This window comes from Hydra vulgaris, chromosome 15 (assembly GCF_038396675.1).
Source record: "Hydra vulgaris chromosome 15, alternate assembly HydraT2T_AEP".
NCBI classification, from domain to species: domain Eukaryota; kingdom Metazoa; phylum Cnidaria; class Hydrozoa; order Anthoathecata; family Hydridae; genus Hydra; species Hydra vulgaris.
Genome location: NC_088934.1, coordinates 43,668,732 through 43,805,000, shown reverse-complemented (window position 1 = coordinate 43,805,000; position 136,269 = coordinate 43,668,732). Strand labels below are relative to the sequence as shown.

Here is a 136,269-nt window from a genome sequence, read left to right as displayed (position 1 = left end):
GCAAAATCCTTTCTTTTTTTTTATTATTAGAAATTAAATGTTTGGTGGTTACAGTATTCACATAAGAGTATAAATAAATATACGTGTGCGTGTGTGTGTGTGTGTGTGTGTGTGTGTGTGTGTGTGTGTGTGTGTTTGTGTGTGTGTGTGTGTGTGATATCAATCAAAAAATAATTATTTTATTGTTTTTGATGTTTAATCTAGATTCTTATTTACTTTTTGCATGCTTTTAACGGATGTTTGCAAACGTGTATGAGTATCTTTGTATTAAAAAATTTTGTATCTACTTGTTTGTTAGACAATGATCAATGATTTCATGTGATAGTAATTTAGAGTATGATATGGTGTTATATATCGTTGCAAGCCATTTTGTGGAATGAATGTAATAACTGAACCAATCTGTAAAACCAAAGTTTATTAATTGTTACCATTAAATAGTCATTAAATAGGTCGTTTAGATAAAAAATAATAATAATAATAAAAAGTAAAGTAAAAATAAAGCTGAATTAAATATATTGTAAATAAAGTTAAGTATATAACTTATTTTTAAGGTGCGACAGGTTTGACGGGTAGTAAATAAAATTCATATAAGTATTTGTATATTTATATAAATATTTCATAAATATTTATGTATTCATACAAATATATCATAAATATTTGTAGGAGTATTAGTTCTTAATACAAACATGAGTTTTAGTTCACATTAATTTTTGTCTCTCACATAATTGATGATAAGATTTATGAAAAGAAAAAACTAACGTTTCAAAAATGAAACTAATTATGCAATAAAATATGAAAATAGAAGGTAAAAAATCTTATCACAATAAATGAATAAAAAGTAGACAGAATGAATAATAATAATAATAATAATAATAATAATAATAATAAATAAAAGTAGCAATAGCAAAAAAAGACATTTGGTATTACAGTACTTTTACCTCCTTTAAAAAGAAGTACACAATGCATAAATTAAAACGAATCACACAGTGCATAAATAATAACAAAGCTTTATGAAAAGTATACACCTGATAAACGATTAAATTAATCAGCTTGCCGCTGACCGTATTTAAATTTTTACCCCATTTAATTTAAATATTATTACAAGTTTTCATAATTTAAAACTTTTCAAGGTTTAAGTTTAATAATGGACGATTCTGTGAAATTAAATCAACATTAGGACTTGCATAAGCTTTTAAAAAGGGTTAAAATAGTAGACTCTAAAGATTATTTATGATTACCTTGGGCATCTTACGATTGGAAACCTCTATTTGACATCTTACGATTGGAAACCTCCATTTGGCACCTTACAATTGGAAACCTCTACTGAACATCTTACAATTGGAAACCTCTACTTAACATCTTACAATTGGAAACCTCCACTTGAAAATTTTTATGCTTGAATTGCTAGCACTGGCGCTGCTGAAAATTTTTAACCTAACATGTCTTGGGAAAATGCAAAAAAAAAAAAAATTGAAGTTTAATTTAGCATATCTATCTTAAAAATTTAGTTTATCTATCTTAAAAGTATCTTTAGTAATTAAATAAGATGCCAACCGAGGCCTGTATTTTGTAGAATTACAATACTTGGAATAATTTTTCAACTTCAACTCAGGATTTTTTGCTTAAATAATTAAGATTATAAGTTTAGTTAGACTATTTAGGATTCTTTTCAAAGGTCCCAACACTTAAAAGACCCGACAACTTTAAGTTTTTTACAAAGGGCTAACTTAACAAAGCAAAACCATGTTTTTTAAAGTCATCATAATAAAACTTGCATTATCATAAAAGTTCTGTTGTTTATTTTCATTCAGCAAGGCAATAAGTCAAAGAAAAGAAAAAACAAGTTGCAGATTCTTGTAGAAAAATATTGAATATGCAGAAAGTATTAAACATGAAGAAAATTTAGATTATATATTATATTCTTTTTTTATATTATATATATGTTATATTTATTTTTATATGTATTTAAAAAGTTTTTTTAATTTAATTTTTATAAAGAGCAAATCGTAATAGTTATAAGTTTTAACTTAATTTTTTAAACTTTTTTTTTTTTACAATAAATGCTTTTTAACTTAATTTTCTTTGCATCAACACTTTTTTATTATATAAATGCTTTTTGATTTTTCAATAATTTTTTTCAATTTTTTTGCTATCCTCCGTGTCATGTTATTTCAATCTTCTAAGGTATTGATGTCCTTAAATTATTGAAAGTACAAAAGTGTTTTAGGTTTGATGACAGTGACTTCTCCCAGAAGTCACTGTCATCATGATTACTGATGAATAAAAAGTGATGAGTTTTTTTACTACAGAAAAGTTTTCTGGAAAAGATTTTCATTAAAATATATAAGGTTTTGCGGTTTATTGGTTTGCGGTTCCTTCTCTCGCTATTTGCCATATAGAGGCTAAAAATATGTAAAGAAATTGTAGTAGCGAAAAATAAATAAGGATTGTCAGAATGTTTTGAAAAGTTATAGAGAAATAAAATGTAACTCCTAATGAAGTAACTTTAAATTTCTCTCAAGGTTGCTTTTAATTTTTAAAAAGTTAAACGCTAAGAACTTTTTTATTGCATTTTTGGATATTGGAAACATTTAGTTACTATATTTCTAACCAATAAATTATTGGAAGACTGGGGCTTCTTGGCTTTAGAGGTGGATTGACATAAATAATTTAAATTCGGAGTTTTTTTGTTGATGTTGAGAAAACATCAAAAATCACATTAAAATACTACATCTACTCAAAAAACTTAACTTCCATAATTAAACGAATTGCGCATGCGTATAGAAGACTTATAAAGTTGAATGTTTATTGGTTTAAAAAACAATATTGAGAACTGAGAACTTTTTTGGCTTTTTTTTTTGGAAATTGATTGGAAAGTATGAGTAACTAAAACATAACCCGACCATCAATTTATTTATTTTCGCGTCACGGTAAGGAAGGAGGCGTGAATTTCCTGGTTAAATGCACTTCCGCGGTGCTCTGTGACAAGACCATAAGGACTTCTTGAGGCACCTAAAAAAAAAATATATTATTCTTATTTTCTCTTTTTTTTGATTATTAATATTTATTTTATTTATCTGCAGTCAATATTGCATAAACTTGTATTTCACATGCCAACTAACTCCGTTGTCAGTAAAGTTTAGTAAAGTTACGCTAGCTCAAACCCGTTCTTGTAAAAAAAAGTGCCAAAGTGTTTACATTTTACCTTCTAATATATAATACATACCATATACACAGGGGCGATTTTACTGGTGTGTGTGTTTGTATGGTACCCCTTCTTTTCCCCAAAAAAGTCAATTTTTAACTTATAGTCGGATTTTTCAGGAATATAGTCGGTTAGTCAGAATTCGACACATTTCGGTCGACAGAAAACAGTTAACAGTTTTTCAAGATTAACCCCCTCCCTTATTTTATTCCTAGAATCGCCCCTGCATATATAATATATACCAACCACCAACCGATTATATTAGTATATGATTACTATTTTCATATTTGATTATACATGAATATAGTGTCAACCTGAGATTTATTACATAAAACGTTCTATCTTATAAAAAATAGAAATTGACTACAATTTAAACAACCACAAGTAAGCATAAATAATTTTTTTATAACTTAATATATTTTACGTATCATTGTAGCTAACTCTAACAACTTTAATTGTAAACTTGTTTAATAACAATAAGACAAGGTTCTGTTTTACTTTTTAGGATCAATCTTGGGTTAAATTATTTTATTTAACCCAAATTTGAAACATTCGGGTTGAGTAAAGTATTTAAATGACACTATTTTTATATACAAAGTAAATGCATTATACACACAACGTTATAAGTTTCCCACACAACAACAGCAACAAAATAATTACATAGAAATTGGAATAGGAGTGTGCGCATACTGTAAACAACAACTAAAACACATATATGATTGTAACTATATAAGCATATATATATATATATATATATATATATATATATATATATATATATATATATATATATATATATATATATATATATATAGTTACCATCTTATTTTACAATGGTTTCAAAATAAACATTTATAATATAGTTTCTAATGTTATTAATATTCCTATTATTAGAATCTACAACAACAACTTTTTGTTTGTCGTAAATAATCTCTTAACAGCATGTATTTTAAAACGGTCATAAAAAAAAGAACAAAAATGTTTCATAACTTTTTAATTTAATAATAGTTTTAAAATTGATTTTCTTACTTGTAACAAAAATAAACTTTTAAGCACTGTTTTGAAAAAAATATATTTAAGCTATCCCTCCCCCCCCCCCCTCTTTTTTTTAAATCATGCAGAAAAACCATGCTCTCCAAATGTTAAATATTAGACGATTTTCTGTAAATTTTAAAAGCAAATACTTTCATTTTAAAAATATTTGCATGCAAATACTTTAAAACTTATGATAGCGAATAAAAATTAATATAAACAATAGTAAATGCTAGAAACATTTAACAATAAGTTTGTAATAAAAATATCAATATGTATTTTAGTTATAAATTATAATAGTTACTTAAATATTATAAAATTTATTTTTTGTAAAAAGAAATTAATTTGTTGTTTGCAAATGTTGTTTCTAAAAACAGCCATGCGGTGGCAGATGGCTGGCAAAATGGCTTTATGAATAGATTTTCAAGGTATGAGCCTCAAACAATCTCATTAATTATTCATAGTCTATTGATGATCTAACTGTTAGCAAACAGGTTCGAAAACGAAGAAGGCAGAAATCAATCAAACTTATAGCCATGTAATGCGAAGTCTAACTTACTATAGCGAATAGACTAAATTGTTATGTGTTTGTACTTTCGTAATTAATTGTTTAAATTTTTTGGTTTATAGGATATGAGGTTATTGCCACAGGCTCTTGTAGTGGCCGTGGTGGTGGTGCTCTACACTGACCATGCAGTAAGTTATAATTTTTTTTATAAAACATTTGATTAAAGGTTAAGTTTCTGTTTCGCAACAAGTTTTCTATTTAAGATCCATTTTGAACTTTCAGTGTCAGTTGTTAACATTGTTTATAATTTTGCTTAATGGGACGCCATTCCATTCTAAACCAAACAAACGTTTTGTTCGCACTGGTCCAACTCCAGCCTCTAAATACTTTATAACTACACGCATTTATGCGTAAACTATTCAAGCGTGTTTATGCGCAAGTTCGAGAAAAAAAAAATATTCGCAAGTATAAGCGCCCGGAGGAAAATTTGTATCAAAATACTTCGGATTTCTTAAATCACTCCATAAAGTATAAACATGGACTTTTGGATATAACGGCGTGATGACGTAAATTGAAATAACTAATACAAGCTGAGTTTTTGTTAGTTTTTTGGTTAAATACAATTTTGTTAGTTAAAATTTTGTTCAATGTAATATGCCGGATGCATTGCTATCTAATGGTAGAACATATTGGAACATCCAAATGATTTTTTGCGCTGTAGTATTACTTATTTTGAATACTTATACGGTAATACTATTGTTTCATAACAATATTTCTTATGTTGCTAGCGGCAACTTGTTTCCTTTCGATTTGCTACCACCACAAAAGATACTGAACAATAATGGCTGACGTTATTACTATATTACTGCTCTTTTTCATAATATACAATAAAAATGGTTTATCGGTGTTAACGCAAATAAACTGCCCTATAAAAATTTATTATATTTAACTTAAATAAAAAAGTTTTTTGTTTTATTATACTAAAAAATGCCATTATAGTTAATTTTGTTTATTTTATTTTAGCATTCTTTTCCCGTTTCTCCTGTACCACCACTACTCAATAAGTTGTTAAAAGACCAAAATGTTACTCTTGGATTCATATTAAAGGGACTTCAAGGTCCACCTGGTAGAGATGGTTTACCTGGTGCAGCAGGTTTTCCGGGTCCTCCAGGTCCACCTGGATGGAAAGGTGACCCAGGTGCACCAGGTGCTCCGGGAATAAACGGATTTTTAGGAGGTCCTGGTCCTCAAGGACCTCCAGGAAATGATGGTTTTCCCGGACCTCCAGGTCTTCCTGGTGCACCAGGATGGCCAGGTGGCAGTGGCATGCCTGGTCCTCCAGGTCCTCCTGGTTTACCAGGTCCAGCTGGTAATTCAGGTCCTACACCAATTAGATATGTAAGTATAAATATTATTTATTTTTAATTTTTTAAAATTTTTAAAAATTAATTTAATTTTTGCTTTTCTTTATTAGTCATGTGAATTCTTTTATTGCTTTCAAATTTAATTAATTTTAATTTTAAACTGCTTAAAAATTATATATGTATAGTGGATAAATCACCTTGATAATTTTGAGTTGAGGTTATTAAACATTAATTAATTTAGAATGGAACAGTAAAATGCGAAGAAGATACTGCTTGGTTGAGATGCAATGAATATAAACATATTTCCATTATGTCCGCATTTTGGGGAAGAAGAAACTTCGGTTTATGTACGGAACATACCGGTAATCTAGTTACGAACAAATATTGTCCAACGACTCCCTTATTCTTAACAAAAGTAAAAGATGCATGTGAAGGAACCACAATGTGTGAAATCCGATGCACTAAATTCTTCTTTCACGACCAAACCTGTTTGGATGTTTACAAATATCTTGAGGTTTACTATAAATGTATTGAGGTCATCAACGGTCACGAAGTGGTCAACGAGGACAATCTACTTAATGCCAATTTTTTGGGCTAAAAATATTATATAACACCATATGAACACCTTTTTTTAAAAAAACCTAACGCCTCACAAAAAAAAACATTGAGTCATTGTACACTAGAAGTAAACCAACAGAGAAAATTATGTCAAATAAATCGATTATTTTTTTATCGAAATTTAGCTCTATGAGATTGTTCAGTTTACTGAGAGAATAAGTTTTATATCAAACTATAAAGTGTATACTTCATATTAAATATGTATATACGGGCAAGGCAGCTCTTCAATTTTTTTATGTCTTATATCAACACGCCAACGTTATATTGCCAAAATAGTCCGATGTTGCAACATGGATTAATCATTTCTATCTTCAAGTATTTGTTCTTCAGAGACATAGTAAAAAGATATGTTTTGATAAGGTTGACGTGTTGTATACGGCATTGGAATATTTAGCCGTCTGTTCTATATCAATATTTATAACTCGTATTAATAGTATATTGTTTGTGGTATAGTCTCGAATGCATTATTTTCGCTATGAAGAAATTTGTATCTATTTAAAAAAGAAAGCTTTGTTTTATATGTATTTTAGTAAATAACTTGTCTCGTTATACAAACACCATATCCCCCTAGAAATATTTAAGAAATACCATTCAAGAGTATGGCTTTAATACTTTAATATTCTAATAAAATTATAAAAATAATAAAATAATAAGTAAATGAATAAAGTAATAAAAAACTGTAAAATTTTATAAAAGTTCCCCCCTTCCCCCCTGAGTTTTTCCTAAAACTTTTCTCTAGTAACTCAACCCATTTAATGCGTTTGTATCATTATTCATTAGTGAAAATATTTTTATTTTAATTTTTTTTTTTTTTTGCTGTATGTTTTAGCATTTGTAACTTAGTTTTTTTTGTAATATAAGTCTGCAACACGAAAGAGTTTTTTATCCCATGAAATATAGAGTTATACATTTCCATAACAATAAAGTTTGGATTTTACAAAAACGTTTTTTGAAATTTTTTTTTTACAAAAACATTTTTTTTTGTAAAAAAAACTTTTTGTTATATTTTACCATATAAAAAACACGAACATGTTTTGAATATGTTTTTGCTATTCAAAAAGGTTAATAAAAAAAAAAAAAAAAAAAATTATTCTAAACTAAAAAATACACATTTTTCCGTAATACAAAACAATGTAAGTAAAATAAATAAACATTTTCTTAAAAGCAAATAAAAACAAGACAAAACAAACCGTAATCTATCATACGATTTCTTACGCCTGCCCCTTAATATTAGTCGGTGTATGTACATTAGCTTATGCCTACCCCTATTTATTATCCGTTTTACACACATACCTATTAATTCTTTTAATATATTATATTTGAATCAAACTAACCAAGGCGGAAAAAATAACAATAACACTAATGAAGGACAAATATTAATAATGTGATGAAGATCAACAGAACTGTGATTTATTTTGTATATTTTAAATTAAAAGTTTTTATTGCAACATTTATAATAGGGTTTTTTACAATTGAAAAGATATCTCTTATATCTAGCCATCTCACAAGTAGTCAGATCTGCTAACTGCATTAACTTTGCATCTCTTTCTTATATTTATTTTTCACATCTTTTATACTTTATGCTTGTGCGTTTTCCATGAGCACATGAGACCCATGAAATCTCGACTTTACATCCATAACTTATTCAGACCAGTACTTTTGTTTATAATTTTTCGTTACAAACACTTCTTTTTATGTGAAAATAACTATCATTCAAGATATATATTTTAAAAAGTTTGTATTATACATATTTATTCATTTAAAAATAGAGATTAAAAAGTTAAATATAATTCCATAAAGATAATGGGACAGCATTTAGGCTTAAATGTTTTAATTAACTTGTTATCTTCTACAAACCAAATATTTAAATTTTACGTTATTTATAAATTATAAAAAGATTAAAAATCATCTCTATCGTAAACAACTCCGAAAAATACCACAGCAAAAAAAAGACCCAGATTATCCTCATAACCCCAAAGTAAAAAAGTAAAAATGGCCATTTAAACAATATTTTCATATTGCATTATGGGTTCATAAATTTGATCTTAAACCCACCAATAATCCAGATTGTGAACTATTGGTTACCTAAAAAAATGTTATTTTTCTATTATATTAAAAAGATAGTTTATCACTGTTTCGAAACCAGTAATAAAAAATTGGTACATAGAATTTATATTATAAAAATATAGTTTATAAAATTAATGGCGACTTAATCTTTATGAAAGTACCTTAAAGTAAATATCAATTTTCTTAAACGTTTTTTACTTTTTAACAAATGCTGCTAATTGTTAAAATATTTATAAATTTTACGAGCTTTTTTTTCTGAATATCAAAATCCATCCAAAATATCTTACGCCTCCAGCTAAATCTTTTTTTTTTAATATCATCTAGCTTAATACTTGTTTTTTTTTACTTCAAAGTTTCATCATTTTTACAAATATGGAAAATTTACTTTGGAAATTATACTTTATGTACGTTTTTCCAGCGAAAGCTCATGACTGAGAACTGAGAACTCAATTGAAATTAGGGCGTATATATTTTGAAAATTTGGCATTTCAAGAAAGTTAAAAACGAAGTCAAATTTAAAAATTAAATGGCTAATAACCATGTTTCAAATGCCCAACGACATTAAAACTCTTCTTGCTGTTCAATAAAATTAACTGAGAGTTTCATTGATAACCAAGTTAAAAAAGATATAGATGATAAATGAGTTACAGTAAGATAATTGTTAAATAAAGTATTACTTAAGTTGTTAGAAACATTACTTAAACTGTTATAACTTTTAATGAGGTTATTTTAATCAAGTCACTATAAGCTTTTGATTAATAATTAAACCTGTTAAGTAAATGTGTAACACGCGTGGGCGCTTGCATTTGTTCATTTCTTAAATCTATTAAAATTTTTTTTTAAAAAAACCATTTGAAATTATACTTCAGCATTTGTTTTAATGCACACTATATTTTAATATTAAAAAACCTTACCAACCGGAACAAACCGGCCGTAAAGTTAGTTTCGTCTCTACTTTTCATTTTGCGATACATGGTTTTGCATTGCGTATTTTTTTAATTTTTATTTTGCGTCTTACTCTTTTTTTACTTTTGATTTTGCCCATTTTATTGATGTCAATGGCATAATATAAAAAAGACGTCTTCAGACAATTATTCCATTTTTTATTTTTTTATTGATGTGAATAGTAGCGCTTTTAAAAAGATATTTTGCTGGATGTTTCATTATTTTTTTATTACTTTATACATTTTACGCACAAATGGAAGCAACAGATTTATCAGTTTAATTGCTGCTGGAAGATTACAGTAGAGGTAGATGGCTTCTCTCACTCCATTCATTTTCAAGTTTCACTACTTGTAAAAACCTCGTTTTACTAACTCTTTCTACAGAATTCTATTAATTACTCTTTCTACCAAATTTCTCTTTTCATGTTGTTTTATCTAGTTAAAGCCATAATTGCAAATACTTTTATTCAAGTAGAAAACTATTATAATTTAAGAAGGTTGAGGAGGAGGTTGAGTAGGAGGTTGCTTGTTCAAAAGTATTTTGTATTTTTTGAGAGCAGTTAAAATAGTTGTTACTGGTTTAATATAAGAATAATATTTTTAATGTTCTTAAAGATAAATTTAAAGGTAAAAATTAATGAACTTTAAAATAATGTATAACTTAATGAAAATCGAAATTTTTATTTGTTTATTTTCTGTTTTTTCGCTTTGTTTAAAGTAACTAAGGTAACAGATTGTTTCAAATATTTAGGATATAATTGAACAAAGTTGGATTTTAATTGTCAATTAATATTGAAAAAATTAAATGGGTTCTTTTCTGTAATTTACAAAATAAAATAAAAAATTTTATGCATCTATTTCTTATTGATAATATTTAATTAGCAAAAGAAGGTTAAAAAACAAAAAACTTGAAAACAATCTTACTTGGAAAATCCAACTTAGAAATTTTAAAGGAAAACTAACGACTTTTCTATGAGAATGATATGTCTTTATAAAAACATAAACTTTAAATTAAACGAAGTAAATAATTGCTTTTTGGCAAATAATTCCTCAATAAACAAAAAAGTATAGTTTATGAAAATCTTTCTATTAAATTATATCTAATTTTTAACAAAAAAGCAAATTAAAAAGAAACCTATAAAATTTTTAGACGATCTTGTTATTCAACATTTTGCTTCTACATATAAAATATTTAAAACCAAGAATTACTAAGTTTATTGAAACGATGTATTGTATTTGTCCATTTATGAATTCCTTAATTCATTGCTTCATTGATTATGCAAATATTAGGAGGGCAACAAAAAACCTGCCAAAATTATCTGAAAATATTCATTTTGTAAAAACGTGCAGGTAGAACTAAACAAAACAATAAAATAAAAAAAAATGAATGGCAAAACTCTTAACGAGTGATATCAACATAATTTATATATATGAGTTAAATATACAGAACATTGTATCATTGCTTCACGACCGATGCTTTAAAACTTTCTTTTAAAAAATAATTTAAATTTAGCTATATAACAAGCATATACTGTGTATGAGCTCGTTATATAATGCCTGTTCAATGAATTGGCTAATTAATAAAAATTTCATAATAACAATCCTTAATGGTTACAACTTTAGGTGTCAATTATGTTAATTCATTCCAGAGCAATGAGTATTAAATAATTGAAGTGATGTTAACATGTAACTTCATTTATGAAAATGTTTTAGTTACAAGTTTACAGGGCTTGTAATACCATTTAACAAGGCTTTAAGAAAGGAATCATTTTGTTACTATGATAGATTTTACTTTAGAGGGAATTAAGTACTTGTACTTTGCTGAAAACTTAATTCAAATGAGCTGCTTAAGTGGTGTCCTGCAGCTTTTAAAAACACTTTGTAAAATTTTCGATTTTTTTCTCATTCTCTAGTTTTTAAAGCATGTTATAATTTAATCCATATATCTAGACTAATAACTTGATATAGTATAACCCAAATGTATAAATCTTAAAATTTATTTCATCAGGTATTACTAAAATAACCCTAACCCTAACCCTGACAGATTGTTAAGTAGTAATGAGGCATTAGCTTATCATGTAGGTACTAGTTACTCTTACAACTGAAAGTGGTCTCTGAATACAGAAAATGAAGAATTTCCGTCTAACCATAATTTATGCAAGTTAAAAAAGTTATTTTACCCCATTCAGAATACTTTTTTTTATTTTTTTTATCTTTTTATTATTTCAGTTTACAAAGTCAGTCGTTATACAATAGAATAAACTATTAAAATACTTTTAAAAATATATAAATATAGCAGACTAACAATATAAACTCGGTTTCCGAAAGAAGATCACAAGGATCTTGTCATCGGGACCTTATAAATATATTATACTTGATTTCTGTGTCAGAAAAAAAAAAACTGAAATTAAAATTCCAGCCGTATTGAACAATACAAAAAGATTTGCTTACTCCAACGCAATTGAAAAGCTTTTGTTTGTATTTAATTTTGTTTCATTGAGGTTGAATAATAACTCAATTACGACCATCATTACAGAGGAATTGGATAATGTGTACTGCTAGTGAATCTTAGTTTATTGTGAAACACAGCCTGTTAGTTACGGTGACAGACGGAAAAGTATGCAATCCTTTAAATGACCTGCGTTCTACACATAAAAAGTTATATCTGTGGTGCTACTCCCAAAATGGGTAATTGAAAATTAAAAGACATAGTTGACGAAGAAGAAAACTGAGGTTGTGGCTGTTTACGGTGCATGTTTCAATCCGTACCTTTAAATTCTTGTTAAACATTAGCCACCGCTTCGACGTAAAAAAGTGGCAACCTAAAACCAATGAGAATAAAATGTAGTGTCAAACAACGTTTGGAGGAGATTAAACAAAAGTTTAAAAAACAAATGGGGCTTATTATAGACAAACCAAAACGTGGTTATGGAAATACAAACATTGGCTACACAGGTTTTTTATAAATCCAGCAATTAGCGAAAAGATTACAGAGTTAGATATCAAACTAATTCAAATATTTTTGAATTAGTTTAACATCAAACTCTAATATCTAGCCATGATATTGATTGTCGAATTTGAAAATTTTTTCGATGAAATATGCTTTTGATGAGATCTGACTCTGTTAACAGTTTTCTTAGAGGATTGCCTGCAAAGAGAAGCAGTAAACTGCCAATAGAAGTTTTGAATTTGGTTGTTCCGCCTAAAACAGTAGCAAATCCTATTTGTTTTTTTCAATGAACAATTTTTTTTTTGCCGTATATTTACATTTTATGATATATAATTTTGTAAATTTTTTTAATGGTGAAATAATAAATATTATTACATAATAGTAATAGTCTTCTGAAGTCTCGATGAGTTTTCTCTTGAGGATTCAAACTATGAGTTTTCTCATGAGAATTTAAATTATGTGTTTTCTCAGGAATTCAAATTATGAGTTTTCTCATGAATTCAAATTATGAGTTTTCTAATAATTAAATATAAACTTTATTGTATAGTTTTATGTATGGTTGCATTTTAAATTAATTTTTTATTTTGTACTTCATTTTTTTATTATAAATATCTCCTAAACTACGAAGTTATTAATACAAATTTAATTATTCAGTAAAACAACAAAGCATTGTTTATTTCAACTATTTGTGACCAGAACGATCAAATTGTAGAAGAAAATTTTTTGTCCAGCAAGCTTTTATTAAACAACTTACTGCACTAAGGTTTTTTTTTTGACGTTTGTAATAGGTAACATACAGCCATGACGAAAACCTGTGAACGTTCATATACAAATTTAGTTCCTAATAATTTATTTATTACTATAGTAGTAGTAGTAGATGCTGTAGCCGCCCGAAGACAACGAGTGTGTGTATTAACAACACACTTAGACAGCCGTGTCAGTATTAATTTTATTTAAAAGGAGCCAATTGTCTAATTGTGCTTTAAAACTGTTTACTGATTTTGCATTAACTACATCTTTAGGTAGTTTATTCCATGGTTTTGTTATTCTGTTAGTAAAGAATGAGAATCGCGTTCAAACCTGACACCGTTTCCTCTAGATATTTGAAAATCATTAGGCTTGAAACCGTTTAAAAAGTCCACATTTTCAATCTTATTTAATAACTTATAAGTCTGGATCAAATCTTCACGAAGTCTGCGTTCACATAATGGGCTGAGGCCAAGAATCTCCAGTCTTTCCTCGTATTTCATTTTTGCCAGAGTTGGATTGAGTCTCGTAGCCCTGTGTTAAACTTTCTCGAGCAGTTCTATTTCTCCTTTAAGCTGAGGGGACCACACTGGAACCGCGAATTCAATTATTGGGCGAACAAACGTCACGTATAAGACTTTAAGAGTCTGCACATCCAGTTTCACAAATGTATTTTTAATCATTCCCAGCATTTTATTTGTCTTCGAGCTGCAAGATATAATTTGCTGTCTCCATTTCATGTTTGCTGAGAATAATACGCCTAGATCTTTTTGAATAGTAGTTTGTCCTAGGACAACATTATCCATAGAATAATCGTGTTTTGGATTGTTACTTCCATAATGTATTATTTCGCATTTTTCTTTATTGAATTTCACTAACCATTCTTTAGACCAGTCCCAAGCACTGTTTATATCTCGTTGAAGACTGTTTATTTTCTCTATTGAGTTCACATCGATCATTATTTTGGTGTCATCTGCATAGAGCTTGGCTACATTTTGTATTCTATCCGGCAGGTCATTTATAAACAAAACAAACAATATCGGGCCAATTACCGATCCCTGCGGAACTCCGCTGTAGATATCGCGCCAGCTCGAAACAGTATCACCGTTGACTACGCGTTGCTTTCTATCTTTTAAAAATTCCTCTTAACCACTTTAGCAGCTTTCCTTTAATTCCATACGCTTTTAATTTTAAAACGAGTCTTTTGTGTGGCACCGTGTCGAAAGCTTTCGCAAAGTCTAAATAAACCACATCTACCGGACGATTCAGTGCGATATTTTCTGTTAAATAATCCACAGTTTCCATGAGATTTGTCGTGCATGATCTAGATTTAACAAATCCATGTTGACACTTCGATAAAAATTTATTGTTCGTAAAATGTGCCAAAAGTGAGTCTTTTATTATGCTTTCCAGAATTTTACACGGCACAGAAGTCAGTGATACTGGTCGATAATTATTCGCTTCTAGCTTACTGCCTTTGTTCTTAAAGATTGGGGTAATGTTCGCAAATTTCCATTGCTTAGGTAGTTTGCTCTTATCAATCGAAGACATAAATATCAATGTGATTGGCATTGCTAGTCCTTCAGCGCAATTTTTTAAAATGATAGTACTCAATTGATCAACTCCACATGATTTCTCAATGGATAATTTGCTTAATCTTGTTTCTACGTCACTGTAATTAATTGCACTCTCGTCAAAATCTAAATATTTACCCCCACATCTCGATCCGAATTCTGGTAATACTTGGTCGCCCTCTCTAGTGAAAGAGTTTTAAAAATTTTCGTTTAAAATGTCAACAATCTCACTAGTCGTATTTGTAACATTTCCTTCGACGTTTTTTATCGCTTTACGTTTTGTTGATCGTTCACATATTTAAATAGTATCTTCTTGTTTCTAATCGATTTGTAGACTATATAATTTATTTTTTATTAATGTTTACTTTTAATGAAAATTATTACCTTTAAAGTTATTATTATGCATAAAGCCATCTTAAAAAAATGATCTAGACACTCCTTGTTCTAAAAATTTGTATTAACAAAAAGTAAAAAAAAAAAAATGCGTAACTGATTCACTCGTTTAGAAAATGAACATTATGAGTTTTTATGATTTTTTCCGTTTGGTATGACTATCAGTTACAACCTTTATGCTCTGAGGCCGTGATATTACCTCCAAGCCAGGTTCAAATTAAAGCATAACGGGGGCCCTAACCTAGCCTTAAATGTGGGCCAGACAAGATATAACTTTGAACTTAATAAAACTATTTTTTTCTTTATGACAGTATAATTATCAGTTATTTTGATAAACAAGTAAGCGAAAAAATGACTGCCATATTTCAATTTATCCATAAAGTTTAGAAGAATTTCTTTCTTGATTTTTGTTCTTCAAAATCACTGACTATACTGAAGTCAAACTTTAAATAAGTGGACGCGAAGGACACACTACGATGGAAAAGGGGTTTTGACAAGTGAACCTACCGACCTATAATATATAACGTTACGCACTATATTATACGTCGTATTATATTAACGTATACATTCGTATTACATACGTATTATATTAACGTTATACTTTATATAAGTTTAGAATTAATGTAAAATCAATAATTAATTAGTGTAAAATCAATATATTGTGTTATTTAGTATCGTGTAATTGTCTAAAATTAATACATCAAATGTACAAGTACATATAATCGTATAGACCGGTACAAGTACGTTCAAACAAACAAAAGGGTGATAGAACTATTTATTATGCTTAATTATTCTGTTTGTAAAATCATGACTATAAAGAATAATAATAATAATAATAAAATACATTTTGTTATTTAATATCGCGCCTTTTCTAAAAGAAAAAAGATTAAAACGAAAGCAAAAAAACAAAAAAACAACAGCATGAGGTTTCTTGTTTTTATAACGTTTCTTTATTTAAACATTATATAGGATATATAATGTTATCATTATTCGAGATAATTCTTAAATTCTCTTAAATCTTCTACGTTATTTCTTCTTCTTCTTTTTTTGTTTGTTAGTGTTACTACTATTATTATTAACTAAAATTACTTTATTAGAGTCTCCAACAAGCAGAAAACTAATTCGCTTGAATATGTAAAGCTAGAAACGTTTCTTTTATATTAATTATAAAATACTCAAGTGTATTCAGACCTTGAAACACTTATTTCACAAACCTTATGTACAAACCAAATGAAACATCTTGTAGAACTTCTTTCAAAAATCCTAAAATTCTTTATTAATAGAAAAATGTTTCAAATTTGTTAACATTTTTTTTAAGTTTTCTATGTTTCATGAGAGCAAGCAATTAATGTTTAGCAATCTTTATTATATATTTGCCTTTTTTTTATAGCGTTTCTTATAAAGTATTTCTTCATAAAAAACATAATAAGTATGACATGAAAAGAAAAAAAGATGTATGCTGATTTTTCAATTTTGTATAATAGATTTTTTAAACACTTTTAGTACAATGAACAAATATATCTTATATATTGTTTTTTATACTATAAAGAATTTACTTTTAAGATATTTTAAATTTTATTAATTTATTAAAAGATAATTGTATAATTAAAATTTATTCTTAAACATGAAATTAAATTAAATTTTCTTGACAACAAAATTGTATTAAATTTTTACCTTAAACTTAAGATGTTTAAAAAATTTAAAGTATTTAAAAGATGCATAAATTTTATTTTTATTGCAGCACAATATAGTTAAACCAGACTGTTTTCACAACATTTAGTATTTAGCTTGGGATTTTACATTGGAACTAAAACATGTAAACCATGATTTTTTTGTTTTCATCAATTCCATCAAAAAGTTCTTTTATGAGCGTTATTTTAAAAATAAGGTTGAACATTTTATTTTTACTTTTTACATTTGGAGTTTTTTTAAGAAGAAGAAAGAAAGAAGAATAATGAAGAAATTAAAACTTTTAATGTTTTTTTTGTACATAATGTTTGGCTAAACCAAAAGCCAAACATGTACAAAAAAAGATTAAAAAATTATGTACAAAAAAAAATCCAAACTTTTAGTCAATATAGCAAAACTCTTTGTATGTTCTTAATTAATCAGTCAATGTATATGCTGAAGCACCCAGCAAATATATATATATATATATATATATATATATATATATATATATATATATATATATATATATATATATATATATATATATGACATCAGACTGCTCACTAAGTTATGCATATATATATATATATATATATATATATATATATATATATATATATATATATATATATATATATATATATATATATATATATATATATATATGTATATATATATGCATAAATACATGTAAATATTTAGGTGTTTTTAAAATGAAAAATTTCATTTCATTTAAGAAATGAAAGATTTGAATTCAAACAACAATGTCAATAATTTGCAAGATTATGAAAGCTTAAAGAAACTTTATGATGAGCTACAACTTCAAGAGGTTTTTTTTGAAATATAGATACAGTGATATTATTTAATTCTTTTGTTTTTATTTTTGTTTTATAATGAAAGGTAAAGTGTGTACAGAGAAGTATGAGAATAATATTAAATGACAAAAAGAGCATGAATATTTAATCTAAAAAATCTATTATAATTTCAACAACACAAATTTTTGACTTCAATTTTTATATATGCATGTGGAAAGTTATGTTGGTTAAACTAAACAAAAGGTTTCAAACATGTTGTATTATTTATTTCATTTGATTTTTCAATAGTTTTCATCTTTATATATTATAGTTAAAATAACAATAGTTTTCAAGACTTCTAGAAATATTATAAAAAATAAAGAGAAAAGTTTAGAACCATAGTTTATTTGATAAATTATAAATAAACTTTTTCAAGATACAAACTTTTAAAAATTAAAAAGATAAGTAGAGCAAGAGCCCGTGGTTACCAGACCTACATTATTTTGTAAAAGCTTAAAATTTCTCAGCATGTGTTTCCAACACAAGTAGGAACGATGGTCAACTATGTATTTTAAATCATGGTGGCTTTGGCTGGTAACAGGTACTAAAAGTGTTTAAAATACTAGCTAAATTATGTCAAATTTTAAAGCGCAATTTTCTTTTTGTAGTAGTATTATAAATTATGCCTATAGAAAATTGTGATAATTGTTTTATTTATTTTGAAAAAGAAAAGCTATTAAATCCCCCTTTTAAATTCATTTTTATTATAATTTTCATCTTAGATTCTAACTGTTGTTAAACGCTAGTATAAACCAGTACATTTTTTGATGCAATCAAACAATTATTTTCAGTTAAATTACATAACTAAGGTTTCGTTCTAACATTTTTAGAAACAAAACTAACAATATTCTTAACATATTATATATATATATATATATATACATATATATATATATATATATATATATATATATATATATATATATATATATATAAATATATATATATATATATATATATATATATATATATATATATATATATATATATATATATATATATATATATATATATATATATATATATATATATATATATATATATATATATATATATATATATATATATAGTGTCATCTATGTAGCAAATTTATTTCGGTAACTATGTTGAACATCCATAGCTTTTTTGCAAGCTGCTATATGATACTGTACCTTCAACTGCTAGTTACAAAACAAAACTGGTTCGCTTGTGACTCTAAAAATAGGAAGTAATTCATGCTCTTCTATGCTTTATAGTGCACAGTTTAATTATAGTATAACTATATATTGTCACGTCTGAACTTTATTATAAAAGTTTTTTACCAGCCATAAGACTTGACACTGAAAAATACTTACTTATATGTTCAAAGTTAACTCTGTGAGGGTAGTGTATGGGTAGATTTTTTTGTGGTAAAATATCTACATGCATAGCAGATATTATGGTGTCAGATGTGACAGTGTCAGACGTAACTGCCAGTGTTGGATATGACAAGTTTGAAGTTGTTTCATTTCAATTTAGCACAAGCGCTATTGTTGTTCGAATGAATATTCTATGTAGTTGAATCTAAATACTTTATGTCTACATAATATGTTTAACTATTCTGTTGTTCAATATTCTATGTAAACAAGCAGATTTATGTAAACAAAATTTAAATTCCAAAGATTGACTTTTCAATTTCTGGTTTACAATTCACTTAAATTCACTTTGAAGCAAAGAGGTTAGCATTTTAGTATCAGCTTGAATTTGAGTTTTTGTTAAACAAGTTTTGACAATATTTGAAATAAATTATAAGAGTTCATGGTTTTTGTGCATGGTGCATAGTGCAGTGAAACTAATTGTGAAACTACAACTTTTTAGATGGTCAGGTCTAATGCTCAGAAGTGCAAAGAATACAGAAAAAGATTGAAGCTAGCATGAAGATTTGATGCATATAAAATCAAGGACCATGAGAAGAAGGAACAAAAAAGATTGTCACTGCATGGGACATTAACAAATAACTATCAAAATAAGTCATCCCAGTGTCGAGAACGTGAACTTCTTCTCAGATGGTGCAGCTTCCCAGTTTAAACATAAGTTTTTGTTTATAAATCTTACCTTTGTGAAGGAGGAGTACATGTTGAAAAATCTTGTCTGGAATTTCTTCGCCACCAGCCATGGAAAAGGGGCAGTTAATGGGGTGTGAGGAACAGTAAAACACATTGTTTGGTTCAGAGTGCTAGCAGTTAAAGTAATTGTTACAAATGCCAACTCATTTTATGAATATGTCAAGGCTGCTGCATCAAGCTTGCAACTGGTGCTTGTCTCTCAAGATGAAGTAGAACCTTCATCTTGACGCCAGATGGGAAAATTGCAAGTCCTTGCCTCAGACACAATCATTTTACTATATTGAAGTTCGGCAGATATTTCAGTGATACAAAACAAACACTGTTTGATTTTGGAAAGGGAACAGTGGAACTGTCAGAGACATGCACAACCAGTGGTGCTGGTAACAACAAAACTGATGCCAGTATTGACAATTCAGCTCAACAGGCCAAGTTTTCAGTCGGCCTGTATGTGCTGGAAAAATTTGCTACAAAACAAAAACTGGTCAACTATGTTGGGGTCATAGAAATATGTGATAAGGAAGATGTTGAGGTTTCGTTCCTCAGAAAGCGGTTGGACATGTTTGTGAAGCCAGCTAAACCAGATAAAAGCCTAGAACTGATATCGTGAGGGTCTTGTCAACCCCTGTTATTGACAATCGAGGTGAATATAAGTTTGATGAGGATTTGGATGCATTTTAAACTACAGTGAACATTATCAAAATTGAGAATTTTTGGTTTTTATTTTATAATTTTGTTCATAGTGATGTTTTTTTGCTGCATGTTTGCACTTGTAATGGCAGACTGTCACGTCTGACACTATTAATTTAGTTAGCTGTATTGGATGCAGTAGTTGAGAATGGTTCAAACAAACACATATTACGAATTTTATGTATCTCAGTAAGAGTTCTGAACAAATATTTAAGCAGTATTGTTCTTACTTTCACAGAATTTGCATTTAGATTAATGAAGAGTACAATTCAGTGAATTTCACGCCAAATTGTACCCTAAATGCTGTCACATCTAACACCATGTGATTTTAGTTACAGCACAGCCAGTATTGTAAATAAAAAACTCATGATAACATGATTAATAGCACACACCACCATTGTATTAACAATGAAAGTATATTAGCAAAGCCCTCTTTCATAACAAAACATTTCATAACAAATGACACTGTTAAACATGTCTGAATGTCACGTCCGATACCATGGAATATATATATATAATTTTTTTATAATTTTTTTATTTGTCTTTGTTTATATAAACTACAATTCCCTTTCACAAAAAATATAATTTAATTATGTGTTTAATACTCGGTGCCAGGTACTGCAATAAAATGGCCGATTCCAGGTACTGATACTAATGTACCAATACTGGGTAAAACAGCCGAATTAGTGGGTTGATGGGTGCAAACTGGGTGCCTGGCTCATCACTAGTTTTAACATAAAAGTGATATTTAAAAGTTATTGTTTAGCTAAGTTGCAATAAACGTTGTTTACGTGGGGTCTGATACACAACAATATATCAATCTTTGTTCACTGTATTGATAACAATAAAATATTTAAATTATCATTTTCCAATAATTGCTTTGCACAGCTTTGCCATAGTTTTAATTCAAAAATCAAATCGTTTAAATTATCTAAAAAATCATAAATTATGTCTAAAAAATCATAAGTTATGTCTAAAAATCTAAATAGTATGAAAAAGTATCAATTTGTTAATTAAATGACGTTTTGTCAATTTCATATTAATTATAGCATAGTAACACTTTTTTGGATTGTAACTGCAGTTTGCTACCATTTGGCCAAAGAAACACCTTTTCTATTAATTGAAATGGCATCACAATGGACATCACAATGCTTTAAGTGGATACTGATAGTGTGCTTATTTGGTCATGCATTTGGCTCAAGCACTTTAACATTGGTAAATGTAAGGTGTTGCATAAAGGTTATCCAAAGAAACTTTTTTTTTTTTAAACATCTTCCCTTCCAACAAGGCTACAAGTAACCACTAATTAGAGTTAGAAGTTACTGGAACAGAAAAGATGAAGATTGTAGAGCAAGATAATGATTGACAGGCAACTTAAAGGATTGCAAATAATATGAATCAGGAAAGCAAGATGAAGGAAACGAATTCCAAAGAAAAAATGTTCGAGGAAAAAAACTAGACGAATAAAAGTTTTTGAGCACTTAGGGACAGTCACAGATAAAGGATGAGACTTAATTGAATGATGAGTAAAACGAGAATGAATTTTAGTAGGTGGCACAAGAGACACTAGCTCTTTAGAGCAGTGCCCATTATAGTATTTGTAGAAAAGAGAAAGAGAAGCAACTTATCACGAAAAAATGGTAGTATCATCAGCAAACAATGCCACCCTAGGTGTGAAAATACTGGAAGATCATTAAGATAAATTAAAAAGAGTAAAGGGCTTTGGAAAGAACCTTTAGGAACCCCTAAAGTGACAGGATATGAAGAAGAGTGCTGTCCATCAAGGAAATCAACTTTAATACTACGATTGGAAAGGAAGGATTCAAAAATCTTAAAGATGTTACCAGATACACCGTAGGAAGAAAGCTTATGGAGAAGACCAGCATGCCAAACTTTATCAAAAGCCTTTGAAATGTCAAGAGCGGTGGCCTTAGCCTCTCAACCTTTATCTAATGCACAATAAAACCTATCGATTATTACTGTTAGCAAATCAGCTGTAGAACGAGAAGATCGAAATCCATATTGATGATCAGAAAGTAAGTTATTAGATTCAAGATGAGAGATTAAGCGTTTGTTAAAGATTCAAAAACCTTGCTTATGATAGTAAGAAGACTAATGGGACAGTAGTTAGACGAATCAGATTGCTCTCCAGAATTTTTGAAAATAGGGATAACCGATGCCACTTTCCAGCATGCTGGAAAACAAGACTCTCATAAGCACTTGTTGAATAGTTTTGAAAGTATAGACCACAGCTCCGGAGAACACTTGCAAGACTATAACAGGTATATTGTCTGGGCCACAAGCTGTAGAAAAGTCTAAGCAGGAAATTACTTTAGATACAGAAGTTGGAGTGATACGAATGTCAAGGAATGGATTAACCTTGGTTAGTTGGCAATATCAGGTAGAACGCAACTAGTGGAATCAAGAGATGATATTGATGAAAAGTGTTTAGCAAACAATTCAGCTTTGTCTTTAGGTGAGGTGACAAAGTCTGAACCATACAAGAGAGGTGGAATTAAAGATTTGCCCTTATTATTGATACTATTAAAGATTCTCCAGAAGTCACAAGAGCCTAGTTTTTGTGATGAAATACGAGATTTCATGACCTGATAATAGCGGGCTTCTGCGCTAGGCAAAACCTTTTTACAATGGTTTCTAGCAGTGATAAACAGACGTCTGTTTTCTGGAGAATTGTTTTGTTGATAGATATGGAAGTAAGGGTTTCAATTGGCAATTGCAGCAGCACAATGTGAGGAAAACCATGTAGGAGAGTGAGGCTTAACCTGGAATCGTCGAGAGGGAACAAAAGATTCCATGCCAGTCTGAATCCATGAAGTTATGTAAGAAGCATATTTGTTGACAGGAAGACGAAAGATTTCTACCCAAGGGCCATCATGAAGAAAATCAAGGAAAGAGTCCCAGTCAGCTTTAAGGTAGTTGTAAGAGGTACAATGATAGGGGGATTCAGATGGTGAAGAAGAATGAGATATTAGTTTTAGAGAGATCAAACTGTGATCAGAAGCACCTAAGGATGAATGTGGAGAAACTGAGCACTGACTTGGATCAGAAACAAAACATAAGTTGAGTAGAGAAGGTAAATGATTCGGGTTGTCTGTAAAGTGAGTTGGAAAGTTGGCTATTTGAGTTAGGGATTGAGAAAGGCAAAAATTGTGGGCTTTAATTCCTGCAGAGTCACTGACACTAGAGCCAAGCCATTCAGTATGATGAGCATTAAAGTCACAGACAACAACATTATTGGCTGATGGATAAAGAGAGAGGGCTTGGTTAATATGATCAGAAATAACATCAAAAAGAGTGCAGACTTGAGATTTTAACACAGAAGTACTCCACAGAATTCAATAATGACACCTGTTGCACTCTTGCGACTATGTCTATTGAATATAATTTTAGCCCTTGCTTCAAATGACCCAAAAGTTCTAAAGCTAGATGAAAATCTTGCATCCCTAACCAATCAGATGTTATGAGGGTTCAAAATTGATTTCCTTAGTCAAAAATTAGCTCCTTTGTGGACTACTATCTAATGAGTCCACATCTTGAATGTTTTATTGAAGCCTGGTTGCTATTGTGTGGTTGCTATTTGTTCAGACATTTACTCGTGTTACTAAATAATGTTCAAGACTAGCCACCATGACAATAGTTACTTTAAGCCATATAGGTAAAACAAAACATTTGCAGACATTTGAAGATGCTATTCTTAAAAAAATGTTGTTTAAGAGGATATATAGGAATATAATTAAATTCAAGACATATAACAACACTCATGAAGAAAATTTCTTCATTCCACATGATCAATTGATTTTATATTCAGTGTATAATATACATAGTCATGGCAAGCAGCTTAAGCTTTAATTTATAAGAGGATTCCATTGCAATTCCCACTGGAATGCTTTCACTAAATACACAGTGGTACTTATTCAGTGAATGCATTTAAGGAATGTATTTTGAAATAACAAATAACCTATTTAATCAGCATAGAAACTCCTGGAAAAGTTATTTATCAAATGAGTAAAAAAAATGGACAACTCTAAATCAATGTGAAACTCAAACTCATGTGAATATATCAAATTCAAACTCATATGATGCATTATGAAATACCCAATTAATGACTTGATTGATTGAAAATAATATTGAGCACTCTTTTTAGAGTTTTTTTTTAAATTCCAAATGGAACATATTTTTCAAGAAATATATATTTTTTTTATTATATTATTTTATGACCTCCGAAGACATTAAAATTTTTTTATTAGCTAAGAGGAAATACAACACTATTTTCTATTAGATTTCTAATATTTTTTAAAATCCAAACTAATATGTTATATATACAGCAGCAGGGGATAGCTACATTGGACAGTTGAAGCAGACTGCTACAAGCTTAATTTATAATTGCACATACAAAAAAAGCATTTTTTTTAAAAGCTTAGTTTTTTTTTAAACTAAGAAGAGGATTATGCTAGTTCAGCCAAATTTGTATCTTGCTTCTACTTTATGAAAAGCAACAAGTTTATTAGCCGCTCCAGGTAGCAAAAAAATTAAGGTTTAAATGAGTTGAGAGGAGATAATGTTTATTGTCATGTTGTAACATTATTATATACAGACATTATTGTCTGGCATTTGTGTTTGTTTTTCATGTAATTTTTTATTAGTTTTATTTTTATGTTGTTATGTTTGTTTTCATTTTGTCATGTTACAGTGTTTGAGAAAACTTTTTTTGGAAAAAAAACAAATTAAAAAACCTTGTTAATCTTTAAAAATTACAATATATTTTTTCTGTGTAATTCGTCTGGTGGCACCTTCAGCATTAATTAACAATTAGAAACAACTTTTATCATTAGTTAACAGTATTTTATATTTGACAACATGTTATGATTTTATATTTTAGTTTTTAGTTTTTTATAAATATTTTAAATAAACAAGGTTATGTTTCATTGCATCAAAACCAATCTTAGTTGGTTTTGATGCAATGAAACATAACCTCGAAACTTGGTTTCATAGTTTTTTTTAACAGTTTTGATGCAATCAAAAATCAGTTTTCATTGCATCAAAACCAACTAAGGTTGGTTTTGATGCAATGAAACAAAACTATGAAACTTGGTTTCATAGTTTTTTTTTTAACAGTTGAAACTTTAACACGCATACTACTTTTTTTATGTGTGTTGTTATATTGTTATTATCATTTTTATTTTTTATTTATTGACTGTTTTTTCTTTTATGACTGACTTTGTTTTTAAATATTTACTGTCATGTTTATTGTTATGTTTGTTTTTGTTTTCAATTTTTATTTTTTAATTTATGGTTTAAGTTGTGTTTGTTATTACAGAATGAAGTTGAGAAAGAATTAGAAGGCGTCATAAAGGAACATGATCAGCTTTTAATACAGTTAGAATCTGTACCGAAACTTGTGTAAGGTTTTAAATCTTTAAAAACATAATAAAATAAACATTATAAAAAATTTGTATAATAAAAATAGTGTTTTTTTGTCAACAAAAACATTGTTATTAGCAAAATTCAGAAATTTGTGCTGCAACAGTTTGATTATTTGCAGTTTTAATATTTTGAAAATGATCTACAAACAAGGTAAATTAAAAATTAAATAATTTGAGAACAGTTTAAATTCAAAATTCAAAAAAAAAAAAAAAAAAAAAAAATTTAAAAATGAATATAAAATAATCAAATTAAAATTTATTAAATAATTTTATTAAAAATTTTTTGTTTATTGTTTTTTGGTTCAGACAAACTTTATAAATAGTATTGAAACCTAAATTTTAGTTTCAGTTCAAAAGAAATTTTCCGTCAAAACCAAATCTGGAAATACTTAATCACTAATTTTAAAGTTTCTGAAAAAGATTTATTATGATTATATAGTTATGATATAATTTATTATAATTTTTGTAAAAATAATTGTAAGATCTTCAATTTTAGATCTTCAATTTTAGATCTTCGTTGGATATTTTATCTTTGGATGGAAATAATTTAAGTAATATTATCTCCAAGACATCGTTGTTGGCTGAAAATGTTAGCAGTAAAGTTCGACTATTGGACTTTGCTAAGGTAACACTTTTTTTATATTTAATCGTTATTTTACATTCAAGTTTACATTACCCAAGTTTTACGATAATTTATTTTTAACTAAAATTAGGCAATTCTTTGAACTGGTAGTTTTTGAATCAAGTTTTTACTTTAAGATGATGGGATTGTGAATTCTTAATGTGCCTGTCTGGGTTTAGGTTTTTATTAAAAGAAGATAGTTTAACAATATTTTATAGGTTTAAAACACCTTTACGAGAGTTTAATAAAACCTTTTTATTAGCAAGAAATCCTAAAGCTCTTTTAGGCACATTTATAAATGCAGCCTGTCCAACTAGCTGCTTTTGTAAGTATTTCTTTATTTGATTACTTTATGACAAGCAGAAAATTTTGTTTTTCTATTGAGAGAGGTGATCAGATTTAGAAATTTGATTGTTTATAAACAACTATAAGAAATATTGCTTTTAAATTTATGTAAAAAACTGTTCTGTCAATATTATCTACACACAAAAAGAAAGTAGATGCTCTGATATTTTTTATATTCTTGTCTGCAATCACAATTTTTTAGCTTCAGTTTGTTTAGATTCCAAAATGTTTAACTTCTTGCTTTTTAATTTTAAAGTAGTATGTAACACTTTTTGGCAAACTCCATTAAATCATTTTTCATTAAATGATTTAATGGATTTTGATTTCAGTTATGATTATAACTGCTGGTGAGTCATATGATATGAAAAGAGTTATATAATACAAGATATGAAAAATGCAGTTAGTATAAACCAACACTTATTTCAAAGAGCATGATCTTGATGCAATATTTGTTGTCACTAAAGTTGTATAGAAGCCAAACTTTGTCAAGCTGGTTTGTTTGCAGATGTCAAAAAAAAAGTTCCCGCACAAAGACATAAACAGCAAAAACAGCAAAAGTTCCTGTACAAGACAAGCAACAAATTACACTTTAATTTAAAACAAAATAATACTAAAAGAATACAAAGGAATACAAAAGAATACTAAAATCACAATATATATTGAAAGAAAACAGATAATAGGGATAATTTTTTTAGTTATACTTTTGCACGCACCCTGTATATTCAATCTTTTATTATCTTCTATTATCAAAACAGAATTTTTAACAGGTCTTTTGATAATTGTATTAATTATTAAATGACCATTAGGTCTTTTGGACCTAATGGTCTTTTGATAAAAAAATTTTAAACCATTAAAATTTTTGTAATCATTTAAATTTTTATTTTTTGTAGTTATTTAAAAAATTTTTTTTTGCAATCATTTTAAATTTTTGTTTTTTTGATCATTATTTTTTTTTAATTTTTTTTCAATCTCTATAATTGTTATAAATGTTGAAGTCACTTCAACATTTATACCCTATGCCCCTCTGGTAACATGATCAAAAGTAGTTTTAGAATTGGCCACAAGCCTTTTTTGTGTGTTATTGTTTGGCAGTTTTGTCCAATTAGAAAACACCTTTTTTTGGAGTTCAATTTATATCAGTATTGTTTTATTATTATTTTACTTTTATATTTAACTTTGATGTTTTACACTTTGTTTTTATCTCAGACCAGATTTTATTTACTTCTTCTTAAGAATTTGTTTCTATGCTGGTGTAAAATGCTTTTAAATATCCTTCACAAATTATTAAAAATTTTTCACAAGATATTTTTGTTCTATGAAATCAATAACAGGAGATTTTTTTTTCTTCACAATCATTACATTAAAAATAAGTATAATATAAAAATAATATTAGTAATATAAATATAATAAATAAATATAATAATAGCATTATTAATACAATAACTAGATAAATTAGGAAATGACTGTTAAGGTGACACTCTAACAGATGCCTGATCAAAGGAGTGACACAAAACATTAAAGTATAACTTTTAATACTGCCTAATAAATTTTAATTAGTTTTAATGTTATGACTGGCTTGCACCTCAGACAATAAGTTTGCATTTGGCTTTGCTTTAGATTTTAATTTGCTTTAATTAGATTTAATTTTATATTTAACTTTGCTTTAGATTTTAATTATCAATATAATTTTTGTTGAAGACTTTCTGTTTCTAAGGAAAGAGTTTTTACTAAGTATTTAACTTACATACTTGATGTATTTGGGACGTTTAATGTCTATAATACTTTTTAAGAGGTAATTGTTTATGTCTGTTGATAGATTATATCTAGTTTATAGATTGAAAAGAGGATTAGAACACTTTTTATCACTCTTGATAATACATCTTTTCATCCAGTGGAGTTATTGTTAAATATGAATTATGTTTACAGCTTGAAAGTCACTTTGCAAACTAGGATTATAACCAAGGAAGTAGGTTGATCTCAGGTATGTGTATTAGTAATAATAATGTAGTTGATTAGGCTGATTATTTTTGCAAATCCAAGAATACATTGTTTGATTTTGAAAAATACTTTTAATGATATGTTGTGGTCTCTAGCCATCTGCAGTGTGGTCTCCAGCATCTGTTGCTTGTATCACCTGTTACTTGTACAGGAAGGAATCATCTGTTTCTTATGCAGGAAGTAAAGTTTTTTTGGCTATTTAATGAACTTTTGTTACCTTTGTATATAAAATATAATTGCAAGAATATGTTCAATTATATTAGATGTTGTGGTTAAAAAATTTAAGATTTTAGATGTTCACTACCAGCTAATTAATATAACATTAATTAATATAACATTATTTAATATGATTTATAATTTTATCATGACTGTTTGGTATCACTTTTATGCAATTAAGTGTTCATTGACATAAGAGAAGTTTTTTTCACATGAAAAATATCTTTGAATAAAGCTGGTTTATGGTAACTGCATTTTTTCAAAACAATATCTGTCTGATTTGCTTTAGAGAGTAACCTTAACAATGTTTGGTTTTGGAGATTCATTATTCTTAGATAAGGTTGGATGTGGTTGATTTTGATAGAATTTTAATTACAAGCTTTGAGAGGAAAAAATTATCATTAGTTTCGATAACAAAATTGTAAAAATGGTTTTATCGTTATTGTAATTATAAACATATTTTGTTCAAATTTGTTATACTCAAGATAAATTTTACTATTCATTATAGTTATACTTTTTATATATATTATTAGTACTGTTATTAACATTTGTAATCCTAGTAACACATAATACAATGCATTGAATATGCAATCTTCTTTGAATAAGTGCTGAATAAGCCAACTATAGTATTAAAACATTTTTATATGTTCATAAGCCATTGAATTTTTTACAGTGCTAAACCCATTTTTACCAGGAGTGCACTATGTTTGCATCTCTAGAAGACTTGTTTATTAAATAGAAAAAGGTAAAAACATTATTTAATGAATTTGTAAACAAGCATACTACAGACCTTTTTTTAAAAGCATTATGCATTGACATCTCTAATTTTGTAATATTCTGTTGAGTCTAAAGATATCTTTTAGGTGGTTTAATAAATGAAGAAATTATTGTTTTAATAAACAAAAGCCATTGTTAATAAAGTTTGAATTACTATTACATAAAATATACACATTGTTTAAAAATAGAATAAGTTTGAATAAAATTAAAAAAAAAAAAAGTTTAAGAAATTTAAAAAAGCTAACCTTTTTAAACAAAAATTTTTAGATTCGTGTTTTAATATGAAGTTAATACATGAAACATAAAAAAATATTTTAAAAAATTTCAATTTATCATCTTAGCAACACATAATACTTATTCAGTTGTTGCTACAGCAACAACTGGCAATCTATGCAATTATAAGTAATTTTATGTAGTTATCAATTGTTTTAAATTTTTGTTGCTTAAATGAAATTTAAGAATTTTTAAATTATTTTAACATCCATTTTATTTTTAAATTAACAACCAGTTACTATTAACCAACTTAATAATTTAAATTTAAAAATAACTTAAGTTTTGTTTTAATGTAATTTTATCACTTGAAAAATGCAATTTTAATTGCATGTTATAAATAAGGTAGCCTATATAAAATATATATGATGAATATACAGCTTTTGCAATGTCTCAAAATAATTTTTAGGTGAAAAGTTTTTAATTTTAACATCAGGTTTAAGTAGTTAATGGATTGTATGGTATCCAAGTCCAGAAGTATAAGAACAAATAAAAAGTATAAGTCTCCAGAAATATAAAAGCAAATAAAAATAATTTTATGTTTCAAATCATATTACGCTTAAGGATTACACACTTTACATCCATAACTAGCCATAATACTAAAATTACACATTTTACATTCATAAGAAGCTTGATAACAAATTTACACATTTTACATTCATAACAAGATTGATACCAAAGTTAGCATAACATTCTTTTTATCATTACTTTTTCTGTTATAAAATTTTGTAAATATTAGAGTAAATAAACAAAATAGTATACAAAATAAACTATAAAAAGTTATAATAAACAATTAATAAATGCTAAACCTTCAAGTTTGTTTTGTAGAAATCAGGATAAGTAAGTCTTGTTTTGTAGAGATCAGGGTAAGTCTTGTTTTGTAGAGATCAGGGTAAGTAAGTCTTGTTTTGTAGAGATCAGGGAAGATAAGTCTCAGGTCTCTACAGATCTAATCTGAAAATTTAATCATAAAGTTGTATCCTCTACTTGCTTACCCAGACTCTTGCATCTAGGAATTCCAAAAATGTTGTTAATTAAAAGATTCTGGAATTAATTTTTTTAATTAAATAAACATTTTGTTTTTTAAATTTTTATTTTTAAATATTTTTTTTCTCTTATTAGGGATGCATTCAAGATGCCATTAAAAGAGTTGATGATATATTGGATTTAAAGGTAGCAATTACGTTATACTTTTAAGAAGCTTCTTCACGCTAAAAGTTTTTTTTTTAAAAATCAGAAATTATTTTTTTTTAATAATAGTTATATTATTAAAAATATTTTTGAATACTCTTAGATAAATTTATTATTTGTTATTGTGCTGTTTTGATAGCAATATTGAGCAATATTGTGCTGTTATTTAGTTCATTTAAGACATAGCAGTTTAAAAAATATTTTTAAAAATTGATTAACTCTAATAAAATTTGTTTTTCTATCTTTAAATATCCTATTTACTTTAATTTAAAAAATTGCTTTTATAAAAGTGTAAGTGAAGTTTTAGATGTTGACTGTAATTGATTGCAGATGATGTTAGGATCATGAAAAAAACTAACATGGGGTCTTATGATAGGGTTTTTCTTCAGGCCCTTTATGACATAAGTTTACCATTGTAATGTATTTTTAGATGATCATTGCAAAATAGTCTTGAAAATTTTTGGTAAAATATGTTTTCTTATTTAAAACATCTGAGATTGAGAACTTAAAAACGTTTTTTTCTGCTATTGTTATTATTATTTCTTCTTTTTTTTTGTTGCTAGGAATTGGGGTGGGGGACATTATTATTCTGATGATGATGGCAATTAGGAATAGCTTTTTTTTGCATATTTGGTGTTTTTAAGTTGCAATTAATTCGTTTTAAGAAAAAAAAATTTTTCTCATGGTGAAATGGGTGAGGTTTTTGTTTACAAATTTAGAATATATAATGTAGAATGCATGAGCTCATTTATAGTGTAACAGCTTTTGTTTAGCAACATAAAACTTGCCAACAAATACCTTTTTCTGTAATAAACCAACAGAGTCTACAAAAATATAACAACAGATTCCAAAAGAAATCATTGAAAACCTTTTCGTAAAATTTTAAAAACACTTTTTTGAAAAAATCTTTTGTAATAAACCAACAGAACTACAAAAATATAACAAAATATTTCAAAAGATATCAGTGAAAACCTGTTTTTCTGAAGATTTTATCTTATTTTTTGATTTTGAGTAATTTTTTGTACAGAAAAAGGCATTTTGTTGATTATATGCGGTAGTGGTGCAGTGGTAGAGGGCTTGCCTCATAAGCAAGAAGTTTCGAGTTTGATCCCCACCGCTTCTCTGGTAGTACAGCACTTAACTTGTTTCTCTGCACAGTGGCTTTTTTTTGAAAAGGTTCGTTTTGGAGCTATAGAGTTGAGAGAGGGTTGTGACCACAACTAATAATGGCTTTGGGGAGGTGAATTGAAATTATATAAAAAAAAAAATTGGGTTGGCTTGAAAAGGTAGGGGATATATATATGTATATATATGTATATATATATATATATATATATATATATATATATATATATATATATATATATATATATATATATGTAAATATATATATACATATATATATAGGTTATATTTGTATCCATGTCTTCTTTTATTTTCAAAGTAGTCCATAAATCTGTTGATTTTTTTAGAGCTACTGGACACCAAAAATCATAGGTTTTAACTAATAATTACATATGATTTAAATATTAAAATATTTGTAATTGAAGTATAAGATCAAATTTATTTACATAGTCATGTGTTGAAGGTCTTAAACACTCTTTTTTATTTACATGTTCCTGTGTTATAGGTGTTAAACATTCTTTTTTATTTACATAGTCATGTGTTGAAGGTGTTAAACACTCATTCAAGAATGAAGAATATGAGCAGGTTTGAATAATTAGCTTTTTTTTTAAGTATAGAATTAAAAATATATATCAATATTTTCAATAGATTTTTTTATTATTTATGATATATTTTCCAATATATATATATATATATATATATATATATATATATATATATATATATATATATATATATATATATATATATATATATATATATATATATATATATATATATCAGGCCTTGTTAAGAAGCGTTACGCAGCTCGCATTTTGCTTGCGAAAAGGCGATTTGCCTACGCGTTCAGCAGTTTTGCGCTACGCAAAAACTTATATCTTTTAGAATATTTAAATTATTTTTTGATTGTTGTTAACGTGACGTAACGTAACATTTATTCTGAAGAAATAAAGTTTTAAGTAAAAGCTTTTAACCGCAATTGTAAACTAATAGATTTTTTGTTAAAGAAACAGTTTGTTTTATAATTTTTTTTGTTTAAAAAATGCACGATTTATTTTGATGTAAATATTTTATTAATAAGATATTTTGTTTATTGTTAATTCAATAACATAAAGTTTTAAAGACGTTCGTTTAATTTATGAAAATAAATTATGATCATGAATATGTTATCGGTAACTGATAAATAACAAAAAAAAAACTCTTTATTAAAAACATTATTAAAAAGAGTTCACAAATTAAATAAGAAAAAATTTATTAACAGTTAATAAAATAACCAAAAACCAACTGTAAAATCATAAGAAAAAAAAACAAACATTTTATGTTTCATGAAAAAAATTATTTTTTTTCAAAATAAAATTTAGTTCATGTTTGAAAAAAATAATAAAAATGATTTTTTAAATAAGAACTTAGATTTTATTTGTAACTTTTGTTATAGTGAGAAAAAAACAAACTGTTTGTATGATTTTTAACGCGTTAATAAAGTAACTTTTATTACAATGCGGTACTTGAAAAGACGCTAGTGATGCAATATAACTTCTAACGATGCAAAATATATTTGCTGAGTTGAGTTACTTAAAAATGCGTTACGCGTTTTCGCTACGCAGCGAAATCTCGTATATATATATATATATATATATATATATATATATATATATATATATATATATTTATATATATATATATATTTATATATATATATATATATTTATATATATATATATATTTATATATATATATATGTTTATATATATATATATATATATATATATATATATTATATATATATATATATATATATATATATATATTTATATATATATATATATATATATATATATATATATATATATATATATATATATATATATATATATATATATTAAAATAACATATTACTCTTATGGCAAATAGAGCATATTTTAATCTCAATATTTTGATATCACTATTTTTAAATGTGGGTGGTTTGAATTACATTTCTATATGCTCCCTGTTCATTTTTTAAACTTTTTCTAATTTTTTTTAATGCATAAACTCATTCATTTTTTTGTGTGTCAGGCTGCTGCATTTATTCACAGGTACTTAAGTTTGGATGAGCGAGCTCTGCGTGAAATACTACCAGCTGATACTGAAGGTAATAAACTTTTGGTTTTGGTTAGATTTCACATATTAATTATGAATATGTAAACCTGAATATATTTCACATATTCAGGTTTAAAAACTTGTTTATTTTATATTATTAACTTTTTGAAAGTTCACAAACTTATAGATAATAATAATATTGAAATGAACAATATTGAATTAAACCTGAGCAACATCATATATAATAGCAAGGGGCAAATGAAAGTTTACCAGATGGCAAAACTTTTTGCAGAAAAAACAACAAATTTATAGGAACAAAAATAATAAAAAGTTTCTTCATAAGACTTTCATAGCTATTATGTTTTAAATAATATTATGAAATAAATATATAAAATTTTAAATGTATGAAACAGATATTAATCCAGGTAATACAAATATTGGATAAATGTACTTATTGTTAGCCAAAATTTAAAAAAATAGAAATAAAAGTGAAAAAAATTTGCTATAAATAAAAGTTACTACTTTAATCAACTTCAAAAGCATATACAAACAAATAAACAAACTTAAAAAAGAAGCCACGAGTATCACTTTTTTTTTGGTGATACTTGTGGTCTAAAAAGTGCACGTGTTAATTTTTGTTTGTTCAGACAAATAACTTAAGGTAATACTCGCCTGACCAGGTTATTTTGTATCAACATTGTCTTAAAACATTATTAAACCTTCATCATAAAAGGTTTTGCCCAAGAATATAAATATTAGTGATTGCTTCAAATACTTTCAAAATTGCTAAGTGGCTTTGGCCCAATGTAATTTGGGATTTGCAATCACTTATTTTGCCCCTTGATTGCTTTTTTAGTTCCTGTTTTTTTGGTTTCTGTGATTTTATCAATCTTTTTATTAAAAACATTTGTTTTAAATTTTCTACACAAAGCAAATATAACTCTAGTTTGCAATTTAGGCAACGAAGACCAAATTTTTATACTTTTATAACTTCTGTCCTTTTCTTTTAAAGCAGCTTTTTTTTTATGCGCCGACGTCTGATTATTTGCATTTATATATGCTACATTTTCAAACCACCCCAAATTATTTCTCACTCTCACACCTTCAATACCCTCAACATTGCTCAAGCTTATCACTAGCTTTACAATAATCATTGCATTTTTAGAGCTGTCTCATCAGTGCTGGATTTACTGTTAGGTATTTTGGGCCAAGCCCAGGGCTGCTATATATAAGGGGGCTCACATACAATAGTGAAAACGTTTTATGTTTTTAAGCCTATGTTTATAAATAATATTTGAAATCTAGCTACTTTTTTAATAAATAATTATTTATACTTAAAAAACTAAAAAAAAACAAACAGAATAAATTAAAAACATAAAAAAAGAATTGCTATAATGTATGAAAGAAAACAGATTAATATAAATATTGTTTTCTTCAGTCTTATTGATATATTAACATCTTTTATGATCTATCAAATATGATAAAGAAAAAAAGGGAAAGATTCTAAAAGATAATATATAAGACTACAAGCCATTTTGAACATTTATGAAATAATATATGTTAATATAATAGTATTACTATAAGTTTCAAGTCATTAGTTTGACTAAAGCGTGTACACGAAATAAATGTGAAAGAATAAGTACGCCTTTTTTTTTTCAGTGGTTGTATTAAAATCTTATTACTTGTTTTGTGTTTGGTTTACAAAGTGTTGTGGTTTCAAAAAAATCAGCACCTTATATTTCTCAGTCTGGTCAAATATATGTTAAAGAGTGTTTACAAAAATGCCTTTTACCTTTCATTAAATCACATGATAACAGACTTGTGTTCTGACCTGATTTAGCTTCATGTCATTATTGTAAACTAGCTATGGAATGGTATAAAAAAATTAATGAGAAATTTGTGCCTAAAACAGAAAATCCTCGAAACTGCCCAAAATTGAGTTATTGAAAAGTAAAATGAAAAAAACAAAAAAACTTTGCAGAAACATTAAAGATATTAAAATATCATTTTAAAAAGCATCAAATAGTTTTGGTTCTTATTCTGTGCACGAGCTTATTGGTACCACCAAAGCAAAAGCCCGAAATTTTATTAGATTTCCACAGGAATGATTTGAATTTTTTGTTTGTTTGATCTACTTATATTATTGTATTAAAGTTACTGCTTGGTTCGAAATAAAAATTGAAGAGTACTTTTTTTTCATTGTTTTTCTACTTTTACATTTGATTTGTGTACACGCATTAAAATATCAATTGATGAAGTTTTTTTTTTGTATACTCCTTTTTTGTAATTAATGCTATTTGTTTGTTTAGTATCAGAAATTAATATCTGTTGTCAGTTTTATGTTTTGTTGTGCTTTTAAATTAAAGATTGTTGCGGGCAGTCATGTGGTAATGCCTCAGCATTAAGTGGAATGTATAGTCTAGCAGTTTAGATATTTTGTGTTGGACATTTTAAAAATTCAGTGGGAGTGGCTGCAGCTGAGAAGTGTTTAAGTGCTGTGAGTTTTTTTAATTTCCTTGAAGAGCTATATGTTTTTTTCTTCACATGTCGTTATAAGATGTTGTGTAAGGTTTTGAAAGGAGAAGATAGCAACTGTACATGTGTACCTAAAAAAATCACCTCAAAACTCTGGTGTTGCAGAGTAGATGTCACTATAGCTTTTTTGGGTGGCTACACTATGGTTCACAGGTTAGAGATGTGCTCCAAAAACCTTTTATTGATAATGTTAATTTTGTTAAAGTAAGCTGAAAAGTTTAGGGACTTGATGCGCGTATGCTGCATAATATATATATTTTAACGTGTTAGATAAATGTTATAGAAAGAGCAGCTAAAACAGATAACTTCAAAAACCAAAACACTTAAATACAACAATGACCAGCATGCAACCAAGAAGGAGTTTGCCATGTCAAAGTGTGAATGTTTTGAAGGAAAAGAGAAAAAGAAGTTGCACAAAGTCATTTCTAAAGGACGATGAATCAAAGTCAATCTTGTAAATTACTGCAAGTTCGTCTCCAGCTGATCTGACATTTCCAGAATCGAGTTCCATCAACTTGGGGTAGAGGCCAACTTGAGAAAAAGAAACCAACTTGAAGAACTTCCACTTGAACTTGAAGAAAAAGAATAATAATATATGAGAAACAATAAAAGACAAATTTTGATGTGTGAAAAGATGTGAAAAGATACATTTTTATTCTTAGTTTTTACATTTTTATTCTTAGTTTTTACATTTTTATTCTTAGTTTTTACATTTTTATTCTTTGTTTTTACATTTTTATTCTTAGTTTTTACATTTTTAATCTTTGTTTTTACATTTTTATTCTTAGTTTTTACATTTTTATTCTTTGTTTTTACATTTTTATTCTTAGTTTTTACATTTTTAATCTTTGTTTTTACATTTTTATTCTTTGTTTTTACATTTTTATTCTTAGTTTTTACATTTTTATTCTTTGTTTTTACATTTTTATTCTTAGTTTTTACATTTTTAATCTTTGTTTTTACATTTTTATTCTTTGTTTTTACATTTTTATTCTTTGTTTTTACATTTTTATTCTTAGTTTTTATATTTTTATTCTTTGTTTTTATATTTTTATTCTTTGTTTTTACATTTTTATTCTTTGTTTTTACATTTTTATTCTTAGTTTTTATATTTTTATTCTTAGTTTTTACATTTTTATTCTTAGTTTTTACATTTTTATTCTTAGTTTTTACATTTTTATTCTTAGTTTTTACATTTTTATTCTTTGTTTTTACATTTTTATTCTTAGTTTTTACATTTTTAATCTTTGTTTTTACATTTTTATTCTTTGTTTTTACTTTTTTATTCTTAGTTTTTACATTTTTATTCTTTGTTTTTACTTTTTTATTCTTTGTTTTTACATTTTTATTCTTAGTTTTTACATTATTAATCTTTGTTTTTACATTTTTATTCTTTGTTTTTACATTTTTATTCTTAGTTTTTACATTTTTATTCTTTGTTTTTACATTTTTATTCTTAGTTTTTACATTTTTATTCTTAGTTTTTACATTTTTATTCTTTGTTTTTACATTTTTATTCTTTGTTTTTACATTTTTATTCTTAGTTTTTATATTTTTATTCTTAGTTTTTACATTTTTATTCTTAGTTTTTACATTTTTATTCTTAGTTTTTACATTTTTATTCTTAGTTTTTACATTTTTATTCTTAGTTTTTACATTTTTATTCTTAGTTTTTACATTTTTATTCTTAGTTTTTACATTTTTATTCTTTGTTTTTACATTTTTATTCTTAGTTTTTACATTTTTAATCTTTGTTTTTACATTTTTATTCTTTGTTTTTACTTTTTTTTTCTTAGTTTTTACATTTTTAATCTTTGTTTTTACATTTTTATTCTTTGTTTTTACATTTTTATTCTTTGTTTTTACATTTTTATTCTTTGTTTTTACAGTTTTAATCTTTGTTTTTACATTTTTATTCTTTGTTTTTACTTTTTTATTCTTAGTTTTTACATTTTTAATCTTTGTTTTTACATTTTTATTCTTAGTTTTTACATTTTTATTCTTAGTTTTTACATTTTTATTCTTTGTTTTTACATTTTTATTCTTAGTTTTTACATTTTTATTCTTTGTTTTTACATTTTTATTCTTTGTTTTTACATTTTTATTCTTAGTTTTTACATTTTTAATCTTTGTTTTTACATTTTTATTCTTTGTTTTTACTTTTTTATTCTTAGTTTTTACATTTTTAATCTTTGTTTTTACATTTTTATTCTTAGTTTTTACATTTTTATTCTTAGTTTTTACATTTTTATTCTTTGTTTTTACATTTTTATTCTTTGTTTTTACATTTTTATTCTTAGTTTTTACATTTTTATTCTTTGTTTTTACATTTTTATTCTTTGTTTTTACATTTTTATTCTTTGTTTTTACATTTTTATTCTTAGTTTTTATATTTTTATTCTTAGTTTTTACATTTTTATTCTTTGTTTTTACTTTTTTATTCTTAGTTTTTACATTTTTAATCTTTGTTTTTACATTTTTATTCTTAGTTTTTACATTTTTATTCTTAGTTTTTACATTTTTATTCTTTGTTTTTACATTTTTATTATTAGTTTTTACATTTTTAATCTTTGTTTTTACATTTTTATTCTTTGTTTTTACATTTTTATTCTTTGTTTTTACATTTTTATTCTTTGTTTTTACATTTTTATTCTTAGTTTTTATATTTTTATTCTTAGTTTTTACATTTTTATTCTTTGTTTTTACTTTTTTATTCTTAGTTTTTACATTTTTAATCTTTGTTTTTACATTTTTATTCTTAGTTTTTACATTTTTATTCTTAGTTTTTACATTTTTATTCTTTGTTTTTACATTTTTATTCTTAGTTTTTACATTTTTAATCTTTGTTTTTACATTTTTATTCTTTGTTTTTACATTTTTATTCTTTGTTTTTACATTTTTATTCTTAGTTTTTACATTTTTAATCTTTGTTTTTACATTTTTATTCTTTGTTTTTACATTTTTATTCTTTGTTTTTACATTTTTATTCTTAGTTTTTATATTTCTATTCTTAGTTTTTACATTTTTATTCTTAGTTTTTACATTTTTATTCTTAGTTTTTACATTTTTATTCTTAGTTTTTACATTTTTATTCTTTGTTTTTACATTTTTATTCTTAGTTTTTACATTTTTAATCTTTGTTTTTACATTTTTATTCTTTGTTTTTACATTTTTATTCTTAGTTTTTACATTTTTATTCTTTGTTTTTACATTTTTATTCTTAGTTTTTACAATTTTAATCTTTGTTTTTACATTTTTATTCTTTGTTTTTACATTTTTATTCTTTGTTTTTACATTTTTATTCTTAGTTTTTATATTTTTATTCTTTGTTTTTATATTTTTATTCTTTGTTTTTACATTTTTATTCTTTGTTTTTACATTTTTATTCTTAGTTTTTATATTTTTATTCTTAGTTTTTACATTTTTATTCTTTGTTTTTACATTTTTATTCTTTGTTTTTACATTTTTATTCTTAGTTTTTACATTTTTAATCTTTGTTTTTACATTTTTATTCTTTGTTTTTACATTTTTATTCTTTGTTTTTACATTTTTATTCTTAGTTTTTATATTTCTATTCTTAGTTTTTACATTTTTATTCTTAGTTTTTACATTTTTATTCTTAGTTTTTACATTATTATACTTAGTTTTTACATTTTTATTCTTTGTTTTTACATTTTTATTCTTAGTTTTTACATTTTTAATCTTTGTTTTTACATTTTTATTCTTTGTTTTTACATTTTTATTCTTAGTTTTTACATTTTTATTCTTTGTTTTTACATTTTTATTCTTAGTTTTTACAATTTTAATCTTTGTTTTTACATTTTTATTCTTTGTTTTTACATTTTTATTCTTTGTTTTTACATTTTTATTCTTAGTTTTTATATTTTTATTCTTTGTTTTTATATTTTTATTCTTTGTTTTTACATTTTTATTCTTTGTTTTTACATTTTTATTCTTAGTTTTTATATTTTTATTCTTAGTTTTTACATTTTTATTCTTAGTTTTTACATTTTTATTCTTTGTTTTTACATTTTTATTCTTAGTTTTTACATTATTAATCTTTGTTTTTACATTTTTATTCTTAGTTTTTACATTTTTAATCTTTGTTTTTACATTTTTATTCTTTGTTTTTACTTTTTTATTCTTAGTTTTTACATTTTTATTCTTTGTTTTTACTTTTTTATTCTTTGTTTTTACATTTTTATTCTTAGTTTTTACATTATTAATCTTTGTTTTTACATTTTTATTCTTTGTTTTTACATTTTTATTCTTAGTTTTTATATTTTTATTCTTAGTTTTTACATTTTTATTCTTAGTTTTTACATTTTTATTCTTAGTTTTTACATTTTTATTCTTAGTTTTTACATTTTTATTCTTTGTTTTTACATTTTTATTCTTAGTTTTTACATTTTTAATCTTTGTTTTTACATTTTTATTCTTTGTTTTTACTTTTTTTTTCTTAGTTTTTACATTTTTAATCTTTGTTTTTACATTTTTATTCTTTGTTTTTACATTTTTATTCTTTGTTTTTACATTTTTATTCTTAGTTTTTATATTTTTATTCTTAGTTTTTACATTTTTATTCTTTGTTTTTACATTTTTATTCTTAGTTTTTACATTTTTAATCTTTGTTTTTACATTTTTATTCTTTGTTTTTACTTTTTTATTCTTAGTTTTTACATTTTTATTCTTTGTTTTTACATTTTTATTCTTAGTTTTTACATTTTTAATCTTTGTTTTTACATTTTTATTCTTTGTTTTTACTTTTTTATTCTTAGTTTTTACATTTTTATTCTTTGTTTTTACATTTTTATTCTTAGTTTTTACATTTTTATTCTTTGTTTTTACATTTTTATTCTTTGTTTTTACTTTTTTATTCTTAGTTTTTACATTTTTATTCTTTGTTTTTACATTTTTATTCTTAGTTTTTACATTTTTATTCTTAGTTTTTACATTTTTATTCTTAGTTTTTACAGTTTTAATCTTTGTTTTTACATTTTTATTCTTTGTTTTTACTTTTTTATTCTTAGTTTTTACATTTTTAATCTTTGTTTTTACATTTTTATTCTTAGTTTTTACATTTTTATTCTTAGTTTTTACATTTTTATTCTTTGTTTTTACATTTTTATTCTTAGTTTTTACATTTTTATTCTTTGTTTTTACATTTTTATTGTTTGTTTTTACATTTTTATTCTTAGTTTTTACATTTTTAATCTTTGTTTTTACATTTTTATTCTTTGTTTTTACTTTTTTATTCTTAGTTTTTACATTTTTAATCTTTGTTTTTACATTTTTATTCTTAGTTTTTACATTTTTATTCTTAGTTTTTACATTTTTATTCTTTGTTTTTACATTTTTATTCTTTGTTTTTACATTTTTATTCTTAGTTTTTACATTTTTATTCTTTGTTTTTACATTTTTATTCTTTGTTTTTACATTTTTATTCTTTGTTTTTACATTTTTAATCTTAGTTTTTATATTTTTATTCTTAGTTTTTACATTTTTATTCTTTGTTTTTACTTTTTTATTCTTAGTTTTTACATTTTTAATCTTTGTTTTTACATTTTTATTCTTAGTTTTTACATTTTTATTCTTAGTTTTTACATTTTTATTCTTTGTTTTTACATTTTTATTCTTAGTTTTTACATTTTTAATCTTTGTTTTTACATTTTTATTCTTTGTTTTTACATTTTTATTCTTTGTTTTTACATTTTTATTCTTAGTTTTTACATTTTTATTCTTTGTTTTTACATTTTTATTCTTTGTTTTTACATTTTTATTCTTTGTTTTTACATTTTTATTCTTAGTTTTTATATTTTTATTCTTAGTTTTTACATTTTTATTCTTAGTTTTTACATTTTTATTCTTAGTTTTTACATTTTTATTCTTAGTTTTTACATTTTTATTCTTTGTTTTTACATTTTTATTCTTAGTTTTTACATTTTTAATCTTTGTTTTTACATTTTTATTCTTTGTTTTTACTTTTTTATTCTTAGTTTTTACATTTTTAATCTTTGTTTTTACATTTTTATTCTTTGTTTTTACATTTTTATTCTTTGTTTTTACATTTTTATTCTTAGTTTTTATATTTTTATTCTTAGTTTTTACATTTTTATTCTTTGTTTTTATATTTTTATTCTTAGTTTTTACATTTTTAATCTTTGTTTTTACATTTTTATTCTTTGTTTTTACATTTTTATTCTTTGTTTTTACATTTTTATTCTTAGTTTTTACATTTTTAATCTTTGTTTTTACATTTTTATTCTTTGTTTTTACATTTTTATTCTTAGTTTTTACATTTTTAATCTTTGTTTTTACATTTTTATTCTTTGTTTTTACTTTTTTATTCTTAGTTTTTACATTTTGATTCTTTGTTTTTACATTTTTATTCTTAGTTTTTACATTTTTATTCTTAGTTTTTACATTTTTATTCTTTGTTTTTACATTTTTATTCTTAGTTTTTACATTTTTATTCTTAGTTTTTACATTTTTATTCTTAGTTTTTATATTTTTATTCTTAGTTTTTACATTTTTATTCTTTGTTTTTATATTTTTATTCTTAGTTTTTACATTTTTATTCTTAGTTTTTACATTTTTATTCTTTGTTTTTACTTTTTTATTCTTAGTTTTTACATTTTTAATCTTTGTTTTTACATTTTTAATCTTTGATTTTACATTTTTATTCTTTGTTTTTACATTTTTATTCTTAGTTTTTACATTTTTAATCTTTGTTTTTACATTTTTATTCTTTGTTTTTACATTTTTATTCTTTGTTTTTACATTTTTATTCTTAGTTTTTACATTTTTAATCTTTGTTTTTACATTTTTATTCTTTGTTTTTACTTTTTTATTCTTAGTTTTTACATTTTTATTCTTTGTTTTTACATTTTTATTCTTTGTTTTTACATTTTTATTCTTAGTTTTTATATTTTTATTCTTAGTTTTTACATTTTTATTCTTAGTTTTTACATTTTTATTCTTAGTTTTTACATTTTTATTCTTAGTTTTTACATTTTTATTCTTTGTTTTTACATTTTTATTCTTAGTTTTTACATTTTTATTCTTTGTTTTTACATTTTTATTCTTTGTTTTTACATTTTTATTCTTAGTTTTTATATTTTTATTCTTAGTTTTTACATTTTTATTCTTAGTTTTTACATTTTTATTCTTAGTTTTTACATTTTTATTCTTAGTTTTTACATTTTTATTCTTTGTTTTTACATTTTTATTCTTTGTTTTTACTTTTTTATTCTTAGTTTTTACATTTTTAATCTTTGTTTTTACATTTTTATTCTTTGTTTTTACATTTTTATTCTTTGTTTTTATATTTTTATTCTTAGTTTTTACATTTTTATTCTTTGTTTTTACATTTTTATTCTTTGTTTTTACATTTTTATTCTTTGTTTTTACATTTTTATTCTTAGTTTTTACATTTTTAATCTTTGTTTTTACATTTTTATTCTTTGTTTTTACATTTTTATTCTTAGTTTTTACATTTTTAATCTTTGTTTTTACATTTTTATTCTTTGCTTTTACATTTTTATTCTTTGTTTTTACATTTTTATTCTTAGTTTTTACATTTTTATTCTTTGTTTTTACATTTTTATTCTTTGTTTTTACATTTTTATTCTTAGTTTTTACATTTTTAATCTTTGTTTTTACATTTTTATTCTTTGTTTTTACATTTTTATTCTTAGTTTTTACATTTTTAATCTTTGTTTTTACATTTTTATTCTTTGCTTTTACATTTTTATTCTTTGTTTTTACATTTTTATTCTTAGTTTTTACATTTTTATTCTTTGTTTTTACATTTTTATTCTTTGTTTTTACATTTTTATTCTTAGTTTTTATATTTTTATTCTTAGTTTTTACATTTTTATTCTTAGTTTTTACATTTTTATTCTTAGTTTTTACATTTTTATTCTTAGTTTTTACATTTTTATTCTTTGTTTTTACATTTTTATTCTTAGTTTTTACATTTTTAATCTTTGTTTTTACATTTTTATTCTTTGTTTTTACTTTTTTATTCTTAGTTTTTACATTTTTAATCTTTGTTTTTACATTTTTATTCTTTGTTTTTACATTTTTATTCTTTGTTTTTACATTTTTATTCTTAGTTTTTATATTTTTATTCTTAGTTTTTACATTTTTATTCTTTGTTTTTATATTTTTATTCTTAGTTTTTACATTTTTAATCTTTGTTTTTACATTTTTATTCTTTGTTTTTACATTTTTATTCTTTGTTTTTACATTTTTATTCTTAGTTTTTACATTTTTAATCTTTGTTTTTACATTTTTATTCTTTGTTTTTACATTTTTATTCTTAGTTTTTACATTTTTAATCTTTGTTTTTACATTTTTATTCTTTGTTTTTACTTTTTTATTCTTAGTTTTTACATTTTTAATCTTTGTTTTTACATTTTTATTCTTTGTTTTTACTTTTTTATTCTTAGTTTTTACATTTTTATTCTTTGTTTTTACATTTTTATTCTTAGTTTTTACATTTTTATTCTTAGTTTTTACATTTTTATTCTTTGTTTTTACATTTTTATTCTTAGTTTTTACATTTTTATTCTTTGTTTTTACATTTTTATTCTTTGTTTTTACATTTTTATTCTTAGTTTTTACATTTTTAATCTTTGTTTTTTCATTTTTATTCTTTGTTTTTACTTTTTTATTCTTAGTTTTTACATTTTTAATCTTTGTTTTTACATTTTTATTCTTAGTTTTTACATTTTTATTCTTAGTTTTTACATTTTTATTCTTTGTTTTTACATTTTTATTCTTTGTTTTTACATTTTTATTCTTAGTTTTTACATTTTTATTCTTTGTTTTTACATTTTTATTCTTTGTTTTTACATTTTTATTCTTTGTTTTTACATTTTTATTCTTAGTTTTTATATTTTTATTCTTAGTTTTTACATTTTTATTCTTTGTTTTTACTTTTTTATTCTTAGTTTTTACATTTTTAATCTTTGTTTTTACATTTTTATTCTTAGTTTTTACATTTTTATTCTTAGTTTTTACATTTTTATTCTTTGTTTTTACATTTTTATTCTTAGTTTTTACATTTTTAATCTTTGTTTTTACATTTTTATTCTTTGTTTTTACATTTTTATTCTTTGTTTTTACATTTTTATTCTTAGTTTTTACATTTTTATTCTTTGTTTTTACATTTTTATTCTTTGTTTTTACATTTTTATTCTTTGTTTTTACAGTTTTTTTATTATTTTTTATATTTTTATTCTTAGTTTTTACATTTTTATTCTTAGTTTTTACATTTTTATTCTTAGTTTTTACATTTTTATTCTTAGTTTTTACATTTTTATTCTTTGTTTTTACATTTTTATTCTTAGTTTTTACATTTTTAATCTTTGTTTTTACATTTTTATTCTTTGTTTTTACTTTTTTATTCTTAGTTTTTACATTTTTAATCTTTGTTTTTACATTTTTATTCTTTGTTTTTACATTTTTATTCTTAGTTTTTACATTTTTATTCTTTGTTTTTACATTTTTATTCTTTGTTTTTACATTTTTATTCTTTGTTTTTACTTTTTTATTCTTAGTTTTTACATTTTTAATCTTTGTTTTTACATTTTTAATCTTTGTTTTTACATTTTTATTCTTTGTTTTTACATTTTTATTCTTAGTTTTTACATTTTTAATCTTTGTTTTTACATTTTTATTCTTTGTTTTTACATTTTTATTCTTTGTTTTTACATTTTTATTCTTAGTTTTTACATTTTTAATCTTTGTTTTTACATTTTTATTCTTTGTTTTTACTTTTTTATTCTTAGTTTTTACATTTTTATTCTTTGTTTTTACATTTTTATTCTTTGTTTTTACATTTTTATTCTTAGTTTTTATATTTTTATTCTTAGTTTTTACATTTTTATTCTTAGTTTTTACATTTTTATTCTTAGTTTTTACATTTTTATTCTTAGTTTTTACATTTTTATTCTTTGTTTTTACATTTTTATTCTTAGTTTTTACATTTTTATTCTTTGTTTTTACATTTTTATTCTTTGTTTTTACATTTTTATTCTTAGTTTTTATATTTTTATTCTTAGTTTTTACATTTTTATTCTTAGTTTTTACATTTTTATTCTTAGTTTTTACATTTTTATTCTTAGTTTTTACATTTTTATTCTTTGTTTTTACATTTTTATTCTTTGTTTTTACTTTTTTATTCTTAGTTTTTACATTTTTAATCTTTGTTTTTACATTTTTATTCTTTGTTTTTACATTTTTATTCTTAGTTTTTATATTTTTATTCTTAGTTTTTACATTTTTATTCTTTGTTTTTATATTTTTATTCTTAGTTTTTACATTTTTAATCTTTGTTTTTACATTTTTATTCTTTGTTTTTACATTTTTATTCTTTGTTTTTACATTTTTATTCTTAGTTTTTACATTTTTAATCTTTGTTTTTACATTTTTATTCTTTGTTTTTACATTTTTATTCTTAGTTTTTACATTTTTAATCTTTGTTTTTACATTTTTATTCTTTGCTTTTACATTTTTATTCTTTGTTTTTACATTTTTATTCTTAGTTTTTACATTTTTAATCTTTGTTTTTACATTTTTATTCTTTGTTTTTACATTTTTATTCTTAGTTTTTATATTTTTATTCTTAGTTTTTACATTTTTATTCTTAGTTTTTACATTTTTATTCTTTGTTTTTACATTTTTATTCTTAGTTTTTACATTTTTATTCTTTGTTTTTACATTTTTATTCTTAGTTTTTACATTTTTAATCTTTGTTTTTACATTTTTATTCTTTGTTTTTACTTTTTTATTCTTAGTTTTTACATTTTTAATCTTTGTTTTTACATTTTTATTCTTTGTTTTTACATTTTTATTCTTTGTTTTTACATTTTTATTCTTAGTTTTTATATTTTTGTTCTTAGTTTTTACATTTTTATTCTTTGTTTTTATATTTTTATTCTTAGTTTTTACATTTTTAATCTTTGTTTTTACATTTTTATTCTTTGTTTTTACATTTTTATTCTTTGTTTTTACATTTTTATTCTTAGTTTTTACATTTTTAATCTTTGTTTTTACATTTTTATTCTTTGTTTTTACATTTTTATTCTTAGTTTTTACATTTTTAATCTTTGTTTTTACATTTTTATTCTTTGTTTTTACTTTTTTATTCTTAGTTTTTACATTTTTATTCTTTGTTTTTACATTTTTATTCTTAGTTTTTACATTTTTATTCTTAGTTTTTACATTTTTATTCTTTGTTTTTACATTTTTATTCTTTGTTTTTACATTTTTATTCTTAGTTTTTATATTTTTATTCTTAGTTTTTACATTTTTATTCTTAGTTTTTACATTTTTATTCTTAGTTTTTACATTTTTATTCTTAGTTTTTACATTTTTATTCTTTGTTTTTACATTTTTATTCTTAGTTTTTATATTTTTAATCTTTGTTTTTACATTTTTATTCTTTGTTTTTACTTTTTTATTCTTAGTTTTTACATTTTTATTCTTTGTTTTTACATTTTTATTCTTAGTTTTTACATTTTTATTCTTAGTTTTTACATTTTTATTCTTAGTTTTTACATTTTTATTCTTTGTTTTTACATTTTTATTCTTAGTTTTTGCATTTTTAATCTTTGTTTTTACATTTTTATTCTTAGTTTTTGCATTTTTAATCTTTGTTTTTACATTTTTATTCTTTGTTTTTACTTTTTTATTCTTAGTTTTTACATTTTTATTCTTTGTTTTTACATTTTTATTCTTAGTTTTTACATTTTTATTCTTAGTTTTTACATTTTTATTCTTTGTTTTTACATTTTTATTCTTAGTTTTTACATTTTTATTCTTTGTTTTTACATTTTTATTCTTTGTTTTTACATTTTTATTCTTAGTTTTTACATTTTCATTATTTGTTTCTTTTGTTTCCCAATTAATTTAATATTAAAATTGAAAATTTAAAAACATGCGAGTTAAAATTGTCCATCCTAAACGATGGATAACTTTAACTGAAAAAAGAATAAAATACAATGTTTTTTTACCAACAACAACACTGCAAAAAATGGTTTACTCTGTATGAAAAAATAATCATTTTACTCTATGGAAGTGCTGAAGAACTGTTTAATAAATAAGCATAATTAATTTCTAAATGCTGTCATGAAAGTATATTTCTGTTAAGTAACCACAAACCTGAAGATTAAATTGAATGGAACAATCCATACACACATAACAATAATCTTACATAAATAAATGCATACATACGCACACACACGCAGTGTGTCAGTAATGGTAAAATTAACTGGCAACTTAAACAAAAATTTGACTTTATCTTTTTAAAGTTAATAATGTATATTACTTTATTTCTTTTAGAAAACGACTTAAGTGCTTCCTTTTCTTATCTTCATGAGGCAAAAGCATCTCTTCAAGCAGATGTCAGCAAGAAGTTTGATGAGGCCGTTATTGCTAGAAGTCGGCAACAAGTTGAGAGGTATGTATCAGATTATTAAATTTATGTTATAATTATATGGGAGTATGGACAGATTTTTTTTGTAGTTTCTGTAAAGTTAAAAAAATGGTATGGTGTTTTATAATGGGTTTAATTAGGTTTAATTAATTTGAAGTATTCAACAAAAAAACATTTGACCATGTATTAAATAATTTCTATAATTCAGATTTATAGTTACCATTAATCTACCGTTAATATTAATACATAGTTACAAACAAATACAAATATTTAAAATTAAAAGACTTAATAAAGTTCTACTAATAAAGTTCAACTAATAATGTATAATAATGTATATTTATTTATTTCTGTATACATTTTTATATAATATATATATATATTAGTATGAAGTTATTTTTTTTAATTCTGTATACATTATGTTATTCATAGTAAGTTCTAGCTTATATAGTGGACCTGCAATAGACATGTAACCTTGTTGAGGTCTTGTGCCTTTACAGGTGTAAACTGTGCTTTTTGCTCTTAATTTAAATATTTGCTGGTTAAATTTGTAATTGAGATTTTTAAAAAGAGGGTATCCCTGCAAAGTATGTATTTAGAATAGTTTGGGAAAAGAAGTGGTGATGGATTTAAATACACCCCTGCAAAGTATGTATTTAGTTTGGGTAAAGAAATGGTGATGGATTTAAATACATCCCTGCAAAGTATGTACTTAGAATAGTTGGGGTAAACGAGTGGTGATGGATTTAAATATAATTTTAAAAATAACATTTTTTTAAAATAAATTAAAAAATACTTCAAACAAATGAAATGAAAAAATATAAAACGAGATGACATTTTTTTATTTACAATTCATTTATAAAAAATAATGATAAATTGTGAATACGAGTTCATAGTTTTCAAGTGCTTATAAAATCATTTAAACAATTAAAACAATTATCTATAAAATAGCAAAAGCAAGAAGATAACAAAAGGATAGCTTTAAAATGATTTATGTTATACAACATGTTTTATGTTATTAAATATTTTTTATTTATTGTTTTACAACAGCTCTAACTGTACTCTTTTCTCTGTCTAGCTTGATGTTTTCAGAATTATGAATTTATATATAAGATTAGTGGTATGGCTGAAAGTAGGGTTTGCACTAGATATATATTTAAGTTGCTAGTATTTGTGCTTAGCAAAATGATAAATTATTATTCAGATTAGGTTTCTGTAGAAAAAACCTTTACCAGTTATATTATGATTTATAGCACTAGTTTTAAGTTTCTTTAATTCTGAAGCTCATTTTTAGATAATACACATCAATATAAACATTTACATAACTTTTACATAAGTAGTAGTTGATAGGTTTTATTTTTCTTGCTTACTGAAAATTACTAAGTTTATGACATAGCAATTTTAAAGTTATTTTAGTAAAATAATTTTATCTTATAGATTTTTCAAGTTATTTCCATTGGTTGGATTGCAAGAAGAAGGCTTGTTAAAATTTTCAAAATATCTTCGAGCTCAGGTAGACATCTGAAATTTTTAATACAAACTTTTAATTACATTTTTAACTTATTTTTATTTAAGATCAGTTATTTTTAAGGTTTTTTTATTTAGATTGCTGAGTACTCTGAATTAAATCTTGATGCAGCACTTCGTGCTGATCCTAAAGGTAAATGAATAAATTACTTAATTTGAGTTTCATTTTCCATTGTTTAATGTTACTTAGTTTGCATTTTTATCTTAAAAGTAAATAAATTACTTTTTTTGAGTTTATTATCATACTGTTCAGTTTTTATTTGATATTACAATAACATTTTTGTTAACGCCGTTAAAGTGCTTATCATCTGTAATGTAAAAAAAATGAAACAAAAGTTTTGTAATTAGGGTATCAATTAATTTTTTAATTAAGGCATTTAGTCATTAGAGTGCAATTTTTATTATGATTTTCAGAACGCTTATCATCTGTAATCTTTGCCGGGACACTGACAAATTTATTTGAGAGCATTGCAAAAGTAATTGATGATCAGCAACCACTTGTTGATACCTTTTATGGTAATAGTTTTTCTAATAGTTTTTTTTTTTAATTTTGTAATGTAATAAGTAACAGTTTTTATTTACATATTTTTAAATAAGTGTTGTTTAAAAGTGTTTATAATTGTTTAATAATTATTTACTTAATAATATTAATTATATCATACGTGTTAAATTAAAAAAATATTATTTTATTTGCTTCAAAAGTTATCCATTCAATATATTATATCATTTATGATATTAAAAATGGTATCATACATATTGTAAATATATATGTTTAAAAAGTTATCAAATCTAACAAAATATTGTGCAGCCTTGAGGTTCTCACAATCAGGAGTTTATGGAAAAATTACTATTATAATTTACAATTGTATCTAACATAATTAACATAATTTGGGTAAAGTTTTTGTAAAATATAAATATAAAGAATGCTTAATCCAAATAAATGTAGATTTAAGATTATTAGATTACTTTATGTTTATTTAACATTTCTTCACTCCAGCACTTTTTTGTATTTGTTTTTTATTGTTCTTCTTCCCAAACTGCAGTCTTTTAGAAGTTGTTTCTCTATAAATTTTTTATTTTTTCTTGTACATAATACTCTTATCACATTTCTGAACTTTCCTCTAATTATGTTAATTTTCTTTTAGATAATCTCAAAAAAAAGCATTGTAGTTGAATCTACTCTAACTGCAACGCTTGAGTCCCTTTTTTTCAGACAGTTTTGACCCCTTACCAGGTAAGGGGTCAAAAGTTGCATGACAACATATAGATGGCCCCTATATACATTACAACAAATATATTACATACATTATAAAAAATATATCATATACATTTATATATTAAAAATGTATAAATATTTATATACATTATATCACTTAAATACAAATAAAATGTTTGTGCAACAACATTTAACTTGAAACATTCAAAAGAAAAATCTTTTTATTTTTACTTACCTTGTTATTTTTAGGACCTGGCATGATGCTTACAGTTTTAAAAGAATTGCAGGTTGTTTTTAATGTTGGTAAAAAAGAAAAGTTAAAAATAATATTTATTAGATGCTTATTTTATGATAATATTTCTAAGTATGAAACTTACCTTGTCTTATTTTTTAGTTAGAATGTGACCTTCAAGCAAAATATATCTTAGAACAGTTTTTCATTTCAAGAAGTTTTCAAAAAGTAGTATGTAAAAATTTCATTTGAATGTAGTGCTATCCTATAATGGATATTTTTATCATAAGTCCTATTGTGCTCTCATACTTTGTTCTCATTGTATTATTTTTTCAATATAAATAACACTAAGCTGTAGAATTTATTGTGTTTGTATTAAAGGTTTCTCTTTTAATTTTAAATCATCTAATGTTCACATTGTGTTCTAGTTTAATTTAATTTTCTAAATCTGTGTCTAATTGTATTTTAAAATGTTGTTTCCATAGTTATGTTATTACATATATACAATTAAAATGTTGTTTCCATAGTTATGTTATTACATATATACAATTACACATTTACTTGAATAACTGTAGTTATTATTTAGACTAAATGTTATCTAAGTCTAATTTATGCTAAATTTATTAAATTATATTTTCGGTTTATAGTGCGAAAATCTAACTAAAACCTCTGATAAGCAGAAAGGATCGGACATTAAAGAAAGGTATATGTAATAAAAATTTTGATTATTAAATATTTTATTTAAGTTTTTGTTGTATTTTTATTTTGAAAAGAAATTTTAGATGAACATTATCTCAAATTTTAGAGTGGACCCAAAAGATTTGGATCTGCTTTTAGGTGAAATAGTTCTTTTTAGTGCCAGAGCAGAAATTTATCATGCATTTTTAAATAAAAGAATACAAGTAAGTTCATGTAATATTAATATTCTATTAATTTCTTTTTAGATATTTTTAGTATAATACGAAAATATTAAAAAAATTATATAATCATATTTAATTTAATTTAAAATGATTTTTGCATCTTTAATAATTTTGGTGATGTACAAATTTTATTTTGTTTTATATTAACTATTTAGTGCTGGAATTATTTATGGGAAAAGGGGGTCACTGTTGAGCATTATAAAAATGTTTTTATAAATATCTTTTTTTATTTTTTTTAAATAAATTTTTTAATGTTTAAAAAATTGTAAATTTTAAGATAATTAATGGTTCCAAACCGAAACAATGCGAAAACCGAAACAATGCGAAAGTCGAAACAATGCGAAAACCGAAACAACAAATGCTGCGAAACAACTTTAGGGACTAATAACTGAGGTGCAAATTACTACAGATAGTAACAATAATTATTGTTATTATTCAATTAAATAGTCATGATTAAAAGAAAATAACTTATGTTAAAGATTAAGAATGTGAAGTTTGAGAAAGTGCAACATATGTTAAAGACAATTTAAGTCTTTGAAAGAGTGCAACATGTTGAAGACGATTACCACAAGACTTAAAAAACTTAAAATGACTTGAAAATGAAAAACACTGTGTTAAGGGGAAGAGGTTGATTAAAGGGGAAATCGTTAGATTACTGTAAAATAGTATTTTAAACCAGTGAACTTCCCACTCACTAAATGATGACTAGAGAGATGATGGCTCGCTTGAGCGGTGGTCATGGTAGTATTTACAGAAAAAAACTTGAGATTCAACCATAATACAATGGAAGAGAAGCACAGTTAGAGTAGGTTCAACTATAATTTGAACTAAAGTTTAAATGAGAAAAAGTAGATCAGGCAAAATGTAACAACAACATTCTATACAAGTTTATATAAGAAAAATTGGTTTATAGTAGAGTGTTTAATTGAAGAAGAAAAGAAGTCTAATCTTGAATCACATTAAGATTGACTGACTGTTTTTTAGCAATCAAAAATAGTGATAACTATTTTTCAAGGTTAGAGTATTTTGTTGTGTCTTTGTCAAAAAGAGTTTCTACAGAGATTCAATTATTAGGGAGATTATAATTATAGATAAGAGATAACACAGTTTTCTTATCTATAATATCTTATTAAACATAAGAGAACTGTGTTGTTTGGATGGAACCTTGTGGTGCCCCATTAGTTGCTGATAATGAAAAAGAGGGTTGTCCATCAAAGACAACTTTATTGCCGTGAGTTAGTACTTGGAAAAGAATGATTTTGCTTTTATTTTATGCATGATAAAACTTCTGTTTAAACTGTTAACAGTAGAACAAGGAATAAAATCTATCCTGATTGTCAGTGAGTAAGTTGTTAAAATTGAGATGAGATTTTAGAAGTTATTATTTTTTTAAATGTTGTACTACATCACTGTTTAAAATAAGCTTGTTTGTACTGCATTGTGATATGTTCAGGAGAATATTCACCTATGGTTTTACTACATCAAAATATATTTAAGACAAGGTTGGATTTGGGATGATTGATTTAAGCAAAGTTAAATACTTTTATCAATTTTATTTATCTTAGTGTTTTATTCTGTAGATTAGTTTAAAAATAAGTTTTGTATTAGTTTAATGGGTTTTTATTTTTAATAAAAACCTTTGTGTGGAGTTAATAGGTTTAGGATTTTAAGTCATAAATGTTTAATATTGTGTCAAAAGTATATAAAATAGTCATTAAAATAAGGTTCACAAACATTTGCTGATTCTACTTGAAAATTAAATCTTTAAAAGTTATTTTAAATGTTCGATAAAATAAAAAAGTAGCCTCCTCAACTGTAGTGCCCCCCTCAACCTTGTACAGTGGGCTAGAATTCACTTTTACGGAACAAAATTTATAACTAATTTAATATTAGAGCTATACTGACTAAAATTAAGATGAGTAATAATATGATGTCTGCGCTTCTTATGAATGTGTTATTTTTTTTATTTGTTGCGATGGATACCAAATTTTGGATAGCAAAAATCTAGTTTTGATATTTGCAGATATTTTTACGAGTGCTTATTATACATGCTGTTACACGTTGCTAGCTAAACTTGTCTTCCTGTAAAAAAATTATATTCTAGCTTAATTAATTAGATTTTCTAATTAGCAGATTTTACCAGCGCCTAGAGAATTTTATAAATTTGTATGGACATATTGTTCCCATTGATTCACACTCACCAAAAATCTTTGACAATGCATGCTACAAGTAGTACAAGCTTAACAAACAATAACTCATAAGAATTTGAAGTTGACAAAGTTGCAACTTTTCTTTTCTTTGTTTTTAATGATGACTCTTTAAATAATAATGTAGGTCTGCCGAGTTGTTTATTTTTGCTATTCTTTATTAATGTGGTATTAAAATCATTTTTAAGCTGAATTCTTCCCAATAAACTTTGCACCAGTTAGTTTACTTTGAATCCATCTCTTACCATAATCAAAATAAATAAACCAAATTGACTCGAAACTTTACGCCTTGAAACTCCAAATCTTGTTCTTTAATAAAGTTGTGTACAAGTATACTGTCTTCTTTTTTATGTATTGACAGACTGTTGAGTCAAATAAATTAGTGAATCTTGTTTCTTGTGACACTCATTAAGCCTTAATAAAAACAGCATTTCAACATCTAAAATAAGTAACCACAATCAAACCAACCAAAATAGATTATTAAATCCATTTAATTTGACAAGCGCTAAACTAATAAGAACGAAATTTAAATTAGGATATATATATATTATTGTTCAGTAATATGTTTTGTATGAGTAGGACCGTATTATATGTTTTCCGCATTTTTTAAAATTTTGTGCAAATAGAATTTTTTAGCGCAATCACAGATTTTTTGTTAATTAAAAGAGTTCAAATGTAAAAGAAAACCAAAGTGCCTAGTGGCAGCCAGATTTATGAAATTATTAAAGCAAACATATATAAACTTTAAAATATCTGAGTATAAGATGTAGCAATAAAAAAAATATTTTGTCAATTAAAAAAAGTTAGACAATAAAGTATAACATATTAGGCATATTTAAAATTGCTATAAATATGTTTATTACTTACCAATTTTAGTCTAACAATTTTTAAAATCCAGATAATTTATAGAGTTATAATATAATATTTTGAAAAGCGTGATATTTTATGTAAATGTTATTTATTTCCATCGCTTTTTTAAACAAGATTTTTCTCTTTACATTTTTTTTTTTCTAATTTACATTCGTGTGTACTTCAACCACATCATTAGTATATTCATTAAAACTTTAAGTGTATATAAACCGTTTTAATGTTTTATAATATCTATATAATGGTTTGAAACCATTTAGTCATCAAAATTCTGACTTTGGTTTTTATACTTTTGTCTAATCACTGGCCCACTGTGTCTTGGAGAGGTGAATAACATTAAAAAATCCACCAATAATTTTTTTTTTATAATTATTTTAAATAACAAGTCAAAATTATTATTTTTTTGTACTTGTCTAAAGATTGTTAAAGGTAATTTATTTGATTTGATGATTGCCTAAAGATTCAAGAAGATTTTTTTACTTAGAATGATCTTGATGTGATACACAATGGAAAACCTGGTGGTATGTTTCATTACTTACTTTCATTGTTTTTCATTTTTAATTGATTTTGTGTTATGTTTAATCTATTATAAAACATGTAAAATATTAATATGTAAATAGAATATTTGTATAATAAAAAAGATAAAAAAGAAAAAAGTTTTTAGTTTTTTATTATTAGTTTTTATCTTTTATGTTTTATGCCTAATTTTTTGGTTTGCTACATATTTTTAGCTTTAATGATAAATTCTTTGTTCTCTCTGAACATCTGTTTCTTTGTCTTTGTTTCTTTTACTTATGCTCATTGATGGACATTTTTTTGCATGTATTTCATATTTTTCTGCTTGTCTTTTATTGCTTATCCTAGCAACAAAAGAAAAACAGCACTACACATAACAATATTATTCATTTATCGTTTTGGAAATTGAGAATGTTTTTTGGCGAATGAACAATGACTTTTATTAAATGCTAAATAGAGATATTTTTTGATAATTTATACATACTTATGCTATACATCCTTTTTTAAATTTTAAAATTAAATATCTTTGTCTGATCTTATCTTTTATATTCTATTTTCTGCATATATATGCTACTCATATTTTTTTAAGTTTGTGTTTGGCTTTTTGTTTGGCTTTGCTTTTTACATGTTTTTGTTTGATTTAATTTGCATAGTTATCTATGACATGCAATTACATCATACTTACATTCAGATGTGAAGTATGGGAAGTTTGTGTACCTAGGGCTGGATTTTTAATTCAAGGCTTCAGACTTGTCTAAAAATGCTAAAACTGATATGATCTTTATACATGTAAAAGTGTTTAAAAATTAGTTGCCCTACAATAAGCTTTTTTTAAATTATATCTAGGGCCACTAGCTATTGTATCTAGAGCAGCTCTATGAAAATTAGGTTTAACTTCATAATAAAAATAACAAAGATAGCCACATAAATTTGATTAAAAAGTTCTGAGCAAAATTTACAAATAACTCTACATGTAAAATGGTAGTCCCAAAACAACAGCGAAAGAAAAAAAAATTCTGCACTAATCAAAATTCAATAATCTACCTCATTATCACCTAATTCTTTACGATGCATACAAGCTAAATAACTCTAGGTACAAGAAATCATAGCCTCATGAAAAATATCATCTATTAACAAACCCTGGTTGAGAGGAAACTTATTGAACATTGCAATTAGTACTTAAGTAACAAACATCATATACAAAAACTTATAGAAAAGGATTTTTTATAGGATTGTAAAACAATCTATAAAAAATGCAAGATACCGCTGGCAAAAATTTACTTAAAATTTTCAAAAAGCGTTTTCCAATTATAACTTGCCATAGCAATGCTTTCTGAGAACCAAAATAGAAAAAAAAATTTTATAACTAATCACTAAGAAGCATAACTTAGAGTTTTCAAATAAAGTGGGGTGGCCCTAGGTACAAGGAGGCTCTAGGTACAAGGAGGCCCTAGGTACTCTTCCCCAATATGTTAAGGTGTTTCTAAAAACAAATTTTTTTTTTGTGAATACATGTTCTTTAACCATCAAATGTGTTCTATATAATAAAATAATACTGAAATTATTTTTGAATAAAAAATAATTTTAGGGGTTGCTCAGGTCTCTTGAACATCAGACAGGTTCCTAAAGTTGATTTAAAAAAAATTATTTAAAAGTATGTCATGTTGGAACTCAAAAAAAGCGAAGTTATATGAAAAATTAAAAAATAATAATTACTTTAAATACAGATTATTTTAGATTTTATTGCATAAACACTATTTTTTAACATAAAATTCAAAAAAAAAAAAAATTTTCAATGGTTTTTAAAATATTTTTTTTCTGAAATGCTTTTGTAAAAAATGATTATTATTTTTAAAATTTCACTTTTTTTGAGACCCAACATGTCATATTTTTGAAATTTTTTTTTTATCATATCAGGGACCTGTCTGATATTTAAGGGTATTAAGCGATCCCAAAAAATATTTTTTATTTAAAACTTTTTTTAATTCAGTATTATTCTATTATGTAAAACATATTTAGGGGTTGGAAAACACCTATTTAAAAAGCATAAATTTAGTTTCTTAGTTTTGTACCGTAAATAATTGGTTACATCTTGCATAAAAAAATTTCCATTGGCAACCATTCATTTTTTGATCCATTTATTTTTGGAGCACTTTTATTTATCTTTCAGATTTTAGTTTGTTACATAAAGCTATACATATACTTCAAAAATAAAGTTATTGTTGACAATGACTTATAAATATGTTTTTTTCTGAACATCTGTGTGTTTTTCATTGTTTATCCTTGTGCTTCTTCCTTGGTAGATTTTTATTTATAAGTATTTCATATTTCTAGAAGAATTTTTATTGGTCAGTCTAATTCTAGTAATTCAGTTTCCCACATCACAATAACAAAAATAAAAGTAGGAAACTAGAATATTAGAATTTTAATTAAACAGTTTAAATAATTAAAAAAAAATGATAGTTAAGAAATAATTTTTTTTTTCAGAAAATGAGTTTTATGATGTTTATTTGAAGAGTGGATTATGTCGTAACATAGAAACATTAATGAGTGATTACATTGTCATGGAAAGTTATTTCATGAAGCAGATGATGTTAAAGGTGATCTGTAAATTTTTATTAATGAATCAAAAACTGAGTGTTAAAACCTTTTATGATGCAATAAAAGGCTGACATGTTCATAAAAGACAAAAAGTTGGTAATTCAAATTTTGATGGCAAATAATATTTTGTGTAAAGTTTTTTTAACTGTTTTCAGAATTTGCATTATAAGAATTGAAAAATTTTTTAGCCATAAAAGATTTTTTTTTACCTAGATACTGACTGGCAACACCCATCAATCTTTGTTAGTAATACTTTTTTTCTTCTGTACTTCACAGATATTACCTGGGCACACTCTAACCCATCAGTCTTTGTTAGTAATGCTCATTTTCTTTTAAAATACATATTTACTACCTGACCACACTTTAACCCATTGTTTTTGGCTATTAGTTCTTTTAATTAATGCTCATTTTATGTATGCAAGTATATCTGTGTATAACTAGGCAATTGCAATGGATATGAGTGACAGAGATTCAATTACTTCAAGTGCTGTAGATGATATATTCTTTGTGCTCCAAAAGTGTCTAAGGTTTGTTTTGTTTTTATTTATAAATTTTTTTTTTGCAAATACTTTAGAAATTTTTTTTATTCTTTATTTAACTGTTTACTTCTTCAAAAATATTTTTTAGTTTACATTAACTTTATTCTTGAATATTATTGTTTTTGAGAAATCAGTGAATAAAGTTTTACTCATTTATTTAGTTGTCAATGTTTGGCAGGGTTCTCAATATTTGTTATTTAAATACTAGATATAAGTAAACAATGTTGAATTAGAACAAAAAGGTATAATGCATAACAGGAAAAAGGTATAACATATAAGCTATGTTAATATAGAAGTAATCGATATATCATGTGTTGATACTGATGAGTTGGGTATGTAGAGGTATAGGATGTTGATTCAGGAGGAAAGAGTGCTTACAATCAAAAAGTTTTCTTACCAATTAATTACATTCATTTAAATCTTATAAATGTAAAAAGTTTTGTTCATATCCATAAAAAGCTTTTTAGTCAATATCCATGACAACCTATTTTGAAATGGTAATATATATATATATATATATATATATATATATATATATATATATATATATATATATATATATATATATATATATATATACATACATACAAATATATGAATTTTTGCACAACTGTTTCTTTTAAGAACGCTCTCTTAATTTATATGCGTTTTTTTTTTTTTTTTTAATACACATCTGTGCATAAGGAACCATGACATACTAATAAGATAAAAGTTGATTTATTAGAATTATTAGATTTGTTAAATTTCAACAGTTTTTACGTTTTCAGTTTTATAGTGGATCTTGGCCCACCCATGTTTTTCTAAATTTCAAAAGTTTGAAATCATTAAATGTGAAGATAATAATTAAATTTAACTGAAAAATCTCTTACAATCAAACCCATTTTATCAAGTCTGTAGGTTGCAATGTGTATTATAAAGACTCTTTAGTTAATTTTTAAGACTTTTTAAGTTAATTTCATTAGTTTATTTTTATTGATATACATTTATTTTTTAATTTTTATTTATTTTTTAATTTTTATTTATTTTTTAATTTTTATTAATTTTTTAACTTTTATTTATTTTTTAATTTTAACAAAAAAATAATTAATAAAGCATTTTTTTTAATTTGAGATTTTTTAAATTGAAAAAAATAGTCATGCATTGGGACAACATGCATTGACTATGGCTTCAATTAGTCATGCATTGGGACAAACCATTAACTTTCTCTTTACTTAAAAGCACTATCAACTTCATTGACATGGAGTTGATAGTGCTTTTAAGTAAAGTCAAAGTTAATGGTTTTTAATCATATAGATTTTAACAAGTTGTGAACTTGTAAGATAAATTTGTATAAATAAAGTTATGTTTGAGGTTTGAAATATAAATCTGCCAATAATCTACTATATTTCAAATAGTAAGCAACCAGATAAAATATAGCCGGGGCCGGTTCAGGGGCCAGGTTTGTGACCGGGGCTGCATAAACATTTATACATCCTAAAGTATTTTTTTTTATTCATAATTCTTGTTATATTTTGTATATATGAATATATATATACATCATTATTATCAGCATGATCATCATCTGATCATCTTCTCTTTCGGCAAATACTAAATCATATAAATACTAAAGTTTATATAAATATGAAAGGATCTAAATAAATAGCAAACATATATGTTTATATCAATAATATGTATGCATAAAGCGCATCTTGGAAGCTTTTATTTCTTCTGGAATAAAAGTTTGGAAGCTTTTATTTCTTCTGAAATACAAGCTTTCAAATAAAAGCAGAGTTATTTGCAAAGAAATTTTACTCTAATTTGACTCTTGAATTTAATGGCCATACTCTTCCTGCCAGTTAAACAGATTAACCAATTGTTAAACATCCAAATCACTCGGGCTTCCAATTCTAAAGTTAATTCTCAATTAAACACTTCTACAGTTTGTGCTCCAGACAAGATTTCCATCATAGTTTAAAAAAAGTGTTCTCCAGAACTCTCTTCAATTTTTGCTAACTTTTTAAAAAGTGCTAAATAAGTGGTTCCAATTTTTGAAAACTCTAGAAAACACTTTGACCTCTCCAACTACCTACAATTAGCCTTCACTCAGTCATTAGTTTCAAGAAGGTTTATTAATTTAATAATATCAAAGGTTTGAGATTAAATTATTTCTTTCTAATTGCAGTATTAAAGTTATTCTTGAAGGCCTACACTCTTAAAAAAAAATAAAGTTAAATAAGTTGTAATAAAAAAATTTCATTCACTTTGTAGACGAACAATATCAGCAAAGAATATGAATATTGCATGTGCTGTTATTAACAATGCAAGGTATTTATCTTATATGTATATGTAATATACACACACCCACAGATATATATATATATATATATATATATATATATATATATATATATATATATATATGAAGTTTTATTTTTTCAAATGATTCATGTTTTAATAATTTTACTTATTAAAGAATCGTTTTTACAAAAGTTGTTTAGCTACAAATCTAATCATTAAATTTAGTGCTATACTGACCAGCGAGTATATGGATTTCTTTAAATCTAAAATAAAGACAGTTGGCTTTTTGTCAAGCAGGTCTTGCATTTTTTTAAATTGTTTTTAGAAATATTTTGTCTAAAATTTTATTTTTATTGCAATTATTGAATTGTAATAATACTCTCATTAATATTTATATTAATATTATCTCATTAATATTAATATTAATGGTAATATTATAAATGGTATTTATTTATTTGTCTTAGTTTATGTGGTTTTCATTTTAATCAACTTGTCTTCCATTTTAATTTGCATGTTTTTATTTTAACTGTTTATTTTATTTTAACCATTTTATTTATTTGTTTTTTTTATTATTATTTTATTTATTATTATTTTATTATTCATTTTATTTATTTGTTTATTTTATTTTAACCATTTTATTTGTTTATTTTAATTTAACCATTAACCATCATAAACATAAACTTTCATCTAATTTTAAGTTTCATTTTAATTTAGATGTTTTTTAACATAATCTTTCATTTTAATTTACATGTTTTTTAACATAATCTTAATGTCTTATGAATCATTTTACTTTCAAAACTTTCAAAAAATAAAAGCTGAATTTTTTTTCTAAAGTTTTTTTTCTTTCTCCGAATAATCAGTAGATATTTTACTTAAAAATTAATTAGACAAATTTAACATAACTTGCAAAATTTAACAATAGCATTAGTTATTATTTTTTAGTTTTAATCAATTTAAAAAAAAGAAAAAAAGTTTTATACTAACAGTATGAAATTTATTTTTTTGTGTGGAAATTTTGAATAAGATTTGTTACTTTTTAGCCTTGATATTTCTGGAATGTTTCAAGGGAAGGCGCAAACAAACACCACAGATTTATTGACATCTAAGCGAGACTTTTTAGTATTTTTTTAAATAAAAATAAGAGTTGATTAAAAAATATTATTATTTATTTTATTACTTTATTATTTTTGAATCTTTTTTAAAGTTTCTTAACATTTTACTTGCTTTTAAAATTTTCTTACACAAAAATACTTTTTTTTGTAAGGTTGTCCTCAACAATATTGACACAAGTTGCGAATATTTAGCTAAACTTGTTGCAGACATTACAGTGAGTTTATAAAGATATTTTTTATTTGTTTTTTTATTGATTATTTTCAGTTACATTTGTTTTTTTAAATTGTTTTCATCACTGTTTTAAATAAAAAATAAAAAAGGGATTACAGTTTGTTGCATGGATGCATCCATTGCGTTTTAGTTGCATGGATACATACGTTGCATTTCATTCAAAATTAAATAAACAGTCTAAAATAAATATTTCCAATAAACTATTTAAATTGAATAAAATTTTATATAAGCTGAATATAAAATGAACAACTGCACCACACCATAAATACTTAATTTAAATATAAATAAAAGGTAAAACGAATAATCTCAATCAACCCTATAAAATAAAAATAAATATTTACTACAAAAATAATTAACAACATCATTAAACCATAAACCTAAAAGAATTATAAATTTTATATGAAACGAATAATTGCAGTAAACCGTATTGGTTAAAACTAAATACTAAATACTAAAAGAATAAGTTTACTAATGCTTTAATAACAATTTAAGTAATAATTAAATTAAGTAAATAATTAAACTGAATATAAAATGAGTGGCTTGAATAAACCATTCAAATTGAACTAAGTAGAAACTAAATATAAAACGAATTATTATACTAATAACCATATAAATCAAACTAAATGTTAAAACAATATTTATACCAAAACATACAAAAATTAGTTATAATATTCATATGAAACAAAGAATTGCATTAAACAATATATACTAAATGTAAACTAAACATAAAACAAACAACTCTGTTAAATCATATAAACTAAATGCAAAACAAGAAACCTCATCACACTGCTGTGATTTTTGCTGTGGTTGCATACTCGCAAAATACGTATCATGATTTTGACTAAAATAAAATAATATAAAGCAAGCAAAAAAAATTATTTAGTAATAAGACAGATATACTGTTCTCACTTTCTTCTCGTAATTACCTGCTATAACACTGAACATCTGTTCAAAATAGTATATCTAGAACATTAATACTTTTTCTTATATAATCAATCACTTCATTTCTCTCAGGTGTTTATGGCTAAATATGTTCCACTAGTGACTAGACTTAATTGTTTTAGTTCCAAACTTTACATTGAGGCAATTGACAAGCTTAAAATATCTGAAATATTTTATTCATATTTTTAATGCGAAATATCTTTTTTCTAAAATCTGAAGTCCTTTTTTTTTGGCGAAAATTCAAAAAATAACTAAAGAAATTCTTTAGTAATTTATGATGAAAAAAATAAATTTATATAATAATTAAAATAAACTTTTATATAATAATAAAAATAAACTTTTATATAATAATAAAAATAAACTTTTATATAATAATAAAAATAAGCTTTTATTTAATAATAAGTAGCTAAACAAATTCTTTAGTAATTAATAATGAAAAAAAAATCTATTATTTAAAGAAAAAAAGAAATTTTAAATTGATGTTGTATACTTAAACTCTTTGGAATTAAATTCACTTGAATAAATTATAAAGTCTGTAGATTGCGGTGTATATTTTAAAGACTTGAAAAACATGCTAACATGGAGACGGAGAGCTTTGGGTAAAACTAAAAAATTAGTTTTGTTTGGTATATGTTTATTATTTTGTTTTAATCAAAAGCAAAACATTCTCTTTAATATGAACACAATTTGTCTCGGCACTTTAGGATCCCTTAAACGCATGGTGTTTTTATAATAAGTTTTTTAATGATCTTTTACTAAATACAGATGCAACAACAACGACAATTTAAAAAATCATAATTTTTATGTTCTCTTTGTGGTTGGTATTTAGGTTTTGTAAAGTCCGTAATGTGTCTCTTATAAAATTTAATGAATAAATATTCTTAGATAGATTAGAATTCTTAGATGGAAAATTTAGAAAAAGAAATTAAAATACCTGACTTAAAGGTTTTCCTTCTAAAATCTAATTTTTTTTCTGGGAATCTGGAAAACCTCTGGAAATTGGAATTTAGATGAGAAACTTGCTATTAGAGAAAAGAAAGCTGCAAAAAATTTAAAACAATTTATTAGGAAAATAAGTGCGACTCTTGTCATTTTTTTATCACATAATATTTAATATATCAAGTTTGGACTTTGCAGACCTCATTCTGCTGTCTCGGCCAGGAATCTCCATGTAGTAGCAAAACATAAAACTTCAAAACCCAATAGGATCTCTAAACATTGTTCAAATAATCTAAAATTTTAACCTACTGTTATTATACAGACAAGACATATAGGTTGAGACCTCAATCATTTAAATTTTAGGTTTTTTTGGACTATTGAACATTGTATGACAATTTGTAATTGTTTGAGTTGTTTTGTTTGTTTTTAGTAATTTTTTTTTGTTTTGATAAAAAAAATTTTTATGAAAAATAAAGAATAAAAAAAGTTGCAGTTGTTGATCTACCCACCCTGAAGGTTGAAAGTAGGGTTAAAACTTGGTTAAATGTTGTTCTACCCACCCTGAAGATAGGGTTAAAATGCAAAATATGCTTTTTGTTTATAAAACACAAAAATTTTATTAGAGTTAATTAAAATACAAATTTTGTCAAAGTTTGATGCTACAGCTTTTTCTTATTTTTTTATTTATTATTTCTACATAAATCCTCTCTATATGTCTTATATACCTTTAGTGCTGAAAAAAAACAATGAAAATTAATACTACTAGTTTAACAGTTGTAATTAGTACACAAGTATTTTATTGAGAAAATTTTTTCTATATTTGTAGGAAGAGAGTGTTCAGAAAATCAACCAATCAGAGCAATTGAAACTTCAGGTATGCGTACAAAGCAAAAATATTTTTAAGTTTTGATGTTATATAAAAAAAATATGTACAATGTAAAAAAAAATTAAAAAAATTGAAAATTTACTATATTTCAAACAAAAATAAAATATAATGATATATAAATTAAAAATGTAGCAAAGAATAGCAAAATATAATGATAATAATAAAAAGATTAATGTATACAGACTAATAATAAACTGTTATACTTTTTTAAACAATATTTAAAACATTGCAATATCAAAAAAAAACTAGTTTTCTTGTTTTATAATAAAATCGTGAAACAAAATTGGTCAACCAAATTTAAAAAAAGTTTTTTCAATCAAAAAATTTGATTTTGTCAAATAATTGTTGCCATTTAATAGGAGGTTTATTGGGCAAATCAGTTTCCTTTGTCAGACAATTGTTACTTATGTCATTTACTAAGAGGTTTATTGGACAACTTTTCTTTGTCAATAATTATTATTAACTGAATCCATGTCTTTTTTTTTTTTCTCTTGCAAAACATTTTTGGCTTGTATTTCAACTCTTTTTTTTCTATTAATGTTTTTTGTTTTAAACTTCTGTTAAAGCTTCTTCAGAAGTCATTTTATAACTTTTCATTAGTCATTATTACCCACTTTTCATTAGTCAAATACTTTATTTCAGTTTTAAATATTCAAATTTTCATTAAAGATTACATAAATTTTTAGTTTAATTTATAATAAATTGTGCATTGTTTTTGTAGAAAAGCAGTGTTTTTTTCAATTTTACTTCTTATTGCATTTTGAATATATAAAGCTTGTTATCAGAATCAGAATTAGCACCATTATTACATATATGTAACAAAAAAAAATTATTATATCTTGATGTTTTACTTTAGAGCTGCTTGAATGATTTAGCTACTTGCTCCCAGGAATTTAAAAATATTCTTCAGGTATGAAATTATTCTGATTATTTTCTAGTACATTTTTTTAATTTTTATAGGTAAACAACTTTTCTGTAATTGATTAGGCAATTTTTTTTAATGTGTTTTTATATGCAATCTTTACATTTGTTACTGATGTTTTTTATATGTATTTTTTGTATTATATATTTATATTGTATATATGTATACTTAATAATATGCTACATATATATATATATATATATATATACATACATACATACATACATACATACATACATACATACATACATACATACATACATACATACATACATACATACATACATACATACATACATACATACATACATACATACATACAGAGAGAGAAAGAAAGAGAGAGATATGCTGTTACAATGACTGAGGGTTTGGGTTGGGGTAGCAATCATTCTTTTTATTATTCTTTTCTTTTTTTTTTTTCATTTTCCAAAAAAAAATAAGCAAAAAAAAGTTTGCAATTGTATATATTATAATGATTAACATATAGTTTAGTGGTAGTAACATTTCTAAAAAATATTTTACTTTCTTCAATAATTTTAAAACTATTTAACAAGTATTAAACTGAATCATAATTTCTTTTCTTTTGAAAAATAGCATATTTTAACATATTTGAGTTTTTAAAAGTTTTAAAGATTGCTTTGACCTCTCTAACTATTGTCCAATCTCTTTGATATTATTACCAATGTCTTTACCAATCTCTTTGATATTATGTTTTTTATTTATTTATCAACTAACTCCTAATATTTTATCTTGAGTCCAACAACTTACTCTCTGATAATCAATTTTCTTATTCTACAACTGACATAAGAGTCTTAATAATAGAAAGGTTTTATTTGTGCATGAGATGAAAGTCACGAGGAAAGGATTGCTTTCATTTCCGATAAATTCTGAAGTACCACAAGGTTCTGTCTTTTGTCCTGTTTTATTATTTAGTTTTTAAATATTATTTTAAATATTAACTCTTAAGTTGATTTATTTGTTGATGACATTTTAGTCTTGAAAAAAAGTTGAATAAATATGTTCTTTAAACTGCGACAGCTTGGGGCTTGCAGTTTTTAAATTCACCTCTGGTAAATTTGAATCCAAACTCAGTTATTTACTTCTAATATTTATTGTAATGCAATATTTTAACAATATAACATTCTAACCCCTCTAACTATCCTCTAACTATCAGTCTTCTCTATTGTTATCAAGGACTTAGAATCTTTTGGACTTTGAATCTTTTGGACTTTGAATCTTTGATCAACAAATTTCTAACATTCTATCCTGAGTCAAATAACTTAACGCAGACAGTCAATACGGTTTTCAATCTTCTTGTTTTATGGCTGACCTGCTAGCTGCTGTTACTGAAAGATTCTATCGTGCATTAGATGGAAGCTAAAGGCATAGGCTATAGCTCTTGACATATCTAATGCTTTCAATTTAGTTTGGCAAGCGGGTCTTCTCCATAAGCTTGCTTCATATAATATGTCTTGGCAATTTTTTAAGATTATCAAATCATTTCTTTCTAACAACTTTATTTAAGTCATCTTTAAAGGCCAACACTCTCTTTTATTTCCAGTAACTTCTGGGGTACCTCAAGTTTCTATCCTTGGTCCTGTTTTGTTTCTTATCCACAATAATGATCTTCCTGACAACATTATATCTAAAGTAGTTCTTTTTGTTGATAACTCAACTTAATGCTCCTTTCTTGACAAAAAGTTTTCTCTTTTTGATTGTTTAAAACAGGCAGCCAATCTCGAATCTGATCTCACTAACTGCATTATAGAAAAAATTATTTAGATGTAAAATATTTTTTTTGCTAAAACCATGCTTGTTTATTATCCAATGAATTAAATTTTTTTGACCTTGCATTTTTCATTTTAGTAACAACGATAATTAAACTTTTGCGAGAAAAAAAACCTTTTGCGAGAGCTGTAAACTGCTCCTGTAAACCGTTTTAGGGAAGTGTGGGCAAGAGCCGAGGCCTGTATATATATATATATATATATATATATATATATATATATATATATATATATATATATCAGGGTGTTAGCCAGGAAAAAAATTAATACAGCGTTTTAGCGAAATTGGGAATTTAGGTGCCGCCAAAAAAAAAAAGATCATTAATTCTGACATTAAAAAAAGTAGATACAATTTTTTAGAAACAATTAAGTTTCAGGAAAAAATTTTCTATTTTTGCTGGGTTATTCATAGGAATATTTTTCTATTTTATTTTTCAGGAATATTTTTATATTTTATAAATGTTTAATTCTAATTATTCAACTTGTTTCATTTTGAGCAATCTTTGTCAGTTTTCATTTTTAAATCGCTTATCTCCTTTGTTTAATATTGTAGAGAGAAAACAAGAACAAAAGACAATTGTTTGCAATTTTTTTAATGAATGAATTAATAAATTTATTCATTGAAACTTTGATCTATTTTAATTGCGTACATCGCTTTTAAATACAGTTTTAAAATGTTTAAACGATTAGTTCCGTATATTGTCTTCTGTTATTTTTATTTTCATTTTTAAATTATAAATGTAAAAAAAATGCCAAATAGCATTTAATTTTTAACAAAACATTTTTGACGATTTTCAAGATCCTCTTGTAACTTTTTAACTTGCTAAAACAACTTTTTAATTAACGACAGTCGATAAAAAACACTATACGTTATACGTAGGAATGACAGAATTTTACGGCTTTTACGAAGGAAAACACTAAAAAAAAATTATTACAGGTTTTTAAAATCCGTAAAATTTTCATTTTCGTAAAATCCAGACGTTGGCAACCCTAATTATATGGAAAGATTTTGAATGTTTCAGTTTTTAAATACTTTAGCATTTTAAAACTAAAAATTTTGAAATACTTAAAAAAATTTTCTTAACTTTCTTACATAGGTAATCGTATTATTGTTCATCATATTTTATATTACAATTTTTATCATAGATACATTCAAAAGTTAAAAAACTTATTTAAATCGATAGCTTTTAAATGAAAGTTAAATTAAAGTTTTCGAAATTTTAATAACTTTTAATTGAAAAACTTGGTTGGTTCGCCAATTTCCGTCAAATATAATCCTACTTCAAATTAAATACTCGGTGTAGTTAAGGCTATTTACAAATTATTCGAACTTATTTATTTAAAATTAGCATGATTTTATAAGCGCATTATGTCCAAACAAAAGCTTTAGATGTTATATTTTTTTTCGCTTCAGGTTTTTTTAATATTTGAAGAAACTTTTCTCTTTTTTATATAATTTTCTAATCCTTTTTACTACCCATAATAATGAATTTAAAGAATACCATTTCGGAGTCTTTAGATCACTTTCGCTCATTGGCGTTAACTAAATTTAGTTAAAAATCTTTTGAAAAAGTGCCTTAATTTTCTATAGATCCTAGTTCTAATCGTTTCTGACCTATATTAGCTTTATATAGTTGTCAAAATACAATATCGGAACAGATCAAATTGTTAATCTATGATGTTCATTTTACCTAAAAATCGTGTTTATTTAAAATCTTATTCGAATTTAGTCAAGCGATTGGAATTTTAAAAAGATTTAAAAAAAAAAAAAAGAATCTACGGTCTGGGTTTTTTCGCTTCAAACATTTAAATTTTATGATAACGCAAAATTTATTTTATTTTTTTCGTCTTTACATGATTCCCAGACCTGATCATTTAACGGAAATATGTCGTAGTCAACAAAATATCATACAGACGCTATGGTATTTTAAAATGAGGGCATCAACTAAATTTAATCGGCATATTTAAATATCTAGTAAATTAGGTATTTAAAGTAAAAAAATATATTTAAATACAAAAACTATTTTTTTTTTTTTTTTTTTTTTAATTTACAGATATACATTAAATATCTACGTAAATTTTGTATTTGTAAATTTAAAAAAAAAATAATTTTTGTAATTATTGTAAATATTTTTAGTAATTAATAATATTATAATATTATTTAATTATCTTTGTTTTACGCAAATATAAAATATATAATACGTTTGATTGCATGTTTTATTTTTGATTTTTGTTGTTGTTTTTGGTTTACTTCACCAGCTAACTTATTTTACCGAAATTATTAATAAAGCTTTTAATATAAAAATTATTAACTTATTTTAATTATAATATTTATTAATATGCAAATTTTATTTGTAACTTTCCTAACTTGAGATAAACAACAAGAATGTAAATAAAGATTTTTTGAATAACAAAAATAAATTAATGAAATAATTTATTAAACGTATTGAACGATTTTAACTGGAGAATAACTGACGTCAATTAAAAATTAAAAAATAATTTTTTTTTCAACTTTTGAATGAATCTTGCTTGTTAATGACGACACGTTTTTCACCTTAAAAAATCGATCTTTATTCTTAATTCAGTAACTTAATTAATTTCCTTGTCGTGCATACTAACTGCGTTTTTTACTCGTCTAGCGCAACACTTTAAATCTGAAACTGATTTAATTTTTTTTTTTTTACCATGTTTATAAGAACCTTTGGGAATTTTAAACCAATTGGGAAACCGCGTTATACGCGGTGCCATCCAGGGCTAACACCCTGTATATGTATATATATATATATATATATATATATATATATATATATATATATATATACCCGCTAAAAAATGAGGCGTTGATTTGATGTTGATTCAATGTTTCTCGTCAACATTGATTCCATATTGATTTTTTGTCCAAAATGTTAGCCACTTATCAACGTTGATTTGGTGTTTACAAAAAATGTTGATCAAATGTTGCTTTTCAACGTTTAATCAACAATCATTTTTTCTTAGTGATTCAACACTGATTTTTATAATAGCCGACGGTATTTTGATATCGCTTTTTGATGCATATATCAAAAAAATATATATCAACAGTTTACGAAATATATATATATATATATATATATATATATATATATATATATATATATATATATATATATATATATATATTTAAACAACTTTAAAATGTATTCTACAAAATAGAGTGCTCAATGTTCTTAAAAGAACTGAGCAATTATAAATTAGTAGGAAATCACTTAAAATTTTTTTTTATTTAACACTGTATTTCATCAATAAAAAGACTCATCAGAAATGCTCTCATCAATAAAAAAACTCAGTATTTCTGATGAGTCTTTTTATTAATGAAACACAGTGTTAAATGAAAAAAAACTTTGTTAAGTGATTTTCTACTGATTTATAGTTTATATATATATATATATATATATATATATATATATATATATATATATATATATATATATATATATATATATATATATATATATATATATATATATATATATTATGTATGTATATATATATATAAAATATTTGTATATAAAATTTATACATATTGCTAAAATCTTTATTTGTTTTGTAAAAAACAGGCTGTAAATAAAGGATTTAGCAAAAAATTTATTGATAGAGCAATTCAAAGCTAACTCAAAAGAATAATGAAAGAAAGTAGGCACTGCATTAAGTAAGAAAGTTTTTTATTGAATTTAACACAAAATTTACATTTTCAAACAATTTATTTAGCGTTTGCAGCATTGTTCATTTTCATAACTTTTCGATTGAGTCGTGTTCCTGATTGCCTTAAAAATTTCGAAATGCCTGAATAACATTCGCAAATTTTTGCATCATGATGCTGTCGTGTAATCGCATCTAAATCAAAAATTCAAATCGAATTTGAAAAAAATCAAACTGCAGAAATTATAGCAAATAGTTACATAAATGACTGACTAGGATAAACAAAATATATTTCCTGTGAAATAAAAAATCTAAAAAAATGCATAAAACCATTCTTACCCACTATCATATGATACAGGGTGTATGTTTTAAAATTTATCTTCAATGAACCACCAGAGACATTAAAACAGGCCCCAGCGTCCTCGCTCATCAACAACTTTCCAAAAGCAAAAGCCAATTTATATTACCTCCACAACGACTAAGAGAACTCATCTATTATTAAAAAAATAAAAATTACTTAAGGGTCAGAACACATATTATGTTCATTCTATATGAATGAAATTATCTTAATTTCAATACATGGATTTTTAAAATTGACTCTTGAATCACTTTTCTCTTTTATCTATTTTTGCCATCCAACTCAACGCAAATCTTTTTTGAAAATCTTTAAAAAAAAATGTAGTAAAATAAACAATATTATTATTATTTATGTAAAATATTTTGTAAAAAATTAACCATGAAAAAATACCTAAATGGAAAAAATAAATAAAACTTTTATTTAATTTACCCTGGCAAGACAAATGTCTTTCTTTGCTATCCTCTTTATCCAAAACACAATTTTTAGAGCCATTTTCTACCTAGGTATAGATAAATTATACATACAAAAATTAAATAAAATTTTTAAACATTATATAGTGATTTTTATTTAAACTTGTCAACAAACATATATTTATAAAATATTTGTCAATAAAATTATATTCTATAACATATAGTTCTGATTTCTATTAATTTTTTTACTGCACACGCACACAGATTTTAATTAGAACAAAAGCAACATTAGGACTTTTTTTTACCAATATATTTGAAGACAACATCATTTTCCCTTGAGATAGATTAGTTTCTTTCGAGAAGTCATTGTTATTTTCAGCAACTGAAAAGCTTGCTATTTCACTGTGTAAATGGGGAGTTGATATTGATTTAAAAACATCTATAATTCAGTAAAAAAATAAGCATTTTCAACCATTATTTTACTTTTACAAAAATAGTTAACCTGCTATATTTGGAATCGCGTTAGATGTTCTTTAGCTATTTGAACTATCAAAATAGTATCTTCGGTATAGTTCTTCATCACCAACCACAACATCTTCATCACTTTCACAAAATGTCATAGCTGTCTTTCTCCTTTAATATAAACTTTACTTTATAAACAAAAAAAGTGCATGATTTGTGTAATTCTTTATTGCAAAATTTTTTATTTGTTAAAAACTAATTTTAGTAAAATTTACTTTTGCTTTGTCCCTTTTTTCTCTTCGGTGTCAGTTTCAATATTTGAAGTATCTGCTGCTTTCTCTAAGTGTGACTGAGCTTCTTCATAAACACAAATCTATGTACGTAAAATCATTTATCAATATCTAATGAAGATGTAATTGAAATGTTTGCGGCAAAAGCAGGCCCTATAAGAATGGAGTGCAATTGGTGCACCGCATAAAAATTAATGAATTTTAATGAAAAACCCATGAAAATCAATGAATTTTTTAGTTTTTAAAAAACACTAAAAGTTTAAAAAAAAAACTAAAAACATTGTTAAAAAAACTTTTTTTAATCGTTGGAAATCTTCTTTAAACATTTTAAAGACATTCAGAACATATAATTTAAACAAATGCCCGTTGGAATATTGGATTTAAAATAAGTGATATTAAATGAGACTATAGTCATATTGTAAAGGGTGCCTAAAATAAATTTGCACCAGCACATGTTTATCCTCTCCAGTGCCCTGGTCAAAACATACAGTTCAATATCTAATTCAATTATTTTACATTTTTTTATAGTAATATGCAAACCTGTAGTGTATAAAATCCTAGCAGGGTATATCTTCCAATCAGAGGTTGATGCCTGCAAGGTTGTGACAGCTTTACGAATCGCAGCGGAACTTTTAAATGGCAGCCAGAAGCATTTCCCATCATTTCCCATCATTTTTAGCAATCACTTCCACTTCTTTAGTTTTTCCATTTAAAAATTCAACAATGGCAAATGAAATTTCAATATTCTGGTGCAATTTAATTCTAAACAATCTTATATAAGTTACAAAATAAAATTAAAAATACATTAGAGATTAAAAACAATGAACTTTGTAAAACGCTTTTTAGATTTATTAATGTAAAACACCAGTGTAAATATTTTATTTCTATAAACATACCAGGTATTTGTTTCACACAAAAAATTTATAAATTAAAATGCATTAAACTCACTTTAAATTTGTTCAATGAACTATATATTTGACAAATTTACAACAAATTTTACAAAATGACACATGCACAGACATTCTTGAAAAATTGATGGTCTGCAAGTATAATCAAAGTTTGTGTTTTTAATTCAAGAAATCAGTGATCATAAGCAATATCACAATGTCTAAGCAAAAAAAAAGCATAACCACCTTTTTAAACAGGTATCATCAAGCCTTTTTTCAAAAGTTCTTTTTTTTTCGGAAAAATTGTTTTTAGGTTGGCTAATGAATTTACATAACAAACGTCTAAATAAGATGTTTCAAAACAATCAGGAAAAAACTTTCGAACTGAATGAGGATTTAGAGCCTTGCATTTTACAAGATCTACCAAAACCTCTTCTACTAAAATAAACCCTTTGCCTTGAATAAAATAAACTCTGTCTCATAGATTTGATGTGATCTTTTTATTTACCACTTGGGCAGAAATTTCTTTACCATTCCTTTCTCTAAGAAAAATATCCAACTTTTTTCTCTCATCTAATTGATTCACTATTTGGGCAACAGTCTGATGTGATTTTCGCACCATTTTTTTAATTCAACCCAAAAAGTTTTCAAAAGGAAAAGCTGATAGATGATCAAGACTCTCCCCAAAGTTAACACAATCATCAGCTAAATGAATCATGCTATGAACATTGTATGTTAATATACAAAATTTGTACTTCTCTGACAAACCATATAAGCAGCTGTTTAACAAATGCCACTAACAATTCATTTTTGGCCATTTTATTAGAAAGCAGTATGTGCATAGCAATTGAAAAAGAAATAAATAAGTCATAGTTTTATTTATTTTTCCTTTTTAAAACAACAGGTCCAGCATAAAGCAGAATAATCGAAACTCTGTTGCTTTCCACTTCTCAAGTTCATTTAAAGAGCGTGGTCTACGTTGAAAATTGGATGGTGTATAACTTCGTAAATTTATGAGTTCATTTGAAATACTGTCTTTAACAGATTGACTTATTCTAATACATCGGGAACCTTTACACCAGTTTATTAGAAGTTCTTTAACTACTCCAAGGCATATAAGGTGCATATAGTCTAATGGGAATTCAGTTACCATTGGGAAATTTAACTGAACAAGTGGAGAAAGACTCTCAAGCTGGTGACCAGTACAAAGTAAAGTAGTCGTTTCCTATAATCTTATGCCATGTTTTTGTGTGCCAACTGCCATACATCTTTCACAGCTATGATAGCCACTATGCCCTATAATGCATTTAACAAATGCTTTTGCAGACGCATCACAAACAAAAGCTTTAATTGTCACCAGCAGCTGTTTATACCCATTAGTTTGCAATTTTTTCATTTCAAGAATAAAATCTTCAAAGCACTCATCCAAATTGTTTGGTTTTCCCTGACCATGCCAAATTGCAACAGCATAGGATCCTTTTCTGTTAATTGTAACTAGTATAGGCCAAATGGAAGTCTTTTTACTATTGTACATAGGTGCACCATCAATACTTACAATTAGATCAAGCTTTTCCTTATTTCCAACTGTTGATATGTAATAATCAATTGCACTTTCAACTCCAAGATATATATAATCGCCTCCACTGACATATAAAACATTAACTTTTTGAAGAGATTTTTGTAATGTCTGCCAGCATTTTGGTATAGATGGAGTAAATTTATATAAGTGAAATAAAAGTGCATTTAAAGCATCATCTTTTATACAGTATTTTAATGACCACTCATATAAAAAATCTTTTGTTGAAGTTAGAGTATCAATACTACTGTATAAACTACTTTTAAATGCAATGTCGTCAACATCACAATAATTAGATTCAACTTTACTTGAACAAAATTTATTTTCTGGCGAAGTGATTGAAAACATCAATATATCACTGTGCACATCTTCAGAAACTTCAAAAATCTTTTGAATGTCTAAATCTAGATGAACGCAATTCCCTCTACCAACAATGTTGCACTCTTCAAGAAGATATTTTATTCTTTTTTCAGTATTTCGTTTTTCTTTTATAAATTCTCTCATATATAGGCTTCTGTCATATTTAGGCATTATTATCTTTATTTTATTACATCACAAAAGAAAAAAAAATAAAGGCATTATTATTCTTATACAGAAAAAATCAATTTAAATTGCATTTTGTACTATATGATTTAAGTTTGCAGTCAGAATTTATCAGGCAAATACTTGCAACCATTAATAATTTGCTATGATAATAGTAATGTTATTATAATAAGCATTAATAAGCCAAATTGCTGCTAAGTTGTGACTTTTTCATGTTAAATTGTTAAAATATTTATATTAAGATGTTCTATTATCCTCAAATAGTTAAAGAACTACCCTAATTTCATTAGGATAATCTTTATTCAAGAACTGAAAAAATAATTACTTAATAAAATATATGTTTTTCAATAAAGTTTATATTCATTTCATACCGTATAATACAATTAAAATTTGAACAAACGTTTTATAACCACCAAAAATAACAAAAAAATCCCAGCAGAAAATGCTCAGCAAATTACTGTTAGTAAACGGCTCAAAAAATTTGTTTTTTGTCAACAGTAAATTAACGAACGCTCAGTGTTTGTAAATAAACGTTGATTTGCTGTTGATAACATTGCTGTTGCTACAACATCCATTTATGGTTGATCGCCGTTGATCGCTTATGTCAACGCAAAATCAACGTTGATCAACATCAAATCAACGCTTCATTTTTTAGAGGGTATATATATATATATATATATATATATATATATATATATATATATATATATATATATATATATATATAATTTTATAAATATATTTTATATATACTAGTATATATAAAAAAATTATTATTTTTTAATTGCAATTGCAAAATTTTACAATTTCAAAATTATTTGAATACGAGAATTTTGGAAGACTAAAATTCTTTTATTCAAATTGATTTCTTTAAGAAAAATTCCTAAAAACAACTTTTGTATTAATAGAAAATGTTTAATCTTATATCGCTTTAAACAAAAAAAAAAAAAAAAAAGGTATAACGTTTTTTCATATATCTATTTAAGAATTCTTGTCAAAGTAGAAGCTTATAATGTGTTAACAACATATAAAGTATAAATAGAAACATTTGTATGGCTAACTTTTGCCAGTCTTTGAGTATATTAAGTAAATTTAATATTTGAGTAATTTAACTATAGTAACTTTATCCATTAAGTAAGTTAAACTATATATAACTTTAAAATTATTGGCTTCCACACAGAGATTTAAAATAATTTAAATTCAAAAGCACTTTATGTTGAATGAAAATCTCTGCGCAAGAGAGCTTATACTTCTATTCAAAAGATAAATTTAACGTGACATACTTTATTGTCTCTCATTAAAAACTTAGACAAAGTATTCTATACTTTAAAGAATGGTCAAAAAAATGCAAAATTAGAAGAAAAAAATAAATAACAAAAACAAACAAAAAAAAGCATATGACAAAAATATATAAGTATGTATATATAAAGCAACCACTAATTAACTTACTTAGTGAATAATTAGTGGTTTATATATATACGTATATATATATATATATATATATATATATATATATATATATATATATATATATATATATATATATATATATATATATATATATATATATGTATATATATATATATAGTCTTGCATGGTAGTTGAAAAGTTTCTTCCATAAACTGAAGTTTTAAAGAGAACGCTTCTAAACCAGACCAGATAAAGTTTATAAACTTGAATAAAGTTTTTTAATTTTTTATTGATAGATTGCTTGCCCAAACCAAACCCTCAGTCAATGTAGCGGCGCTTCCTTGTAGCAGCAGGCTATAAGATAGTCGATGTAGCAGCACTTCCTTATAGCAGCAGGCTATAAGATATTCGATGTAGCAACACTCCTTTGTAGCAGCAGGCTATAAGATAGTTGATGTAGCAACACTATTTGTATGTTTTAAAAGTTGTTTAAAAGAAACAAAAACAAAAACACTATTAATTAAAAAAAACTTTCTAGTTAATGTACTTTTGGAATAATACGTAAGTACTTAATGTACTTCTATATTGTTCAGAATAATCCGTAATAATATGGAAGTACTTAATGTACTTCCGTATTATTCCGGATTTTAATTGTTTTAATTTTTCGACGACATTAAAATGTAGCTTGATTGTTAAAGTTGCTAATATATATATATATATATATATATATATATATATATATATATATATATATATATATATATATATATATATATATATATATATATATATATATGTATATATACATATACATATGTATATATATATATATATTTTTGTGGTGTATATTTATGTATAATATATGTATACTTATAAATATAATAAAATTTTTAAATAATTTTAGACTGGTATATTGCAACTTTGCACCAATGCTTTATTACCCAAAATTTATTCCTTGATTGATTCTTATGTGAACGTAAAACATGTCTTGACAGAGGTTAGTTCTTGACAATATTCAAGTTTAGTTCTTAATTGATTGTTACATAAATTTATCTTGATTAATTGTTTTTGCTATTTAAAATGTTTTTGTTTCATTTTTCTTAGTTCGATATAATTTCGATATAATATATTTAGCTACAATATTAAGTTTAGTTTAATCAAAATTAGTTTTTAATAATTACAAGTTTGATGTAAAATAGTGAGGGGAAACTCGACACTAGTTTTAATTATTTTTGAAGTTTTTGAAGACTTTTGACTATTTTTGAAGACTTTTGATTTATAACCTTTTTCTTTCAACAGGAGAATCCTGTTAACTCATACTCTGAAGGGGTATATATATTATCCGACTTAGCCAATGTCCGAATTAAGCAAATATCTCTCCTAATGTCAGATTTTTTTAAAATGTCAGACTTATCGAGATTTCGAGACTTATCAAATGTTTTTCAATAAATAAATATTAAGTAGAACTGTATAATCTTATGCAAATATTTTTTTTTTGTATACATAACATATACTATAAACAAAAAAAGTATGTTAATGTTTGTTTCAGTGACTTGCACAATTCTTTTTCAAACAGCTTTGAAGCATTCAAAGCTACTCATCAAATTTCACCACTCATCAAAACATCAAAAAATTAACAAGGGAGTTGCTTTACAAACTTTTTCTGAAGGGGTATATATATTATCCGACTTAGCCAATGTCCGAATTAAGCAAATATCTCTCCTAATGTCAGATTTTTTTTAAAATGTCAGACTTATCGAGATTTCGAGACTTATCAAATGTTTTTCAATAAATAAATATTAAGTAGAACTGTATAATCTTATGCAAATATTTTTTTTTGTATACATAACATATACTATAAACAAAAAAAGTATGTTAATGTTTGTTTCAGTGACTTGCACAATTCTTTTTCAAACAGCTTTGAAGCATTCAAAGCTACTCATCAAATTTCACCACTCATCAAAACATCAAAAAATTAACAAGGGAGTTGCTTTACAAACTTTTTCAGTTGTTGGTTTTGTTACTGACTTGTCTGTCATTTCATTTTCTTCTTCTTCTTACATATCTTTGTCAACTACCTCAATAATATCTTGAACAATTTCTTCATTTGTTATTACTCCTCCCATAACCAAAATGCCATCATCAATCGTTAACATATCCTTGTAAGTAAAATTATCTGGAACAAGATCCTCATCACACTGACATACCTGATCAACTGAATTTTTTATTCCAGAGTAGTGTTCTTCATCTTTATCTGGTACTCCTACCCCTTCTTTAAATCCTGCTTTGCAGAAGCAGTTAAAAATAGTGGAATTCTGAAACTTCTCTCCAAGAATCGAAGATATTAGTAAAAATATTTAGTTTTTTTTTAATTACATTTAATGCAAATGTTTTTTTTTTTTTTTTTTTTGAGCTTTCAAAGATTGGAATCTTTTTTTGAAGTATTGAAAGTTTTTTTATTATATGCAATTGAAAATTAAAGTCCTAGTTAAGCGAAGTTTTTTGCCAAAGGGATAACAAAAAACAGTTTAAGCTAGCCAATAGTCCGACCGGACGTCGAGCAGTTTAAGCTAGCCAATAGTCCAAATTAACCGGATGATTTTATAGTAAGTTGATAATCAAAAAGATTTAAAAATCCGCCTGATTTAGTAAAAGTATGACTTATCCAGGGTCCAAGTAAATGAGATTTTACAGTGTAAGTTTGATGTCATTGATTCTACGCTTGTGTAGTTTAAACAGATTTCCATATTGCCATTTCCTCATTTAAATCTGACATTACAGAAAAGCTAAAGCAATTTTTTTACAGGATAATCAAAATAACAGTTTCATGTTTTAAGTAAATTTTTTTTATGTTAAATGCAAATTTTTTAATATTTTAGGTTAAATTTCGTCAAAATAAACTTGCTTTCACAATTATCCTAGTATTTGAGAGTTACCATGGAGATCATGTGGTTAATAATTGTAGTGTTTTTTAAGATGTCATGATCATTATTATTAGTTTATGATTGCTATTATTGATGGTTGTTTGATCATGGTTATGATATATTGGACAGCATATATAGCATATTATATATATATATATATATATATATATATATATATATATATATATATATATATATATATATATATATATATATATATATATATATATATATATATATATATATATATATATATATATATATATATATATGTACATATATATGTATATATGTATATATGTATATACGTATATACGTATATACATATATATATATATATATATATATATATATATATATATATATAAAATATATATATATATTAAATGTTATACATTTACTGCAACTACATATTACAAATACAATAATTAAATTACAAAATTTCACATGTGAAAACAATTTTGTTCACAGACCTCTTACACTGCAAAAACTAAACATAAGGGAAGAAAACTTATCTACCAAAAAGATTAACTTAGTAGGTATTTTTTTAGTTTTGGTATTTTTTTTTTCTACCTCTTTAAAAATGCCTAACTTTACAATGTTTTCATTTTTTAAATGTTCAGCCAGATTTACTGCAATCTATATCTTTAAGATAAACATCAACTTTATTCAGAATGGCACTTGTCACTTCTGCTTAACATTTGGTGAAACATCACTTATCATAGCCATAATAGCAATGTTCCCAGCATACACATTTAATGGAATTTCTGCTGATACTTTACTGTTAAATTACCAAGGTTATTTTTGGTAACAGCCTCTAGGCTCAAAAAATGAATCAAAACATTTTATAATTTGATTCGATCGATTACACTTTCTTTGTTCTTTTTTTCTTTCTGTTACTCTCTGCTGCCAACTAGTAGAAAAAAAAATTAATTTTAACTGAAACAATTATTAAAATATCTTTAAATATCTTTAAAAAGTTTACCCTTTCTACTAAAGTTAATATCCTCTGTTTTTCTGGTTTGCTGAATATTAGTAGAGCTTCTTTTTCCATTAGTTTTTATTTAGTGTCACTAACAGCATCGAACTTCATCTTTACCCAAGGTTTCCTAACCTTCTTCCAAGTATACTTACAGTTTAGTTATAACTAAATTAATCTTTTTGATAGTTTTGTGCAGTTTAGATTGCAGGTAAGCTTGATGTTGTAAGTTATTTCATGCCAGTTAGAAGTTAAATCTCTAAATACAAATTTTTTTATTGAGGTCATTTAGACTAAACTTTTTTCTCTCTATGTAAATATATTAAAGTTTCTTAAAAAATAGAAATTACTAAAATTTTTCTAATTAATAATAAATAATTTCTTTTTTCATTAGATCTCAGCTTATATTTTTTGCCCAATTCACACAAGTTTCCTATTCCCTTGTACATTTTCAATATGATTTATCATTATTACTAAACTAATAATTATATTTAAATAACCAACTTTTAATTTAATATTTACAAATCTTATTTAAGCAACACTGCACTGCTTAATATATAATATACGTTAAGGTACTTTATGTAAAGTATTTTTATATTGTAAATATTGTAAATAACATGTTGTATCTTAAACATATATTATATATTTTATAAAAAGTGTAAATTTGTAGTGGTAACAATAGTAGATATTTTTTGTTCAAAGTAGTTATTAAACATACATAAAACAAAAGTTTTTAATGTGACTTAGAATATATACATTTCTAAACATTACTATGAAATTTGAATAACAATGTTTTAATTTAATTTTTGTAAAGGTTTTAACAGCAACACCACACAGCATACTAATTTCAGTTGATTTAAAATGTAAATAATACTATTTTTAGGGAAGAAAAAAAAAAATCATATTTTTTTAATCAAAAATTCAGATATTTATGTATGTCCTAGAAAAAAAATTTATTAAAAATTTTTATTCTAAGTCATTTTTAGTCATTTTAAGGTCCTTTTTTTCCAAATATACCCGTTGAGGGCTAGGAAAGAGTGATTCAATTGTGCTCATATTTCTTTGGGAGTTAGTTTAAACATATTTGCTTCAAATCTAGATAGTTTGGTTTTTTAAATTCCAAAAATATTTTTTAAATGCCCCTAATATATATTATGTATGTGTGTGTGTCTATGTATGTATATATATATATATATATATATATATATATATATATATATATATATATATATATATATATATATATATATATATATATATATATATATATATATATATAGTTTATTGTATTATAACTTTCATTTAGGAAGATTTTTCTTACTATGAAGTGAATGATCCATTTGTGCAAAATTTAATTGCTGGACTGGATAGCAAAATTGTCTCTTTAAAGGTAAAAAATACATTTTTACTTTTTTGTTAACTATTAGGCTGACTTATTATATTTTAAAACTTATTATTAAACTATTAGATTATATTTTAAAACAGTATTTGTTTTATATTAAACATAATGAAAAGTCTTTGTTAAATGTTTTCTATTTAAATTAATGTTAGGTTGACTTGTTGACCATATTGACAAGAACATATTTTATTGATCTGTCCTGTAAATTATAGGATTGCTTAACTACAACAAATTATGGTTTAGTTGTCAGCATGTTGTGTCATGAAATATCAGCAAGATTGGAGAAGGTCATTATTAAGTGCACTTTTAATAGGGTATATATTTTTTTATTTTTAAACAGTCAGCATAAGTTTATATTAGTTAATTATTTTTGTAAAATTTTAAAAAAACTTTTTTTTGTTATTTTAAATTGTAAAATTGGTTTTATACCAGTTTAAAACCAGTTTATACCAGTAAAACCAGTTTTATAGCGCTTTTTTTGTTATTATATAAGCAAATTTTTTTCTTGTAAAAATCTAATGTAGTCTAGTGAAGTTATATACTGAAATTAGATTTGTAAATTAAAGAAAACAAAAAAAGTCTAAGAAATCAAAATTTAGCAGAAGTTTTTCAACAATAAGAAGCAAAGAATTCTCAGTTTAAAGTGCACTGCAAATAGCACATATTAAAGTAACCATCATTTTAAAATCATGTGTTATTTAAAATAATATTTTAAAAAGGCTAATGTATAAACATAACAATTTTCATAAAAGAACATAATTTTGCATGCAAATTAACAACGATTACAAAAATTTTGGACAGTTGTCAACTTTTTCTTAATGACACTTAACATTTTTAGTTCATTTTGAAAGGATGACATAAAACATTCTTTGTTTGTTTTTCCACATGCATTTACAAACTGTAACACTTCGTATTGATTGCTGTAATTGCTGCATTAAAAATGATGATCCCGATGCTGTTGCTATCAACTTGACTTTTTTTTGTTCATACCCTCATTTATAGTTGTTTGTGAATTTAGATCATTAAATAATGATTCAGATTTTTTTTTTTTTGACATCTTTTCCAAGGACAATGAAGCTGTCTTAGGTGCCTATAAAAGTTCCACCAACACTGTTTTTGGAAAAGTTCCACTTTGCAAGAATTTATTCAATGTAATTGATTCTTTATTTCACCATTTTAAAAATTATTAAAAAAATTATTAATCAAATTTATAAAATTTATTCAGTTTATATAACAAAAATTATTAAAAAATAGACAAAAGATTTCTAGTTGGTGGTACTGATACTAGTTTTTGTTGCATTGCTTTGTTTTTAAAAAATTGAAGATTGTTGTAATATATATATTGTCAATTTATAATATATATTAATAATTGGCATAAAAATGTGGTAGCTTTTTGTCACTATCAAGTGCAAAGTGTGATCAGGACATATAACTTCTGTTTGCAACTGCAAGCTTTTTTCAACTGCTAAGATAACGTTTGCACCTCTGTCATTGCGCACCATCTGAAAAATTAGGAAAAAAAAGTATTTTTATTACTTGTAATATTATTATAAAACTAAATAATATGATAACAAAAATGTTTAGAGTGTCTAAAATTTAAATGGCCGTAAACAAAATACAAACTTAAACTGAAAGATGTCGACTCATAAAAAATTTAAGCAAGTGTTACACAAAGTTGAAACCTAAATTAAATTTTCTTTTTTAGTAAAGTTGTTTGGTTACAAAATGTAATTGAGGATGTCAATCAGGGCATCTTACTGAATGGCAATTGCTTTCCCAGTGTGTCTTTCATCCCTGAATGGTTCCAATCTAACAAATGATTTAAGTTAAAATTCTTGTGAAATGTAATAGTAAGTTAATGCACTGAAAGCGTCATTGTTTCTGCTTGTCAACATATCAGTAGTGAATGCTGCACCAGTTAGTTTTGGAATATCTTTAGTAAAGTGTGCAAAGACACATTTCTTAACTTTTTCATAAAGTTCTGGCAGAAGTGTTAATTCTGCAAAGCATAGCTGTCAGATTGTAGTCAAATCTGACTTATCATTGTCCGCATAAGATTTCTTTTATACTATGAATTTTATAATTGATGGTTGAATGGAAAGCCCAACAACGCTTTTGAATCTTTTAGTTTTACTAGCAAGCTCTTTTGCATCAACTGTCTTTTTCTTTTCCTCAAACTGTTTGTTAATCTCTTTGTTTACTTTTCATGTGAATGTGGAGAGTAGATGTTGAGTGTTGAGGTGTGACAAGATATCTTCGCTAATCTTACAAGTTGATTTAAAGTTTTCTGGGGTGTTCTTAACGAAATGCTCCAGATTTAACTTACTGGAGGCATGATTTACATTTTTGAATTTAGTTTTTTGAAATGTAAAATTAATCACAAATGTGACTTTTTGAAGATGGAAAAAGAAACGACAGCGAACAATCAACTAAATGAAAATTTAATTATTGTTCCTTTTGATCACTTATTTATATTAGGTATTTAACACATAATTAAATAAATAAAAAGTACTAGAAAATATTATTTTAAAAGTTAAATTATCAAAATTTTGATTTATAATATGCACATAATATAAAAAATAGTTATGTATACAACAGGCCTGGACTCATAATATAAACATTAGTTGTGTTTGCAATATTATCAATGAAAATTTTCATAAATTAACAATAATTAATAAAACTTTAAAAAAACAAAATACAAAAAACAACATAGATGACAAACTTTTGCAACCCAAATCATTGTTAAATTATTTTTATAAAAACAATGAAAGTACTATTTCGAATATTCATTATTTATAAACCAAAAATATTATTTTTTTTGCTCATAATTAAACATATTTCAAAACATGATGAAACATAAGTTAAACAAAGTAATTTTTTATTTATTAAAACAAAAAAATATATGCTTACAAAAAATAACAATGTTTTGAAAAAAAAATCTAACATCTTAAATAAATATAAGCTTAAAAAATATACTTTACTAAAATAGTTTACACAACATGGTTTGTTTTAAAAAAAAAATTAGTGTTTAAAGCTTTTTTTTTGTTAAAACCATAAAAAAATATTCAGATCATAATTCTGCATCCTTTCTGAACCAACATATCTTTACTAAGATCAGAAAATTTCTTTTTTAATTTTCTCACTGAAGTAAGCAGAACAGAAGGAGTTATCACAGAATTCAAACTTGTGGGAACAATTTTATTTTGATATGCCATGTCAGCTTCTTTTTTTATCGGTCTAAATTCAATCTAAATGAGAATTTAAGTTATGCAATCTTTACAACTCTTAATATTTTTAAATAAACATTAAAAAAAAAAACATTAGCGACATTCATTAAAAAATTTTAAATGTCAATGTTATAAACGAAAAAGTTTGTGAAGTATATTAAGTTAAATATGTCTCAGTTTTTACATTTAAAATTTTTTGAAAGCGATTTAATAAGTGATTATTATTAGGCTTTTAATTTTTTTTTTCTAAAAAAAGTTAATATTTTTTCAATCTAACTGAAAGTTGAATGAAATTTTGCAACTGTTAACGAATTTAACTGAAATCTGAAATGTATCTATTTCAAATTTGGCACCGTAGTCAAAGCCGAAGTTCTTTTCAAAGTTTTGAACTTAGCGTTTCAGTAAACTTTGTAATTCAAATTGTAATGAATATTTGCCAGTCTTTAACTAGGCCTTGTTATGAGATTTCTTTTTTACAAAAAACAAAAAACTACAACGAAAACAAAAACGTTAAAAATTACTGATGAAATCTAAATTGGGTATTAAAAAAAGGTTATATTTCCTTTAAATTTATTTCTTAAAACAATCTTATACTTAACATAATCTTTTTTATAGTTAACCACAATTTATTTATTTTTAATAAATATCATTGACAATTTGTAGATAGATTTTATCAGTTACCAATAAGATATTCGTGAACATAATTTATGCTCATAAATAAATTATGTCAAAAGAACTTTACAGAAAATTATAATTAACAAAATGTTACACAGTAAATTAATAAAGCAGAAAAAATTTTAAATTTTTTAAAAAAAAACACTTTTTACTTTCTTTTTTTGTTAAAAAATTTTATTTTATTTGTTTTCACACATTTTTAATGATGATAGAGAAACTTATGTTTTACATAATGAATTAGCAGATTCTTTATGTGACATAAGTTTTTTTTACAAAAGTGCTTTATTAATTATTGCAAAACTTTTTTATATTCTTTTAAAACTAAATTTTATATTCTATGTTTTAACTAACTATTTTACATACCTTCAAAACTAAATATGATTTTTAATTTTTAAAGTTATATTTGATTTAAAATCTTTTAATTTAAAAAATATATGAAATAATCAGTTTCTTTAAATTCACAGTTGTGGTTAAATGTTTGTTTTTTTTAAACTTGATATTTTCTAAATCAACATCATATAAACTATTAAAAGATAATTTAAATAAAATATCAAAAATAAAAAAGTTTCCTCTTAATTTAAAATTTTTGAACGCGCATGCGAATCGCCATTTTTTGCATAAAATGTGAGCTGCATAACTTTCTAAACCTACAATTGGTTAGTTAAATCTTTTTTTTCTTACCTTGAAAGAAAACCTTATCTTGGTTAATAGCATTTGGTTTCAGTTTTAATAAACTCTGTCGACTGTTGTGACCCCTCTAAAGTCTTTGAATCTGTAATTAACTTACAATCTTGAGTCCAATTTTCCATGATGGCCAACACTATCCTTTGTTTCTAATAACTTCTGGGGTACCACCCTTGGCTCTGTGTTTTATGTGGCTTTATTTTCTAATGACATAAATACAACAATTTTAAAAAACAGTTATTTGATTGATGATTTGATCTTATGTACATAGAAAAAGTACATTGTTTGATAAATAAAACTAAATAAAACTGAACAAATTTCATTTGGAGCTAATAGAGCAGAACCTTGCAAGCCTCTCTTGCATACATGCCTCTCTCCTGCGTATACTTCGAGGATTAAAGATTCATAAACTCAAAAGCAGCAGTGTGCTTATTGTAATTATTATTATTGTAAATTAAAACTTATTTTAATTATTATTAAATTATTATTTATATTTATATAATTATTATTATTTATGTTTATATAATTATTATTAAAGTCAAAAAGAAATATGAAAAAGAAAAAAACTTTCTGTAAAAGTTTTCGTTTCGTTTTTTCATTTTCTTAAATTAAAATAAAATACCGAGTTAAAGATCAAAAGTTCATTCAAAAATTAAATTTGCACAATTGTTATTAAGACTGAAATTTTTTCATAGTTTTAGAAATAAAGTAATGAAAGTTTAGATATCATAGAGATATACAGTATGGACGAGTAGATCTTCAAAGTGATCTTTTTTCTGTGATAACTTGCATTGGTTAGACTCTTGCTTAGTCCTCTACTTTATGTCTTTTTAGATTAACCGCTCATGGAAACTATATTTACAATCGATTGCACATTTTTAAAGAGCTTATTTTATTTTTAGTAGTTATTTTATTTAGCAACTACTTAAAGTAATACAAAAATGCAACTCAAACATGTTTAACTTCTTGTTAAACTTGTTAAACCTCTTGTTGTTTTAACTTAATTCAGTGAATTTAACTTTGAAAGTAAAACTTTTCTTGAAAAACTGTTGATTAAATTTTTTTATTTTTTTCATCTACTTTTTTAATTTTCATTACCTATGTAATCATGGTGCAATCTTGAAGTTGAAAAATTTTTGCTTTAATGGACTACAATAGTTGTAAAAATTTTATTTTATGTTTAGAACTTTGCACAGATAAAGTATACAAACAAAATATGCATACATGTACAATAATTTGCATAGCGTTGTGAGATTTTAGTGACACTCTATAACCTTGACCCGAGTGACACATATTTTTTCAATTGTTAATTTCAAGACAATAAGCATATTTATATTATATTTACTATATTTATATATTTATATTCATGTATATTATAATGTTTGGTTTCATATATTGACAAAAAGTTTAAGTTGTTTAGATTAATGTTTTAATTAAATAAAATGTGTAAAACCTGTAATAATAAAGATTGAATATTATATATATTATATATTATTCAATCTTTAGTACAAGTTTTACATACAAATCTATGTATCTATGTGTATTGTATAAATGCATGCACACACATACATACATACATACATACATACATACATACATACATACATACATACATACATACATACATACATACATACATACATACATACATGCATGCATGCATGCATGCATGCATGCATGCATGCATGCATACATACATACATTTTTTTTTAAGGTTTTCAGTTCCAACAAAGCTGCAAGTAACCACTAATACCTTACATTGCAACCATAGCAGATGCTGATTTTGCAATGGATTTGGTATATGGTTTCCAAGAAAGATCGGAAGTAAGAGTTAGTCCTAAAAGACAAAGGGTAGATGACTCATCGAGTACATTACCATTCATAAATATAGGAAGATCTATATTATTGCAATAACGATTAACTGAAAAAAATTGAGTTTTATCTGAGTTGAAGTTGACCAGCTACTGAGATCTGACTTCTGCCCCATGCTGTAGCAGAAGTCAGATCTTTTTCAAGCTCAAATGTCCTCTCCAAACAATCAGAGAGTGTTGGCTTCTTATTAAAACAAGAATAAATGGTAGTATCATCAGTAAACAATGCCACATTAGATGTAAGAATTTCTGGGAGATCATTAATGTAAATTTAAAAAATCAAGGATAGAACCTTGAGAAACCCCTGTAGTTACAGGAAATGAAGAAGAGTGCTGTCCATCGACAACTTTTATACTACGATTGGTAAGGAAGGATTTAATAACCTTAAAGATGTTACCTGTTAAACTAGGAGAAGACCAGCATTCCAAACTTTATCAAAGGCTTTTGAAATGTTGACAACAATAGCCTTAACCTCTCCGCTGTATCTAATGCGCAATAAAATCTATCGGTTATTACCGTTAACAAATCAGTGTAGAACAAGAAGATTGAAATCCATATTGATGGTCAGAAAGTAAATTATTAGATTTAAGACTAGTTGCCAGACTAGTTGACCTTTATGTTGGTTACCAGAGTTAAGACTACTTTAATTCTCTGTAGCTTGTAAATTATCAATTACATTTCAAAGTTTTGAAATATTTTTATTTTTTGAACTTCTGAAAGTTTTCTTTGTAATTTTAGAAGCACTCATTACAAAAAACAACCTTTTGATGACAATTTGTATGAATCACTTTCTATGCAATCTCTTAGATAAATCTTTTTTCGGTATTATTTATCTTTCTTTCAAAATTGCACATATTTTTTCACTTATGTTTTTTCTTCTTTACATTTTTTTAGGATTTCTTTAGTGTTTTAGCTTTCTGAATATTCTTAATAACCATCCATAAGTCTTATGGCAAAAAAAATTTTAGCATCAGGTCTCAAATGTTGTTCAAACAACAAACAAAAAACTTACTTGCTGAAGAGGGACTAAACTTATTTTGCTTCGTCTTTTATCTGACTTCGAAGAATATCAATTTAAAAATGAATAGCTATGAATTGTTATACATACTGTGCTTGCCTTCTAAAATCTACACAAAAAATTATATTAAATTTATAAAAATAGAATGTTTAAAATATAATACAGTCCAAACATTCTGTTCTTAAGGATAACATAAACAGTATTTATAATAAGAATACAATAATTCTACTATTAATATAATATAATAATATAAATATATATAGTTTATTTATGAACTATACTCCTACCCATGAAAATTTCTTCAGATCCCTTTAGCAGATTCATCTGTACATCCAAAAGCTTTATATAAGTAGACAGATTTAACATTAATTTCAAGTCTTTAAGCATATAATACACAATCATATAACTATATTATACATAAATATATATATATATATATATATATATATATATATATATATATATATATATATATATATATATATATATATATATGTGTATATACACTGAGGCATATTTGTTTAGACGCATCAATTTTTTTCTCTTTATCTTAATTTTTTTCTATGTATTGTCAACTGGTATGCATGCAAGTTATTATCAAAATAATTGTTGTGTTGTGGGCTGATAAAAATCACACAAAAATTTTTTCTATGTGTCTTTATTAACATTAGAGTATGTTTGACATACAAAAGCACATTTTTTAATTGGAATATATCTATAGACGCAATCAGGTTAATAACGGTAATTATTGATTTTTAATCATTTTTACACAAATAAATTGATAAATTTTAGTGTAATTTGATCTTTTGCTCTGCCAGTATCATTTTTATTGCATTTTACGAAATGCCTAAAGGAAAGTATTTGACAGGTGCTGAAAAAATACAAATTAATTTATATCGTCGCTCAGAAATCTCACCAGCACTTTCTATACGAGAAATTGCAAGAAAAATTGGAAGATCTGACCATGTTGTACGAAACTACATTGCAAAAGGTGACAATTACGGTGTAAAAAAAGCAACAAACGGCAACAAAGTATTAACAAATCGGCAAATTAATCGAATTTGCTTCGAAGCAACCAAAAATAAATTGAATGCAACACAAATAAAGGATAAATTATTATTGCCTGTCACCAATAAATAAGTTGCACATATTCTACGTACAACACCAAACGTAAAGTGGAAGAAACCACACCAAAAACCAATGTTAAAAAAACACCATAAAATTGCTAGATTACAGTTTGCTAAAAACCATATGCATTGGACTCATGAGTAGCAAAACTTAATATTTTCAGATGAAAAAAAGTTCAATTTAGATGGTCTGGACTCTTACAGTTGTTATTGGCATGATCTAAGAGGAATAAATGACCCACAAACAAAACGAAATTATGGAGGAGGAAGTTTAATGGTTTGGGGTGGATTTTCTTATTCAGGAAAATTGACTGTGTTGTGGTTTACCTAAAATGAACTCGATAAAGTATACAGAAATGTTGGATGATGTTCTCATAACTTATATGGATGAAAACATGGACGATAATGCCATATTTCAGCAAGATAATGCTGCAATTCACACATCTAGGCATTCTATGAAATGGTTTAAAGACCACAACATCCCGGTTCTCGAATGGCCAGCTTGTAGCCCGGACTTAAATCCAATCGAGAACGTGTGGGGAATGCTATCAAGAAAAGTTTATGACGCTAAAGCAGCCGGACACCAATTTAAAACTGTTACTGAGTTAAAGTGTAAAATCCTTGAAGCATGATCCGAGTTGGGTCAAACTACACTTCAACGACTAGTGCAGTCAATGAAATGCAGAATTTCTGAGGTGATCCAGTGTAATGGAGGACATACGCATTACTAATTTCCATCTTTTAATGTCAAAAATATGACTGCGTCTATAGATATATTCCAATTAAAAAATGTGCTTTTGTATATCAAACATACTCTCATGTTAGAAAAGACACATAGAAAAATTTTTTTTGTGATTTTTATTAGCCCACAACACAACAATTATTTTGATAATAACTTGCATGCATATCAGTTGACAATTCATAAAAAAAAATTAAGACAAAGTGAAAAAAATTGATGCGTCCAAACGAATATGCCTCAGTGTATATATATATATATATATATATATATATATATATATATATATATATATATATATATATATATATATATATATATATTATATATATATATATATATATATATATATATATATATATATATATATATATATATATATATATATATATATATATATATATATATATAGATGTATATTTTTTTATGCAAAGTTAGTCTTTTAAAAACTCTACATAAATCTTGCAATTAAGCAATTAATTATATTAAGCCATATATGATTTATTTACTGAGTCAGTTCATGGCATATTGTTTTAACAAAACTATTACTTGTATTGCAGAGTTTTTGAAAAGATTTTTTAATTTTTTTGAATTTGAAAAATCTTTTTTGTAGAATCTAGGATAAGTTTATTTTGTTCAACTAAATTTAACTTATATTTTACAACTATTTATGAATTTTAAATGCTTCTTAAATAACTTTACAATTTATGAAATGCAAAATAAAACTTGAAATTGAAATATAAAATATAAATAGGTGAATAATATAAACGATGTTTTTAACTAAATTTGTTTTTTCTACGTCACTCTATGTCATCAGGGTGAAATTTGTTTGGCTTCAATTTTTTCTGCCTGTGTCGTATCCAGTAATTTATATATCTATGGGTGCAGTCTCCTCAGAGTCAGTATTTTGAAGAGGATTTGCAACAATAACTAGTTTACCTGTCAATTAAACATTATTGTTACTTATGTTTCATCCTGAAAACTTATGCCTGTTCCATACTGTAGTAAATAGGGCTTCACTAGAAATATTTAAAAACCAATCAAGTTTGTAAGCGCCGTTTTTTTTATAAAAAAAATATATGAAAATGAAAGTGGTGAATGTAAAACAAAATAATTTAATATGTTATAAAGAGTAAAAAGTTAACTAAACAAACAATAAACAATAAAAAAAAAATTTTCAATTGCTGAAGTAGTATACTTTAGTATAAATAAATATTTTGGATAGATAAACCCAAGGCAATTAGCTCTGAGAAATTTATCTGATCAGAAAATGATCAGAATGCTATAAATTTTTACATACTTTGATGTTATCATAAAATTTGAATTATGCTAACAAATCAAAATTGTTACTAGATTATGCTAACCAATCAAATTTGTAACCAGATTATCAACATGCATATTAATTATCAACATGTAAAACTAAGCTATTTATAAAAATTAAAAAAACATAAGATAGTAAATTGTACAAATTTATGTAGTAGTGTATGCTGTATTACTTAACAAGTAATTACACTTAGTAATTTACACTTTCATCATTATATATTTATATAAGTATATTTACATTTAATAAAATAAGTAATTAAATAATTGTTATTAATTTTGATAATATTTCTTATTTAAATTTCAGCTAGGGGGTTTGCAGTTAGATAAAGATCTTCGTTCTCTAATTCAGTACTTAACAAATGCTAGCGAATGGACAATTCGTGACAAGTTTGCACGAATTACACAAATCTCAACAATCCTTAATCTCGATAAGGTAAATAATATATTTCTTCAAAAATTATTTATTATAAAAAATACTTTTTTTGTTATAATAAATTAATTTATAATAAATTGTGGGTTCGGAGTAATAAGGTTGTAACTGACAGTTTGGCAAAATGGAGAAAACACGGTTTAAAAGTTGAAATGTTTTGAAATAAATTTTTAAAATTTTGATATTTTCTGATATTTGGCTCAAAAATAGTTATTAAATAATTGTTCTTATCATAAAGAACTATTCTTATTAGATCATGTAAAACTTAATGTAAAGCAACCCAATTCATCAGAAGCTTAAATTTAAATCATATAAAACCTAATCCATGTCCTCCACTTGGCACGCAGAGGACAAATTTAGGGAAATTCAACCATATTTAGGTTTTACCCCAAAGACAACATAATGATACACTAATCTCAGTTTTGGCCATTATATCAGTTACAATGTTTTTTGCTTTGTATTTTATATTTGTGTTTACTTTATTCATTTTTTGATTTCTAAAACTTTAAAAATTTAAAATAAAATTTTTTATAATTTATGAGCTTTAATCTTTGTAATAATTTTGATTTTTGAAATTTTTGATTTTTGAAATGATTATGATTTTAGATATTGAAAATGAGTTTTTTTTTTTTTTTTTTGAGATACAAGTCTCAAAAAAAAAAATTTAATGAAAATAGTACTTGATGTAAAATATTAAAATGTTTAATCATCTATGATATTTTAAACCTCTCGTCTTAATCTTTGGTTTTATCTTCTTTGATCTTTGAACCTAAAAAAAGTTGTTATTTTACCTTTTTTTTTAAAGAAAAAAAAAATTATTCTGCTTGCTATCAGTTCTTTTAATACAAACAGGTTGTGAAGTGAAAATTATTCTGCTTGCTATCAGTTATTTTAATACAAACAGGTTGTGAAGTGAAAATTAAAAAAAATAAAATAAAAGTTTTGAAATTTTTTTTTTTACCATTCGTTTATCCATTCATCATTCATCCATTCAGTTTTTGTCTTCTTTTATATTTCTGTTTATAAAAATAGCAATAAATTATAATATGTATAATTATATAATTTAAAGTTTAAAATCAAAAAATTTTCATAAAATTTATAAAAAATTTGAAATAGGAAAAGTAATCATGTTGTTAAGTAGATCAGAATCAAAACTTCACTGCTTCATTTCTTTAGCAGTCACATTTAATTATTTAGAAAAAAAAAGTAGCAGCTACTGCTAGAGATTGCTATCTTAAATTTTTTTTTGCAATTTTGAGATTATAAAAATAGAGATTTTGAAATGGTAATATAGTAAGAATCTGAAAATCTCTGAATATGGAAAAACTCCAAAATAATCTTGCTGAAATTAATATGATTTAAATTTTTTTTCTGAAATTGCTTTAACATTAGTTTATTTGATTAGATAAATAATTACGAGGTTACCAAAAAAATGAAGTTTTGAGGTTACAAGATGTAAATTAATTGCAATAGTTTACAATAAACTAGTTTAGTATTTCATACGTTTCGAGGTATGAACCACCATTTTAAAACAATAAATAGTTAAAAAACATGTATGTCTGTGAGATTTATGAAGGTTCTAATTGACATTTTTAATGTTTTGAGATTTCAATATTTGATTTTTAATTGCTAAAATAATTATATTTGTATAATATATACTTTATATTTTTTATAATTATTTATAATACTTTATATTTTTTATAATTGTTTATTGTTTCTACTATTAAGATTATGAAAAAAATGTTTGTTGAATTTTAAGTTGGCTGAAATCTTGTAAAACCTGTTGGTATGGTTGTCAACATAGATACAAACCTGAATACATACATAGACACAAACCTGAATAAATTTAAACTATTTGAGAAAGTTTGGTTGGTCTAATTTTTCTAATTTTTGATTATCCCTGATTCGTAACTGTAATTTTTTTATAGAGCAATACATATACAATACTTAGTATTTCTATTGATTGCTATGTATTTTCAAGCAGAAAATAAATTAGGACTAAGATAATCCAAAGGTTTTGACTATTAAATCTTCTGTATTCCGTAAAACATCTTATATATCTGTGCAAGTATCTTCTTTCATCCTTAGTACACGTTTTAGCCCAAGTACACCAATCTTTCCAAGTACACCAATCATTCCAAGTACACCAATCTTTCCAAGTACACAAGAAGTGTAGTATGAGTGAAATTTTAAAGCTGTTTTGAGAGTAAAATGTGTAATTTAGAATATTTTTAAAGAATCTGTTGAGAACTTTGTATGAATTTTTTGAGCTGTTGTGTAATTTACTCAATTTTTTAATTTTTTATTGCATTTGAGTTGTAAAATTATAAAATGAAAAGTCATTTAAATTTTTAGTTTAAGGTAATTGAGGTTAATGTGATTTAACTTTTAAGGTAAACGAGCTGTTGGATTATTGGGGTGAAAACTCTGGACCGTTAACTTGGCGTCTTACCCCTGGTGAAGTTCGGGCTGTACTTGCTTTAAGGTATTCTTAAAATATACGCGTATTGTTAAGCAATATTTTAATGCTTTTTTTTTTTTTTTTTTAATTTTACATAAAATCTTTTTAGAAGCGATTTTCGAAATGAAGACATTCAAAGGCTGAAGTTGTAAATATTTTTTAACACGAATGTTAAAGTTGAGTCATTATTTAGAAAAAATCTCTCAAACCTTCAATGTAAGAAAATGAAAACGAAATCAATATTTGTATAAACATTGTTCTTGCAAATAAAAGCAGGGTTCTCTAACCACAGAGCCAAGAAGCATTTTAATAGATGATAAATATCATCATATGAAATATTGTTTAAAATTTGTAGGGGAGAATAGGGAAATAATGATTATTGATTTTTCAATAATTTTGATTTCCAAACTAAATCATTTGCTGTAAATTTGACTTAATCGTTGCTTCGCTTGTATTATAAGTATAATATTTCGCTTCTAAAATAAAAAGTATAAATATTTACATAGTTAACTGTTTTTGGAGAATACGGTTGTGATGTGGGAGGAATATAATTTTTATTTGTTTGAAAAACTGTGAAACTTAACAATAATATACTTCTCCCTAGAGAAAAGAAATGTATGGTTCTCATAAGTACTAATCAGTTTTCAATAACTGAAATCATTGTTGTTAAATAGTCAGCAAATATAAAAATATGAAAAAGAAATATGAGGTCGTCAGTTTTGATTCTTTACCCCCTCCCTCCTTCCCTCGTTACAACATTGTAACTCTTTAGTAACAAGTTCTGTATGAGTCGTCATAAAACCACTAACCCTCTTCCACCCTAAAGCGTGACGTAATTTACGGACAACCTCTATGAGAATTTATTAATATATTACTGCAATATTTATTTTAAAATAAAATTAAAAGTTTTATTAAAAAAAAAAAACAGGCTTTAAATAGTAGTTTGTGTACACAAGGTCAGCTCTGGTGCACAATATTAAATAGTTCACTAAATAACACAAGAATGTATCTGCTTAATGTGTCAACATCCTTAAGGTCAGTTGGCATGTCGGTTTCTTTTACTCAGTGGTATTTTTGCGATTATATTATTGTATTTACAATATATATCAAATTTGTATGGCTTTTTTAAAAGATACTTGACGCCAAAAATTTTCAACAAGAAGCTTGTTTATAGTTACATAAACTGTTAAAATATTGCTTCAGAACACAACACTCTAGTAATTCTCAAGCACATAAGTTAAGTGTGTGTTTTGCGTTTTTATGTATGCCGGAAATAATTTATAAATAATTTCAAAATAGCTTTGGAAATCTAGTTTTTAAACATTAATACATATTTAAAGATAGTTTTGTAAATAAAACCTCCAAACAATTTTATTTTTGCATCGCATATTGTGCATACAGAACCAACACAACCCGGGGGGGGGGGGCACGTGTCCCTCATTATTTTCTTAAAAGACCTTTTTTTTTCTTTCAAAAAATGTCCAATATAGAGGACATTTTTTAGAATATGACGATTGTGTCTCTCCACCACGAAACCCGTGGGGTCGGCCACGGCATAAAATTGTTTTGCCCTTCCCAGACCTAGCTAAACTTAAGTTTAGACCCAACTTAATTAACTTAAATGAACTCTTTATATGTGTTTTAGATAGGTACGAGTTGTTTCTCTTTTGGTTACCATGAGTGGTTAAGTGTTGAGCAAAAAAAGGATTGAACTTTGCCAACAGCTTGAAGAAAGTTTCCATTGTGTATTGATCCTAGTTTTTTGTCTACTTAAATAAAATACAAAACTATTATAAATTTCAGTAGCATTATTACATAATAATTGTTCAAAAATTTATATTAATGTGATTTTACACTACCGATCTAGACGAGAGGTTGATAACTTTGATTACACAGGTCAACAACAACAACAAAATTTTTTCTGGTGCCGAGCAAACAATTTGTCTTTTGTATAGCATTTCTCATTTTGATTTCAAATACACTCTTAAAAAAGTTCAGGCTAACTCTGTCCGGAATGGTTCAGGTGGGCAAATTTACCTGAATATTCAGGCAATTTAATTCAAACATTCAGGCATATTACCGTATTGGTTCAGGTATTTTAGCAAACCAGCTGAACACTTAGAATAAAATTCCTGAAATGTTCAGGCAAAAGAAGTTCCGTGAATTTTTCTACCGAAACGTTCAGGTGCTTTACCGGAAACATCAAGTAAATCGCCTGAAAATGCGAAATAATTTTTCCGCGCCAAAAGCAATCACCATTAAACTTTTTAGAGGTCGCATGTGATTGCATTCTCTCATTTTAAATTTTTTTATTAAAAATGAGCATAAAAAAGTTGTCAGAGTCACAGTTGGCAGAATATTTATTATCAAAAGGAGTATCTATAGACGCTACAGAAAAGCTTAAAAGTAAGCTATCTTTTCATATTTTTTGCGAACGTACGTAAAAGAGATGTGTATATAGTATATTTACATATTTATATATGTATATTTACATATGTATATATTATATTTACATACATACATATGTGTATATTGTATGTATATATGCATATGTAAATATATAATGTATATATACATATTTAAAAATACACATGTATATATACATGTATATATACATGTGTATATTTACTTATGTATACATTACAATTACATACATATATATGTGTATATTTTTTGCGAATGTACGTAAAAGAGATGTGTATATAATATACGCATCTCATTTACGTATTATATTATACTATATCATATTATGATATAACATATCATAGTATATAAAATGTAGTATATCATATTATATATAAACTACTATATCATATTACATCATGATATATCTGGATGTATGATATATATATGGATATATGTATATGTATGATATATGATATACATAATAGCTCAAACAAGAATAATATCGAAAAGGGACTCACCGGTATCGTCAGGTCAGATTATCCTTATGTCAAGTAAAGTTACCAGTAGCAGGCTACTGGTAACATGTAATCCAGTACAACCTGCTTCATGTTAACGTAAGGAAGGGCATCCGGTTTTAAAAGATTGCTTCAACTCTTTCATAATGGCATTTATATGTCATTATGAAGAACCATCCAAACCACACCAGTGTGGAAAAATGGATGTAAAACTTACAATATATATATATATATATATATATATATATATATATATGTATATATATATATATGGATGTATGATATATATATAGATGTATACACGTGTATAGATGTCAAAATATATTTTTATTATTTATCATATCGATATACTATATCAATATCTATATTATTAATAACGTGTATCTTTTTATTTAAAAAAGTTTTTAGATTATACACATCACATACTGCATAACTTTTATAATAAAGACCATATAGAATGTGATGTTTACACGTCACATTCTATATGGTGTTCATTATAAAAGTTATGTAGTATGTGATGTGCATAATCTAAAAACTTTATAAATAAAAAGATATACACACAATGAAATTTACAAAGTCAAACTTAGTTCAACTAAGTTTAAATTTGTAAAAAAACTAAAAAATTAAAGTAAATAAGTGATAGATGCACATCTATCTACTCTAATCCTACTATTTTATTAAATTGTTGGTTATAATAATTGTTACAAAATATATTTGATTAAATAATTATAAACTGTATTTAAAGACAAAAAGGTTTCTATTGAAACACAAATGCTTAGTTTTTATACTAAATATACTATTGATTATTATTTTAGGTGAAGAAATTGATGGGTTAGCTTTTTTGGAGTTAAACGCATTATTGCTGCATGCAATGGGCATCAAAATGGGCCAGGCCATTAAAATTCAAGCCATAATTGAGGAAAAAAAGGTTAACTATTTAATAAAATATAATTATAATAAAATATAGACTGCAGAAAATATTTATTTAGTTTTTATTAAAAATATTTTTTTAGTTGTATATAAATTATGATGATTAAAGTGAACATTATTTTTATATTTTACATGATATTTTATAGGGTTTGTTACAACTGAGTTGTTACTTGTGCACAAAATTTTTTCAAACCACTAATGATTATACTTATCATTTAAGAAACACGCACCTGTTGTTTGAACCTTGTTTTTTACGATGCAATGTTAATGGTTGCATTCGCACATTCACACTTTATAAAGTGTTACGTAAACACATTTAAAAAACTCATAGGTGCCATGATACTTTGAAAGAAGTTTTAAACCATTCAGATATTACAATGCAAAATACAGAAAACGAATACTTAGCCAAAGGTTGCAATGAGGTTTCATATTTTGAAAGTTTAACAAAAGAAAGTGTAGCAAAAGAAAGTGTTTTTGTTGCACCTATTGTAGACGAGTATGGTGTTTCACAGGCAGCATTAAAATTTTTGATGTCTTTGCAATCTTCTAGTTCCATTTCTTTAAGCACATCGCAGTTCATAATGGATAGTTTAAATGAGTTGCTAAATGATATTATTAATTATCTGCTTGCCAAGACAGACGTTGTGTTAAAAACATACAGATGTGGTACCGAATCATTTAATGCTCTTTCAGAAGAATTTAACACCTGGAAAAATCCTTTTAAGGGCATTGATACTCATTATAAATTGTTGAATTATCTTAAACTAAAAGGTCTCTATGTTGAACCTGAAGCAGATTCAATAGGAGATCGGTGGGATGTTAAGCGAGACAGATCAACAAAGCAACAAATGCAGGTGTGTGTGAAAAATAAGTTTTACCTTATACCAATTGAGAAAACCTTGAAATTGGTTTTAAAACAACCTGAGACTTGGAAAATTTTAAAAAGAGACAATGAGTCAGCAAATGATATAGCAGAAGATTGGTTAGATGGTAAGCATGTCAGACAGCTAAAAACATATGCCAAACATTATTTTCCTAACAGTATTCATGTATTTATTCAGATTTATTTTGATGAGGTAGAGACAACAAATCCGCTTGGATCTAAAACTGGAATACACAAGTTAGGTGCATTTTATTTTACAATAAAAATTTTTCCACCAGCTGTAAATTCTGCGTTAAGCAATATTCATTTGTTGGCCTTAGCACATTCGGAAGACATTAAACGGTACACCACTGATCCTGTTATGGAAGTTATTGTTCAACAATTAAAAGGCTTACACGATGAGAGTTTTACAGTTTTTTGTGAAGGAAAAGAGATAAATATTCGTTGTTTTTTAACACAAATTGTTGGTGATAATTTAGGGCTGCATGCAATACTTGGATACATGGAAAATTTTAGCAGTGCTTTATTTGCTTGTGACTTGTGTATGGTGACTCAGGATGAGATGCAAAAAGTATTTTGTGAGTATTCTCTTACAATAAGGACACAACAATCATATGAGCAACATATTGAGCAGCTTAAAAATGGTACTATTTCATCTAAAGAGTGTGGCATCAAGCGGCCATCAACTTTAAAAAATTTGAACTATTACCATCCTGCTTGTAATGACTCAGCCGATATAATGCATGATTTATTGGAAGGTGTAATTCCGTTTGAAGTCAAGTTATTTTTGCGCCACATAATTTATGACTTGAAGCTTGTTAATCTCCACGGGCTTAATTGTCGTATTAATACAATGGACTATGGTCTGGTTAGTAAATCAAAACCTAGTTTTATAAGTGAGTCACATTTAAAAAGTCACAACTCATTGCTTGGACAACGGTCAGCTCAGATGCTGATTTTGTTTTTACATTTACCATGTATTTTAGCTGATGTTATTGACAAAGTAGATAATTTAAAATGGCGTTTGTACCAATTGCTAAAGCAGCTGACAGAAATTATTTTATTGCCAAACTCTGTACTGTCGCATGTTTTGTACTTAAAAGATCTTGTATCAGAGCATCATGAGTTATTTAAAATATGTTATCCTGATAAAAGACTTTTATATAAACATCACAGAATGGTTCACTATGGTACTATAATAGAGAATAGCGGACCACTTTTACATATGATGGTAATGCGGTTTGAAGCAAAGCATAACTTTTCTAAGCGTCTTGCTCATATCATTTGTAACTTTAAAAATATAGCATTTTCTCTCGCAAGCAGACACCAACTTTCTCATGTTTTAGTTTGGATGACTAGATGTCCATTAAAAGGGATTTCAGATGTTGGAAATGGTACAATTATTTCATCATCAGATATTAGACATAAGTCATTAATTTTACCTCTTATTGGTGAAAAAATGAATGTGTTTATGACTGAAAAAGTTGTCATTTTTGGTCAAAAGTACCAAACTAAGATGTCTGTACTTCACTCTATTAGTGATGAAGGTGAACCGTCATTTGTTAAAATTGAACAAATATATGTTCATCAAAATGTAATTTATTTTATTGGACTTAAGTGGCATGTCCACATGTATTGTGATCTAACTCTATCGTATTGTTGTTCACTTGATTCAGAGCGTATATGTTTGAGAGCAAGTGACTTAGCAGATTATAAACCTTTTGATACTGTTCATTGTTTAAAACCTACATGTATATACGAGCATATTATTTTACGTCACTATTTGTATCATTGCAATGTATTAAAATGATTTTTCATTTTTAAATAATTTGTATATTTTGCTTAATTGTAAATTCTTAAGATAGCAGTTAAAGAAAAGCTTATTATTGAGTTGCTAAAAATAATATAAGTAGTTTGCTAAACTAAATGTAAAAGTATTTATAACCCACTATAACTTGTCTAAAACAATAAATGTATATATATATATATATATATATATATATATATATATATATATATATATATATATATATATATATATATATATATATACATTTGTTGTTGTGAACAAGTACATTACTCCTTTAATAAACAGCTTGAGAAGTGAATATAAACTTTTTTTTTTTTTTTTTTTTGTAGAAAAATGATATAACATCTACATCTTTCAGTTTAAGTGAAACTTTAAACAGCTCCCTTGATGAGTCGGCTTTGTCACCAACATTATCATCGACAATTCAATCTTCACCTGGTGTTTTAAATGAGTCAAGTAAAGTTAAATTAAAGGTTTCTACTATTGATGTACAGGTTGCTTTAAGATTGGATAACATTGACTTTGTAAGTATACCTTAAAAGTAATTTTTTAAAGTGTTTTGTTTATACTTAGTTCATTATTTTAAACAAACGGTAATAAGCCAGGATTCCCCACATTTTTTGCAGCAATAAATTCCTTTTATAATTAAAAAAACAACAACTAAACTTTCAACTTATACAAATGAAGATTTTGTTTTTATGTAGAACATACGTAGTTTGCTTGATGAACATCAAACAGGTAAGCTTGTTTTGGCAGAATATGATTCTACAGGTGCACTTGTTAAAAGGCGTCAAGATATGATCCACATTGTTGTTAACTCAATGGTCCATAGAGTTGGAAATATGTAAGTTTATGTTTATTTCCGTAATATTAAGGAACTATTGAAATAACACTGAAAAGTTTTGTTTAATAAAAATTATTTATAAAGCTATTTATGAAAATTTATCAAACATTTGCTTAATATAAATTTGGCAATACAAGTATTTTCTTAAATAAATGTTTTAGGTATCCTTCCACAAAAACCAAATCTAATCTTGCAAAAGCTATTATCACTGCCTTTCCAAACCTACATTCTGGTGGAAAACTTGGATATGTGAGACTATTAGAGACATTTTATTAGTTTTTTTTTACCTTTTTTTTTTTCTCCCTAAGGCCAAAGGGGCCACAACAGTCAAGGAATAATTATTATTAGTAGTAGTATATTCACAATTTGTCAATTATAAGTTGAGTTGTCTATGAGGTGATAAATCTAATTTTTCAAAAAAATATTTTTGTAGGAAAACTATTATAGCCCATTTACAGAGTATGTAGTGGGTAATAAGAAAAGGAAGGTCACTCCTCATGGCCACATAGAAGAGAGATTGAAAACTATGCGAAAACATGTTGGTGTTCATGTACAAGCTCGTCGAAAGAGAGTTATTGTTTTAGCAGAAGAGTTCCACTCGTCCGGTATTTTAATATTAAGTATATTTTTCATAAACTCTTTCTTCGTTTAATTAAGACATTTACCTAATACTCAGTATTGAAATTAATTTTCCAAATAAAGCATATAAACAATCAGCTAATAAATCTAGCTAAAACAAACATTTTAAATCTATATAAATATTGAAAAATAGTTTTTTAAATTTATTGTGTTATAAATAATATATTTTTTTCTTGTATAGCGCCTTTCTCAAAAGAAGAACTAAGTATGATAGGAGAGTTGAGATTTGATGACTTAGGCTATGAAAGAAAGTTGGACTATATGGAAAAAACTTCATGCTCTCGACGAAAATGGATTGTGAATTGTAGGCCAACATTTGAAGATTTACTTAAAACATTTCCGCCACTAAAAGATCTAGCCATACACGTAAGAATAAAAATTACCTTATTATCATTAAAACCTTTCACCAATAAATATTTAAAATTATTCAATCACAAAAATTAAATGTATTGTAATTCATACAAAATACATCTAAGATGTATCTTTTATGAGTTAAATGATACATCTTTTGAATTACAAGATACGTAAAAGTTACATGATGATCTTGTATTTTTTAAATATTTTTTTGTCCTAAAGGTTTTGCTAAAGTATTCTTAGTTTTGCTGAAGTAAAATTAAAGAAAATGATTTTACTAGCAGTCTTATACTATATTCTTATCTTAGTTTCAGAAGGATTTCTGTTGCAATTTTCCAGAGTCAAATGATTTTTTGGCTCATTGGGAGCAAATAACGCCACATGTTATCTCTTGGGCAAGGCAAAAAACAAATTTGATGGTGAAGCAGATTCTTGCTGAGCTTGATATGCAAGACAACCCTTCTATAGGTATCTAAGTGTTATAAAACAATATGGCAGGGTGTATTTGATATTTAAAATCATTATAATAATTTATAAATTAATAAAAGGATTTCACTAACAAAAATTATTTGTTTTTTTAAAACAGGAATTGAAATGGATTTTGCATTTTTATTACTCCCCTTTATAATTAAAGTGCCATCAAAGAATAAAAGTTGTGCATCAGCTGCTGAAGTTGCAGAACATTTCATTCAATTTTATCCGGTATATTGGAATAATAGATTTCTAATAGATATAAATTTATACATATTAAGTATAATATTAAGTTTGTAGTAATATGCACAATAATATATATTTAATAACTTTACATGTTATTAACATTGCTATACAGAAAAATGCCCCGTTGAGAGTCGGACTCTCAAGGGAAGGGGAATACATAAATATTCTGCGAATGTCCGAGTTAAGCAAAGTTCTCGGTATACCGAGATACCGGTAAACAGATTTTCAATTCTCATTGAACTTTCTCTACATATATAGAGAGAGTTCATGGGGAATTGAAAATCTGTCAGATTTATCCAGTGTCTAAGTTAACAGGATTTTACTGTTTAGTTATTAAATATAGTATTAGTTTAAAGTTGTATGTGCTGATATTTATATTTATTATGTATCAAAATTACATTTTTTAATGACTTATTTTAATTTCTATACTGCATCTAAATAGGTATCAACTCCGATGGAAGTTGTGATTCAAAGTCGTACTCACAAGCATCTTTTAGTCATAGCTTTGGGTACTCATTGCAGTGTCGAACAATTATTTATTGTCACGGAGTGTCGAGGTGTTCCTATCAACAGATGTATATCTTATGCTGTGGACATATTAATTAAACTTTATTTTTTAATGAACATGGAGTATGCGGAACAATGTAGCCACATATTGTACTTTTTGCAACATACCGTGTTAGGTTACCAAGATGAAATGCATCTATCGAGAGGAGCCAGTGACTTGTCCCTTTACCTTAGACAAAAACTTAATCAATTTTAAATGCCGAAACAATTATATTTTAATTATTATTTTCTATATTGAATTGTTAAGCATAAATTTGTATTAATTATAAATTTAAGTATATTGACTGTCTGAAAATCAAATATCGTTTTTATGTCTAAACCGAGTTCATTTATAATCACAATTTGGCATTTTACTGAAAATTTAACATCTTCAGGCCTAATGAAAACTAATATCGAATTTTACTAAAAATTTAACATCTTCAGACCTAATAAAAACTAATATCGAATTTACGCCTAAACCAAGATAGTTTATAATCGCGATATGGAATTTTACTGAATATTTACTCTTTCAGGCAAAATACCTGAACTACTTTGTGCCGTATGGAACCAGACGAACATTCAGGTAAAATACCTGAACTTGAACTGGTTCAGGTTTAGGTATTTTACCTGAACCTGAACTGGTTCAGGTTCAGGCATAATACCGGAACCGAAACAGTTCAGGTTCAGGTAAAAATCCTGAACCAGTTCAGGTTCAGGTATTTTACCTGAATGTTCGTCTGGTTCCATACGGCACGAAGTAGTTCAGGTATTTTGCCTGAAATTTCCGTCAATTTACCGGAACTTTTTTAAGAGTGTATGCAACTCATTTTTCACCATCACGTCATGTTGCAAAGTTATTTGGGTTCAAATCTTTAGCATTTGGGGTGAAATCCTTTAAATTGTTAAAAAATGTTTTCTAAATTCTCTATGAAAATGCGCTACTTTTGAGACCCAGGTTGACATACTTTTGAAGATTTTTTTTTTTTTTTGACAATGTTTGGGATTTTACCCCAAATACTTAAGATTTGAACCCAAATATCTTTACAACTTGACGTGATGGTGAAAAATAAGTTGTATAGTTAAAATCAAAATGAGAAATGCTATACAAAAAATAAATTGTTTGCTCGGCACCAAAAAATTTTTGTTGTTGTTGTTGAGCTGTGTTATTTTTCGTAGAACTTTGGTTCAACACTTTTTTCGGTCTAGTATTCAAAATTGATCTTTCCTTTGTTTCGTTTTGAGATAAGAATGCAGCAATTTATTTTCATTTGATTGGCACTTATTTTCATAACGTTTTACTTTTATTTTATTTTATTTATCTTCTTTTATAATATTGTACTTTTTATTTCTTCTTGTTCTTATTGTTTTTATTTGATTTATTATTTTTTTTTTCATTTTTTTGTTACTTATTTGAAGATTTTTGTTATTTTAAATTACTGTTAAATTTTAATCATGGCCAACAGGGGTAACAATTTCTTTTTCTTTTGCTGAAATTTTTTTACCGTTTACTTTTCTCATAGTATTATTTTATTTAAATAATAATTTTCATATTGTCCCTGTAATTATCAAGATTTTTTGCAAAACATTGTCATTTGACATAAGCATGAATATACTCAAATTCAGGGGCTATTCTACGTGGGTATTTGGGGTTTGAAAGTGTCATTCCCCAAAGAATGCAATATTCAAGTTATAGTTGGTTTTTTAAGGAATAAAGTCAGCTAGTTGGGTATTTGACACATTTGAGCCGGGTGATTTTTAATTTTGAGGAGTTTCTTTTTTTTTTTTTTAGAAAGCAGTCATTTTAAAGATTCGACCCCCTCATTTTAATTCTAGAATCGCAACTGCTCAAATTTCAAATTTGTTCCAATGCTTTAAAGTGTCATACCTAAAATGTTTAAAAAAATTATTTCATATATTTTCTTAATTTTTATTCGATACGTCTTTTACCATTGCTGATGAATAGAAGTGTTTTTAATATAAGATACAAGTACTATAATAAATTATTGTAAATGAGTCAATTTCTCATAAGACGGTTTTGTCGCAACTAATGTTGTATGAAATTAAAGTTTGGGCTATCTATAAAATTTTAACCAGTATGTTAAATTTCATCATTAGGAATGTACAAAATAGATTTGATTTTGCACGAATCTGCTTTTTAGATGTTTTTGGATATCATCAAATAATGAGGCCCAATAATTTTTTCCATTCCGCTACCGTAACATAAATGTAACTACATCTGTGAATTATTATTATTTTTGTAACAAATTCTATTTTTGTAATGAAATATACTGGGTACTATAACTACAGCCTACATGTTAAGTATATTAACCAAATTTAATGACATAAAAAATTTAATTTATGTGACAATGTCTGCTCCGTTACTGACATTTGCTAATTATTTATTATTTAAAAGCAAAACAGTGTAAGCTACATTTTAAATTAAAGGGAAAATCTTAGTATACAAATAAATTCAGTACATTGTCTTTTTAAAAAAGGTAAAACGTCTTTAAAAAAAGAAACTAACTCGACAAAAATCTTTTTCGGATTTAAATTGTACAAATACTGTCCGCTCCGTTACTGGATCATTACCATACATCATTAATGTGAAGAAAGTCGTGGTCGCTCACAACATCATTTGCTTTAATCAATAAGATATTCAAATTTTCATCGAAATTAACCAAATCAATGATATTGTTGCTTAAATGTTAAAATAGGTAATCATTGACATTCATTGCATTGGCCGAAGTAACACTTTCATCACTGTTAAAATTCTGCAATATTAAAAAGAAATTCACGGAAGTACTTAAAATAAATTTAATTATTATAGAAACAAATAAATTAGCAAAATAATAAAATACACAAATATTTTTTTTACCGTGCTAGAGTTTTTGGAAAATATATATCGCTTTAAATTGTAGTGTATGTGCAAATTGTAGCCCTCTTACTGAAGCAACTTAAATCTCGATACAAAACATTAAATTTTCTGTCTGTGTGCAGCTGATGCAATTTCATAGTGCCTGTAATAGCCTTTAATGTTTTGGAACATTTTGAGTCAAAAGAAGTATTTTTGAATCCCTCAATATAGTAAAACTTTATTAATGAATGTCCATTGTTAAGAAAGTTATATAAACTTTCTGCATCTGGAAGGTCACAACCCATATTAAGCAATTGATCTGCCTGACGTTTCACAGATCCTCCTATCGCATCTGGTGCTCCTTTGCCATGCCCACTTTAAAAAAATTCCAACCAGCTAAATTAAATTTTAATTCGTATATCAATGTAGAGAATAAGAAGAAGTTTTACTTATTCCTATATTGTGTGGTTGGTCCATCAGAAAAACAATGAAGATCTGTAATTTGTAGGTTATCTATTGTGAGTTCAATTAGCACGGGTTCCAGATGTGCCCATATAGAAGGAGGATTGTGTCTCAAAGAGTCGGATATAGTTGTAAATGACTGATGTCCATCCATTTTATAAATTACTCCTGTATGCAATGTAGCTTGTTTGTTACTTGCTCCAAAATGTGAAGATTGAATTGCAGCAAAATTCTTGCACACATAGTTCTCAGAAAAATCTATATGTAAAACAGCTTCGTTCACATTTACTGTTTCTTATAACTGTTTGTACATTCTGAACTGGTGTCTTATTATAAAAACATGATTGCATAGCTCGTTTCGAATTGATTCACAGAATTTTAATTTAAGATCTTTAAGTGTTCCACGCTTAACACTTTTCCTGATAACATTTGTTGTTTTCTTTTCTCCCATCTTTTCGTTTTCCTGTTTTTCTTTTTCCCACTGGAACCAAACTATAATACTTTCATCTTTTAGCAATCCTTTTGCTTGAAATTGAACACGAGACTTAAAACAAATGTTACATTCTCTGAACATGCATTCTCTTCTATCAGTACTACAACAAACTTGTTTCACTACTTCTTCAATATTTTTTCTTTCAAAACACGCAGGTTAATAAGTTTATCACAAAGTAATTGTATGTTCTTGTGTTTTTTGCACAGACATGTATCTCTATCTTTAGCCGACGGTTTGCGGACAAAAAATGGGCGATAACGAGTGAACGTTGTAAATAAAATGTTGTTTCTCGTATATTCCGAGTTAAATTTTTCATAAAGATTTATTAATGAATCGAGTAGTAGTCGCTTTTGTTTTTTATCTTTATTTTTTGTTTCAGTCTGTTACTTTCCAGTTGTTATTCTAGAATTGTCATTACGTGTATATAATCCTAATACTAAAATACTTACAAATTACTCTTACAATAACTTGAAAGTAAAAAAACGCAGCGTACATATAGCAATCGTATTTAACGCTGCAAGGTAATCATATTTTATCGCTGCAGTAAGTCCCTAATGGTCGACGTGTTTATTTAATGCAGAAAATAGCTTAGTTTAAAGCTTTTGATTTTTTTTATCTTCGTGATGTCAGCTCCGTTATTAAGAGGAAATCACGGAGTTGACAGTAACGGAGTAGACATAATTATGCATAATCAATAATATCACTGGAAAACATCTTTAAAATCTTTTATTGCTATATTGTCAAAAAGATTTAAAGAGTACTAAAACACGCCATATAAAAATTTGTAGTTTTACGGAATAAAAAATCTTAACGAAGTCAACTTCGAATAAGAATATCATTTTTAAAATAAGGTAATTAGGCTCTCATTTTTATATAAATAATGCTTGCAGCACGATATAACTTTAAATGTTAATAAATTCCATAGGGCTGGACTTTTTTTCATTATTTTAATTAGTAAATAAGTAAAAACTACAAACCTGTGACTATTTTAGTATGTAATAACGGAGTGGACAAAAAATGTGGGGACAGCAAGTTTTTGACAAGAGCTACAACAGGATAAGGTGTAAATCAATACATGTATTAAAATACCATATATTATCATGTCTAAAGCACCAAATTATGTCTCCGATTAGCCTTACTACAAAAGAAAAAAATTATTGAGTATAACAATATAGTCCTAGATGCAGGACATCTACGGACATTTTTGATTAACAATTGTGCACACAAAATTTTAAATTTTAGTTGGAAATATCCGATAAAATGCTAGTTTATATTAACGATAAGTATTACTACCCACGGTGCTGATTTTTATGTTACTTGTACAAGAATTGCGTTTTTATAGCTGTTTGACAAAATTTCAGTAACGGAGTTGACGGAACGAGAAAATGACTCAAATGCAAAATAAAAGATATTAAAAAATTTATATAATGTGTTTAGCCTTTTTTTTCTTCTAACTTTTTTTTTAAACATAAAAGTCGATATAGTTATTTATTTAGTTTATATTGAGATCAAACCTAATATTGTAATTAACTGTATGTGCTATAATTGTTGTTCGGTAAAAATAGATCACTAAATTCTTTTGGTGATATATTGATGTTGTTGTTGCAATGCTTATTAATTATACTGCTGAAAAAAAACTTAAATGACTGTTCATCATGTTTGTTGGACACTTTAAAATTTAAAAAGTTTTTATTTCTAATATTGTACTTGATGTTGTCAAGGTTAATAAAATTAAATTGTTTAAATAAGTTCATCGGTTTCTTGTAATAAATTATTTTATTGCATAGTTTTAGTGCTAATAATAGAAATATTGCATAAAAATCGATAATGAAAACTGCATAAAAAAATGAAAACTGAAATCGATAAATATTACTTGATATCGATAGCGATACTTCAATAACTATTGATATCATAAATTTCATCTTTTTGCTTATTTCATCTTTTATGTTTGTTGACAAAATACTACTTATTTTAAATTCATTTAGAATACTACCTAACCATTTGGAACTATCTGTTTTTAGACATTTGTTGAATATAGTCATTAATGGATCAGTGTTTTGAATCATATGATTTTTTAAATAACTTTCGTTAAAATATCGGAACAACCACAGCCGCTTTTTTCTTTTAAGTTTTTAATTGCATCAATGATTCCATATTTATTAATAAAAAGAAATGAAAAGTTTTACCTACTTTTTTAACGCTGATTGTTGTTATAACCCCCTCATCTCTCTTTTATTTTCGAGTTTTATTCTCGATGTTGTTATAACCCCCTCATCTCTCAAGTTTAATTCTCTGTAACACAAATTTTGACAAACAAAGCTAAATTTGGAAAACCAAGTCAAGAAATCGGAAGGATTTACATTTCCTAGAGAATTCGGTTGCTTGCTTTAATGTTAAAGAATTAAATTATTTTAAATAATTAACAATGATGTTACTATAAATGTTTCATAATTTTTATACTCTAAATGCTGAATAATTAAATTATTTTAGATGCTAAACAATTAAATTAATTAAATAAATTAATACGGAATAAAAGACTATAATACATTAATCTACAAAGCTTAATCGAGACAAAATGAGTATAACGGAAGATATTTTGTTAAGCTGATCATTTTTTAGACATTTTTTCCGTCATTATAGACGCCATTTATAGTTTCGTATGCTTTTTTAAAAAAATTTCATTTCAATTTTTTTTTTAATTTGTTATCAGAAGAGTATTAGTATTTGGTGTTATTCAGGTTAAACATTAAAAAGTGCTTTTTAGTAGTCAAACCATCTTGAGTTATTTTGGATGCGAAACAAATTACTTTTCTAAATAAAAGTATAATAGTTCGATAATTTTATTTTGTAATTTATTCGATAATTTTAAATTTACTCAAAAATGTTTGTTTATTTGCTTAGCAACTCATCAGTATTGTGAAAAATTTGTATAAAAATGTTATAATTTTTTCGTTAGAAGACAAAACAAATATATTTTTATAACCTGCTCCTTTTTATAACGGGAGTCGTTTCGAATTTTTTTTTGTTTTTTAATGGTTAAATTTTGGTAAAACAAATAATTATTAAATATAAACACAGAAAATATTTCTTGGTGATTTTAATTAAAATATCCTAATAATAATGCGCTAATAAATACTAAAGATGTTTACGTCAGTCTTTGTTGTGAGCAGCTGACATGGCGTACTCCATTGAATACATGCTTAATTTATTGACAGAGTTTTTATACGGTGCAGTTATCCATATGTTCATTATCCATTTTTCCCCTTTTTTTACCTCGCACCCACCATGTAGACTCCGCTCTTCTAATGCCCCCAGCCATCCTTTATAATCGACGTAATGGTTGTACCATACTACAGCTGTTCCTTTTACTGGTTTTAATACAAGATTAGCGTCTTGACAATGTTCAGAAAGATTGAATAAATCAATGGCTTCTGTACCACGTCTTCGGAATGACTAAAACATAATTCAATTTAAAAGATCATGTTTTGCATCAACCAAAATGTTTTTAATAATAATCAAATTATATCTTACAGAGTCTGAGTAGGTTATGTTATCTGCGGCTGGGAATGCTGTCTCTCCTCCCTCCTCCGGAGTGTTTAAATAAACCATTACAGTAATAAATCTTAAAAGAAATATTTAAAGGTAATTGAATAACGCTGCTAAAACTTAAGAAAATAAAACCATGGAAAAAATAAAACTATGGGGACAATAACACTGAGATGGAAAGTGTTTTTTTCATTAAGCAATTTTTATTGTCTATGCATAAAAAAAATTATCTTACCTGCACAGTTTACATTTATTATACTGCAGCACAGTTTTCGTACTAGTATGATGACAACATGGTTTATCAGTTACCTTTTCTGTTTCGCTATCGTGATGAGCATGATAATGACCTTGTGGAAGATAGCGGACAACCTTTTCGTGTATAAATAAAAGTAAACAGTATAAATCACTAAAATAAGTCCATGAGCAATGCGACCAACGCTAGGAATGTTAGTCACTTTCATTTTAAAATTTTTTTTATAAAATGGAGATACAAAATACCTGCAAATGCTCTGACCCTAGTAGTATTTTTTCAGGTATCTTCAAAAGTTCACCAAATCTGTATTAAAATTTTTCATGCTTACATTATTTCAAAATTATATTTTTGATTAAATATGTTGCTTATCCAAACTAATTTTTTACCTGTATCTAATTTTTGAAAGAAGTTTATCGTATTCCTTTGCCATAGGAAGCCAAACCTGATCGCTATATCGTTGTCGAAACTTAGGATGATCTCGCATTACTTGGTTAAGATAATCTTCTATACCCTGTGTGTTCATATTTTGAAACTCATCGACAGTACATATTCCTAGTAATTGAATTCATCAACAGTGCATTATTTATATGTTTAATTTAACTATTTTTATTTACTGATACTTTTATGTGTACATATACGTACCATCATCAAATTCATTTAACTTAAGCGTTTCAATCCTATAAAAAAAAGTAAATAGAGAGAATAGCAGAAACCTTTTTAGTGAAAAACAAACCAACTAAAAAGCAGAAATTGGAAAGTTTAATTTTGTACATAGTTTTAACTTCTGGTTCTTTAAAGTATAAGAAATTGTAGTTTCGACAAAACATGGCAACCTAAACGAAAATTGAAAAACTAGTTTGTTTCTTACAAGTTCTTCTCTAAATAAGGGGGTGGGGGATGTAGTGAGTGTGAAGACCGAGCCCTTATACAGGTTATTGATATTTATTATAAAACAATTCCATCAAAAAATAACCTCTTTCAAATCAATTATTTGGTCGTCGTTGAAATCCCAATTATCAAATCGTGATGCTGGTCCGCTTGCACGACCAGGTTCTAAACAAAAAATTTATTATAAAGTATTTTTGTTTTTTATTTTTATAAAGCAAATAAAAAAGGCAGTGCGAGGGGTGCTCATTTCGAAAACTGAGAAGAGTTTCGTTGTGCCATTCAAACCTTAATAAGTGTAAAACCGTGAATTAACTCGGGAATAAAAATTGCAAATTTCCCGGACATTTTGAGCTAAATATTATTACTAAACCATTTTGTTCAATTTATTTGACTTTAATCGCTCAATTTTAACTGCTTCAAAAACTAATTAACTAATTTAATGAATATTATATTTATAAATTAATTTTAATCCTTTATTTTATTATTTTACTATTTTTTCTACTTTAAATTTTAATGCTAATTTTATTATTTATTATATAATTATAAACTAATAAAATATATATGTAGAAATTTCTAGGATTTTCCAGAAATTTATGGAACTTTCAAAAAACTTGTAGAAAATGTTACACATGTACGGTTAGTTTTTTAATAGGTTTAATATAAAAAACTTTTACCTTGTTCATACTGACGATGAATACGTTTTATTTTGAGATGAAGTTGTTAGTTTAAAAAGTTGTACAAAATAACAATAAAATAATACCTCTAGGTTGTTTGTCAGTATAAAAAGCTTGTGTTTAACAACTTTGTCATATTGTTTTATTATCACCAAATATAATACATATATGCATACATATAATACATATGTACATACAATACTATCATATAGTATTTTATTTGCTGTTTTATACAGTTTAACATTAAAAACAAAAAATGCGTAAAAAAAAACGTGTTTTATCGTCTATATGAACAGGTGTTACCTTTAGACGGTTTAAACGTATCTTCCGGAGTAAGACCTCCTCGAGCTTGACTGGAAAACATGCCTCCGCTGTAGTTAGGATTTTTGGCTTTTTCAATAACATGAAGAATTTCTTCGTCGTTTAATGCATTTGGAATTTCTGATTAATAAAAACAATAGTTTAAAACTACTCTAGTTGTATTAATACAAAGTGTGTTTGTGTCTCAATCTATATGTATAACCAGTCAACTTCTTTTTTTTTTTATCTATCTACATTTTGATTGCTAATTTTTGTAAACATTTTTAGAAGACTTTAAAGAAAAATAGTCAAAATTTAAATGTGTTGAAAAAAAAAAAAAAATTTAAAAGACTTATTCATTAAAGTTATTTTAGTTCATTTAACTGGTTGATTGCTCTTTTTGTTACTCGATTACCCATTCGTTATTCACTTATCCTTACTTCAAAAAATTTAGGATTTTCAAAAATAATGTGTATTTACCAAATAATAATGGTTTTAACGCTCTTGTAATCAGTTTCATTTCTCGACCGCCAATGGTATATGTCTGTTCACTCCCAATCTAAATGTTTATTTAGAAAAAAAAACATTTTAATGATGAAGAATTTATTTCAATTTTATTAAACTAAAAAGTTTTATTTGCTTAATTACCGAAGTAACTTTCCTATGTAGTTGTTTTAAATTTCCTTGGGGGTCGTCCATAAAGGAATTTAAATTTAGAATTTAAATACTAACAAGAAGTAGAAGTTTATTGTCTCTCTTCCGCAGAGATTTTTATTCAATATAAGACGCTGTAATGCTATAAAAACCTCTGCGCACGAGAGCCAACATTCTCCGACTTCTTGCCATTAGTTAGTGTGACGTCCTTTATGGATGACCCCTTGTTAGTTATATTAACTTTACGGTGTAGTTATTTTAACTTTCCTACGTAGTTATATTAACTTTTCAATGTAGTCAGGGTTAGGGGTTAGGGTATTGACTTTCCTATGTAGTTATGTTAACTTTCCTATGTATTTATATTAACTTCACTGTGTTGTTACATTAACTTTACAATATTGTTACTTTACTACGTAGTTGTAATAACTTTGCTAAGTTGTTAAAATGACAATTCGAATACGCAAGCTTTTAACCTTTTTAAGTTCTGGAAAAAAGCACTAAAACGTTACGGAATTAAATTTTCTATATGTAAATTTGATTTTGAATTTTTACTTGTGTTTTTTTTTTAATTTTTACTTGTGTTTTTTTTTTAAATTTTAATTATGAATATAGAATGTAATTAAAACAAGAAAACGTTTTAGTTATCATGAAAGTTTTTATGCTACTGTTTCAACAACAGCGTATTTAAAATTTATGTCGAAATAAACTTTTTTTAATGATGCAACAGATTAACATTTTAAGATAGTTTGTTATGATCAACTCCCTAATGTGTGTAGGGAAGACCGGGGCTAGTTTTTTCTCTTTAAACTCTGTAGCCCTCACGGTAAAACTTTTTGTAAATATTAAAGCGCAGTCTTAAAGAGTATGAACTTAGGTAATTTTTTTTAACTACTTTTTCACAAACACTTTAAATAATTTTGTCGTTGATGAAGACCCAATTGACTATTTAATACTGAAGCATTGTTTCAAAAGAATGGTGTTTTTCTTCTAGTGGTATTTACATTGAAAAAGATGCTTGTGTTTTACAGCTACTTTTTAACCAAAGGAGGTAAATGAGAAGCCCCAATAACCGACTATCTGCACAGTTTTCACAATAACATTTTCTCCAAATTCAAGTGAAAAAAGATTTTATTAGCACATTAATGATGATAGGGGTTGTCCATAAAGAGCGTCATTCAAAATTTAATTACTAACCAGAAATAAAAGTTTATTGGCTCCCTTCCGCGGAGATTTTCATTAAACATAAGGCGCTATATTACTCTTAAACAACATCAGCAACATGTTGTACTTCCTTTGAAGCTTTTTTTAATAAATTAATGTTTTAATAATTTTAAAAATCATTAAAAGATAAAAATGGAAAAACTTTAGATGTCTTAAGGATTTTCAACTTCGATGAAAAAAAATGTAACAGATCTTCTTGGTATTTTAAATATTTATTCAGACGTGGAACAAAATACCCTGAGCCAGTTGAAGACAATACAAAGGCAAGCATATCTACAATGTTTAATGGTTCAGTAGGGAGGAACATTTTGCCTCCTTATGTAGTTTATAAATCTCATCATTTTTTGCCGGTATTAAGCATCTTACCATCGTTAAATTTGTAGCTATAATTGATAACCTAGCTAGTCATTTTACCAAAAGAATTGAAAATGAAATTAAAGAAATAATGGGAAAAAAATAATGAAAAAGGCTCTATAATTATCAAAGGTTTCATTCATTATTGAAAAAACGTTTAGAAGTATGTAAAGAAAATTAAAAAAAAAACTTTTTCCTCAAAGTTTAGTTTCTGGGTTTGAAAAATGTGGCGTAATGCCACTGAACAGAAATGCACCACTTTAGTTTCTTGGAGAATCGCCCTTGTGTAGAGCCAGATTGTAGACCAAAGCGTTCCAAGCTCTATGTTAAACCAGGAAAAAGTGTCATATATAATTATACTACTACTAAATACATGGTCCTTTTAAACACGAGACTTAACAGAGTCAAACGAATCCTAAAACTAAAATAAACAAAAGTCATGGCATCAAAGCAAAGCGAGAAGAAAGCTTTGCAAAAGGCAATCCAGTGTACTAGTAAACAAGTCCTGAAAAAGACTTGTTTACTAGTACACTGATCAGTTGTTCAACTAGTCGATTCTGACTAGTTGAACAACTGATAATGCACCTTGCTTGATTGCTTTGTTTGTAAACATTCTTATATATAAATTCTTATATATATTAATAAACATTCTTATATATACTTTACGTTCATATATATAATAATAAAATTATTTTGCTGTTATTTTATAAATATTATATGATAAAAACTCAGCTGTTAATATAAAACATATATCGCGTATATAACATATATGCAATAAAACATATAAAGTCGTGTTTGTTATAATTCTGTTTATTGAACTTTGTTAAAGTTTTAGTTAATTACTAATTAACTTTTTGAGGTTGTTTTTTTTTAACAACTTCACTTCCAACAAGGCTGCAAGCAACCACTGTTAGAATCGGAAGTTACTGGAAGAGAAAAAATGAAGTTTATAAAGCAATGATTATTGAAGTTTATGAAGTTTATATTGATTAACAAACAACTTAAAAGATTGCAAATTATATTAATCTGGAAAACAAGATGAAGGCAGCGAATTCCTAAGAACTCATGTTCGTGGAAAAAAACTAGACGAAAAAGAATTTTTGGAGCACTTAGGAATAGTCACAGTAAAAGAGTGAGACTTAATTGAATGGCGAGTAGCACGAGAAGGAATTTTAGTAGATGGCACAAGAGACGCTAGAGCAGCGCACATTTTAGTATATATAGAAAGAGAAAGAGAATCAACATTAAGACGATGTGACAATAGTTAAAGATTGGCTGTAAGAGCAGGTCCAACTATGTTTACAATGCATTTTTGCACCTTGTCTAAAAGAGAAGGGGTATCATTCAAAGATCTGCCCCAGATATGGAAACAGTATTCGATAAGATATAAGAGATTTCTAGAGATAAAGATAAGAGATTTCTAGAGATAAAGAATAGAATCCGGAGTAACAAAGTGGCAAGCACGTTAAAGAAATGCAACCTTGGCAGATGCTAATGGATTTTTCAATGGATTTGATAAGTTTCTAAGAAAGATCGGAAGTAAGAGTTAATCCTAGAAGACAAAAAGTAGATGACTCATCAAGTACATTACCGTTTATAAATATAGGAAGAACTAGATTGTCGGGATAACGATTTGCTGAAAAAAATTAAGTTTTATCTGAGTTTCAATAAAGTTCAAGTACTTTATTGATAAATAAATCACTTGTTAATGTAACTCTAAAGCAAGGTTTGCTTTAGCCTTCAACCGGCATTTGTTTGTCTTAAGTACCCGATCAGATAGGTTACTTTGAACGCTGAAACTTTTAAAAATATTAAAAAAATACATTTTCTGTATATACATTAGTGAAAATAAGATAGAAACTTCAAGAAACTGTTAAAAGCTAAAACATTAAATTTTATTAATAATGTAAAAACTGTCCAAAGTAATCTTTTTACGTTTTTCAAGATTATTTTCATTGCCAACTAAAAACTGAAAAAGTTGAAAAGATGAAAAAAGATTAAGATTATTCAAATAATGTCAACCAGTAGTTAGCAAAAGAATTTTTTTTACAAAGAAAAAAACAAAAAAAAAAAACAAAAAATTGAGCTTTCCTCAATCATCGTTTCAATTAATTCCCTAAAGTAAGACTAGCACTTGTTAAATTTTCAATATTGTTTTATCGCTAAAAATCGAAATCGAAATTTTTTAGATAAAAATCGAAATAATCTTTATCTTATGAAAAAAATATGAAAGCAGTATTGTGCAATATTGTGCATTATTGCGCAACTGGGCAGACAAAGCACTTTGTACATAAACCAATCAAACAATGCTTTTTTATTACCTGTGTCTACCAAACTAAGATCTGGAGATCCTGAAATTAAAAATAAAGTTGATTTCGGTGTTAGTGAAGCACTGTTCAAATTATGATACGCCAGCCATCTGAAATCATATATCACGTCTAAGTATAGACACCTTACTGTTTTAATAAGTTTCCATAAATAAATATACTGCTTTATTATTTAATAATATCTATATATAATTAGATAATAAAGCAGTATATTACCCTTTCAAACGCACTAGAGTAATCATATTATTATTCTAGCATAGTAATACAATAACCTATATATATATATATATATATATATATATATATATATATATATATATATATATATATATATATATATATATATATATATATATATATATATATATATATATATATATATATATATATATATATACATATATATATATATATATATATATATATATATATATATATATATATATATATATAATATATATGTTTATATTAAACTTAAAAATATTACTTTTCCTGGATTTAATCTTGAAAGAGTCTCAAAATGCGGATAAGCATTTTCTTCTTTTTTTGCAACTTTTTCTTCAATAAAACATGGTTCATCTTCATCTTCACATTGTTCTGAATTTGTTTTGCTTTTACAAGACCCGTTTTCATCTCGCTCACAATAATCCTGATCAGTACTCCCACCACATAACACAATGAAAGTCAATAAAACCCACAATCTATATTTCATAACTTCCTTTAAGAAATAAAAAACAAGAGTGTGAAATTAAATTTTATTATAATAAATAAGTACTAATAATTTAAAAATCAAATTTTTTTTTTAATCAAGGTAGACTTAAATAACTTAAAAAACTTTTAAAGAACTTTCAAAAGCTGTCGAATTGTTGGAAAATGTTAGCATAAATAAGCTCACTTGATGTTTGTGGCAAACTACTCTTTGCTACTCAAAGGCTGATCTTTTAATCTCTATATTTTTTTTTATTGTAAACATCATATGAAAAAGAGAATGAACCAGTTGTTGAGACGTGCTTAATTTCACTTATACAATTGCTGATAGGGAATGAGTTATTTGTGTGAAAAGCATTTTGAGAAAAAACCTAAGCTTTGAAAATAAAATGAAAGGAAAAAAGGAATTTACCACCTTTTAAAAAATACTTTAAATAAAATTTGCCATAAAATATTTTGCAAGCTTATTTCTTCACAAGGTAAAGTATAATATTCTATTATACAATGAATAAAATACCACGAAAACAGCAAAAAATTTATTGAATAATTAAAAGTTTTGAAATTAACATGTCTTTGATCAAATTACCAATGTTTTTGAAAATTGGAATTGTTTAATCAGTTTAATGAGTTTAACCATCGGTATTTGTTATTACCTTGTTAAGAAATTAGTTAAAAAAATATTTTGCTGCTAAGTTTTTTTTGTGTGTGTGCTCCCAGAAGTCCTTACGAGCAGTACTTATCTCACTGAGCACCGCGGAAAACCATTTAACTAGAAAGTTAATGCGTCCTTCCTTACCAATGTCGCTTATCGGGTGCTGGTGTCAAACCAGATCTAGCCTAATAAGCGACATTAGATCTCTTGGTTCTGAGCCAGAACTCTAACCATTGCGAACTATGGTTGAAACCAATACTTTTGAAAATTTGATTTGCTCTATAAATTTTTATAACTTTTTAATTTTTGTTTTTTTATCATGGGTATTTGTTTTTAACTTGTTAAGAAATTAAAAGAAATTGTTAAAAAAATATTTTTTTGCAAGGTTGAGCATTTAAATTTGAAATAAAATATTTTGCACGTTTAACTTTTTTTAAATAAAAGGTTTAATGTGCGATTACGTCAAAGGCGATAATGGTGTATGTCGTTATCGCACTTGACACACGCAAAAAAAATTTTAACCTAAAGTTTTATTTTATTGACTCATAAAACGAGTCTTTACTCATAAAACAAATACCAATGAAGCTAATAAATACCTATAAAACAAATTTTTGCATATAATATTTTATAATATATCAGCTTTTGAAAGATATTTTTAGACGCTTCCAAAGATTTTTTCAAAGTTTTAAAAAGTCGTTTTTTCTTACTTAACTTAAGTACTAAGTATTGATAATTGAGATATCCATTGAGAATTTAGATAAATATCCGCTTAAAAAAAAATGACTCAACAGACTAATTGATGTCTTAGAAATGACTTCCTCCTAGACTTATAGACTAAATGATGCATATGGTTCTATTTGAAAAGCATTCGAGTGGAATTATTCTTAAGTACTCTAAGAATTCCTGACGGTCTTATCACAAAGCACCGTGGAAATGCATTTAACCAGAAAGTTCACGCCTACTTCTTCAATGATGCATATATGGCATCGAACTACGGAGCTTGTAGTTGAATTATAGCATATTGGATTTTTTTTTTTACCTAAAATATTATATATAATTCACGATAATAAAAAAAACTCAAATAGCAGCATGAAACTAAAATATTATGTTAGGTAATTTAAATATGATTCAATTTAACTAAAAAGTGTTTTAGATGTATCATGCAGTTTGACTAAAAATAAATATTTTTTTAAACTCTATTTAAAAAATAAAAAATTATGTGTATTTATGTGTACCTATTTGTATTTAGATTTCTAAATATGATAAATAATATTATCAAAGTAAAAGAGTACTTGTTAGAGTATTTATCTAGGTATAAGGTTAAAGCTATTTTATATTTTTATAATGTTAAAACTAATTTTTCTTTTAACATTTTTAACAGCATTGGGTTCTATATGCTATAAAAGTCTAAACCAATAAGTTCTCAATGTTGAAAAAAAGCAGGGTTGTTCATTCTGCATAAAAACTTGTTGCAGTTTTAAAAGAATTTTTTTTAAACTTATATAGCTATATAGCTATATATAACTTATATAGCTTTTTTAAACTTATATAGCTTGCTTATCATAACAGCAATTTTGATTTTTAAGTGTATAATAAGAAGAAACTTTCTTTTGTTATCATGTAAAGAGGATTTCGCGCCACTTGATAGAACATTCCAGAATCACTACCTTCTGCCTCAGATTGTGAGCAAATGGGTGTGCTCAATGGATGCTACACATACATGCTATAACTTGCAACGTTATTGACACGTTCAATTGTTTAAAAAATTCACTTTTTTATCTTTAGATTAAAAGTAATATACAGCGGTGGCCAAAAATTAAAGACCACTCATTTTTTAGTAGGTTTCTTAATCTTTAAATTAAAATTAAGAAGATTATAATTGACATATTAAATTTTTTTTTTAAATCTTGTTAATTAAAACATACGGATTAAAGTGGTATAATTTTTTTAATCTAATTCTAACTAAATAGCGTTTAACTTATTAAAAAACTGATGAGTACTTATAAATCTTCTTTAAATAAATTGGACAAAATTTAACGACCTTTCAAATCTTTAATTTGCACTTATTAAAAATAATAATTCATTTTTTTTTTAACTGTCTTAATTGCTTATTGCGTTGGCTATAAAATAAAATGTCAAAACCTGAGTTTCGATATCAAATAAACATTTATTTTTTGAATTGCAATAAGGATATAAAAATATTGCAAAAAAACTATATGCGTGCAAAGATCGAAGAAAAAGACAGATACGCGGCTCTTGTATTAAAAGAAGAAGGCTATAGCATCAGACAAATAGCAGAAAAGCTCGGAAGGTCTCACTCTTGCATTATTAACATAATTCAACGATACAAAGAGACCCGGTGAATTAATGATCGTCATAGGACTGGACGCAATAAAATTTCAAATGACCGTGATGTTCGCTCGTAAGTGAGATTAATGAAAGAAAACAGACGAGCATCATCTACAGACTTGTCTACGAAATGGACACTGTCAAATGGTCTGAAAGTAAGCCCTAGTAGACTTCCAAGCGAACGTTTCGATGAATCATGCATTTTGAAACGAACAAAACAAGGCAGTGGTTCAATAGGCATTTGGGCCTGTATGAATGCCTGTGGAGTTGTCGTTTTTCATTTATTCGATGGTAGACTCAACAAAGAAAGGTACATCGAAATTTTGGAAAACTCGCTTATTCCTAGCATTGATTTATGGCAGTTGCAAGATGGATTTATTTTCCAGCAAAATAATGCGCCGTGTCATAAAGCGCACGTTGTTAGCGATTGGTTCAATTCTAATAAAATTCAAGTGCTTCCATGGGCTGCCAATAGTCCAGACTTGAATCCAATAGAGAATTTATGGTCGTAGCTTGATCACAAGCTTGGTAAAGAACAACTTTACAATTTGGAAGATTTGAAATCTTCTATTTCTCATCATTTGAAAAATGTGATGAAGTAATCAAAGCTTTAATGAATTCAATGCCAGAACGAGTACAAGAGTGCTTGAAAACAAATGGAGGAATAACACGTTTTTATGTTTTTTGAAATATTTTTGAAAATGGTTTTAAAATTTTGTCCAATTTTTTTTCCCATTTATATTTTTTACTAGTCAGTTTTTTAATTTTTTAACATTATTTTGTAAAAAAATTATAAATTCTTTTATAATAAATATACAATACAATAAAAATTCTTTCTAAAAATGCTTTTCTTTTTTTGATACCTTTTTCCAAAATAAAATTATGCTAAGGTTAAAAATAAACTTTGAAAAAAATATGAGTAGTCTTTAATTTTTGGCCACCGCTGTAACTCGAAATAATTATAATTTTATAGAAAGTATCTTTTTTTTTTAAGTTTATAATTGGCACATCTGCTATCAAACTGACACGATATAGAATTTATACGCATAAATACGTATTTGATACCAGATCGAGCACTTGAGACCAGTAAATTGAGTGTTAAATATTTTTGTTAGTTCCTGACACAAATAAAACTTTTCCCAAGTACCGAGCAGTTGTTATTTAATGACTCATAAAAGAACGTGTGTGGAGTCGTTCAGACCTACTAAATAAGTGGGAAGTTATTTTACGCAAGCGCACTGAATAAACATTTTTTTAGACTATCTAATAGAAAAACATTACGGTTTTTATACGAAAAGCGAAAAAGAAACAATAACAAACTTTAACTTTAACAAAAGCAATTTTTAACTTTTAAAAAAATAACTTCAAAAACAATTTTGTTAAATTTTAACTTTATTAAAAGTTAAACTTTTAGTGTTTTTTAAAGGGGAAACAACCCGATATAAAATGCAAACAGTCCGATATAAAATATAAACTATCTGCTATAAAAATACAAACAACCCGAAATAAAACCTAATTCAAGTTTATATATTTTAGGCAAAATTAAATAAGAATAATTGAGCAACCGTGACGAGGGGTTCGAGCTTTGATATTTTTTGCGACATCGGTAAGGAAGGAGACTTTGGCTTAAGAACGTTAATTTTTCTTGGAGCAATTTAATAACCAGATTAACAAACAAACAAATAAAAAAATATATATACAGATGATACTAATTGCATGTTCAATATTGCTTTATCTAAATGCTCTAGATGGCATAATCGAAGCGTGATAAAGTATATTATATAATATATATTATATAGTATATGTTATATAATATATATTATATAATATATATTATATAATATATCAGCATTTAGACAATGCAATATTAAACAAAAAGATGTCTTAAAAAAATTAGATATATATCTTAAAAAGCGTAAAACTATTTTAAAATACAGAAGTAAAACTTAGTATTAATTTAATAAAAAGAATGAACTAAATTGTATGTATGCAAATATGGTAGCTATATATTACCTTCTTTATATATGTATACAGATTTATTACAATTTATGACTATAGGAAGGCACCATTTAACGTTTAAAAAGACTGTAAAGTGTACAAGATTTTACTAAGTTTACAAAGGTCACATTACAACTTAGTTTCTTTTATCATATTGCTAAAGTCAAGTCGTAAAGCAAGCTTTCTTTACATTATCTTTTATTCCTTAGCAAGTAGTTCTAATTTTTTTACTTTGATGACTTTCTTTGGTTGATTTTAGAGTTTTCTCTTCTTTAGACTATCGAATCTTATTTTTTGGCTGCAGTATCAGTCAAGATTCTTGTTTTTAGTTACTTTCAACGTTACTTCTTCTAACAAATACTTTCAGATAAAACTTCAGATAGAATTATAAAAGCAGCGCTTTAAAATCTTGTTTTAATATGGGCTACAGTTATTATTGGTTTAATGCCATCAACATTTGCTAATTAAAATAAGCCATTCAAATTACAGCTTGTTAACAAGAATGGTAGTTACTGTATTTGGAACAGAGCAATCTGATAACGGTAAATATTCAACACCTTTAAAAAATTATGGGTTGAATGTCTCAATGTTAGCCACTTAAAATATTTTTTGAGTGGCTGGAAATGAGTAAATTTGCAACAGTAAAACGTTTATTGTTGCAAATTTAACATTAAATTGTTAAAAAAATTTAACTCTTATTGTCCCAATCATATATCAAAATTAAAAAAAAGGTTTTCATTGATTACAATGCCAAGCAAAACTTTTTGTATACAATACAGTAATCTGTTATTTTGTTCCTTGCACTAATAATTGCAGGCAACGTTTTAAATAACTTATAGATTAAAGAAAAATAATGATTTTTTTTATAGACAAAAAAAAATGCCCAAAAAATGATGTGAAGAGCTACAATTTTTTACAAATTTTTTTTTCTTTTTTCTGAAAAAGAATATAATCGTTGGATTAACGGTTGTTAAAAATTGTCCACAAGACAAATAATCTGATTATCCAGATACAATTGTCTGCGAAAGATACATTCAATTTAGATATTCAACAGTTACCATTTTGGCCATAAAAGGTCTTGTAATACTTTATTAGTTTCACATGTGTTAAACCTAGAAAATATTTATGATTCCACCGCTATTAAGAATAACATTTAAAGCATCTTTCTCTGTCCATAACGTTATGATTGGAACATATTTACCAGTTTGAGAGCTTGATTCTAAATTTCTGTTTAAACAAACTTAATTTATTTTAAAAGAATTAGAGAGTACTTGCTGCCATACAAAATGTTTAAATGTGTTGATCCATGGTTGACCAAAGACAATATGTTCTTGTTATGTAACTGTTTGTAATAACTAAATCACAGAAAAATACCAAAATGCTATGTTCTGGAAAAATGTCATTACAAAAGGATCCTATGTTGATATTTGATATAAAGTTTTAAATAGAGCAGTTATACGAACTTCAGCCAGATGCTAGACTGTTATTTTTACTTAGTCTGGCAATAGTAGCATAACGAATGATGAATGATTAACAAACTAGGCAGCAGACAATTTTACTTAACCAGATATGCAGATGCAATTCTCATGCGTGTCGTGGTTTAGCAGCCATTACTAAATTTTTGTTGCAGCATTTTTTTAAACATGTAATATTTAGAAGATTTGCAACTAACCTTCTAGAAAAATTGTATTTTTGAAAACTTTGTTCATACTTTTGCATGTTGTATTTACATGTTGTATTTACAACTGGAAACAATTATTTTTCACTCAAGAAATAACAATCAAATTTTTGGAGTTGAGTTGTGAAGACTCAACTTAAGTGGTTCCAAAACTCCAAGATTTCGTGTTTTTGATAAATTCAAAAACTATACTAATTTAAATATAAATGTTACCAAATTTGATATAAATAAGTTATCAACATTCAAATTAAAGATGATAATATGTAGTTATGAAAACACAAAGTATAAATTAATTTGAATATTATCTTTTTGCAGTGTTCCATGTGGGAACATTAGGTGGTATAAGTTAAAAAAAAAACGTTTAAATGGTAAAAGATAAAAAGGCGCTGATTCAAAAATTTTAAAAATGCTTTTTTTTTTCTTAATATACTTATAAAAGCATTGACTTAATTATCCTATATAATGATTATATATATATATATATATTATATATATATATATATATATATATATATATATATATATATATATATATTTAATTTTATTTTATTAAATGTTCAAAATAATTATCATTATCTATACAAAGTTGCATCTTTTCAAGCCATTTGTTAAACGTTTTTTTATACTCTTCTTTGGGTATACTTTGAAGTAGCTTCGTTATGCGAGTTTTTTGACTTTCGATGTCAGGATCGTCATCAAGATTTTTTTATATCAACTCGAATAGCCGATAATCGGATGGAGCTCAATCTGGTGAATATGGTGGGTTGTTTAGATAATTTGTGACGGTGTGAGTCTCATCCCCTGTAATAATGTCACAAAGTCTCCATGGGCCGTTTCTAAAAAGGGCAAAATTTTCCTTACATGCCTCAACTCTATTCTTGCGATCGGTTAACTCGTGGGGTATCCAACGTGATGTTAATTTTCTTTTTTTAAGTGCGTTGTGAATAATTTTGTTGATTGTAAAACAATTAATCGATGTCAGGGCTTCAATTATATCATGTGCTGCATGCGGATTTTCTTCAATAATGGCTCGCACACGTTTGAAATTCTCAGCTGTATACGTGGTTTAAGGGTGCCCTGAGCGAGGATCATCTTCGAGACTCCCTCTACCATCTTTAAATAAAGTAGCCCACTTGGCAACTGTGCTTAATTTTGGAGCTTGATCACCATAAACTAAAACCAATTCATCGGTTATGGCTTGTGCTGAAACTCCAATTGGAGTTAACTCCAATTGGAGTTATTACTCCAATTGGAGTACTTAAGTAGAGCACGGGTTTTAATATATGCTCGATATTCAAATTTTTCCATTTTTTTCTTTTAAACGTATATAATAAAATTTAAATAACTTTTTTAATAAACATTCAAAATACTTTAACAAGTACTTAAAATGTTCATATTTAAATTATATATATATATATATATATATATATATATATATATATATATATATATATATATATATATATATATATATATATATATATATATATTTATATATTTATATATATATATATATATATATATATATATACTTAGGTCGTTAGAGAAGTTCATAGAACTTCATCTATAAAGATACAATGAGGCAGGAAATAAATAAATAAATATATATATATATATATATATATATATATATATTTATTTATTTATTTCCTGCCTCATTGTATCTTTATAGATGAAGTTCTATGAACTTCTCTAACGACCTAAGTATATATATATATAAATATATATATATATATATATATATATATATATATATATATATATATATATATATATATATATATATATATATATATATATATATATATATATAGGGGAAAGGCGCCTATGATGGCATAGCGACTATGATGGCATATCGGTCATATTTCCATTAAAATTGGTCTTGGTAAAAAAATGATTAGACCTACATGACTATACTGACTTTACATTAGTTTTAGTGAAAAAACGTCCCTTGTGCACAAATATTGTTTTTATAATCAACAAAAATCGATTTTGGGATGTGCTGTTGTAGTTTTATTTCCTTCATATATTTAAGATTGTGATTTTACTATTAACTGTGCAGAAATGAAATTTTCATGCATTTTATATTCAAGTTTTGTGCATTTAGTGGAATAGTTACTTTAATTTTATCTTTTGAACAAAGCAGACACAGCTTGTTTTATTGAAAATTATGACTTTTACCCATGATGGCATACTGACGAGTTGGGGGTGTTGAAATATTGACGAGTTGGGAAAACCTTTTTTTTTTATAAGAAAAACTTATTTTTAAGTAAAGTTAAAAGAAAGTGATGCTCCAAAATTTTTTTTTGGTCCAAAAAATACGTAAAACGCAATATATCCTATGCGCATGCGCAAAATTTTACAATGCTGGTATGTAGCATGAAATGTTAAATTAAGATGGTTTCGAGTAATTTCTGGCTTTTCTGAGGGAAGACTCTGAGGTTAAATAAAATCATTAAGTTACCCTCGATCCTAACTAGCCCCATCCTCCCCTATGCCATCATAGGAGCAGTGGTTGCCTATGATGGCATACTTGTGCTTTTTTTTACAATAAGAATAACTTATAAAAGAAATAAAACTGATGAAAACTCCCAGGGTAATTATTGTTCTAGATGTAACAAGGAATGTTTCCATATCAAAACTTTTATTATTGGTCTTATTAAATTTAGACGCACTCATTTTTTTTACATATATGTAAGAAAATACTTAAAATAAAAATAACATTAAAGTGCTACCGCTATGTTTGTTATATAATTTAATAGAGGAAGTGAAATTCTATTATAGAGTACCTTTTTTTTTACAGTATGTTCATTACTCATTCTATACCAATTAACACAAAAAAGTTAATTGATACGCTTGATTTTATTTTATTCATTAATTTAGACGCACAATCAAAAAAGTCTTATATATTGTTAATTGATAGTAATTAGTAGTTTTTTCCCCATATTTCTCATTAATAGGTCTAAATTAATTGATTTTGTCAAAAAAACCTTATTTAAATATGAATTACCTGGAATTAGTTAATCATTATTTAATAAATAAGCAAAAGATAAGTTAGTTTTGCACTAAAAAGACGCGAAAAATGGACAAAAGACGTATCACTTAAGGTGAAAGATGGCAAATTTTGCTCACATCAAAGAAGGAACATAAATTAATTGAGAAATTGCCAGGTTATTTGGAGTTTCCGAGAAATGCGTTCGGACACAGAAGCAAAACTTTCTTCACACTGGTGGTGCCAGCGAGAAAACGAAGCCGGGTTGACACTTTTCAACCACCAGAAAGGACGATAGTGCCCTTTTTAGAGCTGTCAGAGCTAATCCAAGAATTAGTTGCAAAGAATTGACCACAGAATTCAATACAACTCGAAATACATCTATTTCTCAAAGCACAGTCCGTTGAATACTTATAAAATACAAGATTGGAGTCTACTCTGCTTTGAAGAAACCGCTCCTGCGTACATATGATAAACAAAGGAGACTAAAATGGTGTCGTGAAATAAGGTATTGGACAATAGAACAATGGAAAAACATTATGTGGAGTGATGAAAGTAATTTTGAGCTTATCAATCGCAAATCTAATATAACAGTCAAAAAAATGGCTCTCAAAAAGTATTACGCCAGGTGCATTAGACAGTCTGTACAAAGTGAAGAAGGCTCGATAGGAAACTGGTCATGCTTCAATTACAAAGGTGTTGGTATGTGCCAAACATACACCGGAAGAATCAACTCCAGAATATACGTAGAAGTACTAGAAAACAACCTAATTCCATTAATTGATCTGCTTATGCTAAATGATAAACCATGGAAACTTCAACAAGATGGCGCTACTGCACATACTGCATACTATACAAAGGAGTGGTTCAACGATAATAATATCAAGACAATACCGTGGCCTCCATAAACACTTGATTTAAACCCGATTGAAACATTTAAGCTTGGATTGACCGTGAATTGGCAAAGGTTCAAATTTCCACACTTGGCCAGCCAAAGACGTCTTTAAGGAGACCTGGTATAGGGTCCCAGAAGCAATGTGCAAAAGATCTTGTTGAGTCTATGCCTATAAGAGTTCTTAGTTGTATTAAAGCAAAAGGCGGATACACAAAATATTAATTGGTTCATAAATTACGCCTCCTACTCCTAATGTATCGTGCGTCTAAATTTATGAATAATTTTTTTTGTCTTTTTTTTTTAATACCATGTACTTGTACCAAGTTATTACTTAGTATTTGTATTTTGTTTTGTAAATTTTGTATTCTGTATGTAATTTATCAAATAAATAGAAAATAAATTAAACCGAAATCTTTTTTCGTTATTGTTTTATCGTTAAAAAACTAAAATTTCCATTCTCAAAAATGAGTGCGTCAAAATTTATGATAATCACTGTATATATATATATATATATATATATATATATATATATATATATATATATATATATATATATATATATATATATATATATATATATATATATATATATATATATATATATATATATATATATTATATATATATATATATATATATATATATATATGTATATATAATATGAATATATATATATATATATATATATATATATATATATATATATATATATATATAAAATAATATAATATGAAGATCGACTAGCCCTACTCAATATCCAATCAATCAAAGCACGTAGCACACAGGTAGATGCAATTCAGCATTTTAAGGAAAGCACTGGTCTTAATACTACATCCTGGATCCACCCTCCAAAAAAGTCCCAATCCGGCAATTGTCCTGGGCCAGCAGGTGCAGTTAGAAGAAATAAGGAACGAGTAATCAAACAGCTCACAAATAACTGTCGTCAAAGAGAATACTTTTTCTTAGGTAGAGTGGTTAATATTTGGAACACAATTCCGGATGAAGTTAAAAATTCCAAAACTACTAATTCGTTTAAAAACAGTTATGATGCCTATATGAAAACAATATGAAACTTATATACAGTTCAGCTGTCATAGTTGACCATATTCATTTGGTCAGCCTCGCTTTATGCCACAGCTCAATTTTATTATTATTATTATTATTATAATTATTGTTATTATTATTATTATTATTATTATTATTATTATTATTATTATTATTATATATATATATATATATATATATATATATATATATATATATATATATATATATATATATATATATATATATATATATATATATCGTTTAAAGACAATATTTTTATTTTCATATAGTTTTACGGAACGCATAAAGTTTACAAATAAAATATATTTTTTACCAATATTTGAAATATTTTACATCAAATTTTTAAAAAAAAATTGTTTATAGTAAAAAATATTAATTACAAAACCTGGGTGGCCGGTTCTAGACAAGAATTCAGGAAAGCCTTTCTAGGAAAGAAACATGAAAATTCTTGCTATGATAGAAAAAAACATGATTACTTTTTAGGATAGAATAATAATTAGGATTTTTAGGATAGAATAATAATTGAAGGATAGAAAAAAGAAAGAAATACACATATCCTTTCTGGCAAAGAAAAATGAAAAACTTGCTAGCAAAGACTTTTTTAGGATAGAAATCGCACAAGTAAAAGTCATTTTCTTTCTAGCAAAGAAAATTGGAAAAACGTACTAGCAAAGAAATTTTAAGAAAGAATTTGCGCGCAATTTGGTAATTACAGTTATGATTTTTAATTGAATAAATGTTAAATAAGTATAATCTAATTCTAACAAAATCTTTGTGAAATAATAAAGATTATCTGAAATTTCTGAATCATTCATCAGTGATTCACTTTTATTATAAATGGTAATTCTGTCCTAGATTTATTAAATAAAATTCTTTCCTAGCAAGTTTTTCGCATTTATTAAATAAAATTCTTTCCAAGCAAGTTGTTTACGTTTATTAAAAAATATTCTTTCTTAGAAAGTTTCAAAATTTCTGCCAAAAAATATTCTTTTGTAAAAATTCTTTTCTAGTAAGGTTTCTTTATTTCTATCATAAAACATTCTATTCTGAAATTATTCTTTCCTAGTTTTCTATCCTCATTTTATTCTTGTCTAGCATGGCACACCAAAACCTGTGGTGTTTCAAAAAGATCAATTTTAGGACCACTTCTATTTCTCATTTGTATGTAAACGATTGATATTATTTTTCCTGCAATTTAAATTCAACTTTATTTCCAGATGATACTAACTTATTTTATTGAAGTAAAGATATCAGTATATATATATATATATATATTTTTTTTTTCTTGTTCTTTATTACAATATTTATTACAATTTAAATAAACAAAACTTTAAAACAATAATAAAAGTTAACAAGTTAAGATATCGTTAAGAAATAAGTAATAAAAATAAATATAAAGAACCCGGATACTCAAAGAAGACCATCAGGTCTTGTCACAGAGAAACCGCTAATTGCTTGTGGATAAAAAAACAAACAAACAAAAAATAAATAAAAAAGAATATATATTAAATATATACATATACTAATATAGATAAGGGATTTTCAAAAAAATTTAAAATTTCAAAGTAGATTTGTATATTTTCAGTTGAAAAAAATGAGTTTTTTAAGATTTTGTTTAAAAGAATCAAAATTACATTCTTGAGAAAAATCGTTAGAAGTATTTAGAACTACACTATTCCATAAAAATGCGAAATGAAATAAAGAATTTTCCAAAATTAGTTTGAGAAAATGGTAGTCGAATTAAATTATCGTTCCTTAAAATATATTAATTTCTATCTCTTTGTAAATACAAGTTACGAAAAGAAACAGGTGATAGGTGGGTCTTGCATTTATACATAAAACAAAGAATATTAAAAACATTTAACTCATATATATTGAGTGTTTTCATATCATATAAAAGAGGCTTGGCATGAGCAAAACGGTCCTTGAAATTTATAAGGCGTGCTACATGTTTCTGTTGCTGATAGAGAGGTTTAAGTTTACTTTTATAAGTGCTACCCTAAGCAATGTTTGCATAATTAATATGGCAATGAATTAGCGAATAATATAACTGAATTAAGGTATGTTTATCTAGAAAGTTTCTTATTTTGTACAAAATGCTTATAATCTTTGAAATTTTATTGCACAAGTTAGCATTGTAGCTTTTCCAATTAAGATTCTCATCGATATATACACCTAAAAATCTTGTCAACTCTTTTAACAATTATGTTATTGGTAAAAAGAAAGGGTAAATTGCTAGGCAGTTGGTGCTTTTTACCATAAGGATGAAAAAGAATCCATTTAGTTTTATCAATATTTAATGATAGTTTGTTTAATGTAAACTATTC

The 136,269-nt window shown here is 25.5% G+C and overlaps 6 protein-coding genes across 15 annotated transcripts; 4 read left to right on the top strand and 2 right to left on the bottom strand.

Moving 5' to 3' along the window:
* Nucleotides 1–5,399: 5,399 nt before the first annotated feature.
* On the top strand, nt 5,400–6,707 carry LOC100209638 (nematogalectin-related). Its single transcript, NM_001280953.1, is given in 3 exon segments — nt 5,400–5,492; nt 5,769–6,143; nt 6,351–6,707. Coding segments are annotated over 3 exon segments (825 nt in total).
* Nucleotides 6,708–16,077: 9,370 nt separating this feature from the next.
* On the top strand, nt 16,078–98,225 carry LOC100202673 (conserved oligomeric Golgi complex subunit 4). Of its 3 annotated transcripts, none has more exons than XM_065819882.1 (30): nt 16,078–16,164; nt 17,811–17,902; nt 26,037–26,119; nt 26,653–26,767; nt 31,493–31,543; nt 33,221–33,271; nt 34,742–34,817; nt 49,652–49,769; nt 51,180–51,255; nt 51,348–51,402; nt 51,684–51,785; nt 52,735–52,772; nt 52,880–52,948; nt 53,365–53,420; nt 53,523–53,619; nt 57,196–57,232; nt 59,715–59,827; nt 60,270–60,355; nt 62,615–62,671; nt 62,870–62,941; nt 63,685–63,763; nt 63,909–63,971; nt 66,696–66,743; nt 67,612–67,665; nt 79,983–80,075; nt 84,288–84,371; nt 84,593–84,694; nt 95,346–95,474; nt 97,865–97,956; nt 98,042–98,225. In XM_065819882.1, exons 2-30 carry the CDS (start codon nt 17,813–17,815, stop codon nt 98,082–98,084), a joined length of 2,229 nt encoding a protein of 742 aa, XP_065675954.1. In that variant the 5' UTR covers nt 16,078–16,164; nt 17,811–17,812; the 3' UTR covers nt 98,085–98,225. The 3 variants fall into 3 exon arrangements, with proteins under 3 accessions (XP_065675954.1, XP_065675956.1, XP_065675955.1); XM_065819884.1 differs by lacking the exon at nt 16,078–16,164 and adding an exon at nt 16,264–16,328; XM_065819883.1 differs by lacking the exon at nt 16,078–16,164 and adding an exon at nt 17,141–17,218.
* On the bottom strand, nt 73,151–75,350 carry LOC136091600 (uncharacterized). Of its 8 annotated transcripts, none has more exons than XM_065819300.1 (8): nt 75,203–75,350; nt 74,648–74,745; nt 74,413–74,543; nt 74,216–74,349; nt 73,930–73,999; nt 73,722–73,806; nt 73,482–73,634; nt 73,151–73,337 (listed from the first exon to the last, which is right to left on the bottom strand). In XM_065819300.1, exons 1-3 carry the CDS (start codon nt 75,323–75,325, stop codon nt 74,444–74,446), a joined length of 321 nt encoding a protein of 106 aa, XP_065675372.1. In that variant the 5' UTR covers nt 75,326–75,350; the 3' UTR covers nt 73,151–73,337; nt 73,482–73,634; nt 73,722–73,806; nt 73,930–73,999; nt 74,216–74,349; nt 74,413–74,443. The 8 variants fall into 8 exon arrangements, with proteins under 8 accessions (XP_065675372.1, XP_065675376.1, XP_065675373.1 ...); XM_065819304.1 differs by having other exon boundaries at nt 73,930–73,995; XM_065819301.1 differs by having other exon boundaries at nt 74,216–74,312.
* Nucleotides 98,226–100,169: 1,944 nt separating the features above from the next.
* Nucleotides 100,170–107,897, top strand: LOC136092155 (uncharacterized). The gene is made up of 10 exons (XM_065819881.1): nt 100,170–100,338; nt 101,669–101,781; nt 104,806–105,000; nt 105,181–105,320; nt 105,482–105,569; nt 105,754–105,925; nt 106,141–106,325; nt 106,622–106,781; nt 106,900–107,015; nt 107,473–107,897. The coding sequence occupies exons 1-10, from the start codon at nt 100,251–100,253 to the stop codon at nt 107,791–107,793; spliced, it is 1,578 nt and encodes a 525-aa protein (XP_065675953.1). The 5' UTR covers nt 100,170–100,250; the 3' UTR covers nt 107,794–107,897.
* On the top strand, nt 102,031–104,625 carry LOC105850775 (uncharacterized). Its single transcript, XM_065819880.1, has one exon. It carries the CDS (start codon nt 102,161–102,163, stop codon nt 104,474–104,476), a length of 2,316 nt encoding a protein of 771 aa, XP_065675952.1. The 5' UTR covers nt 102,031–102,160; the 3' UTR covers nt 104,477–104,625.
* A 6,570-nt stretch (nt 107,898–114,467) lies between the features above and the next one.
* Nucleotides 114,468–122,329, bottom strand: LOC100199080 (transmembrane prolyl 4-hydroxylase). The gene is made up of 11 exons (XM_065820472.1): nt 122,090–122,329; nt 117,527–117,605; nt 117,050–117,187; nt 116,158–116,237; nt 115,956–116,017; nt 115,827–115,861; nt 115,571–115,736; nt 115,430–115,487; nt 115,167–115,300; nt 114,917–115,007; nt 114,468–114,838 (listed from the first exon to the last, which is right to left on the bottom strand). Exons 1-11 carry the CDS (start codon nt 122,312–122,314, stop codon nt 114,536–114,538), a joined length of 1,371 nt encoding a protein of 456 aa, XP_065676544.1. The 5' UTR covers nt 122,315–122,329; the 3' UTR covers nt 114,468–114,535.
* Between the last annotated feature and the right edge of the window lie 13,940 nt (nt 122,330–136,269).

Excerpts from the sequence above, each read along its gene's own strand:
- LOC100202673 (XM_065819882.1), top strand. The coding sequence starts at position 17,813 with ATGAAAGATTTGAATTCAAACAACAATGTCAATAATTTGCAAGATTAT. Across the intron at positions 59,828-60,269 it reads TGAAGCAGATGATGTTAAAG|GCAATTGCAATGGATATGAG; the intron begins GTGATCTGTAAA and ends GTGTATAACTAG. Across the intron at positions 63,972-66,695 it reads AACTTGTTGCAGACATTACA|GAAGAGAGTGTTCAGAAAAT; the intron begins GTGAGTTTATAA and ends CTATATTTGTAG.
- LOC136091600 (XM_065819300.1), bottom strand. The coding sequence starts at position 75,325 with ATGATGGGAAATGCTTCTGGCTGCCATTTAAAAGTTCCGCTGCGATTC. Across the intron at positions 74,746-75,202 it reads TAGGATTTTATACACTACAG|ATTTGTGTTTATGAAGAAGC; the intron begins GTTTGCATATTA and ends TTACGTACATAG. Across the intron at positions 74,544-74,647 it reads AAAAAAGGGACAAAGCAAAA|GAGAAAGACAGCTATGACAT; the intron begins GTAAATTTTACT and ends TTTATATTAAAG.
- LOC136092155 (XM_065819881.1), top strand. The coding sequence starts at position 100,251 with ATGAGCATAAAAAAGTTGTCAGAGTCACAGTTGGCAGAATATTTATTA. Across the intron at positions 105,570-105,753 it reads CTGGTGGAAAACTTGGATAT|GAAAACTATTATAGCCCATT; the intron begins GTGAGACTATTA and ends ATATTTTTGTAG. Across the intron at positions 106,326-106,621 it reads TAAAAGATCTAGCCATACAC|TTTCAGAAGGATTTCTGTTG; the intron begins GTAAGAATAAAA and ends TTCTTATCTTAG.
- LOC105850775 (XM_065819880.1), top strand. The coding sequence starts at position 102,161 with ATGCAAAATACAGAAAACGAATACTTAGCCAAAGGTTGCAATGAGGTT.
- LOC100199080 (XM_065820472.1), bottom strand. The coding sequence starts at position 122,314 with ATGAAATATAGATTGTGGGTTTTATTGACTTTCATTGTGTTATGTGGT. Across the intron at positions 117,188-117,526 it reads GTTAAAACCATTATTATTTG|AAATTCCAAATGCATTAAAC; the intron begins GTAAATACACAT and ends TTTATTAATCAG. Across the intron at positions 115,301-115,429 it reads TAGGGTCAGAGCATTTGCAG|GTTGTCCGCTATCTTCCACA; the intron begins GTATTTTGTATC and ends ATACACGAAAAG.